The sequence below is a fragment of the Prionailurus viverrinus genome, unplaced genomic scaffold, assembly GCF_022837055.1.
Source record: "Prionailurus viverrinus isolate Anna unplaced genomic scaffold, UM_Priviv_1.0 scaffold_49, whole genome shotgun sequence".
Classification (NCBI taxonomy): Eukaryota; Metazoa; Chordata; class Mammalia; order Carnivora; family Felidae; genus Prionailurus; species Prionailurus viverrinus.
In genome coordinates this window covers 1,264,327-1,397,794 of record NW_025927612.1, presented here as the reverse complement: position 1 = coordinate 1,397,794, position 133,468 = coordinate 1,264,327, and the positions used below count along the sequence as shown (strand labels likewise).

General features: G+C 58.8%; 9 protein-coding genes, 1 long non-coding RNA gene and 1 other non-coding gene across 20 annotated transcripts in view; 3 read left to right on the top strand and 8 right to left on the bottom strand.

Moving 5' to 3' along the window:
• The window catches only part of PLXNA3 (plexin A3), a 15,999-nt gene extending 7,829 nt beyond the window's left edge, over positions 1 to 8,170 (bottom strand). For 2 of the 4 annotated variants that reach the window (XM_047847667.1, XM_047847671.1), the window contains exons 1-16: positions 8,097 to 8,170; positions 5,594 to 6,217; positions 4,668 to 5,207; positions 4,000 to 4,182; positions 3,042 to 3,170; positions 2,871 to 2,971; positions 2,384 to 2,507; positions 2,126 to 2,282; positions 1,947 to 2,046; positions 1,659 to 1,773; positions 1,292 to 1,492; positions 1,059 to 1,155; positions 715 to 905; positions 490 to 635; positions 298 to 418; positions 56 to 192 (exon numbers count right to left, since the gene is read on the bottom strand). In XM_047847667.1, the coding sequence (XP_047703623.1) occupies positions 56 to 192; positions 298 to 418; positions 490 to 635; positions 715 to 905; positions 1,059 to 1,155; positions 1,292 to 1,492; positions 1,659 to 1,773; positions 1,947 to 2,046; positions 2,126 to 2,282; positions 2,384 to 2,507; positions 2,871 to 2,971; positions 3,042 to 3,170; positions 4,000 to 4,182; positions 4,668 to 5,207; positions 5,594 to 6,190 (2,939 nt within the window). In that variant the 5' untranslated portion in view covers positions 6,191 to 6,217; positions 8,097 to 8,170. Of the gene's footprint in view, positions 1 to 55; positions 193 to 297; positions 419 to 489; positions 636 to 714; positions 906 to 1,058; positions 1,156 to 1,291; positions 1,493 to 1,658; positions 1,774 to 1,946; positions 2,047 to 2,125; positions 2,283 to 2,383; positions 2,508 to 2,870; positions 2,972 to 3,041; positions 3,171 to 3,999; positions 4,183 to 4,667; positions 5,208 to 5,593; positions 6,218 to 7,541; positions 7,561 to 8,096 lie in introns of those variants that run through there. The other 2 variants (XM_047847669.1, XM_047847670.1) reach the window with 2 other exon arrangements.
• Positions 8,171 to 19,975: 11,805 nt separating this feature from the next.
• FAM50A (family with sequence similarity 50 member A) lies at positions 19,976 to 26,657 on the bottom strand. Its single transcript, XM_047847712.1, has 13 exons — positions 26,434 to 26,657; positions 25,139 to 25,223; positions 24,931 to 25,030; positions 24,598 to 24,743; positions 22,093 to 22,169; positions 21,914 to 21,980; positions 21,711 to 21,772; positions 21,325 to 21,401; positions 20,888 to 20,942; positions 20,648 to 20,696; positions 20,478 to 20,548; positions 20,284 to 20,394; positions 19,976 to 20,154 (listed from the first exon to the last, which is right to left on the bottom strand). Exons 1-13 carry the CDS (start codon positions 26,542 to 26,544, stop codon positions 20,146 to 20,148), a joined length of 1,020 nt encoding a protein of 339 aa, XP_047703668.1. The 5' UTR covers positions 26,545 to 26,657; the 3' UTR covers positions 19,976 to 20,145.
• Positions 26,658 to 27,420: 763 nt separating this feature from the next.
• Positions 27,421 to 33,473, bottom strand: GDI1 (GDP dissociation inhibitor 1). The gene is made up of 11 exons (XM_047847672.1): positions 33,313 to 33,473; positions 31,977 to 32,084; positions 31,738 to 31,837; positions 31,457 to 31,591; positions 30,796 to 30,994; positions 30,397 to 30,528; positions 29,710 to 29,809; positions 29,148 to 29,319; positions 28,705 to 28,849; positions 28,513 to 28,567; positions 27,421 to 28,430 (listed from the first exon to the last, which is right to left on the bottom strand). The coding sequence occupies exons 1-11, from the start codon at positions 33,355 to 33,357 to the stop codon at positions 28,278 to 28,280; spliced, it is 1,344 nt and encodes a 447-aa protein (XP_047703628.1). The 5' UTR covers positions 33,358 to 33,473; the 3' UTR covers positions 27,421 to 28,277.
• A 588-nt stretch (positions 33,474 to 34,061) lies between these two features.
• Positions 34,062 to 42,005, bottom strand: ATP6AP1 (ATPase H+ transporting accessory protein 1). The gene is made up of 10 exons (XM_047847661.1): positions 41,813 to 42,005; positions 41,451 to 41,577; positions 38,985 to 39,059; positions 38,513 to 38,706; positions 37,968 to 38,008; positions 36,815 to 36,900; positions 36,138 to 36,376; positions 35,465 to 35,512; positions 35,141 to 35,372; positions 34,062 to 34,918 (listed from the first exon to the last, which is right to left on the bottom strand). Exons 1-10 carry the CDS (start codon positions 41,953 to 41,955, stop codon positions 34,709 to 34,711), a joined length of 1,395 nt encoding a protein of 464 aa, XP_047703617.1. The 5' UTR covers positions 41,956 to 42,005; the 3' UTR covers positions 34,062 to 34,708.
• An 8,875-nt stretch (positions 42,006 to 50,880) lies between these two features.
• TAFAZZIN (tafazzin, phospholipid-lysophospholipid transacylase) lies at positions 50,881 to 62,785 on the bottom strand. Of its 4 annotated transcripts, none has more exons than XM_047847656.1 (10): positions 62,324 to 62,785; positions 62,027 to 62,155; positions 60,983 to 61,028; positions 60,653 to 60,738; positions 53,021 to 53,101; positions 52,909 to 52,950; positions 52,622 to 52,684; positions 52,375 to 52,481; positions 51,877 to 51,954; positions 50,881 to 51,732 (listed from the first exon to the last, which is right to left on the bottom strand). In XM_047847656.1, exons 1-10 carry the CDS (start codon positions 62,430 to 62,432, stop codon positions 51,631 to 51,633), a joined length of 843 nt encoding a protein of 280 aa, XP_047703612.1. In that variant the 5' UTR covers positions 62,433 to 62,785; the 3' UTR covers positions 50,881 to 51,630. The 4 variants fall into 4 exon arrangements, with proteins under 4 accessions (XP_047703612.1, XP_047703614.1, XP_047703610.1 ...); XM_047847658.1 differs by having other exon boundaries at positions 52,375 to 52,427; positions 62,324 to 62,783; XM_047847654.1 differs by having other exon boundaries at positions 50,881 to 51,954.
• Positions 62,786 to 64,871: 2,086 nt separating this feature from the next.
• Positions 64,872 to 70,776, top strand: DNASE1L1 (deoxyribonuclease 1 like 1). Its single transcript, XM_047847546.1, has 8 exons — positions 64,872 to 65,050; positions 67,131 to 67,342; positions 67,692 to 67,780; positions 67,859 to 67,945; positions 68,891 to 68,991; positions 69,137 to 69,249; positions 69,330 to 69,578; positions 69,661 to 70,776. The coding sequence occupies exons 2-8, from the start codon at positions 67,211 to 67,213 to the stop codon at positions 69,772 to 69,774; spliced, it is 885 nt and encodes a 294-aa protein (XP_047703502.1). The 5' UTR covers positions 64,872 to 65,050; positions 67,131 to 67,210; the 3' UTR covers positions 69,775 to 70,776.
• A 903-nt stretch (positions 70,777 to 71,679) lies between these two features.
• RPL10 (ribosomal protein L10) lies at positions 71,680 to 74,332 on the bottom strand. 2 transcript variants are annotated; one of them, XM_047847547.1, is made up of 6 exons: positions 74,173 to 74,332; positions 73,232 to 73,290; positions 73,030 to 73,137; positions 72,662 to 72,800; positions 71,978 to 72,140; positions 71,680 to 71,890 (listed from the first exon to the last, which is right to left on the bottom strand). In XM_047847547.1, the coding sequence occupies exons 1-6, from the start codon at positions 74,193 to 74,195 to the stop codon at positions 71,738 to 71,740; spliced, it is 645 nt and encodes a 214-aa protein (XP_047703503.1). In that variant the 5' UTR covers positions 74,196 to 74,332; the 3' UTR covers positions 71,680 to 71,737. The 2 variants fall into 2 exon arrangements, with proteins under 2 accessions (XP_047703503.1, XP_047703505.1); XM_047847549.1 differs by lacking the exon at positions 71,680 to 71,890 and having other exon boundaries at positions 72,021 to 72,129.
• Positions 72,189 to 72,321, bottom strand: LOC125159428 (small nucleolar RNA SNORA70). The gene has a single exon (XR_007149790.1). It is a non-coding gene; the product is annotated as a small nucleolar RNA SNORA70 (small nucleolar RNA).
• Positions 74,333 to 74,382: 50 nt separating the features above from the next.
• LOC125159331 (uncharacterized) lies at positions 74,383 to 78,416 on the top strand. 2 transcript variants are annotated; one of them, XR_007149751.1, is made up of 4 exons: positions 74,383 to 75,430; positions 76,296 to 77,019; positions 77,151 to 77,740; positions 78,246 to 78,416. It is a non-coding gene; the product is annotated as an uncharacterized LOC125159331 (long non-coding RNA). The 2 variants fall into 2 exon arrangements; XR_007149752.1 differs by lacking the exon at positions 77,151 to 77,740.
• Positions 78,417 to 91,209: 12,793 nt separating this feature from the next.
• EMD (emerin) lies at positions 91,210 to 94,149 on the bottom strand. The gene is made up of 6 exons (XM_047847409.1): positions 93,842 to 94,149; positions 93,645 to 93,752; positions 93,396 to 93,473; positions 93,042 to 93,175; positions 92,044 to 92,090; positions 91,210 to 91,942 (listed from the first exon to the last, which is right to left on the bottom strand). The coding sequence occupies exons 1-6, from the start codon at positions 93,921 to 93,923 to the stop codon at positions 91,609 to 91,611; spliced, it is 783 nt and encodes a 260-aa protein (XP_047703365.1). The 5' UTR covers positions 93,924 to 94,149; the 3' UTR covers positions 91,210 to 91,608.
• A 4,259-nt stretch (positions 94,150 to 98,408) lies between these two features.
• Positions 98,409 to 124,226, top strand: FLNA (filamin A). 2 transcript variants are annotated; one of them, XM_047847478.1, is made up of 48 exons: positions 98,409 to 98,560; positions 101,624 to 102,111; positions 105,108 to 105,356; positions 105,464 to 105,561; positions 105,695 to 105,842; positions 106,339 to 106,457; positions 106,537 to 106,614; positions 106,711 to 106,873; positions 106,964 to 107,164; positions 107,671 to 107,808; positions 107,895 to 108,018; positions 108,112 to 108,248; positions 108,347 to 108,540; positions 108,690 to 108,803; positions 108,892 to 109,035; positions 109,759 to 109,882; positions 109,966 to 110,126; positions 110,217 to 110,307; positions 110,398 to 110,567; positions 110,835 to 110,952; positions 111,048 to 111,310; positions 111,538 to 112,135; positions 112,230 to 112,403; positions 112,486 to 112,648; positions 112,728 to 112,888; positions 112,978 to 113,148; positions 113,540 to 113,663; positions 113,753 to 113,909; positions 114,592 to 114,781; positions 114,937 to 114,960; positions 117,350 to 117,597; positions 117,709 to 117,804; positions 117,993 to 118,095; positions 118,182 to 118,322; positions 118,415 to 118,543; positions 118,717 to 118,890; positions 118,988 to 119,149; positions 119,243 to 119,446; positions 119,522 to 119,674; positions 119,792 to 119,914; positions 120,036 to 120,302; positions 120,451 to 120,588; positions 120,767 to 120,882; positions 121,414 to 121,546; positions 122,239 to 122,415; positions 122,599 to 122,817; positions 122,904 to 123,107; positions 123,718 to 124,226. In XM_047847478.1, the coding sequence occupies exons 2-48, from the start codon at positions 101,739 to 101,741 to the stop codon at positions 123,903 to 123,905; spliced, it is 7,944 nt and encodes a 2,647-aa protein (XP_047703434.1). In that variant the 5' UTR covers positions 98,409 to 98,560; positions 101,624 to 101,738; the 3' UTR covers positions 123,906 to 124,226. The 2 variants fall into 2 exon arrangements, with proteins under 2 accessions (XP_047703434.1, XP_047703436.1); XM_047847480.1 differs by lacking the exon at positions 114,937 to 114,960.
• The last annotated feature ends 9,242 nt before the right edge of the window (positions 124,227 to 133,468 follow it).

Genomic DNA, 133,468 nt, shown 5'->3' with positions numbered 1-133,468 from the left:
GCCCTTGTGGCCCCCTACCCAGTGCCCAGGCCAGAGCTGATGGGGCCCCGCCCACCTCACGAACTGGCACTCGCCGTCTCTCACAGTCACTGTGACCCTGCTGCCGGCATCCAGAGAGCTCCCAGAGATGGTGAGCCGTGTGCCCCCGGAAGCCGGGCCCCGACCGGGACTTACGCGGTCAAACGCTGGTGTCTGTGGGAGAAGCGGCCCTGAGGAGAGGGAGGAGGTGGCCCGGTGCGGGTGGGGGGGAGGGGTCTCAGAAGGGAAGGGAGGGGGAAGGACGGGCAGCCCACACACCACGAAACTGTAGAGCTGTTCGGACTGTGTGCGGAAGTCAGCAGAACAATCGCCCACACAGAGCTCCGCGGGCCCCGGCGGTGGGCTGGGCACCAGCGACTCCCCCATCTCACACACGATCCTATGGGTGAGAGAAGGTCAGGGCTGGAGGCAGACAGCCCAGGGCTCGGGCGCCCACACGGCCGCACTCACCTCTCGGCGCTGACGTACTCGGAGGGGATAGGGTTGCAGCGCACACCTGCGACCCGCAGGCCCACGTCCCGGTAGCTGAGGCCCAGGTTCTCACCCACGATGGTGACCCGAGTGCCTCCCTCCTTGGGCCCCATGAGCGGGTGGATCTGCAGGGCAGGACGATAGGTGAGGGTGAGCCCAGACTCGTGGGTGCCTGGCAGACGGAAGGAGACCGGGGAGGCTGACCTGGGCGATGCGAGGGTGGCTGCAGCGGGCGCCCTTCTGGCTCGGGTGCATCCAGTTGGTCTTGGGGGCCGGGCAGTGGGTCCGCAGCTGGCACCTGTGCTCCGAGACGCACCAGCCGCAGTTGAAGCGAGGGTCAGCCTTGAGGCAGAGGCCGCAGCTGGGCCGCCGTGCCCAGCACTTGTACAGGAGAGCTGCGGGCAGAGAGCACCGCTGGGGGCGGCCGCGGGGCGCCGCCGCGGGGCGCCGGGGGCACCGAGGACCCCGATGCGGGGTCCCCCTGCCGCACCTGGCCCCAGTTCGCGCCCACCGTGCCCCAGGCCCTACAGCCCCATGCTGCCCCGCACCTCGGAAGGTGGCAGGCTTGTCGATGGCGAAATCGCCATCCCAGACCACGGAGAAGTCCAGCTCGGTGTCACCGTACTCGTCGCCTTCGTAGGAGTACTGGGAGAGAGGGACCCGCGTCACCCCAGAGCAGAGGTGCTCAGAAGGTCCCCTGCCAGAGGCACGTCGGGCTCTCTGAGCAGCGAGCCGGGCGCAGACCCGCACGACCAGCACGCCCCGCAGGAGGGGGCCTCACCGACGCGTTCTGGCACTGCACGCTGCTGCTATTGAAGCGCACGGCCGGCACCCGATGCTGCCGCCCCTGCACCCGGACCACACACTCGTAGTTCTTCTGGCCCGACTGCGGCTGCGGCAGGTTCTTGGCCCGCAGGGTAAGGGGCTGCATGACGCCGACTGGGATCAAGAGGTCCCCGCCGGGCAGGATCTCAGGGCAACCCTGTGGGGAGACCGCCCGTCAGCCACACACCCACCGCTGCCATCTGGGCCCAGCTGGGCTGGCCCCGAACTGAAGAGGCTCTGGGAAAGCAATGAGAACAAAGGCAGAAAAGCCAGAGGCCAGCCCACATGGAGCCCAGCCCCCTCGCGCACGGCACCCGCCTCACCTCAGGGCTGTGGACCCTGCCCTCCTGGAAGGAGCACTCTTGGGGGTGGCTGGTGCACACGTGGCGGTACTTACACCAGTGGCAGGGGTACGGGCTGCCGACGCAGGACATGCACCTGCAGGGAGAGGCTTCGCGAATAACGCAGAAGACCAGGCCGCGCTCTCACCACTCGCCCACGGGGCACACGGGAAGCCCCAGGGAGGAGGCGCCGGGGCCCACCTGAGGCCCACACAACACAGCAGGGGACGGAGGGGTGTGGGGACAGAGGTCAGAGATGCCAGTACTCACGACCGGAGTACGCTGCAGTTGTAGAAGACGAAGTCGACCCCGGCGAACTTCACGCCAGTCTCCTTGGACAGCAGCTGCAGCCGCACAGTGCGCGTGGCCCCTGTGGCGAGCCCAGGGGTGGCCGTGAGCAGGCCCGGGACGCAGAGCGTCCCCATCCCGGAAAGCCCCAGCCTACTGACCGTGCCCCCTGGTGAGAGCCCGCAGCTCCCGGAGGGAGGGCGACGGGCACTGCAGCTCCCCGGAGGGCAGCATGACGGCCTCACTCTCCGCCACCTCCTCAAAGGTACAGCTCACGCCGACGCTGAGGTCTGGCACGTTGCGCACGGCCACGGTCAGCTGGGGAAGGCGGAGGAGTCAGAGCGGGAGGCGTCCCCCTCCAACCCCCACCGACACACACACACGTGGGCCCACGCACCCCCACCCATCACAGCACTTACCTGCACCCCGGGTGACGTCACTGAAACATTGTTGGGCCGGACCCGCACCTGGACACACTTGCTCAGCTCCTCGGCGAAGCCATGGGGGGCGGAAGCACCCGGACAGGCTCCTTCACGGCAGCATCTGCGTGGGGTTAGGCCAGAGCCCGTTATACAGCTGTCCCGAGGGCCCTGGCCGGACGGTGGGAGGGTACACATATGTCCGCAGGGAAGAGGAGACGGCCAGCCCAGCCCACAGTGCCAGGCAACAGCATGCTTTGGCCTCGTCCCCTGGGCCCTAAGGGCTATCACTCGGGATGGGGGCTCCGCTCATTAGCTGGATGAAGTAGGAGGGGACGGAGGCAGAGGCCACAAGGGTACGACTGGGAGAAATGGGTACGTGGGCAAGGGCACGCTCTGCCCACCCCAATCAGCAGGCATCGCCGGCTCCTCCCAGGAGCAGGACCCCTGCAGACCCTTCCTCCCCGCCCGGCCCTGTGGCCCTCACCTGTGCTGCAACACACACCAACCGCAGTGCGGGTCCCCTGAGCCGAGGCAGGCCGCGCAGCTCATGTACTGCTCGCACGTCTCCACCGGGAGCTGGCTCACCTGGGGACGGCGGCGTCAGTACCCGCCCTGCCCCTACCCCGCCACCCGCTGCCGCCTGCCACGGGCCTACCTGCTTCTCACTCAGGAGGTAGATGTGCCGGTGGTCGGGGCTGAAGAGCAGGTCTCGAAGGATGGGGCTGCCATCCACCACGGGCACTGTCTCGTACAGGTGGGCATACTGCGAGCCGTCAACCCGGACCTGGGCCGCGAGACACGCTGGCCTGATGCCACAGGGTGCCACACACACCCAGAACATCCACTTGTCAAGCCACGGACTTCCCAGGTCGTGGCCAAACTGAAGCCAGGGCCTGGTGCGGCTCAGCTCTCAACCTGCCCACTCCCGAGATGGCCATAGGCAGGGGAAGAGCTTTCTGGGGGATGACAGACACCATCCCAGAATGAGCTCATGCTGACAGTTACACCCTGTGCAAACTTACTAAAACCACGGACTGTATGCTTTAAGTGGGAGAAGTGTACGCTTTGCGGGCGATGCCTCCGTGAAGTGGTTAGAGATGCAAACAAGGGCCCAGGAGGGGCAGCAGACCAGGCCCCCCAGAAGTCACTGGCTCCCTTCACAAACCCTCCCCAGCCAACCCCAGAACTCCTGGGGACAACTCCGTATTTGCCGGGTGAGCCGGACGAGCTCGTGGCGGCTCTCCTGACCACTGTCCCTTCTGGGCGAGCACACTGGGGCTCCCAGAGTGCGTCTCCCCCTTTCATGCTACCCCGTCTAGGAACGGAAGCAGCCCTGGTGCCCATGAGAGGACAAGAGGGCAAAAGGGGTTACATTCACATTTTTCCTCCTTCGTTCAACTGAGGACCCAGCATGATGGCTCAGCCAGGGCCCCTGCACTCCCAGCAGAGAGGCCTCGAGACCGGTCTGGTCCGTGTCACGGGAAGCCAGCAACTGAGGCCACAGTGGGCACTGGTGTTGGAGAGGGCGGGTGGCCGAGGAGCCGCCTGTGGAGCGTGGCCAGGTTCCTGGGGCCCAGCCCGGGAAGTCCCCCCTCCCCCGGCCCTCGCCCTACCTTCTTCAGACTGCCGGTACGAGTGCCGATGAAGACCACAGAGTGCCGGCGGTAGGTGTAGGCGGCCACGCTGGCCATACCATCGCTGCTGTCAGCCAGCAGGGGCAGCCCCTCGATCACGTGTAGGCCACCCAGTGGCTGGTTCAACACCAGCCCGCAGAAGTTTCCGTTTATCTGCATGGGCTGGTGAAACAGGATGGGTGCGGTGAGAATCTGAGCTTCGGGGCACCAGCTGGACAGAGGGCAGAGACCCCATATTCCGGACGGGAGCTGGATCTGGAACCGGCTCCCCCCACCAGCCAAGACCAGCGGCTTGCCCTAGGACCCCACAGGAAGCCAGCAGCTCAGGAGGAGGAGGAGGAGGAGGAGGAGCGGGGTGGGGGGGTGAGGCTGAGGCAGCGGGTGGCCCCCGGACACACCACACACCTCCGAGGCCTGCTGGACGGCACAGGGCCGCCCAGGAGCAGGAGCGCGGAGCACCCGGAAGCCGGCAGCTCGTGAACAGAGAGCACCCGTCAACAGTGAGAAGGCGGCCGGGGAAGAAAGGGGAGCCGCAGAGGGTGGGGGCAACGAGGGTGGGAATCCCTGACAGGAAGACACGGCGTTCCAGGGTAGGGTGCGGGCACTGAGGCCGGGGCCCTGCGGCACGGGCGCGGGCGCGAGCTCACAGTGTTGATGCAGGGCAGCTCCTTGTTCAGCAGCCAGGGCAGGGCCAGCGTGCCCTCCCCCCGGTAGCAGGACTGGATGCGGCGCCGGATGTGGGCGTTGATGTTGCTGAGGGTGAAGAGGCAGAGGACGGTCTGCCGTGGCGGGCTGGCCCGGTTCTTCTGGCCCTGAGAGAAGACCGTGAAGAGGACGTCCTCGTCGGGCGGCACGCCCAGGGCCTGGGCCAGCAGCAGGCCGGGCTTGGCCAGGTGGGCGCTCTGCACCAGGCGGTACTCCACGCCTCGCCAAGAGCAGCCGATGGGGAACTCCACGTACGAGTAGAACTCCGAGTCCCCAGCGCACATGCGCACGATCTTGGACGTGAAGAATTTCTCGCCCGCCGTGTCGAGCAGTGTCTGCTGGGTGTCCAGCTGCAGCGTCAGGAAGTACACGAAGGAGGCGCTCACAAAACCGTAGATGTAGTAGATGTCAAAGGCGGGGTACAGGGACAGCGTGTCTGAGGGGATCTTGATCTGCGAGGAGACGAATTCGTCCTGGTACACCTGTGGAGGGGGTTCAGGAGAGAGCATGGGACAAGGCCCGTGTCCTTTGCCAACCTCCCAGACCCTGGCCTCTCGGCCCCCACAACCCCACTCCGGGCCCTGCTCCCAGGACACGGTCGCCCCTGGGGCCTCCCTCATGATCCCACTCTGCCTGCAGAGTCATAGGAGCGCAGCTCAGAAAGGCCACCGAGGGTGGGCTGAGCAGCACCCTCCTGGGCCCTGGCCCGGCCTCAGCGGCTGGCCTCCTCCTGGATCAGGGCTCTTCCGGTGGCAGAGCCAGGACAGGGTGCAGGAAGGAGGGAGACGAGAGGGGTAAGAAGAGGCAGCAGGGGAGGAGGGCCCGGCAGCCCGTCTGACAAGGTGAACAGGCGAGCAGGCTCACCCACCAGACTGAACATGTCGGCCCCGTCCTCGTCGCTGATGAGCTTGCGCGAGCTGAGGGTGGGAAAGTACTCAGACTTGCCGTCCACGGCCGTGCCCACGAACAGCTTGCTGGGCCCCCGAGCCTGCTCCACAATGACGCCGGCCATGGAGTCAGGCTCCTGGGCTCCCGACAGGTAGTGCTCCTTGCGGTGGTGTGGCTCACCCAGCTTGAAGAGGTCGTCCAGGCGCAAGAACTGGCAGATGCCTTGCCAGATGCTGCCGCAGGCCACCAGGCGGCGGGCCGCATAGTCTATGAGCAGCAGCTTGTTCACGTTGTCGACAGGTGCTAGGCGGTGGGCACACACTCGCATGCTGGGAGGTGGATAGCAGCGAGCATTGTCCTCAACAGGCCCTGTGACGTGCGCCCGCAGCTCAGTCAGATTGGGGGCCAGCTTGAAGACGCGGTTCACCGCACCCACGAACACCTCCCCGGTCACCCGGTGCACAGCCAGGTGTGTGAGCGTCGTGTCTGTCACCGAGAAGGCAGGGAAGGGCCTGCCGCTGCCCAGGGCCCCCCCCACGGCAAGGAGGACCAGCAAGAGGAGGCAGACAGCAGGCATGGCCGGCAGCTGCGCCCGAGGACAGGCCTGGGGAGAAGAAGCAAGTGCAAATCAGAGGCCCAGGCCCAAGCTGCCTGCCTTCCTTCTGCCCCACTGGCCTAGGGCCTCCAGCGGACCGAGCACCATGCCACAGAGGGTGGAGGCCACTCCTCCACCAGCGGACCACAGAGTCCCAGATGGTGCCCGTGGCTGGGAGACAAGGAGGGCCTCCACCAGGGCGCATGAGTGAGCAGCGAGCACAGGCAGGCTTGAGGGCCATCAATCATCCCCCACCCCCCACCCCCGCTGGAAAGGAGCCAGGAGGCCTCCCCACAACCGGGCCACACCCAAGGGGGCAGCAGAGCCAGATGCTGAAAAAGGAAGGGTGGGAGGCCCTCCCAGAATGAGACCCCAAACACCAGATCCTGGAGCTTAGGGTGGCCAGCCACACGCAAGAGCCACTACAGGCAAGTCCCAGGCCACAGAGACGCCCCACACCCAAGTTGGGGGAAGGGGAAAGGCGGAGAGTGAACAATTCTAAGTGTGTGTGTGTGGGGGGGGACACCACTCCAGAGTGGCATTGCCACCAGGAGACCCAGGTCAGAGGTCTGAGGCATCCAGATCTGAGACTGAACCCGGTGCCATCACACCCGGAGTCCTGGCCCCAGCTGCCTCCTCGCCCCAAGGGCCTCCCCTAGCTGGCTGTCCAGGAGCCTGCTGTCTGGCCTACCCACCGCAACACAAAGCCGAGTTGTGCCTGCCCCCACAGCCACGCGCCAAGACAGACATAAGTCAGGCTGTGCTCAGGCACAGCCAGACAGATGGCCCAGGGAGCCCTGTGCAGCTCTCCCTCCAAATCCAGAGGTTAGCTGGGGAACAGGAGGTGTCGGGGGGGGGGGGGGGGGGCGGGGTGCAAGGAGCCCTATGGAAAGGAAGCAATGTCCCTAAATCCAGCGAGGCCCTGGGGAGATGGGGTGGGGGCCAAATGCCCAGCTTGGCCAGGTCTTCACCCCCAGGCCACACCCAGCTTTCTGGCCAGCTCTAGGCAGCAAAGACAGCAGAGCAGTGTCATGGCACCCAGTGGAGCAGGGCTCAGAGCTACCCTCTCTGTGCCCAAGCCCCAAGGGAGACACAAGGTACCCAGCTCGGGGGGCGGGGGTACAGGGGACCAAACTAAGAATGCATAGGAGATAGAAAAGAAAAAATGCATTTGATAGAACAAGGAACAGGCCCTTCTTGAAACTGAAGAGTTTCAGCTCAGACTGATCATCTCTCTGGGGCTCTTTTGTCAGGTCTGCATCCTGGACCCCAATGCAACAGCCAGAGAAGAAAGGGAGGCGGAAGAGATGGGGGTGCCATATCCCACCCTCACCTCCTCCACAACCGGCAGGAATACAGGCCTAGGAATGGAGATGGGGGCAGGGGAGAGGTCAGGAGGGAGACCTGGAGAGGCAGGATGTGCCACCCAAGCCCCCACCCCAACCTCCACCTGTAAGTGGGAGCCTCGGGCATCACAGGCACACCCAGCTGTCTGCCCGAGGAGAGAGACAGCCCTACACAGAGATACGGCTCCAGGGTCCCACTCCCCGATGCCCCCCACCGTGCTGCTGGCCTGGCTCGCCCAGCCCCCACCGGGGGCACTCCTCAACGGACCCACGAGGACCCCGGTGGATGCAGGCGCCCCAGCAATCCTTGGACGGGCCGCTCCTCAGCCACAAAGGGTCCACATAGGGCAGGGGAGCTGGGCTCAGGCTGGCCGTCTTTGCAGGCGCTGGGCACGAAGGACCACTCAGGCCGGCGTCCAAGATGCAAGAGCAGAGGTAGGGCCCGACCCCCTCGAGGCCGAACCCAACCTCCGAGCTGCCCGAATCCCGGGCCACCGAGCAGTCCGTCCCCTCACGGGCGGCGGGGTATGGAGGCCACCTACCTACCGGTCCCTCCGCTGCCGCTGGCTCCGGGTGGCCGCCTGCCAGCCACGTGGACGCGCCCCCGAGCCCCACACCGGCCCCACTCGCGCGTCCCCGCCGCCGCGCCCCGCGCGCGCCCCCGCCGCCGCCCACACACTGGGCAGGCCCGCGGCCGCCGGGGCCTTTTAAACCCGGACCGTACCACCGCGCCGGGCAGGGGCGCCCAGGGAGGGCCGGGCGGCCGGGCGCGCGGGCGAGGGCCGCTCCTACCCCGGGGCCGGGGGGAGCCCAGCGCGCAGCCGGGGACCCCAGGAACCGCCTGGGTGTCCGCCCAGCGAGCCGACCCCCCCTCGCACAATGGCCGCGTCCGCGGCGCGTGCCTCTCCCTCTACTCCCCGCCCGCCGCCTGGGGCAACCCTGGGACCGGCGCGCGCCCGCGCCACACCCCCTCGGGCCCGGCGCGCCGCTGCGCCGGCGCGCACAGACCCCGCCCCGCCCAGGCGCTCCGAGGCGCGCCCCTGGCCACCTGCTGCCGGTGCGCCGGCGGCCGTGTGTCGACCTGCCAGGCGCGCACCAGCCGACGTCCGCGCGGTCCTTGCTCGGGACACCCTCCCCCTCAGGATCCATAACCCGGAGGGCCCGCAGCTAATACCGTGCAAGTGCCCAGCACGAGGACGGGAGGCTGTCAGCCATCTACACCCGGCCCCTTACCCAGCCCGCCACCGCCACCGCGGCCCGGAATCTGGAGGTTTAATTCCCTTGCTTTCTTTTTCCTTTTCTTTGTAAACAGCTTTATTAAGATAGAATGCGCCTATCACGTAAATCACCCATTTAAGGTGTAACACTCGGTGAGTTGTAGTATATTCACAAACTTGTGCAACCACCCCGTCAAATTCTAGGACATTTGATCACCCCCAAAGGAAACCCCCATACTCATAAATAGTCCCACCCCTTCCCCAGCGGGCAACCACTGATCTACTTTCTGACTATGGATTTGCCTGTTCCGGACATTTCATATGAACGGACTCATACAATATGCATGCGTCTTTCAGGTCTGGGTTCTTTCACTTTACCGTAATGTTTTCAAGGTTCATCCATGTTGTAGCATGGATCAGGACTTCGTCTCCTTTTAGGGCTAAACAATATTCCATTACATGGATATATCACATTTCTCCATTCATCAATTGATGAGCATCTGGGCTTTTTCTATCTTTTGGCTGTTGTGAATAATGCTGTTAAGAACATTCGTGTACAAGTTTTTTGCATGAACACATTTTCCTTTCCCCTCCACCTAGGAGTGGGATTTCTGGGTCACATGATAACTATTTTTAACATTTTGAGAAAAATGGCCAAAGAGCTTTCCAAAGTAGCTGCACCATTTTACATTCCCATCAGCAGTGTATGAGGGTTCCAATTTCTCCACATTCTGACAAACCCTTATTATCTGATTGTTTGTTTCTAGCCATCCCAGTGGGTGTGAAATGGTATCTTGTTTTGATTTGCATTTCCCTGATGACGAATGATGTTGAGCATCTTTTCATGAGTTCCTTGGCCATTTGCATGTCTTCTGTGATATACAAAGCAATCTGAAACATCTATTCAAGCTCTGCCCATTTTTTAAATGTTTTGTTTATTCTTGAGAGAGAGACAGAGACAGACATGAGCAGGAGAGGAGCAGAGCAAGAGAGGGACACAGAATCTAAAGCAGGCTGGGCTCTGAGCTGTCTGCACAGAGCCTGATGTGGGGCTCGAACTCACAGGCCATGAGACCATGACCTGAGCCAAAGTCGGACCCTCAACCGACTGAGCCACCCAGGCGCCCCTAAGCTCTGCCCATTTTTAATTGAGTTTTTGCTTTGTTGTTGTCAAGTTGTAAGAGTTCTTTATATATTCTGGATATTAATCCCTTATATATGATTTGCAAATATTTTCTTTCATTCTGTGGTTTCTCTTTTCACTTTCTTGATAGAGTCCTCAGATGCACAAAAGTTTTAGATTTTGATGACAACTAATTTATCCTTCCTTTGCTGCTTGTCTTTTGTTGTTCTATCTAAGAAAGTATTCCTTAATCCAAGGTCACAAAAATTTACCCCTATGCTTTGTTCTAAGAGTTTTATAGTTTTTGCTCTTAAGTTTAGGTCTCTGATCCATTTTGGGGTTAGTTTTTGTATGTAATGTGAGGTTGTGGTCCAATTTCATTTTCTTCCATGTGACTGCTATTCATTTGTTGAAGAGGCTGTTCTTTCCCCCATTGAATGGTCTTGGCACCCTCATCAAAAATCAGTTGACAATAGATATATGGGTTTATTCCTGGACTCTTTCATTTCTATTCCATTGATCTATATGTCTATCTTTATACCAATATCACAGTATTGATCACTGTAGTTTTGTAGTAAGTTTTGAAACTGGGAATTGTGAGTCCTCTGAATTTGTTCTTTTCCAAGAGTGTTTTGCCTGATACTCAATGTCCCTTGCATTTCCTTATGATTTTAGGGTAAGCTTGTCAGTTTCTGCAAAAAAAAAAAAAAAAAAAAGCCAATGGGAGTTCGATAGAGATGAAATTGACTCTGTCGGTAAATTTAGGGGGTGTTGCCATCTTAATAAGATTAAGTCTTTCCATCCATGAACATGGGATGTTGATCAATTTTATGTTTATTAATTTCAGTTGGCTAGGCTATGGTCCCCAGTTATTTAATCAAACACTCATCTAGGTGTTGCTGTGGAGGTATTTTGTATATGTGGTCAATGTCTACAATTAGTCAACCTTAAGTACAGATGGCCCTCCATGATTTGTGTGGGTCTGGTCCACTCAATTGAAAGCCTTAAAAGCAAAAATTAAGGTTTCCTGGAGAAGTAGAAATTCTGCCTCAAGATTGTAACATAGAAATCCTGCCTGAGTCTCCAGCCTGCCAAATTGCCAGCCCCCACAATTGCATGAGCTAATTCCTCAAAATAAATCCTCTGTGTGTGTGTCCTGTTATGTTTCTCTGGAGAACTCTGGCTGAACAGATGTTTTTCTGTTTATTTAGGTCCTTTTTAATATCTTTTGATGATATTTTGTAGCTTTCAGTGTACAAGCCTTGTACTTCTTTTGTTAAATTTATTCCTAAGTGTTTTATTTTTTCTGATACTATTTGTAAATGGAATTCTTTTCTTAGTTTCAGTTTGGATTGTTTATTGCTAGGGTATATAGAAATACAATTGGTTTTCGTAATGACCTTTTGTCCTGAAACCTTGCTGACCTCGTTTATTACCTCTAATATGTTTTTAGGGGATCTCTTAGGCTTTTGCATATACAAGATTACATCATCTGAAAATATAGTTTGACTTCTTCCCTTCTAACCTGGATGTCTTTTATTTTATTTTGTTGCCTAATTGCCATGGCTAAACCTTCCTGTCAAATGTTGGCTAGAAGTGGTTGATTTCCTTCTAATTTTATAATTTGCAATTGTTTTGGACTTACAGAAAAATTGTAAGAACAGCACAGAGAGTCCTCATGTGCCCTTAACCCAGACTCACCCATAGTTCATATTTTGCCCCATTTGCTTTCTCACTCACCCTCTCCGTCACCCCCACCTCTCTCTGATGTATGCACGTGTATATGTGTGTATATATATATATATATATATATATATATATAGTATAAAACATTTATTTTATGTAAAAAATTGATATTTTTCTGAACTATTCAATGTCATGTGCATACACCTTGCCCCTTTACCACTAAATGTTTCAGCCTGCACTCCATAACCACAGTATAGTTACGATAGAATTATTTTAGTGACTTACATAACCACAGTACAACATGTCAACATCAGAAATGTTCACGTTGTTTTTTCTGATGCAGGGTCCAGCCTAGGACTGCACATTGCATTTGGTTGTCACTTCTCTTCAGTCCCCTTTCATTTGGAACATTCCTGTGCTTGCCTTGGCGTTTCATGACATGGACACTTTTGAGGAATGCAGGCCAGGTATTTGGTAGAATGTCCTTCAGTTTGGGTTTGTCTGATGTTTTCTCATGGTGAGATCCAGGCTGTGTCGTGTTGGGAAGACACCCACGCTCTCTCCCTGTGAGGCTAGGCCGTCGTCTCTCTGTGTGTCTTTGCCTTGTCCCCTCCCTGTGACGTTCACTGTGAGCACCTTGTGAGTTCAAGCCCCGCGTCGGGCTCTGTGCTGACAGCTTGGAGCCTGGAGCCGGCTTTGGATCCTGTGTCTCCTTCTCTCTCTGTTGCTCCCCTGCTTTCTCTCTCTCAGAAATAAATAAAGATTAAAAAAAAAAAAAACTAGTTTGTAGCTGAGCCCCTCGCTGGCTAAGTCAGTGGAGCGTGTGACTCTTGGTCTTGGGGTTCTGCGTTTGTGCCCCACGTTGGGTGTAGAGTGTACTTAACAAAAAAGTACTTTGTAGGAAGATACTTTAAAACTAGGTAAATATTCCGTTCCTCATCAAAACGTCACCCAATCATTGATAATCCTTGCCTGCATCACTGATTTTTCTGACAGCCACGAGAGGGGTTTTCTTCCTCCGTGACCCCTCCTACATTTATTCGATGGCCTTCTGCCATCAGGAAGAGCTCCTCTGTTTATCTGTGTATTCATCATCAATATGGGCTTGTGGACCGTCATTTTATTCAGTGGACTATAACCCGTTATTGTTCATTATTCATGTTGATGTTCAAATTGTGTCAGATTTGGCCCCTTCAAGCTGACGACTCTGCCCTTCTGACATGTCCCCATCATTGTTAAAAAATTTTTTTAATGTTTATTTTTGAGAGAGAGAGAGACAGAGCGTGAGCGGGGGAGGGGCAGAGAGAGAGGGAGACACAGAATCCGAAGCAGGCTCCAGGCTCTGAGCTGTCAGCGCAGAGCCCAACGTGAGGCCCGAACCCAAGAGCAGTGAGATCATGATCTGAGCTGAAATCAGACGCTTAACTGACTGAGCCACCCAGGCGTCCCGCCCCATAATTCTTTAGGTCCTTTATTACTTTTGGCACAAGAATTTCCACATGCTTCTTGTACTTTTGCTCACCCCAACCCTGGAATCAGCCATTCTTCCAAGGAGAATAATATTTAGAAACCAAGAAATGGGGCTGAGGTGTGCTCATTGCTACTGGGGTATCGTGCTCTTAGGCACTATCAGTGGGCAGAGCTAGGATATCTGCCCCGATAGATGGATACATAGATAGATAGACGGAGAGATAGACAGACAGATTTATATATACAAATCCGGTGGACACACTACTGATACCTTCCCTTCCAATTCCACAATAAAAGCTCTTAGCCTTTCCCCAGTCCATATTTATGTCTCCCTTCTCCAGTAGTGGGAGACAGAGACCTAGCTCCCAACATCGTCAATATGTTGACTCATTTGCGTGATCCTCCTGTAATAGGCAGCACCCATAGCCCCAGGACAGACAAACCTACTGAGTGGGGTTTGGGATTTATTTGCAGGATTTTGTTGTTTGTGTCTTCCGTCAACACTGAGGGTGTAAAGTAAGAATGCTATATTTAAAGATTGCTTGGGGGCACCTGGGTGGCTCAGTCGGTTAAGCGTCCGACTTCGGCTCAGGTCATGATCTCACAGTCTGTGGGTTCGAGCCCTGCGTCGGGCTCTGTGCTGACAGCTCAGAGCCTGGAGCCTGTTTCGGATTCTGTGTCTCCCTCTCTCTCTGACCCTCCCTTGTTCATGCTCTCTCTCTCTCTGTCTCAAAAATAAATAAATGTTAAAAAAAAAATTTTTTTTTTAAAAAGATTGCTTGATGGGGCGCCTGGGTGGCTCAGTCGGTTAAGCATCCGACTTCAGCTCAGGTCACGATCTTGCGGTCCGTGAGTTCGAGCCCCGCGTCGGGCTCTGGGCTGATGGCTCAGAGCCTGGAGCCTGCTTCCGGTTCTGTGTCTCCCTCTCTCTTTGCCCCTCCCCCGTTCATGCTCTATCTCTCTCTGTCTCAAAAATAAATAAACGTTAAAAAAAAAGATTGCTTGGATAGTCTTTTTCACGTATCCCTTTAATATGGTTAGGCTAGTCATTCAAAATACTCTTGGGATAATTTCTGTTTGTGTTCAATTTTAGCTTTCCCCCCATTCTGTTGTTTTTAGTCTTTAGGTATATAAAGCAGCAACATGTGTCCAGAAGTCAAAATTACACAGAAGATATACCCAGGGCAATGTCATCCCCTCCTGAACCACTACCACCTGGTTCTGTCCCTCCTCCTTTAGGTAACCAGTTTCATTAATTGCCTTTGTTTTCTGTCTTCCCTTTAAAATGAGCTTTGGGGTGCCTGGATGGCTCAGTCAGTTAAGCGTCTGACTTCGGCTCAGGTCATGATCTCACGGTCTGTGGGTTCGAGCCCCGCATCGGGCTCTGTGCTGACAGCTTGGAGCCTGGAGCCCGCTTCGGATTCTGTGTCTCCCTGTCTCTCTGCCCCTTTCCTGCTCACGCTCTCTGCCTCCCTCTGTCTCTCTGTGTTTCTCTCTCAGAATAAGTAAGTAAACTTTAAAAAAAAAAGTTTGCATTTTTATGAAGTCCAACTTATTTTTTAAAATTTTTTAAATGTTTGTTTATTGTTGAGAGAGAGGCAGAGACAGAGACAGAGTGCAAGCAAGGGAGGGACAGAGAGAGAGAGGGAGACACAGAATCCGAAGCAGGCTCCAGGCTCCAAGCTGTCAGGACAGAGCCCGACACGGGGCTCAAACTCACAGACCGTGAGATCATGACCTGAGCCGAAGTCGGACGCTTAACCGACTGAGCCATCCAGGCACCCCGAAGTCCAATTTATTCATTTTTCCTTTTATTATTAATGTCTTCTGTGTCCTGCCCAAGGTCACAAAGATTTTCTCTGTGTTTTACTTAGATGTTTTTCTCAGTCTGGGCTCTTACTTTTCGGCCTATAATCCGTGTCTAGTTCATTTCTCCATATGGTCAAACAAGGTGAGTGTCCTGGGGCTGCCGAAAGAAAGTACCACATACTGAGGGGTTTAAAACAAGAGATGTTTATCCTCCCACAGCTCTGGAGGCCAGAGGAGGGAAAGCAGGGCCGAGCTCCCTCCGAAGGTTCTAGGGGGAGGCTCCATCCTTGCCTCTTCCAGCTCTGGTGTGGCTGGCAGTGCGTGGCCTTCCTTGGCCAGTAGACACATCACTGCAGTCTCTGTTGTCACATGACCTGCTCCCTGCATGTGTGTGTCCGGCTCCTCTCTTCTTAGGATGCCAGTTATATTAGATTGGGGCCCATTCTCCAATACAAGCCCATCTTAACTTAATTACATCTATAAAAACCCCGTCTCCAAATCAGGTCACATTCCAAGCTCCTGGGGGAGTACTGCAACATTTCTTTCTAGGGGACACAATTCAACCCATGACATCAGGGTTAAAATTCACTTTTTCCATACAGATATCTGACTGCTCCAGCACCCATCCATCCTTCCTTCCTTTCTTTTTAAATGTTTATTTTTGAGAGAGAGAGAACAACTGGGGGAGGGGCAGAGAGAGAGAGGGGGCCAGAGGATCTGAAGCAGGCTCTGCAAAGACAGCACAGAGTCCGACATGGGGCTCGAACTCACGAACCGCGAGATCGTGACCTGAGCCGAAGTCAGATGCTTAACCGTCTGAGCCACCCAGGCGCCCTCCCAGCATCATTTCCTAACCGTAAATGTAAGGATTTATTTCTGGATTCCTGATGCTGTGCCATCCACCTGCACACCTATCCTTGTACTTATACGACATGCCTTGATTAGTGTGGCTTCATAGTAAGTTTTGAAATCAGAATTGTTTTTTGGATATTCTGGGTCCTTCCCATGTCTATATGCTTTGAGGATGAGGTTGTCAATTTCTACAAAAAAAGCATGCTGGAGTTTGGGGTAGGGATTGCACTGAATTCATAGATCACTTTGGGGAAAGTTGTCATCATGGGGCAAAATTCTAAGATGGCCCCAAGATTTCTGCCTCCTAGCATATAAGCCTGTATGATCCCCTCCCCTTGAGGCAGAGCAGACCCTTCACACATGATGGGACATCACTCCCATGGTCAGGTTACTAACCAGTTGACTTTGAGTTCATCAAAAAGGAGCGTATCTAGGTGGGCCACACCTAATTAGGTGAGGCCTTAACCACAAAGGGGCCTTTCCTGAAGAGAGAGATTCCAAGCATGAACATGGCTATGGAGGGCTCCGGGGTAGCAGTGAATCTCAGGTGGCTTCTGGGAGCTGAGAGCATTCTCTGGCCCACAGCCAATGAGAGAACAGGGACCTAGTCCTGAAGTCACAGGGAACTGACCCCTACCAAGAACGATATGAGCTTGGGAGAGGACCCCAAGCCTCCAATGAGAATGCAGCCCAGCCAACCTTCAGGGCAACCTCGTGAGGCCCTGAGTAGAGGCCCCGCTTATGTCATGCCTGGACTTCTGACCTACAGAAACGGTCAGGTAACGACTGGGTGTTGTTTTAAGCCACTGAGTTTTGCTTAATTTGTTACACAGCGATGGAAACCTAATAGAGACACCCTGACGGTATTGAGCCTTCCAATCCATGAAGATGAAGTGTCTTTCCATGTTCATAGATCTTTAATTGTATGATTCTGTTTATGTGAAATTTCCAGAAGACGCAAATCCATACAGAGAGAAGGTTAGTGGTTGTCAGGAGGTGGGGGAAGGGGGTGAGGAGAGACTATTTAATGGGCACAGGGTCTCCTTTTGAGGTGATGGAAATGTTTTGGGACCAGGCAGAGGTCACAGTTGCACAATATTGTGAACAAAGTAAATGCCACTTTGAAACCTACATTTTTAAATGGTTAATGGTTATTGTTATGTGAATTTTTCCTCAGTTGAAAAGAATTTTTTTGAGAGAGTGTGCAAGTGAGCGAGGGGCTGAGAGAGAGAGAAAGAGACAGAGAGGGAGAAGCGGGGCTCACCCGAAGCGGGGTTCCAGGTCACACGATGTGGGACTTGAACTCACAAGCCATGATCATGACCTGAGCCGAAGTCAGAAGCTTAATGACTGAGCCACCCAGGTGCCCTTCGGTTGAAAAGATTTTTTATTATTATTATTTTTTAAATTTATTTTTGGGACAGAGACAGAGCATGAACGGGGAGGAGCAGAGAGAGAGGGAGACACAGAATCGGAAACAGGCTCCAGGCTCCGAGCCATCAGCCCAGAGCCTGACGCGGGGCTCGAACTCACGGACTGCGAGATCGTGACCTGGCTGAAGTCGGACGCTTAACCGACTGCGCCATCCAGGCGCCCCCGGTTGAAAAGACTTTTTAAAAATTTAAAAAAAAAAAGCCCCACTGCGAGAACACACACTCCGTCTCGGGTTGCGTCTGTCCCCTGGCGAGGAGTGATGGACCGTCCCCTGTGGGCAAGGCTCAGGGGCGCCAGGACACTCTCACCCGCTGGTGGGGTTGCAAAATGGGCCAGGCCTTAGGGAGGGGAATTTGCCAACGTCGGTAAAATCAATTATGCTCCTTTAAAACAGAAGCATGAGGAGGCTCTGAGTGTACAGACACGGAGAGAGACACAGGACACTCAGATGTATTGGTAAGTGACAAAAGCAAGAGCTTCTGTGTTGGGGGCATTGAGGAGTGGGAAGGGAGGGCCGGGCAGGAGGCGGGGCATCCCCGCGTCCCCCCTTTCTTGCTGATGTGTGAACTGGGTGAAAACCTGGGCTTTGCAGAACTGTTCAAGGTAAACGAGAAAGGATCAGCATCCACCCCTCCGGCTCATCTCCCGGACCCTAGGCTTCTGACCTGTCTCTCCCCTCCCTCTCCTTCCCATCCGTCCTTCCCTCCATCCCAGCCCTGCTCACCTCCAGCCTGCCTGCCAGTGTCTTCACACTTGCTCTCCCCTCTGCCTGCGACACTCCCTCCTCCACTTTGAGACGGCTGACCTCTTGTCCCTCTTGCCAGCTTCAATGTCCTGACCTCAGAAAGTTCACTTTTTGTTTCCCTGTTTGTTGTTTACATTCACACACGTGCACACTCAGCCTCCCACCCCACCCCCCACCAAACACATCAGGAATGAAGCCTCTCTCACTTGTGTCCTCAGGACCCAGCCCACCCCTGGCACAGGCTGGTCCCCGGAAACATCGGGGACCACTTACTGACCTTGGTGATGTCACTAGTTCCAGAGTCTCACACCTGTCCAGACAGCTTACCTACTTCTCCCTGCAGCCGCCCACCCTCTCTGAGCTCCACATTCCTGTGGGTCCAAGGTCCCAAGAGGAAGGCCGTGCAGTCCCCCTCCTCACAGGAACTCTGGCCTGTGCCAGCCAAGCGTGAGGCCAGATGCCCACTGCCAGCAGCCAGGAAGAGCATCTGAGTGGCGCCCTTACTTAGGACAAGGGGCTCCTCCCTGAGACCCCACCCCCAACTATGGCATAGCCTTTTCTGTCCCTTCATTGGCTATAAGGAAGTGGGTCTCCTTCCCTTACAGTCCCACTGGCCCGTCGATCCTGACCCCCAAAAGACTCCCTCCCTGACCCACCCCCACCCAACCTCCAGGTCCTTTCCTGCCAGGACCCAAGATTGGGCCCAAGGAGTTTATTTTCCAGAAGCTATGGGCCCCCTGAAGGCAGTTCCCTTGGAAACCATTTCCATTGGGTAAGCTGGCTAACAGGGGCTCCCTTTCCTTTTCAGAGACAGCACGAAGGATTTGGTGCAGAGGCCGGACGATCCCCTGTCCAGGGTTCCCAGTGCCAAACAAAAGGCCCCATTGACGTCCTCACACTTGTCCCCCACGTCCAGGACCTAGGGTCAGGCTTGGCCACCCACTCCCTGCTGTGCCCCGAGGTGCTCTGGCCCAGGCTGCCTTCCTCCCTCCTGCAAATGACCCCAGATGGCTCTGCTCCAGGACCCCCCCTCCCATGTTGCATCCGAACAGGACTCGGGGCCCAGCCCGTGGGAGGAGGGCACAGGAGCCTCTGTACCCCGGGAAGTCCCCCCGGTCGGATCTGTGCATCTGCCAAGGAGGCGGGGCCAGACCCAGAGCCTGGATGCCCTCTACCAGCCCCGGGGCCGCCCCGTTCCCTCTGCTCTGCCTCAGGCAAGGGGAAGAATGGAAGCCGGGACTGGTCAGATTGCCTTCCTCAGCCTCCCGGAATGGGACCGCCTGCCTCAGCTTACCCAAGGGGAACTGGGGGATCTGGCTGCCAAGGTTGGGGGGGGGGAATAGGGGCACCCACCCCCAAACCAGATTTGTCCCCTTGGGACCATGATGGCGGCGCAAGCAGGGCTGGCTGAGCCCACATGTAACAGCACCCACGGCCGCCTTCCCACGTGAGGACGGGAAGAGATGCCGGGAAGGGAGCGGCACCAGGGGGCCAAGGGGTGTCTGCAGAGCCCTGGTAGGGACGGAGGGCGCTGGGAGCCACAGGCCGGTCACGTCCCCTGTGGAGCGGGGAGCTACGAGGCACAGAGGGGCCCACGCGCCTGAGGGGGGACACCCCTCCCACCCACAATAAGGAACCACAATGCCATGTAGGTGCCCTGGGGAGTGCGGGTTGGCCGCAAGGACAGCTGGGTCCGCCCAGGCCCCAGTGGGTTGCAGATGCCGCCTTCTCCCCCCCAGACTCACATTCCTCTTCCACCTTCCCACCCCCACCTGCACCAGATACACACTTTCTCACCAGACACAAAGGCCAGAAATACTGTATGATTCCACTTATGTGAAACTTCCAGAAGAGGGAAACCCATGTGGACAGAAAGTAGACAAGGGGGTACCAGGGACTGGGGGAGGGACTGTGCATGGGCACGGGGTGTCCTCGAGGGATGACAGAAATGTTCTGGAAGTAGGCAGAGGTGATGGTTGCCCAACACTGTGAATGGACTAAATACCCCTGAATTGGACACCTTCAAATGGTCAAAACGGTGAATTTTCCTCCAGAAAATGTTTAAAACAAAACACAACGGAGGTGTTCCGACTCGGACACGTGTTTATTTACTGTAAAAGACAAAGGCAGTAAATGATGACGGCAGGGGCAGGGGCCAGCCGGCCCTTCACGTCAGGACCGGGACAGTGGGGGGCAGCGCCCGGAGTCCGGAGGCCCCGGGAAGGGGGCAGAGGGGGCCGGAGGCGCGGCGACATTCACCGGATCTGGTGTGAGCACAAGAGCACAGAAGAGGGAGGTGGAGCGGAGCAGGGGCCGGAAGGCCTTGGCCTTCCATCCTCTAATGGCCCGCACAGCCCGACCCCCGCCCAGCCTTCCCGCCCGGTGCCGCTCACCGTGTACTTGTCCCACTTTTTCTCGGGGTCGTAGGGCTCCCAGCGGCTGGCAGGGAAGATGTGCTTGTTCTTTTCGTACCAGCTCCGCAGCACCACCTTGCCCGCGTGTGACTGAGGCGGGGAGAAGGGCCGTTCAAGGCTACTGGGGGGGAGGGCGGGCACCCCGTCCCTCCGCTCTTCCTCCCCCTCCACACCTCATCCTTCTCCACGGTCGCGTCACTGAGCAGCCGCACGTCATCGTGAACGTCGAAATTAAAGAGCGGCCCTGCAGGGAAGCAGCAGCCATCCCAAGGTCAGGGTCACGCTGCCACCCTGCCACACAGGAGAGAACTCAAAGGCAGGGGGCCGGGCCGGGCACACTTACCACTCTTCCCTCGGGCCTTGGTGACAATGAAGTCATAGAAGCTGTGGTGCTGCGAAGGCAAGAGAGCCGTGGTTGACGAGCCACCCCCACCCCCCCACCCCCCCCGCAGCCCACCCGCCGGCCCGAGCGAGAGGGCCAGGCTGGAGCAAGGTGCCCTCTCGAGAAGCCCCGAGGCACCCCACAGTCCACGGCCCCGCCCGGCCGCCCCGCCCCCAGCTGCAGGGAAGAGAAGGGCCTCACATGGGGGATGATCAGGTCCTCCTTGATGTACATGAGCTGCTCCACCCCCGCTGACCTGAGGGAGAAAAGCACGAGGCTGTGGGCGCCCGGGAGCAGCCACCCAAGGAAACCCCGGCACCGGAGCTGGGAGGCAGTGGTCCCGGTGGCAACCCAGAATGCTTCGTGGCAGGCTGCGAGGTCTGGCGGGCCCAGGATGGGCACCCACCACCCTACGCCTCGGGGCTAAAGAACCAAAACAGATACCCCCACCTAAGCTGTCCCCGGTGACACGAACGGAAAAGAAACCTGACCCTCTGGCTCAGGAACACAGTGCCCAGAATGCCACCTTCCCACCCAAGGAGCAGCAGCCAGACTTTGGGGCTCCGGCACCTGGGACCCTGTGCTCCAGATGCGCAAGCATACACACGTGCTGTGCGTGCTCCTGAGCTCACGCGCACCTGAGCTCGCTGAAGTCTTTGCGCAGGATTTCAAGGGCCTTCTGCAGGAATTGCTGCATAGTGTTGCCCTTTTTCATCTGGAGGAGCGGCCCGGGAACGAGCATCCACAAGAGCAAGGGGTTGGTAACACAAGACAGAAGCCTGGAGAAGAGCTCTTAAGAAGGCAGTGGCCCAGAGGTCCCTGCCGGGGACCTAGGAGCCCCAGGCTACCCCCCACGAGGGACAGGCCCTTTTCCCTGCCCCTCCAGGCTCCCCGGGGTCCTCCCACAGGAAAGGGCCTGTGAAATTCTGAAGTCAGGACTGAAAGCTCCTTCCCACTGAACCTGAGGGAGGCTGGGCCCTGGGGGGGCCCAGGGAGGGGGCTGTGCGTGCTCCCCACCACCCACCTTGACCGTCCGCCGGTGCCCGGAGCCATCCCAGTAACTGAAGGTGATTTCGATCTCCTCACCTACAAAGCAGAATTGCCTTTTGGCCTCCAGACGCAGACGTCCCTGCCCCCTGCAAGTTCCTGGGACCTGAGGCCTCTGCCCCGACAACTGTCGGCAGGAGAGGCAGCCCACCCCCAGCACCCCACGCGGCAGGCACTCACTCTTGATCTTCTCCTGCTTGGCCTCCCACTCCTGCCGCAGCTCTTCCCGGAGCCGGTTCTCCTCTTCCTGGGAGAGGAGGGGGATGAAGGAGGGGGGCCCAGGGCTGTTTGGGGGGCGAGCAGGACCCCACTCCCTGAGAAAAAGCCCCTGCCCGAGCCAGGGAGCAGGCCACTCTTACCTCACGGTCTCGGTCGGGCAGGAAGCTCGTGTCCACATCTGGGTTCTTCCCCAATTTCCTCTTCTTTGCAGTGATCTCTGGAGCAAAAGGAAACAGGGCAGTCGGCTGCATGACGGGCCCCACTGCCAGGGCACCCTGGCCCTCTGTCTCTGCAGCCTCAGCTCAAACACCACCTCCTTGGAGGCTCCCCGGAGCGCCGTGGCACCACCGTGGGTTCCCAGTCACAGTGGCCGGCACTGTCTGGTCCACAGCACTATGGAGATCCAAAAAGCACCTTTGCCAACAGGCCTTCGCCTCGCTCTCCACTGCCAGCAGCTGGACAGGAGTTCGGGGACTGTGTTCACATCCCATCAGCTGCGACCTCAGGCGCCTCAGGGGACCTCAGGCATCGGTGCTGGTGTGTGAGGGAGCAAAGGGCCCTCTGTACGGAGGGACGGGGCATCCTCAGAAGGGTGGATGCTTGCAGAGGACCCGCTCCGCACCGGGAGCCATGCTCATCATGGGCCCACACCTGATGTATCACCTAACCCTCACGACGGCCCCGAAGGGGTGTGGCACTCCTTGTTCCCAGATAAGGACACTGAAGCCCAAAGTCCCACGACGACTAACACTGGGGCCGGAGGGGAAGAGGGAAGGAGAAGCCCCGCTAGGGCTCAGGCCAGGCTCGTCAACATCTTGGACTCTGGGACTCAGTTTCCCTAATTCAGACATGAAGGAACTACAACTTGCTGGTGTCAGCACCCCGAACCCTCTTCCTTACAAGTTACCGAGGACCCCGGAGAGCTCTCGCCTCTGGGGGCCGTAGCTCTGGGTAGTCACCGAATTTGAAATTAAGCCTGAGAAACAGTGAAGACCCGGAAATGGGAAAGCCCACGTTCTGTTAGCTGTTGGAGTGATGACATCATCACATGTCACGTGGCCTCTGCAAAGCTCCACACCACACGCTCAAGAGAGAAGGAGGATAAAAAGGCCGAGCAGGCTTTGCCGCGCTTATGGAAGTGTTTTTGACCTCGCAGACCCCCTGAAAGGGTCTTACAGGCTCCTAGGAGCACGGTTCCGGAGCCCGGCTGCACGTCAGCATCACCCAGAGAAGAATCCCACGCCAGTGCCTCATCGCCGGGCCCCCCAAACAAAACCACTGTGGGGAAGGAAGTGCTCACAAAGCCCCAGTGACACACACTGAACTTCACGGCCTCCCCCCAGATCCGCGCCGTCCACCACAGTGCTCCCTGCCGCGACGATGCACAGTATCGAATGCTACTCAACACTTATATTACGAAACCGCACTGGGGCGCCCAGGGGGCTCAGTCGGTTGAGTATCCGGCACTTGACTTTGGCTCAGGTCATGATCTCACGGTTCGTGGGTTCAAGCCCCGTGTCAGGCTCCGTGCTGGCGGCGCGGAGTCTGCTTGGGATTCTCTCTCTCCCCCGACCTCTTCGCCCCTCCCCTGCTCTCTATCTCTGTCTCTCAAAATAAATAAATAAACAAACAAAATTACTAAATGGGACTGCAGTTATCTTCACTGGTTTCTCTTCAGCATGTTTGACTGCGGCTCGTGAACACAGGGAAACCCAGGAGGCTCGGGCTCTCTCTCCTTACCGCGTCAGCCGGTCCTCTTGAAGCCACCATACGGGGCCGCGACAACGCCGTGAGGTACCATCCCCCGCCTCAGATCCCTCCCGCCGGGAAGCCCTGCCACGTCCTCAACTGTGTCCGTTCCCGCTGGCTCTGCTGCTGGCGACACTCATTCTGGACGCAATACATCCCTCCACGCCTCACCTCTGGTTGCTCGTGGAAGTCCCCTCGCTCTAAAGGCCCGGCTCACCTGTTCCCACCGTGAGACGCTCTCCCTGCCCTGGGCTGGACCCGGGCCCTTCAGAGGGCGCGCGCTCACCCATGTAACTCCAAGGAGAGGAAAGGCGCCCTGCCTCTATCTGTCTGCCTCGGCGCTGGCTCAGAACAGGTACGTGGCACATGGGCCCCCCATGCTGGTTTCATCCTTGCTCCCCAGCCTTCCCGAGTTGTCCCTGCCACCCCCTGGTCCCTCGGCTGAGACCTCTACTGAGGTCCTGAATGTCTGTGGCTGTATCAATTTACACTGAAATGAATCAAACAACGGACACTCGGCGTCAGTTACACAAGCCACGTGCTCAGTGGCCAGCTAGCAGCACAGAGCCGAACGACTCCATCGTCGCAGAAGGTTCTGCTGGGCTGCCCCAAGGCCATCCTCTCCCCTCCTCGGTCCATCCTTCATGGGCACTTACGAAGGGCAGCTTCTGAAGACTTCCTGATCAAGCGTCGGCGTCTTGCACCAAAGAGCCCACAGCCCTGCCTAGCGGCCACACGCCGGGCCCTGACTCACTCTGCCCCTGGAGGCAAGCCCCACGGCCGCTCTCTCTCCCACCCGATGTGTGAGGTTCAGGACCACGACGGAGCAGGCCGTCGAGACGGGGTAACGGATATGCTTCTTCTGCTATGGCCTGGCTTCCCAGAGCCAGCCTTACCTTCCCTCTCCAGCTCCTCCTCATACACAGCCACCTCCTCATCCTCGTCGCCTGCCTCCTCCTCTTCCTCCAGAGTGAAGGACAGGCTGGAGATCTTCCGCTTGGCCTCCTTCTTGCGCTCCTTCTCTCGTAGCTTCTCCAGCTTCCTACCAAGGCACAGCACACCATGCGCGACATCCCCACCCTGAGGCCCCTTCCCTAGCCCAGAGCTGCCTGCAGACAGGCAGGCCCACTCTCACGGGGCAGGAAGCGCCCGGCCCACCCCCAAGCACTAGCTGTACGTTGGGGCCGGGGCGGGGAGGGGGGGCTGCCGGCTGAGATGTCAGGACCCACAATTGCAGCTCCTTCGACTGCTCTTTCTTGGCCAGCTGCTTCTCCCTCTCCTTCACCAGCGCCTCTTGCTTGGCCTTCATGTCATTCAGGGTCACGAGACCTACGAGGTGAGGAGAGGCCAGGATAAGGGTGGGTGGCCCAGTGCGGGGAAGCAGCAGGGCTCTGGATCCGGGGGTGGGGGTGGGGGGGGTGTGTGCGCTTCGCTCACCGACGGTGCTAGACTTGAGCTCCGCCTCCACGGCGTCGTAGTGCGCAGAGAACTTCTTGTCGATGTTAGATTTCATTATGTTCTCCTGTGGCAGAGGGAGGACAGCAGTGAGGGCCCCCCCCACCCCACCGGGAAAGCGGGGAGCTGGGCTCTAACCCCAGATCTGCTGCTGGGCTCACGATAATGTGACCCTGGGAAAGACATGTCCCCTTTCCTCGATCAATGGGAGGTTCCACAGGGCCATGAAGGGCCCTTCCAGTGCTGAGGGAGCCAAATGAAGTGGCTCCCTGCGACCTGTGTGCCGATCTGGCCCCTCCATGTCTCCTGCTGGGGACCAGAGTTCCCTCAGTGGCCCTGGGGTCACAGGCCCTACCTGCCTTGGGTGTTTTTCATACCCAGCCTTTAAGCTGAAGGTCTGGAGACCCAAGCCGAGAGGTGACAGGAGAGTGAAGAGTGGCCAAGGGGCTCTAGATGTTGCCAACAGCTTCCCATGAGACCTCGCTCCAGGCCAGCCCCACCCCACTCGGTACCACACAGGTCGTTCTCTGGCTGGTGGCCTCCAACGCAGGTGGCCAGCAGAGAAATGCAACTCCACGGGCTGAAGAGCCCGCACCAAGACCGCAGGGCTTGGGCACCAGCGTGAATCGAGGCCACGCCGGGCCCCGGCGCACAGCTGTCTCCCTGGGCCTGGCATCCACAGTACCCAACGTAGCCTGCCCTCCCCTCTCACCCCGGGTCCCCGCTCTGCAGACGAGTCTCCCCAAAAGGCCCAAGCAGAGGAATCCTTTTTCCTGCCAGCCCGCCGCCACCGACCACTCATTAAAGCCCTTAGTGAACCGCTAGCACCCCGGACGCTGGACTCTGCCTCTGTCACGGTGCAAAGGGCGCTGGAATGAGCCTCAGTGGCCTGTGGATGCGCCACGGCCTGTGGGGCCTGACTTCCCTGGCATCCATGGGATCAGGGCAGAGGCCTCGTTCTCAGGGCCGAGGGGCCAGGGTGAGGACGCTCTGTGTACGCGAGGGGAGCCCTAATGCCACCAACGGAGCCACGACTACAGCTCCCTCCTGTTGGGAGCTTGTCACAAGCTAGCTCGTTTCCGCCTCCTGGGCCCATTTTACAGATGAGCAGACTGTCGCCAGATCGTTTCTACATTTTGCTGGAGGTGCGGGAGCAAGGGGCCGGCTCCGGCTCGCCGCCTGCGCTCTGCATCCGCCGCCCAGGGTCTCGCGGGGCCCCAGAGGGCCGGGGCGGCGGGCGGCGCGCGTGCTCTAAGAGGCCCCGGCCGGGCCCGCACCTCGGCGATCCGTTGCTTCATCTGCTCCATCTGCTCGCGCTGCTTCTCCCGCTTCTTCATCAGGTGCATGGCGCGGCCCGCCTCGCTCGCGGCGCCCTTGTACTGAGCCATGGCGGCGGCGGCGGCGGCGGCGGCGGCGGCGGCGGCGGCGGCGGCGGCGACGACGACGACAGCGGCCTGCTGGAGTCTCAGAGGCTGCCGGGACGGCGGCGGCCGTGCAGTCAGCTGACGCCCGCGCGGTGACGTCAGGCACCAGGGGACGCGCAGTCGCCCCGCCCCGCCCCGCCGGCCGCCCCGCCCCTTCCCGCCGGCCTCCGGAGGCTGGACCCCAGTCGCTCGCTTCCTAGATTCCCTGTCATCCCTTTGATGACGTTACCCCCTGGCCCGAGGCTGGGTCCCCCGTCTTGCTTCAGCCAGCTGACCTCAAGCCTGGGCCCCCAGACCCTCCTCTTCCTTAATGCTGAGGCCAGCCCAAGGCCAGACCCACACCGCTGCCCCGCGCCCTTGCTGCCTCCCTGAGGCCACCCCGGTTCCCACAGCTTCGATTTTGACCCCCCACCCCCACCCAAGACTGGGCCCCAGTCTCCTGTTTTAACCCAGGCCATGAAGCTGGGCCTGGGTGTCCTCCTCCTTGACCTGGAGACAGGGACCCTGCCCTCTCCACTTCCTCTACTTCCACCCCCCACCCCATGCCGGACTCCTTTCTCCCTCTCCTCCCCTCCCCCCCCCCCCCCCCCCACTGACCCTAAGGGACTGCAGTCCTGGTGCCAGCACCAATTCGCTGGGTGGCCTTGGGTAAGCCGGTGTGACCAATTTCCTCCGGACGGGCCCTTTTGGTTTAGCAGCTAATTCCCTGATGAAGAAAGTACCCTTTCACTCCCATCCGGAGCAAAACTAAGCCAGAGTCTGAACTGCTACAACAAAACAGCCCCAGGAGCAGAGGCCCCACCAGCACCCGTTTTTTGGAAATAAAGCGAAAGACCTGGGTTCGGGTTTCAACACAGTTTTATTGAGAGGTTTTCTGTGAAATACACTAGAGGTCGGGGAAGGGGACACATTCACTTTGCAGGATAAGGGTTTCCCACCACTAAGGGAAAGGTTGTGGGCTGGGGCAGGGCGCACTGGGGTTTGGATCCATTTTCCCACCTCCTTCTGCTTTGCTCACATTTCTTTTCTCTCTCGGCAAATGCCAGAGAACACAAACACAAAACTAGCAACAAAAATAGCAAGATCAACCTCCAACCGGGCTGCACGCAAGCCCTCCCCCCTCCCAGGCCACACCAGAAGGCTGCGGGCAGAGGCACTCTGCTCCCTTCCCAAATCAGGGGGGCCGAAGTTAATAAATTAGAATAAATTAACGAGGGCGGGGCGGGCGGGGGGGGGGCGGAATGCAACTTTGTGCTGGGAGGGCCCCTTCTCTCCAACACGCAAGAGAGCTGGTGGGGGGAGGCAGGGGGCATCTCCAAAGGCCACTACAAGTAGGGGTAAGAGCAGTGGGGACAGAAGTCAGCTTTTCCTCCACGTTCTTCCCAAACAGAGCAGAAGAATTAGGAGTGGAGGGGGAAGAGACACACACAAGGGAAAGAACCCTCTTTTCCCAGAATAAGGAAGGGCCAAGAAAGAGGATGCTATCCAACCCCCCGTCTCCCAAACCATCACTAAGGTTAAGGATTTGGTCAGTGAATCAATGAGGTGGGTGACAGGAATGTAGAATGTGGTGGGGGAAGCAGAGAATGCTGGAAACAGGGGTGCCCAGCCACGCCCATCTCCCCAGCCCTGGAGGAAAACCGACTCAGGTCAGGGGAGAGGGCACCAAGGGCTAGGCTGTGGGGGAGGGGCATCAATCACTGGTCAGCTTCTCCAAAAACGTCATTCTGTTTGCGCTTCATGTTCTCAAAGTCAAAAGCGGAGCCTGCCATGCGCTTGTAGATGTCTTTGATGTCATTGCAGGTTGTCTCGAAGTGTGTAGTGGCATCATAGGAACAGGAACAGAACACCTGAAAACACCCAGAGCCAGGGTGAGCTGGGCAGGGGCCCTGGGTAGGCAGCTAGGAGCTGGGGCCAAGACAGCCTGCTTACCTGGCTCTCGGAACCATCGTCAATGGGCTCATATAAGTCACTGATGGCCACAAACCTGAGGGGTACACAGAGGGGAGGGAGGAGACCTCGCGACAAGCCTTACTCCCCGTGGCCTCTGCACCCCTCCCCCAGCTCCTCGGCTCCCTTCCTCCCCCCCCCGCCAGCCTCGGCCCCAGCCCCCCAGCCCCTCACTTCTGGTCAATGGGCTCCAGCAGCTCCAGGGCAGGCTCAACCTCCTTTTCCGGCTCTGCAGTCTCCACCGTGGTGCTGGCAATGGCGATGTACTTGCCCTGCGCGGCCACGTTGTGTGCGTAGGAGATCATGCACACGTAGATGTCTGCCCGCAAGAAGGGGCTCCGTTAACACGGGCACAGAGGGCCCCTGGAAGCTGGGCTCGATTCGGGCCTGCCTGCCCACTCCTCCCCAGTCCGGCACAGCAGGCAGCATCCAGACTGCCACCCTCACAGAGCACAGCCCAAGCCACCCAATCCCTAGGGCCCCAAGTCACAGGGCCTGCTATGCGGGTCCCCATCCTTCCATGGAGGGATCAGGCAGAGAGCTCCAAGAATTACGGGGAGAGGCAGAGCCACCCCAAAGAGAACACACTAGAGGAAGTCACGTGGGGCTTAGCCTACCTGACTTCCTGTTAACTTGGTTCTGGGGGATGATGATTTGGCAGGAGTTGGCATCATTGGTGTTCTTGATGGGGTGGCTAAGGATACAGATGATGCGGATAACCTGGCCGGCTTTCCGCACCCGGTCTGGAATGTAGCTGGGGTCACAGATCAGCTGCTTGCAGCGGGCCACCTGTGAAAACACCGGAAGGCCTATCCAAACACTCCCCTAGGTGGTCGTGGGGTTGAGTCCACAGCGAGGGCTGGCACTGTGCTCCTCTGAGCGGTACAGCTTCATCTTGTACCTCGGGGAGGTTGGCCCCCGAATGCAGCGCTGGGAAACACCTTTTACCCAGACCCTGTGATGGGGAACACTCCCTGGACCCCTGACACGGCAAGCGGGTCTGAGAGCTACCTCTCACCAACAGAAGTGGCTATGTGGACTCCTTCCGGAGCCCTGGTCCGCAGCCCAAGGGGACCCACGGAGAGACCCAGCAGAGGCCGAGTCACCGGGGAGAGAGCCTCTAAGGAGAAGGCCAAGCCCCACCCAGACCGCCATCCTTGCACCACGGAGAAGGCTTACCTCTCCCTCAGACTTCACACCCACCACCTTGCCATTCTCCATGATGATGTCATCCACGGGTTTGTTCAGCATATATGTCCCCCCATAGATGGCACTCAACCTGTGGTGGGGAGAGTGATGGTGGGAGTCTCCTTCCCAGGAGAAAACAGGGACTGGTGCCCCTGTGCTGTCCACTCCCCGCCTCCAAACCAGTCCTGGGGTACAAAGAAGGCTGCCCTAGGCAGGCAGAGTTCAGTAGACCTGGTGGTTCTTCCCACCTCTGTCACTGCCACGGACTCAGGACTGAATTCGGAGTACTCCTTCCTCTCCGGTTTCCACCCAAACCACTCTGCAAAGGGCTACCGTGAGAGAAGCCTAAGGGCATGGCTCCTCAAGGGAATGGTCTGGGGAGCAGAACAAAGGGCTCTGGGGAAGCCCTCCGACTTGAGGTTCCAAGGCCCCAGGCCCAGCCGTGGTGCCGCCTGAAGTGGCTGGGAGCCAGGCAGGCCCTGTTGGTGAAGCCCTGGTCCTTCAACCCTGTACCTCCACGCCCTGCTGTGGCACACCGCCCCCCGCCCCAGCACCCGAGCACGTGCAGTATAAAGCACACTAGACCACGATGGGAAGGCACGAATGCCACAAAGATCCTCAAGGCCATTTCCGTTCTTGGTCCTACTTAGTACTGCCAACAGAAAAAACCCACCTCACCTTGCAAAGCCCTGGGGCAGCTCACCGAGGCCGTAGAGCGGATATAAATAAGGACTCTTTCCGTACCGAGCCAGGGACTCACTGTACAACTTGATGCGGTTGATGGTCTCGAGACAGGGCTGGTCCAGGTAACTGGGAGGATGGGGTCAAGAGAAGAAGCTCCAACAGCAGCACCCCAGCTCACCCCCACCCAAGCACCAGCCCAGCCTCCCCACCACCGTCTACGGCCTGGGGAAGGCTCCGGGTCAAATAAATGCGCAAAAAGAACAAAAAAGCTGACAGGTGAACATGTGGCTGACTACGAGAAACGTGCAGGGCGGATGGAGGGAGCAGCGTGCAGGAGTGGGGAGGGCAGGGTGCAGCCAGACGAGGGGGTCTGCCACGCCAGCTTCCTCTCACTCATCAGTGCGGTAGAGCGCCAGGGCATGGCCAGTGAAGTCGATGACGTCCTGGCCCAGGTCAAACTTCCGGTAGACGTCGCGCATGCTGGTGCTCTGGGGGTCGACACCCTCGAAGGTCTTGGGGTCGTTCTCATCAAAGTTTGCTACAAACACCAGGAATTTGCGGAAACGCCGTTTCTCAAACATGCCCATCAGATCTGTGGAGGCAGATGCGAGAAGCCTGTACCCCACAGAACGTGAAGCCCTCCTTCCCAGCAGGCGGGCTAAGAAAGCAGGTGCCCTAGCTCCCAGCCAAGCTTTGCTGACGACCACCGTGTAAGCTTACATGAGCCCCTTTGCCCTTCTTGGTCTCAGTTTCCCCATCTGTACAAAGAGAGGATTGGGCTGGACAGACTCTACAGATCCTCCCAGCTCCAACACTTGGGGATGTTTCACGGGACACGTGGAGCCCCGGTCAAGAGGCTGAAGTCTTTCCAGAAGGAGCAACCATCCACACATCCGTTCTGCGTGTGGACTTCCCTCCTGGCCTCCGCTGTGAGGCTCAGGGCAGTTGAAGGCGGCCAGACCAAGGGGCTTCTGGCAGTGCGTGGGGAATGTGACCTTGGGCGCCCTGCTCTGCCCCTCGCCATAATTCTCTGGCCCAGGGAACCTGTACTCACTGGAAGCCAAGGCTTCGGTCTCAGTGGATGGCACTTTATAGATCTTTCCCCCCTTGTAGACAAAGCTGCCTTCCACCACCTTGAAGTCCAGGTAGCGCGTCACCTCTGTATACAGCAGCATCTTTACCAGCTGCCCTGTGGGGCGGTGGGGAAGAAACAACATTGGCACAGCTTCCCCCCTCCCGAAGCTCCCTAGCTGGTACGGCCACCCCTCCTCCGGAGCCTGCCCCTCTTCAGCCGTCCTCATCACCTCCCACGACACCTCTTTTCATCCCTCTCACCATTGGCCATGAGGAACTTGGGGATCAGGTCGACGTTCCAGTCTCGGCCCCTGCCCATGGCCTCGGGGGGCCCCTCCAGCAACTGAAAACGCTTATACAGCTGCAAACAGGAGAAAGAGAGGCGCCTCAAGGACCACCCCGTCTGGTCCCTGCCCCCCTTTCCCAGAGAATCTATGGAGCTGCTCAGGCAGCTTCTGTGAAAGGGCAACGGGGGATGGGCCTGGGCCCAGGAGCCTCACCTCCTCCAGGGGCGTGATGGAGGAGCTCTCTCCCCCATAGTAGGGGTTCCTGTCCATGTGCAGCACTTTCTTCCCGTTCACGGACATGATGCCGGACAGGATACATTCCTGGAGAAGGGGGCAACACTTGCTGCATTTCCCTCTGCCCACATTCCCAACAGCCGCCCTGATTTGTTCCCCACCCTAAACCTGACGGGAGAGCAAACCTACAGAGACCCTGCTCCAGCGGAAGCTCCTTCCACCCCTGGCTGGCTGGCTCCCCTAAAAGCCGGGGTGACAGCTTCATCTGACCACAGTCCCTTTTACAACTTTGCTGAGCAGAGTTGAACAAGGAAACAGAAATAAGGATGGTGTCCAGAGAAAGAGTGCCCAGCAAACACAGGGATGGTCTTGGCCATGACAAGAAAGCCATCTATCTACGTAGGACCACGCTAAAAGGCAGAAAGCCCACAATGAGCCTCAGAGGAGATCCAGCTGAACAACGAAGGGCACCAGAAAGGGAAGTGAAGAGAGGCTCGACACCGGCCTGCAATCTCAGGCCCCACCCTGGGCTGCTCTTTCCTCAAAGGACAGGAGCGGCTGACCCTGTGTGTGTGTGCCCAGCCACAGGAGGGGCTTCTACACCCTGACTGAGAAAGAGGAGCCTCTCCAGGGGAGCAGTCCAACAGGGTCTGGGGGAAGAGGGAAGATAAACACCCTCACTCGTTTCTGTCACCAGGCCAAGGACAAAGGCTGCAAATACTCCTCAGCCTGGAATCTCCATGGGAAACCGTGGTAGGGTAGCGGGAATGTGCTCCCTGGCCCCAATGCTGTTCCTTCTGGAACATTCCCTGGGCCCCCGGGCCGCATTGAGAAGCCAGGAACGCAGGATGAGGGCCCGCCCCGGTGAGGCCCCCTTACCCAGGGACCTTGTACTTCACCCGCACCAGAATTAGCACAAGATGTGGGAGGGATGCTGTGTGGGCGAGGGGTGCGGATGATGGCTGGGGGCCTGGTGGGCGGGGTCGGGGGCACGGCGGGGAGGGGGGACTCCGGCCGAGTGGGGGGTGCATCTTCTGGCCCAGGAGGCCTGGATACAGAGGAAGGGGGGGATCGGAGGTCGAGCCCGGGATTCGAGGGGGCGGCTAGGTAGAGGGCCGCTTCTTGCAGACCGGGCGACGGGGGGTGGAGAAAGACGATGTCGCGGACGGTGGTGGGGTGGGCATGGGGCGGTCTTTTTGGGGACCCGAGCGCCTCGGACAGCAATGACGGGAAGATGGGGTCGGCGGTCGGGGGCGGCAGCGCCGCAGGAAGGACGAGACGATACGGGACCCCGGGCGCCTGAGACCGCACTTACGGTGAGGCCGGTCCCCAGCACGATCACGTCGTATTCCTCGTCCATGGTCAGGCCTCGCTGCCAGCGCCCGTCGCTCCTCCTCCTCCTTCAGCACAGTCCTCGCCGCCACCGCCGCCGCCGCCGCCACCGCCGCCGCACTGGACCAAAGATGGCGGCAGTCGACGCCGCTTGACCCCTCCGCCGCGTCAAAGAGTCCCAGCCCCTCCCCGCGTGCCGCCGCGCCAGCTGGGGCCACCGCCTCCCTGGCTCGCCTCCCAGGAGGGCGGCCGGGGTCCGGGAGGCAGCACGAGCGCGGTTCCGCGGGCGGCGTCGCTCGCCGAGAGCCCTGAGGGGAAAGGAGAGGGGCGGGGCGGGCGGGGCGGCCGGCGGCCGGTGCTGCGGCCCGCGAGGGATTCGTGCGCGGGAGCCGCGCGCGACCCGGCCGCCCGCCCCGCCCCCCAGGAGGCTGGGTGCGGCGGGCGCGCGCCGCTGCGGCAGCCGGGGGCGGCCCCCTCGGGACGCGAAGGCAGCTATTGTCACGACGGTCTCTCCCCCCCCTCCCCGCCCCCACAGGCACGGACCGCCCCGCCCTCCCCGCCCGCGAGCCTCAGCCCCTCCGTACCCTCGCCGGTTAAGGGCTTGCTGAAGACCCTCCGGCCTTCCCTTTGGCCTGACTCCGTTACAGCTACATCCGGGCGCCTCCTCCTGCAGCCCTCAGCCAAGCGCATCCCCTCGTGCCCGGTGCAGAAATGAGTGACAAGAGGCCTAAGCATGGCAACCTGTCTTTATTTTATTAGGAAGGAAACCACCCAGAACCCCAGGCTCCTGCCAGGCACTCCTGGCGGGTACATGCCAGAAAACCAATGATTACACCCAACCCAGCTGCTGTGGAGGTCTCTTCCTTCTCAGGCCACAGAAATAAACCCCAGTGTACTGCTTATTATTAGCACAACATCACCAAAAGACAATGACACCAGCCAAGCAGGACAATTAAATAGTACTTCCACACCGCCCCAAACTCAGGGAACCTTCAGATTCTAGCTGCTGCAGGGAGCCCTGTAAAGTCTGGGGAGGGAGCATTTGATACACAAAAGCACTATAAACAGCAAAGGGTGAAGGTGGAGAGATGAGAATAAATAAGGGGGAAGAGGGGGTCCCAGAACTCATGTCCTCTCCCCCTACAATGACTGGACCTGGGAGATCTGTCTCCTATCTACGAAGAACTATGTACACCTTGCTGGTAGATGGAGGGTGGAGAGCCCCTCAGCGTGTTGAACGGGTAACAAGACAGGCCGAGGGGAACTGGGGGGTTCATGCTATGGTAGGAAGAGGGGAAGCCCTTTGGTCCAGCGTGCCTCGAGGTGGGAAAGCAACAACCTGGACACCATCGTGCCTGCAACCCCCCACGGGCACGGGGTCACACAATCTGGGTCAAAGAGATGGTGGGGCCCTTGTGGTCGTCAAAGCGGTCCATGGTCTTGAGGCTGAGGATCATGTGTAAGCCATAGGTAAAGATGAACAGCATGAACAGGGAAGTGAGCAGCCCCATCCAGATGCCCGGGGAGAAGAAGCCGGCGCAGTCACTGGCATAGGAGAACTCCTCGCCTGTCACGTTGAAGGCTTGGATCTGGGAGGGGACAGAAAGGACCATGTGGCCCCACGTGAGGACCGGGGGTCCCAAGTTAGTGGGTTGGTCCAGATCCCACAGAATGGCAGCACTGTGGGCACAGGACCCTCACCTACGCGGCCAAGCCCAGGCCCAGAGATGCCGGGAGCCATCAGGCCTCCGCTGCCCACCCGCCTCCCCCAGGTACGCTGCTCCCCACAGCCCGGGCCCCGCGCTCCCTACCTGGAAGTGCTGAAGGGTCATCTGCCAGAGAGAGGGCCGCACGCGGGGCACGAGGAGGTCGCCGTTCTTGCCCAGACAGCTGACGTACTCGCAATGAAAGGAGTAGATGCTAGGCCCTGTGACCTGGGAGGCGTTGAAGTAGGTGACAGAGCCGTTGCTGTGGATTTCAAGGCGCTCCATGGTAAACCAGTGGCGGGCAGACACCGGGTAGAAGCGGTTGGCCAGAATAAACCTGAGGGAGAGGCCGTCCGGGGATTCGTCAGGCAGCCGGGAAGGCCGGAGCCACGCCAGCCTGCCTACACGTCAACTGCCCCTCGGACTCACCTGAATGTCACGGTGGTACCAAAGAGTTGTTCGTAGGTCAGCGAAAGCCTGCGGGGCCAGAGTAAGAGGGGAGTTGTCAGGCTCTGGGGGGCCTTTAACATCCAGCAGTAGAGCAAGTTCCTCAAGTCCACTCTACCTATGCTGCCCCGGGTACTCACAGCACCTGAAGAGGCAGTGTCCCAACCTGACAAATGGGGAAACTAAGGCCCTGTCACATCTAGGTCAGAAACCAGCACCCAGGTCCCCCACCTCCAGCTAAAAGCACCTTCCTCTGGTTTCCCTGAGCCTACTGCCCCTCCTTTCAGGTCCCCTCGGGGTTGCTGAGATGCCCGGATTGGGCTTTGGGGATAAAGGTGGTCTCTCCAGCCACGCAGCGAGGGTACAGAAGCCCTAGAACTAACTCAGGCCTGGTATACACCCTCGGGCAGTCACCTTGAGGCTGTTTAAGGCGAAGGGGGTGTGGGGAAGTGTCAGGTTCCCTGGTGATTGGGAAGTGTTAACAACCAAGGTTCTGGGCAAGGACTAGAAGGCATGGAGAGGCAAAACTCTGAGCAAGCCCCACTCCAAGAGCCCTCCACGTGCCCCACCCCACAATCTCACCTGCTTCCCACAGGGAACCTCCCCCCCAACATACACATGCACCCACCTGCAGTGACAGGAACTCTGCCCTTACCTGGCAACGGAGTCATTCCAGAAGGAGCCAGTGAGGTTAAGATCCTGAACCCCAAAGGTGAGGGAGGTCAGGTCCTCCCAGTGGTTCCCGTATGCCACCGAGAAGTTTTGGGCCCAAAACAGGATCCGGGGGGCGGTGTCATTGTAACTCACAGGGGGATGGACCACAGCTGACGCTGTCTGTTTTTGCAGCAGCTGGCGACCTAGCCCCCCAGTCACCATGGCTACATCACGGGCCACCTGTACAAACAACCCACAAGCCTCGTCTCAGTGGAGCTGAGAGCATGGCCCAGAATCAAGTGGCCTTCCTCATTGTCCCCGCTGGGCACCCTCTCTAGTATCTGCAGTTGCACTGGTCATACTCGGAGGCCCTTCCTCCAGGAAGCTCTTCCCGGGCGGACCCCTAAGCCCCTGTGATCTTCCTAGTCCCTCCAGATTAGGAACACTTGGACATACTGTCCAAATATGCCAGCCTGTGAGGCCCACTGGGCCAGATGGAAGGCTGCAGCCTGGAAAGAGAAAGCGTCACTTTCTGGTTCATCCCTGTCCCCCCACATAGGCCCAGGGAAGAAACCGGCCCCCCCAGGGCATTCCCCTCGGAGCCACACACCTAGGCCCACTCAGCACTTGCCTCTGCCCCCGGCTTCCAGGGCCCCTGCAGAAGCACACACTACGTACCCGGGAAGGGCGGACCGCCGTGAGGGCCGCGGTGTACGGGACGTCTTCGGATTTGAGTGTGCTCAGCACCTGCCCGATGACCTCATCTGAGGAGCGAGGGGGAGAGCAGAGAACCAGGTCGCAGATAGCTACTTACGGTAACACCCCAACACCTGCCAGAAGCCGGCTGCCAGTCCCGCAGCAGAAGACAATGGAGACGGGGCTGTGCCCTTCCATGTGCCATGTGAGCAGCCTCTCTTGACGACATCCAGTGGGATTACCGTGTTGGGGTGGGGACCACCAGATGTCTGCACTGTGAAGCCTCCCACCCCTGGCAACTGACACACCCTGTGTGGTGGGACACCGAGATCCTCACAGAGCTGGCTCCTATCACCCTTCACTCACGTTTTCAGGGTCCCTCACGGGTCCCTAAGAGCAGCTGCTTCTTATCCCACGCACCCCCAGCCTCCCCCGGGGACACCTACGGCCTCAGCAGTTGGCTCTCTAATGCCAAGCCCTAACTAAATTAAATGAGAAAAGGGGCGCCTGGGTGGATCAGGCGGTTAAGTGTCCGACTTCGGCTCAGGTCATGATCTCGTGGTCTGTGAATTCGAGCCCCACGTCGGGCTCTGTGCTGACAGCTCAGAGCCTGGAGCCTGCTTCGGATTCTGTGTGTGTGTGTCTCTCTCTCTGTCCTCCCCTGCTCACGCTCTGTCTGTCTCTCAAGACTAAATAAACATTAAAATAATAAATAAATAGATAAATAAATAAGAAAAGACAGAGATATAGAAAACTCCAGGTTCACTTAGACATTTTCAATGACCTTTTGGGGGGAACGATCATCCTTCATAGCAAAAGGGAAGTCCTCAGAACTGTTTTTTGAAACACTTCCGGTCTGTTAAACCCAAAACTCTAGGATTCACGCTTCTGGAGTGGAGACGGACTCCACGGGCCCCCCCACACAGAAGGCCCCTAGATGTCCCAACACCTCGAGCTGGCTGAAGAGGGGTGAGGACTGGGGGCCGCATTTCTCTGCTCAGCCGCCAATCATTCTGAGAAGTGGGGGGGGGGGGCACCCTGGGAATGAAGAGGGCCTGGGGAACTTGGAGCCAGCTCTCTGCAGCCATGGGCTGAATGAGGCTGGCAAACGCATGCCCTCCCTGAGCCCACTCACCATTGCCCGTGAGGACTTCCCTCGGCGCCATCAGACCTGAGCTGTGGAAGAGAAGCAGAGCGTTTGAGCCCCTGCAATGCCAACAGCTCCCCACCGCCTGGGGACACCTGCCCCCTACTCCGCCAGTGTGTCCTCCACCCCATGCCACCATCCTCCCCTACTAGTCCCATTCACCCCGCACACTCCAGCCGGGGGCTCTGGAAGCCATGGTCACTCCTCCCCCCGCACCTTCGCTCACTGCGTGGCCCTGCCCTTGCCCCTCTCCTCCAGCTTCACAGACCCGGGCGAGGCCCCGCCGGCTGCTCCGTGAATGTGTCCTGGCCAAGGGAGCTAGCTGCCACCAGCAGGGCCCAGATCTGCCTCGTCTCTAGAGGGCCTCACTCAGGGGCAGGCGCTAACTCCTGAGTCACAACCGACCAGAGGCCCTTCCCGCCTCTTCTGGACATATGAGGCACCTTCTGATAGGGCTTCAAGGTACTGAACAGGAGGACTGATGTTTTGGCCAAGAGCTTCGCTGCTCTCTGGGCCCCGGGGCTAGGACACACCTGGCTGTGTACGGCAGGCGGATGAGCAGCAAGGCTGGGAGGCTGGCATTGAGTCTCAGCTCCCGCAGGGTGGCCAAGTCCACATGCAGGGGGCTGGCCCCAAGCTTCTCCTGCAGGTAAGTGGTCAGAGTGCTGACCGCATACCAATCGACGGCAGGAAGCACCAGAGAGGAAGGAGCCAGATCCAGGGCATTCTGGGGGCCGGGGGGAGGCAAAAGGACAAGTCAGCAAGGGACCAGTGGGCCCGTGCCAGCCCCCAAACCTCTGCGGCAGCCCTCTTTAGCAAGGCACACCCACACCGGCATCTTATCCGGGGTCAGAAAGAAAACACCCCACATTCCCGGCCCCCGACACCTCAGGCTTTTCTACCCCCAAGCTTGCATGTCTGGTTCCTAAGGGGACGGTTTTTCCTGTGCTGTGGGGGAGAGTGCTGGACAGCCCCTGTGGCCCCTGGCTGGGAGGGGACGCTTACCTCCAGGTTCGAAAAGGCGCTATCCTGCTTGTTTCCAAACACGCCACCATATGCTGTGAAGTCCTCAATGCTCAGCTAGGAGAGAAGCAGAGAGGATGCCTCCGAAGGTGGGGCCAGGGAAGGGGCACACAGCTTCCGTGTGCGTTTGCGGGGCCAGCCAAATCTCATTTAGAGCCAGCTATGGTCTGGTCAAAAGACTGAACAAAGGCACGCTTGGGGATAGGGAGTGGGGGAAAGGAAGGTTCTTTTTTTTTTCGTTTGGCACCCTCCTGGCAGGATGAGAAAACATGGGTGGTGGTCACGGGGTTGGGAGGAAATCTGTGGGCAGCTGACTTGTGGTAACCTCAGGATTAAGAGTCAGCCACCTACCTTCGGATGAGGAACTGGGTACGGAATGGGGAAGCTGGGAGAGGGGTAGGGGGCAGCGAGGAGCATTTACTGCAGCGCCCCCCATCCCCAGGGCGGAAGTCAGAGAAAACGAGAAGCTGCATTCAGTCGCAACGGCTATAACGCCGCCTATGTCCGGTCTGGACCGGGACCCTTCTCAGACAAGGGCAAGGACCTCCTTCCCTGCCTCGTTTTGGTGGGAGGAGAGAGGTGAAGACGATGGAATGCGCTTAAGAAGGCCGAAGTCTTCTGAGTCTTCTGAGCTCTCCGGACACAGTAACCCTGACCCCTCCCTATTCCTCTCCAACCTACAGATGTCCTTCAACTCCTGCCCCTCTACCCCAACTCCCAGCTTCCTCTGGCTTTTCCCAGTTAGGCCCAGAGGCGATCTTAATCAGTTTCTCTAACCTCGTTCTGTTTAGTACACACACTTGCCCAGCCTCCTCTCTCTTCTGGGCTGGGATCCTGACCCTGTTTGGCCGCCTGGGCTCTCATTCTGAAAGCCCAGTAACCACCACTGTGTCCTCCCGATAGTCTTCGCTCAAAATTGCCCCCAAATTGCCCCAAAGCTTCCCGCCACCTTTAGAACTACAGCAAGCCTTTCCCCCTCATGTCCTGGCTACCTGGCTGACCATGTCCTACCCCCTTCTCTCCCTCACGACACTCCACTTGAGCCACACCAGCTCTTTCTGGGCTCACGGAGAGCACTCCTGGCCCAGGGCCTTTGCACCTGTTGTTCCCTCTGCCAGGAAGCCCTCCCACCCATACCCACATGGCTCTGTCCCTCCCTCCATTTAGGTATCTGCTCGGATATTGTCAGGGAGCCCTTGCCTGATCACCCTTAAACAGCATCACCAGTCATTCTTTCCCCTTGGCCTGCTTCCTTCTCTGAAAACTACAGCACTGACATTATATCATACACCAATTCAGCATTAACCTGTTGCCCTCACAAGAACGTCAGCTTCTGCCAGGTAGAGGCTTGGGTTATTCTGCTCACTGCTCTGTCCCCAACACTTAATACCTGGTACATACTAGGCAGTCCACGTTTGGCAAATGAATGAACGTGTGAATGCCATAAGGGGACCGCAGGGAGCTGTTTTACATAGATTATAAGAGTTGCTCCTCACAGCCCTCTGACAGAGGTGGTGTCTTCATTTTACAGATAAGGAAACGGGCATTCTCTGATTCTCTCGCACGTCCAGAGTCTGGCAAGTAGTAGAACTAGAACTGAGTTGCAGTCTAACTACATTATTTACCACCTCCTGACAGGACTACGGGCCAGCATGGCCATCACTGTCTTCCCACAGGGCAACAGGGGGAGACCACAAGGGGAATGAGCCACACAGGCCGCCACCAAGGAAGGAATAAGCAGAGGCTTGGTAACCTCCCAAATACCAAGTCTCCACTGCCCTAGAATCTTCTTATGGTCCATCTGCCTGCTTTGGAGGCAGAGAAACCTGCATGGGAGGGAAAACTGTGTGCTAGAGCACAAGCCGTGGTGGGGGGGGTCCTCTGGCAGACTCAGACAGGAACCAACTGTGGTGCGCATAAGCTACGGACCACCAGCCAATTGTCACACCTCTACCAACCTCAGTTTCCCTGGCAGTAAAACCAAGAAAATGACATCAGCTTAGCACAGTGCCTACGAAGCAGTCAATAAGTGATCATTTTCGATCATCTCAATTATGATCATTAAAGTTAGGATCACAACTCTGTCACCCATCAGCTGTGTCATTTGCCATTGCCATCCTTGGACAGAAGTCTTGTCATCTGTAAACAGGGTCAATAATCCCCACCACACAGAGTAGCTCAGGTAAGTACTTGGTACTCAGAAGACATCTGCCCTCTGACCCCCTGCTTCACCCAATCGAAGCAGTGCCATTTCAGGGCCCCCGTCCTTCCCACTGAACCTTCTCCTGCAGGTCTTCTTCCCAAGAGAGGAGTCCCACGTCCCTACAGTTGGCACAAGGTCACTGAAGCCTCCCTTGGGGAATGGGCCTCGGTGTCCGGGGGCGGGGGGGGGGGGGGGGGCTGACTTCTTCCTGACAACTGAGGGAGAGAGAGGTGGGGCGGGCGCACCTTGTCCTGGAGGAACAGCAGCACATTCCGGGGGCCCAGCTCCAGGGCGGGGTCTAAGTAGGTGGAGAGCTGCATGTCGCTGGTGATGTGGCCCTCGTGGGTGTTGGCCGCAGGACCCCACAAGTCCCTGGCAGGGGACAGAAGAGGTGCTGTCAAGGGGGGGGTGGGGGCGCATGACTTAGGATCTGAAGCTCACGGGCTCCCATCTTGATGCGTGGGGCCCCGAGCTCTGATCTGGCTGGACAGTCCCCCTCTGCCCCACTCGGCCACCGCTCGTGAGGACAGCCCCGGAGACGGGCGAGGGCACCTCAGCCGCCGCGGCGCGCAGCACAGCCTGCGCCGGCCCGGCCCGCCACGCTCACCGGTCACTCGACCACAGCACCAGCGGCACCTGCTGCTCCGCCTCTGCCACCGCCACCAGCACCAGCAGTAGCCACCGCATCTGCCAGAGCGCTGGGGCCTGCCGCGTCCCCGCCTGAAGCCGAGCCGCTGCGGTCGCCGCCATCACAGCCTCGGCCTCCGCTGCCTCGGCCGCCACCGCCGCTGCAGATCAGGTGACCGTCACCCCCCCTGAGCTCCGCCCCCCGCCGCCATTGGCTCGCGAGTAGGCCCGCTCCCCAGGACCGCAGACGATTGGACAAAGATCATGCCACTCACGGCCACTCCTGTTCACTGATTGGCTGGGCGTGTCTCCGGGTGCGCACGCTCCAAGTGGGAAAGGAGGCAGCACCCGAGCTCGGCAGGCTCCTGGTTCCCACCGCGAGTTAGGGCGGGGCTGGGACGGCTACGCTTGGTAGGTCTTCACAGGCAGGGCTTCGCGTCTCTCGGTTTTAATATTCCTTCCGCTTAAAATTGCAAGAGTGCTTTCTTTTCCTGCAGATGGATTCTGCTTGAGACAGATGAGGAGAGAAGAGGGCCCCGGATAACGTCCAGAGGAACCCCAGCACTTAAAATGGGCAGGGAGTAGGGGGGTCCAGAAGAGATCGGAGGAGTATCCAGGAGGAGGGGAAAACCCAGGGAGAAGCGTGGTTTCAAGGACACCAAGCTGAACAATGTCAGAGTTAACTGCTGCCAGGAAGCAGGTAAGATGAGGATAGAAAACTGTTTCTTGGACTTAGCAACAACTGGAAACTTTGGCAAGAGCGATGTCAATGGGAGGAAGGAGACACGGTCGTTGTCTTTTCTCGAAGTTTCCTTTAAAGAGAGGAAAGAGACAGAGTGACAGCTAGAGTCAGAAGATGGGAGACACCGCCTAAAACGAATTGGAAGACTTTTATTATCTTTTTCTGTGCCATGTTCGGTTTCTCAGACTGGTGACTATTAGAAACAAGCGGACAAAAAAACCTGGTAGCTGTAATCAGTGAAGTCCCGTTAGGGATATGTACACCGATTTATTTAGGAGGAAATGAAATGATGGCTGCAACTTAGTTTGAAATGCACCAAAAATAAAATGTAGGGAAGTGTGGCTACAGAGATAGGTTTGTGATAAAGCCAACAGTGGTAAAACGTTAATGGCACAACCTAGGGGTGGATCTACAGGTGGGCATTGTAAGCTTTTTTTGACCTTGCTGTATGTACTGGATGTAATGGTGACCCCTTGAAATTCATGTTCATCCGATGAACTTGTAACGTGACCTTATTTGGAAATAGGATCTTTGCAAATGTGATCAAGATAAGGTCATGGTGGATTCATGTGGGCTCTAAATCCAATGACTGGTATCTTTATAAGAAGAGGAAAATTTGGACACAGAGACAGACACACAGGGAAGAAGGCCACGTGACAATGGAGACAGATTAGAGTGTTACAGCCGTAAGCCAAGGAACCCCTGGACTGGCCACAAGCTGGAAAAGGCAGGAAGGTTTCCTCCCTAGGGCTTTCAGAGGGAGCATGGACCTGCCTGTACCTTGATTTTGGACTTGGAACCTCCAGGACTGGGAGAGAAGTTTCTGTCGTCTTAAGTCTGCCAATTTATGGTGATCTGTTACGGCAGCCCTAGGAAACTAATACACTATATGTGTGACATTTTTCATAACAAAAATTGAGAAGAAAGTTTGATAATGCCTATTGTCATCAAGGATGTTAGAAGATAGAGTCTCACCTACACAGTGGTAAGAGTGTCAGTTGGTAGAACCAATTTGGTGGATAATTTGGCAGCATCTAACAAGCTGAAAAATGTATATGACCCTCAACCAAGCAATTTTCCTCATACGGGTCCATTCAACAGAAATACTCACCTGAGCCGGGAGACGCACATGCAAAAAGGTCTGCTGAGGCACCATTTGTGGTTGCAATAAGCCGGGCGCTCATGATTGGACAGCGAGACACTATGTCCAGACACCGCTGCCCTTCAAACACCCAGGCCAGCTCACTGATTACCTCTGCTTGTCAGAGAAACTGCTTAAGAGATTGTAGTCATGGTTGTCACGAGCATGGCTCCGACTAGGACAGTGGCAGTTGATCCTAGAGAGAGGAGGTGGACTTGATAGGACATGGTTGAGGAAGACGGTGTCCGAAGGTGACTCTTGGGACGAGACGGAGTCAACCAGGGACAGTTAAATTTGGGGTGTTGTGGGGCCCCCAAGTGGCCATGTTCAGGCCAGCTGAGGGGAGACGTTTGCACTGGAGCTTTACTTTATCCCCAGAAGCCCCAGTGCCATGATTTGATTTTAATTTTTTTAAGGTTTGTTTATTTTTGAGAGAGAGCTTGAGTGGGGGAGGAGCACAGAGAGGCGGAGGCACAGAATCCGAAGCAGGCTCCAGGCTCTGAGCTGTCAGCACAGAGCCCGACGCGGGGCTCGAACTCACAAACCATGACCTGAGCCAAAGTCGGACGCTCAACCAACTGAGCCACCCAGCGCCCCCATCTTATTTTTTGTTAAGCGGCTGATCTGGCTGTGGTAAGCAGAGCAGACTAGAGGGGATGAGAGCACTAGCAGAGACCAAGAGGAGGCTGTCACGTCTCTGGGACGGAGAGGATGGGAGCTTGGCAAGAGTAATGGAGGGGCAGAGAGAGAAGGCTAGACAGACCAGAGGCTGCTGCCTCAGCGTTGGTCCAGGACTGATGTTTTGACCAGGTGTCATGATGCCAGCATGGGGGCAGGGGTCCTAGGAGCATTGGAACTGAGAAGTTGGAGCCAGAGCCAGAGCTGGGGCAGCCAGGGAGACGAGGGACCAGCACACAGCACGACCCTGGGACTCAGCTGCATTCCCTCATTTGGTCACTCACGGAAGTCCTGGAGAGCCTGCCTGGGCTGGCACCCAGTGGGTGAAAGAAACGAGGTCGAGGTCCCTAAATGGCATCGCAGTGTGGTGAAGTCCTCCAGGCTCAGGACAGACCCAGCAAGGGCCATATTTTGGGAGGAAAGTTCTAGAATGGTGCCACAGGAGCAGAAGGTATCAAGGGAAAGGGATGGATGCCTTGGGGACCAGGAGAATGGTGACACAGAGTGATAAGAGGAACCACTGGCCATGAGCAAACCGAAGAATACAAAAAGAGCTGTTTAAATAAATTTTGAAGGCAATGACTTTCTTGCAAATGCGACGTTGCCAGCCAGCAGTCTCTTGGTGAAATGCTTTCATCCTTAGGGGGGAAGGTTGCTTGTGGCTGCTTTTATTCCTCTGAGTTGTCAGGGGTCCTTGGAGTGGTGACCCTCGAGGCTTCCTAAAGCACTTGCTATGGGGCAGGCACTGAGTCAGATTTGGACCCCACCGCCCCTCCCCCAAGTTCCCAATCCAGTCTGGTCTAGAGAAGATGCAGGACAGCAGGACATGACACAGGCTGATGGATGTTCAAAACGGGGAGGGATGAGGCTGGGAGGGAGGCACAGAGAGGGGCACCTGCTTGAGGCTGCTCTGACCAGGAGGTGACATCTAAGCTGAGTCACTCACACTAAATGTTGACAGCACCAATGAGCATCTTCTCTCTGTGGGCTTCCTCCACCTTTACGGTAAAAACTTCAATAATTCGGGGCACCTGGGTGGTTCAGTCGTTAGGCGTCCAACTTCGGCTCAGGTCAGGATCTTGCGGTTCGTGAGTTCGAGCCCTGCGTCGGGCTCTGTGCTGACAGCTTGGAGCCTGGAGCCTGCTTCGGATTCTGTGTCTCCGTCTCTCTGCCCTTCCCCTGCTCATATTCTCTCTCTCTCTCTCTCTCTCTCTCTCTCTCTCTCTCTCTCTCAAAAGTAAATAAATGTTAAAAAAATTTAAAAAAATTTTTTTAACTTCAATAATTCATTAGAACCCTTCTGGGCCCTCATCATCCCTATGTCTTCTTAAATTGTTTTATTTTTTTAAATGTTTATTTATTTAGTTTGATAGAGAGAAGAGGGGGAGAGCATGAGCAGGGAAGGGGCAGAGGTAGAGGGAGACAGAAACTCCCAAGCAGGCTCCGTGCTGTCAGCACAGAGCCCAATGCGGGGCTCGAACTCCTGAGCTGTGAGATCATGACCTGAGCTGAAATCAAGCTTAAGTGACTGGGCCACCCAGGCGCCCCTTCTTAAATTGTTTAATAGAATATTGGACATGAAGCAAGACATGTGTAATATCTATATGCTACACAGGTTACATGTGTTACATGTATATGTGTCACCTGTTATATGTTACCTGTATATGAAGCATACAATAAAAGGAATCCTCATAAACCCTGCCCCAGACTTCACAGGCCACTGCCAACTCCTTGGCAGGAATCTGGGTCCCCACATCCCATTTTCCTGCCTCCCCACAGAAGTCCTTGCTAGCCTGAATTTGGTATTTGCCGTTCTCTGCTTTTTCTTAGTAGGTTGACCACGTATATATGTGCCCATGTGTCTAATGCCTGCACTCCTCTCTAATCACCTCCATCTCATTTCCACCGAAGTGAGCCCGGACCTGACTTTTGTGGTCATCACTTTGGTCCTGATCATTTTACTAATTGCATTAACCTGTTCCAGCTGTTATGATAAAATACCACAGACCGGCGGCTTGTAAACAGCAGAGATTTATAGCTCACAGCTCTGGAGGCCAGGAGTCTGAGGTCGGGGTTCCAGCAGGGTGGGGCGAGGGCCCTCTTCCAGGTTGCGGGCCTTGATTGTATCCTCACCTGGTGGAAAGGGCCGGGGAGCTCTCTGGGGCCCCTCGGGGGGGCACTAATCCCAATCGTGAGGGTTCCACCCTAAAGACCTCAGCACCTCCTCGCGCCCTGCCTCAATACCATTAGGACACTAGGTTTCAACGTATGAACTTGGTGTAGGATGACACAAACACTCAGACCATGGCACCAGTTAAGCATGCATCTCTAAATATGATGGCTTTGTTTTGTCTATTTGGGGACTTCATGTAAGTGAAATTATTCAGTATTATATTTTGCATCATGATTGCTCAACAATGGGAGGTTAATGCGAATCATTGCATGATAGCAGTACTGCTGCGTGGCATTCCCCTGGATAAATATTCTGCCAGTGATTGAGGCCTTCCCCTGGTGACGGACATCTGAGTGGTTTCCTACCCTGGTTAGTATGGCTAACGGTGCTGCCTGCAGTTATGTATATGTCTCGTGTTCCGGTGGGCACACACCTAGGTGGAGAATGGCCAGGTCATACAGTATATGTACCGGGTTGAATAGCATCCCTCAAAATTCACGCCCACCTGGAACGTCAGAATGGGACCTTATCTGGAAATAGGGTCTTTATAAATGTAATTACTTAAGATGAGGTCATGCTGGATGAGTTAGAGCAAGCCCTAAGCCAATGGCTGGGGCCTTTTTAAGAAGAGAAAAAGGGGCGCACAGACTCACAGAAGGTCACATGGAGGTGAAGGCAGAGATCGGGGTGACTTTTCTAGGAGCCAAGGGACACCAAGGACCGCTGGCCACCACCGGAGGCTAGGAGGCGGGCGGGAACGGATTCGCCCTCAGAGCCCTCAGAAGGAAACAACCCTGCCCACGCCTTGACCCCGGACTTCTGGCCTCCAGAACCAGGAGAGAATACATCTGTGTTGTTTTAAGCCCCCTCAGCTTGTGGTACTTTGTTACTGTGGCTACAGGAAACTCACGTAGTATATATATTTTCAGCCCTGCCCGTTGTGTTTCCTCTCCTGTGAAATGCCTGTTCTGTCCATCTTCCCATGTTTCTGTTGCATTGTTGATCTTATTCTTGTTGATTTATGAGGATTTATGAGCTCTTTACATATTCTGCATAGGGCCCTGTGTTGCTTATGTGTGTTACAAATTGCTTCCCTTTTCACTCTCTTTTTAAAAAAAAAAAATTTTTTTAAGTAGGCTCCAGGCCCAATGTGGGGTTCAAACCCACGACCCTGAAATCAAGAGTCAGGTGGTCCACCAACTGAGCCAGCCAGGTACCTCCCACCCCTTTTCACTCTCCTAATGATGTTTTCTGATGAACCAAACTTCTTAATTTTCAAAAGTCAAATTTACCATTTTTTCCTTTATGATTAATGTTTTTAATTTCCTGTTTAAGAAACCTTTCCCTGCCTCCAAGATTATGGAAATATTCTCCTACATTCCCTTCTAGAAGTTGTCTTGTTTTTCACACTTTTATGGATAGTGTGAAGGTAGGGGTCAACTTTCTTTTTTTCCATAAAGATGTCCAATTGTCCCAGTACTGTTTATTGAGACAAACATCCTTTTACCCAGTGTCTTGAAAGAGTGCTTTTGGGGGATAAGAAGCGTCTATGCGGCTGTGGATCAGCTTCGGGGTCTCCATGCCATGCCAGTGGTCCATCTGTCTATCCAACACCACAGTGTCTCAAGCACCATAGCTTCATACTAAACTCTGACACCTGCTCATTCTTCTCTTTCAAGAGGCTCTTCTCGGGCCATTGTGCTTGCATATAAACTTTAGAATCAACTTGTTATATTGATCAGATCATTTCTAAAATCTTGATTATTTAGGGGCGCCTGGGTGGCTCAGTCGGTTAAGCGTCCGACTCTTAATTTCGGCTCAGGTCATGATCTCGCGGTTGGTGGGTTTGAGCCCCACATCGGGCTCCGCACTGCTGTGGCGGAGCCTGCTTGGGATTCTCTCTCTCCCTCTCTCTCTCTCTTTCTGTGCCTCCCTCTCTCCCTTTCTCTCTTCTCTCAAAATAAATAAATATACATTTAAAATTTTGAGTTTTAGGGGCGCCTGGGTGGCGCAGTTGGTTAAGCGTCTGACTTCAGCCAGGTCACGATCTCGCGGTCTGTGAGTTCGAGCCCCGCGTCAGGCTCTGGGCTGATGGCTCGGAGCCTGGAGCCTGTCTCCGATTCTGTGTCTCCCTCTCTCTCTGCCCCTCCCCCGTTCATGCTCTGTCTCTCTCTGTCCCAAAAATAAAAATAAAAAAACGTTGAAAAAAAAATTTAAAATTTTGAGTTTTAAAATTGTGGTAAGGGGTGCCCGGGTGGCTCAGTCGGTTAAGCATCTGACTCTTGATTTTGGCTCAGGTCATGATTTCATGGTTTGTGGGTTTGAGCCCCACATCGGGCTCTGAGCTCACAGTGCAGAGCCTGCTTGGGATTCTGTCTCTGCCCCTTCCCCACTTGCTTGTGCACACACAAGCTCTCTCAAAAGTAAACTTAAAAAAAAGGAAAGTTCCCTCCTATTTATAGTTTGCTAAAATTTTTTTAAACTATGAATACTCTATCAAGTACTCTTTCTGTATCTATTGAAATAACCACATGGGTTTTCTTCCTTTATTTGGTTAATACGGTGAATGGTATTTGTAGATTTCACAATCACAGGACAAGCCAAATTAAAAAAAAATTATTTTTGAGAGACAGAGTGAGACAGATCACAACAGGGGAGGGGAAGACAGAGGAGAAGACACAGAATCTGAAGCAGGCTCCAGGCTCCAAGTAAGAGTTTGGCACAGAGCCCGATGTGGGGCTCGAACCCACATCGAACCATGAGATCATGACCTGAGCCGCCCAGGCACCCTGCCAAATTTTGCCGTGAACCTAAAACTACTCTGAAAAATAATTTGTATGAAAAAACCTAATTGCAGAAACCTCTATATGGTAAATATCTGTAGTTGTTTGTTCGAATGGACATATATGAAAAAGTGGTATTACATTTGGACCTGCAAATGGAAATTAGCCAACAGTATGTGTCCCTCCCCGCAAGTGATTTTTTTCCTTTCTGGTTACTTTAAAAAAACCTTTGGGGCGCCTGGGGCAACTTCATGATCTCGAGGTTTGTGAGTTCGAGCCCCGCATCAGGCTCTTTGCTGATCGGCTGGGAGCCTGGAGCCTGCTTCCCCTCTGTGTCCCTCCCATGTTCATGCTCATGCTCTCTCAATGATAAATAAACGTTAAAAGAAATTTAAAAAAAAAAAACCTTTTGGCACTCCTTTTTTTAAAAAAATGTTTATTTTGGGGTGCCTGGGCAGCTCAGTTAGTTAAGCATCCGACTTCAGCTCAGGTCATGATTTCACAGTTCCTGAGTTTGAACCTCACGCCGGGCTCTGTGCTGACCGGTCAGAGCCTGGAGCCTGCTTCAGATTCTGTGTCTCCCTCTCTGTCCCTGCGTTGCTCGTGCTCTCTCTCTCCCCCTCTCTCAAAGAATAAACATTGAAAAATTATTTTGAGAGAGTGCATGCAAGCGGGGGCAGGGCAGAGAGAGAACCCCAAGCAGGCTCTGCGCTGTCAGTGCAGAGCCAGATGCAGGGCTCGATCCCACAAACAGGGAGACCATGATCTGAACTGAAATTAAGAGACGCTTAACCGACTGAGCCACCCTGGTGCCCCCAAACCTCTTACTTTGAAATAAGTAGATTCACACACAATTGCCGTCCTGATCAGGTTCTACCTTTTTTTTCTTCCACATTTCTATTATTTTGCATATTCTGTTTGACCCTGTCAATTTCAGAAGTTCCCACAGGTTTCAACCTGTTCTTGTTCCTGCTGACATAAGTACAATGCTTCATTTCCCTCTATGTTTGGTGATCTTTGTGAAGTCTTCTGGCTTGAGTTTAACTTGTGGATGAACTGGAGACCTAAACCGAGCTCACTTTCCTGCAGAGGATTTGCTTTTGCTTGTACAGAGAGTGCTTCCACCCGTCTTTGCTCCTTTCAAGGGTCTCCGGCTCCATCAAGGTGTCCTGCTTCCCACCTCCCCTCAAAGCACTTGTGGCTCGTGGAGGCTTGCTGGGCCCTTTGGAGACCTCCTCCCGCCTGGAAACAAGCCTGGGGAGGATTCTATTGCTATCTGCTGCTTCTTACCTTACTCGATTCAGCTTTGGAAGCAAGTCCATTAGCTTCGCTCTGCCTCCTTTGCAAAATGAGATTAATCCCTACTTTTGCAAGGTTGTTATGCGGATTACAGGTAACGACTGAAGTTTTACGTGACTGGTGCACACTGAGAGCTTGACGCCCATCTGCTCAAGGGCCCTGGTTGCTCTAAGGGTCCAGCCTTCCAGCAGGTCACCTCCCCCCATCCCCACCCTTATGACGAGGCCAGAGGTAAAACACGACACAGATGCTTTATTGGCTACAAAACATGAAAACCCAGGCCCCAGGGGTCTCTGGTGATGCCAGGGAGGTGGAAAAGACAGAGCAGTTGTTGGGCCCCGGCACACGGGTGAGTGGTTGGGTCTCGGGCCCTTGCCACAGGCTCCATCCAGCTGGATTTCACTTCTAGCAAAAGGCTGCCCTTCTGCTCGCGGCGTGGAGCTGGGCCCTGCCTGAGGACCCCACGCCTGTGGGAAGTGTGGGCGGAAGGAAGAGGTGGCCGACGGCCGTCCCTGAGGACGTGCTGAGGCAGCTCCTGGATCAGGCCTATCGGGTGGATGCCAAGCCAAGGGCCTCATGAAGTCCTGTGCGGACCTCTGGCCTGGCCACCTGCCCCCCTTCAAGTACCCTCCGTCCTGACGCCAGCCCTGGGAGAGGAAGGAGGTCCCTGCCGAAATTTTTTCCTCCTCTCGTGGCCAAGTGGGAGGAGTAGCTGAAACCCTTCCTTCAACCGAAGCAGCTCAGAGCAGAGGGAATGCTCACCAGCTGGGACATGATCCCTGTTTGGGGTTGTGCACAAATCTGTCTAAAAGAACATATCTGCTCAAAACATCAGTCCGTCCCCCAGTTCAGCTCTGTGCAGGGCAAGAGCCTGGAGACAGCGCTGGCGGCCGGCGGCCGGTGGCCAGGGCCTGGGTGGGAGCTGCCTCTGTCCCGGGCCTGGGGGCCAGCGCCCCCTTGCAGGAGGAAGTGAGGGCACCGTCTATCTCCCGGGCTGCAGGTGGCCGTGCAGCTGCTCCGCCTGGACCTTCAGGCGCTGGAATTCTTCCTGGATGAAGTCCGTCAGAGCTTTGCGCATCTCCACCTGAGGGGAAGGACTCAGGCTGGCCTGCGGCCCTCAGGGAGCTCTGCCCAGGAGCCCTGGGAGGCTGAGGGTGCCGGGAGAGGCTAAGACAGCTGCCGGGTGGCAAAGGGAAGTGGGGGGTGGCAGGGCAGAGAGACAACTCACGGCCGACTTGTTCTCTGCCCGGAGCCGTTCAAGTACAGGCATGGCGCTGAAGGGCTTCCCGATCAGCACGGTGATTTTCTGCAGGGAGACCAGCCACCAGTGGGTGACAGAAACAGGGAGAGTGCCCACAGCCATGGCCCAACCACCCCAGATAGCGAGGAGCCAAGTCCTTCCCCTAACTTGCTGCATGCTCCCTCACGGCCACTCTCCCTCTTTAAGACAAAGTGGCCAGGCTCAGTGCCATTCAAATCCTGCGGTCCATGCTCTGAATGTCCTGTCTTATCCAAACCCCAGGGCTCACCGCCTCCACCCACCCTGATTTCTTTTGCTCTCTTCTACTGGCCTTGGTGCCAGGGAGTCCCTCTCTCTCTGTTCCACTCGGTCCCCCTGCTGCAGCTTCAAGCTCAGCTCCTGAATCTGGCCTCAGCAGTGCTGAGTGGGAGACACGACGCACACAGTAGACAGACAGACACACGAAGGTCAACAGCCCCTACACACCTGTCCAAAGCGGGGGAAGTAGGGCGGGCTGTTAGGAAGGACATCATTCATTCCTGCAGCACAGTGGACAGAGGCCAGGAAGCGGGCATGGGGTGGAGCACGGTGACCTGGGAACAGATGGAGCCCCGGCCCCCTACCCCAGAGGCCCTCTCCCTGCCAGCCAGGGGAAACCCCCAAGACCTAGGGAAGCCCCTCCTCTCCCGCCCCCACACCCAGGCCACAGCCTTGGCCCAAGACAGGTGCTCACCAACATGCCACAGTGGCAGGATGACAGGGTTGAGATGACACTCGGCAATCAGACGTCCGATTCCTGCCCCGGGGAGAGGTGGGAACATCAGCAAGAGCACAGCTTCAGCGCCAGCCTACAGCCAGGCCACCCCTGCCGTCTTCCCGTTAAAACCAACTCCCCTGGTCCAGCTCCTCTGCCAGTCGAGCCCTCGTCTCAGCACCTGCCCCCTTCCCACTACAACCAACACACCCATCTGCCCCATCTGCCACCGTCCGACCCAGCCACACGAGGCCAGCAGTGCCTACCCCACTTAAAGCGTAGGAACTCAGAGCTCATGTTCACTTTCCCTGTGGAGAGAGAGGACAGAGATGAGGCTTGGCAGCTGGCGCGGTGTGCAACCCCGCCAACTGTACTGACCTTCCGGGAAGATGTGCACCCAGTCCCCATGGTTGAGCTTCTCCAAAATGAAGTCCATTCCCTTCTGGTAGACACCGTCTCCTGCCAAGAGAAGGCATGCGCCATCAGTCCCCGTTCTCTCGGGGCTCCCTCCTTCCCCTGGGAACGAAGCAGCAGCTCAAGGACTTCCTCATCCTCCACCACACCATCCACGTGGACATCCTCTGAGAACTCTCTGGGGACTCAGCCCCGGTTGCACTGTGCCCTCGACATCCTTTGTTCAGAATATTCTCTAAACTACCTGTCATGTGCAAGGCAGCATCGTTGTCTCAGTCTCCAACTGACATTCTTAACTGGCGATTCCCTCGCCAGTCTGCACCCCACCTTCTACCTGTTGGCCCCGCCACAGCCTCGGGCACTGCACCACAGACACCCACAGAATGCGTCCTTGTGGGCTCCTGGATCTGCTCAGCATTCTCCTTGCCCTCCCTCCCTCTCCAGCTCCTGCAGCCTGCTTTCTCCTTGGGACGCACCAGCCTTGTGGCGAGCCTCCCATCTGCTGCCCCCGGCCCAGAGGGCACCGCTCGAGCAAACCAAGTCCACTCACGATCTCCAGCCTCGCTTGGGCCCAGGATCCTGGACAGCAACCCTTTCCTGGGGTCTTGGCTAGGCTTGTGCCCACAGCCGTCCCTCCTGGGCCTCCCTGCCCTGCCTGAGCCCTCGGCCACCGCCATCCCTCCCTTCTGCTGACCCCTTCACTCCTCACAGGGCTCTGCTCCCTCTGAAACTAGTCTCTCAGTTATCGAGATCTCTTGGAAAAGGGAGAACATTCGATGGAACACAGTGTCACTGAGGGTTGGGAAAAACTCAGACTGGCTAGGCTGAGAGAAGGGGAGTGGAGCTGCCCTACGGCTAATAACACTCACCTTGGAGACACCTGGGGACCATGACACTAGACCCAGGTGGCCTGGCATTTGCAGCAACACAGACACACATACCTAATGCTATATACTGGCTTTCAACTGGGAGTCCCTCGGAGACCACTGTGACCACACGTACTAAGAATCTCCTCGATCTTGTCCATATCGTGGACAGTGACAGACAGACTTATTGAGTAGGGAAAGCCATATCATATAGAGGAGGAGACACACATTGGGACTATGTCAGGCCAGTTCACCAAGAAATGGACTTTTAACCTGTTCTCTGCAAAGCCGAGTCTTTACAAGGTGCTAGTGAGGCATCCAGGGGTCTCAACCCAACCCAATTGGGACCTGGCCTGGCAGCTTCTTCACGGGCTGGAGTTGAGGAGCAATCACCCACCACAGCTTCTCAGGGCATTGTGAGAGCACTGGTTCCCCTACTTCGGGTAGCATTAACTGGTAGGGGGTGGGCTTCAGAGGTGTCATCTCCTTCTGAGCCGCTGGTGCAACTGCACCCAGCTTGAAATAAAAATTCATACTAAACTACAATGCTCCCAAATCTTTGAGACACAGCAAAAGTAGTTCTAAGAAGGAAATGTATAGTGATACACGCCTATCTGAAGAAACATGAAAAATCTCAAATAAACACTCTAATTTTATACCTAAAAGAACTAGAAGAAGAAAAACAAAGCCCAAAGTTAGAAGAAAATAATAAAGACCAGAGTGGCGGGGCGCCTGGGTGGCTCGGTCAGTTGGGTATCTGACTTCGGCTCAGGTCATGATCTCATGGTTCATGGGTTCAAGCCCTGTGTTGTACTCTGTGCTGACAGCTCGGAGCCTGGAGCCTGCTTCGGATTCTGTGTCTCCCTCTCTCTCTGCCCCTCTCCTGTTCCCGCTTTGTCTCTCTCTCTCTCAAAATAAATAAACATTAAAAAAAAAAAAGACAGAGAGGACCCAAATAAATAAAATCAGAAATGAAAGACGAGAAATAACAACTGATACCACAGATACACAAAGGATTCTAAGAAGGGCGCCTGAGTGGCTCAGTCAGTTAAGCATCCAATTGCTGATTTCAGCTCAGGTCGTGGTCCCAGGGTTGTGGGATCGAGCCTCACATCAAGCTCCACGCTGCTGGTGTGGAGCCTGCTTCAGATGCTCTATCTCTCTTTCTCTCTGCCCCTCCCCTGCTTGTGTGCCCTCCCTCTCTGTCAAAATAAATAAATTAAAAAATTTTTAAAATATATTTAACAAAGGATTATAAGAGACTACTATGAAAAATTATATGCCAACAAATTGGACAACCCAGAAGAAATGGATACATGCCTAGACACACAGTCTTTCAAAACAGAATCAGGAACAAATAGAAAAGCTGAACAGGCCGACTACTAGTGACTGATTATTTGAATCTATAATCCAAAAACTCCCAACAAACGAAAGTCCAAGACCAGATGGATTCACAGGTGAATTCTGTCAAACGTTTAAAGAAGAGCTGATACCTATTCTCCTCAAACAATTCCAAAAAATATAAGAGGAAGGAAAGCTTCCAAATACATTCTACAAGGCCAGCATGACCCTGATACCCAAACCAGACAAAGACATTACAAAAAAAAGAGAGAACTATAGGCCGATATCCCTGATGATGGTAAATGCAAAAATCCTCAACAAAATATCAGGAAACCAAAATTCAACAACACATTCAAAGGATCATTCACCACAATCGAGTGGTATTTATTCCAGGGATGCAAAGATGGTTCAAATATGCGCAAATCAATCAATGTAATACACCACATTAACAAGATGAAGGGTAAGAACCCCATGATCATCTCAATAGATGCAGAAAAAGCATTTGACAAAATGCAACATCTGTTCATGATAAAAACCTCAAGAAAGTCGGTTCAGAGGGAACATACTTCAACATAATAAAGGCCTTCTATATGAAAATCCCCCAGCAAACATCGTCCTCCATGGGGAAAAACTGAGACCTTTTCTCTGAAGGCCAGGATCAAGACAACAATGTCACTCTCACCACTTTTATTCAACATAGTAGTGGGAGTCCTAGCCACAAAAATCAGACAAGAAAAAGAAATAAGAGGCATCCACGTTGGTAAGGAAGAAAGTAAGTTGTCTCTATTTGCAGATGACGTGATACTACATGTAGAAAATTCTAAAGACTCCACCAAAAACTGTTAGAATAAACGGAATTCAGTAAAGCTGCAGGATACAAAATTAACACATAGAATCCGTTGCATTTCTATACACTAATAACAAACTAGCAGAAAGAGAAATTAAGACAACAATTCTATTTACAGTTCTACCAAAAAGAACAAAATACCTAGGAATACACTTAACCACGGAGGTAAAAGACTTGTACTCTGAAAACTACAAAACACTGGATGAAAGAAATTGATGATGACACAAACAAATTGGAAGATATTCCATGCTCATGGATTAAAGGAATTAATATTGTTCCAACATCTATATGACCCTAGTCTACAGATTCAATGCAATCTATATCAAAATACCAACAGCATTTTTCACAAAACTAGAACAAATAATCCTAAAATTTGTATGAAACCACAAAAGACACCAAATAGCCAAAGCTATCTTGAAGCAGCACAATCCCAGATTTCAAGAGATACTGCAAACCTGTAGTAATCAGAGCAGTATGGCACAAAAACACATACAGATCAATAGAACAGATCGGAGAGCCCAGATATAAATCCAAGCTTATGTGATCAATTAATCTACAACAAAGGAGGCAAGAATACACAATGGGGAAAAGACAATCTCTTCAACAAATAGTGCTGGGAAAACTGGGCAGCTACATGCAAAAGAATGAAACGGGACCACTTTCTATCACTATACACAAAAATAAACTCAAAATGGACTAAAGACCTGAATGTGAGACCTGAAACTATAAAACTCCTAGAAGAAAACATAGGCAGTAATCTCTTTGTCACTGGCCTTAGCGACCTTTTTCTAGATATATCTCCTCAGAGAAGGGAAATAAGAGCAAAAATAACTCTTGCGACTACGTCAAAATAAAAGGCTTTTGTACAGCACAGCAAAGGAAACCATCAACGAAACGAAAAGGCAACCTACTGAATGGGAGAAGACATTTGCAAATGATATTTCCAATAACGGGTTAATATCCAAACATCCAAACTGTGTAAAGAACCTACACAACACCAAAAAAATCAAATAATCCAATTTACAAAGCTAGACATTTCTCTAAAGACGACATCCAGATGGCCAACAGACCCGTGGAAAGATGCTCAACATCACTCACCGTCAGGGAATTACAACTCAAAACCACGATGAGAGATCACCTCACAGCTGTCAGAATGGCTTGTATCAAAAAGACAAGAAATAACAAGTGTTGGCAAGGACGTGGAGAAAAAGGAACCCTCATGCACTGTTGGCGGGAATGTAAATTGGTACAGCCACTGTGGAAAACAGTATGGAGCTTCCTCAAAAAAATAAAAATAAAAATAGGGGCACCAGGGTGGCTCAGTCTGTTAAGCATTTGACTCTTGATTTTGGTTCAGGTAGTGATCTCATGGTTCTTGAGTTTGAGCCATATGTTGGGCTCTGTACTACAGTGAAGAGCCTACTTGGGATTCTTTCTCTCTCTCTCTCTCTCTCTCTCCCTCCCTCCCTCCCTCTCTCTCTCTCTGTCCCTCTCACTGCCCCCCCTTCTCACTAGCTTTCTCTCTCTCTCTCTCAAAAAACATTAACAATAAAAATAGCATATGATCCAGTAATTCCACTCCTATTAACCAAAGAAAACAAAAACACTAATTTGAAAAGATATGCACCCCTGCTCATTGCAGCTTTACAATAGGCAAGATAGGGAAACAATCCTTGTGTCTATCGACAGATGAATGAATAAAGATGCGGTGTATACGTAGACAGACACAGGCACACACAGACACACACAGACACACACAGACACACACACACACACACACACACAGACATATACACTCAGTGGAAAATTACTCAGCCATAAAAAAAGAATGAGATCTTGCCATCTGCAACAACACGGATAGACCTAAAGGGTATCATGCTAAGTGAAATAATTCAGAAAAAAATAAGTACCATATGATTTCACTTGTGTGGAATATCAAAATCAAAACAAATGGATAAACAAAGAAAAAGCAGAAACAGACCCATAAATACAGAGAACAAATTGAGGTTGCCAGAGGGGCAGGGGTGGAGGGATGGGCAAAATCGATGAAGGAGAGTGGGACATACAGCCTCCCAGCTATGGGATGAATAGAAGTCATGTAGATAGAAGGCACAGCATAGGCAATATAGTCAATGGTGTTGTGATAGTGTTGTATGGTCACAAAATTCACACTTGTGAGTACAGCATAATGTACAGAGTTCCAATCACTGTGTTGTACATGTGAAACTAATGTAACACATGTCAACTATAGTTCAATGAAAAAAGAAAAAAGAAAAGCTTGTACAACACCACTTCCATACTTCATGTCATATCATAAGGCCTATGCTGGGGGGATGGAATGTTCTAGAATACAAAAGCCAAGCATGCCAGATACTTCCTTTGCTTTACCACGTGAGCTCTTGGCTGCACATCGAATACGTTTAATAAATAACCTGTCCCTGCCCACCTTCTCTCACTCAAAGTGCTTAGCACTAAGATTTTCTTTTCGGTTTTTAATAGTGCAATAACACTTGGATGCAGACCAAAAGAAGAACAAGACAAGAATTGGACATGGAGGGGGCCTGACCAGCTCAGTCAGAAGAGCATGTGACTCTTGATCTTGGCGTCATGAGTTCAAGCCCCATGTTGGGTATAGAGATTCCTCAAAAAAGGATAAACTTTAAAAATAGCAAATGGGGGCGCCTGGGTGGCTGTCGCTTAAGCGTCCGACTTCGGCTCGGGTCACGGTGTCACGGCTTGTGAGAACTGGGTTGGGCTCTGCGCTGACAGCACAAAGCCCGCTTCAGATCCTCTGCCCCCCTCTCTCTGCCCCTCCCCAGCTTGTGCGTGCTCTCTCTCTCAAATAAACATTAAAAATAACAAATAAATACGTAAAACATTTCAGAAACGTGCACACGGAAGACGTCTGGGCGAGCTTGCAGAAGAGAGGACCTGAGGCTCAGGGACGGGAGTATCCGAGCAGAGTCCCCATGTCCGAGAGCGGGGTGTGGTAAACAAGACCATGGTCGCTAGCCACAACACTGTAGCTTCCGCTTGTGTTTTAGAGAAATGAAGTCGCCTCCAAAGGCAGCAGCAAGAGCAAGCGCTCAAGGCAGCTGTGTGCCTAGAGTAGATCTCAGGGCCTGGAGGAGTGCGCATTAAAAGCCCTTGACTGAGGTAACTTCATTGCATTTGACCACATTTCACTTTGACCAGAAACAGGACACTTTGCTGCCTTGGTGGCTTGTCTCTCCTTCTGTGCTCTGAGGTGCCATCCGGGCCCCTGCTCTCTGTCTGTTCTCCCTCTCTGCCATCTCGCCTCTACTTTTGCCACTTTGTCACCGATTGGGTCCCCAACACCTTCTCAAGTGCTCTTCTGCGTTCCAGAACCGCACATCCCACTGCCTCCGGGACTGCTCCCCTCCTCGGGGGACGGCCTCCTCACGTGAAACACGTGCACAGCGGAACTCCCCTCCCCTCCCAACCGCCACACTGCATTCCCCTCATCCCCTCCTCCCAGTGGCTCAGTGTCAGATGTCACCAAGAGTCACCTGTGGGCTGTCTTCTCCTCCCCCCTCCACCATAGCCAATCTATCAACAAGTCCCGTCAACTTTGTGTCCAGAGTGCTGCCCTTGTCCGGCTGTCTGTAGTGGCCCCCAGAGGCCCGCTACCATGCTCTGCTGCCAGGATCCCTGCGATAGCCCCTCATCCGGCTCCCTGTCTCTACTGGGCTCTGCTCGCAGCCACCAGCCATGCTGAAGCCAGGGTGCTCTCTGGGAAGAACAGATTTGGAAGCACATCACTACCCAGATGACAGAACAGAGTCCAACATTCTTCACATGATTGTTCTGGAACCTTCACATCTGTCACACCCTCACCTCGCAAGCCTGGTTGTTACCCCAAAGCCCGCAGCGCCCATCACAGACCGATGACGCTGCAGTGCCATCAGCGGGTCTCTTAGCAACACCCTTGAGGGAAGAGGCTGTGGCCAATGCCTCATGACTTCTTTTAAATTTTTTTTTTCAACGTTTATTTATTTTTGGGACAGAGAGAGACAGAGCATGAACGGGGGAGGGGCAGAGAGAGAGGGAGACACAGAATCGGAAACAGGCTCCAGGCTCCGAGCCATCAGCCCAGAGCCTGATGCGGGGCTCGAACTCCCAGACCGCGAGATCGTGACCTGGCTGAAGTCGGACGCTTAACCGACTGCGCCACCCAGGCGCCCCTGCCTCGTGACTTCTAATGCCAGAGCCCCGGCTTCACACAACCCTTAGGCAGTCCCAGGGCATGAGTGCTCCCCAAGAAGCCATCGCTCCTCCGGCAGCCACTGCCACGTCTGCGGCAGCCACGCAATACAACTGGGACTCACACCAGTGGAGCAGCGGCTCCTGGCTCCCTTTGTTCCCAGGCTGTGTGTCCTAGCTGGGTCCCTCCACGCCCAGTGCTGCTAAGCCAGAAGCACTAGCCAGAAGCACCCCATTGCAAATAAAGCCCAAAAAGGCCCCAGAAGTGCCTCCCTGCATCTACTCGCCCACGGACCCCTCCTTGGAGGCTCAGCTCACCTCGGCACACAGGCACACACTTGCCCAAGCTGAAGAAGCGGGAGTGTAGTTCTCTGGTGAAGCAGATGTCTGCAGCCGCGGGGGTCCTGAAGAAGGGACAGATGCAGTCATCCCTGGATCCTGCACCCTAATGCCCTGCCGTCCCCCCAGCATGGTGCCTGACATCAGTGGCGATGTGGAAACGCGGCACAGGAGGGCCTGTGGAACCCCACCCCGTGCCCTGCCTGTACTGCTGGACGCCGCCTCCTGGGCAGAGCAGGAGGAGGGCAAATCTGGGCAGAGACGGGTGAGGCCTGCCAGGCCCACTGCGAGGGGCCCATTCCTCCTCACCAACGCATCAACTTCAGGTTCCAGATGTGGCGGAGTTTCAGGATCCCTAGAGAAGGAAAGGCTTCATGACCCAACCTGCCTTGTCCACAGGGAGCATCTTGTTCGCTCCCAGTTTCAGGAAATGAGGAACAAGGGCAGCAGCTCTACCATTTGTGCCCAAAGTGCCATGTTACAGACCCTTGGGCTGGACCCTCAGGTTGTCCCTGACTCGTTCTTCTCTCCCACCCCAACCCATATCTTAACAGTCATATCTGGCCTGCCTACCACACTGACATATTTTGACACTGTGTATTCTTGTACACTTGTCCCCCCCACTGTTAGCGCCACCACCTGAGTGCAGGTTACTGAACGGCTCTAAAGCCTCCTTGTTGGTCTCCAGGGATCTGCCTGTGGCAACGTACAGACCCTTCTCTGCCTGATGACCAGGGTGAGCTCGGAAAGGCTGCAATTTGACCAACTGACTTCCCGTGACAGTCTGACCTGCAGTCATCCGTACAGGCCCTGGGCACCCCCTGAGCCAGCCATTTGGGTTACTGGAGACTATGAAGTCAGCAGAGCAGGAACTTCTAGGTGGCGAAGTGGGCTCCCAAATGAGGGGAGTTGAAAGGTACAAACTCAGCCTGGAACAAACCTGGAACCAGGACGCAGGTCTCCCAGCCTGTAGCCTAGACTCTCCTTGCCAGGACACCCTATGGTTCTCAGATGTGTTTCACTACTCTGTGGGACCTTCAATGGTTTACAGAGGATAGAGGGTTCCACGGGCCTGATGCATCAAACTAAAGAGGCCGTCACATCTTGCCCTGCAGTCACTCCCCCACTTGCTCATTCCCTCCAAACTTCTGAGGCCATCTCCAAATCATGTTCGGAGAGGATACCAACCGGGCCACAAATCGTATTTTGACTCCTGGGGCAGGACACCCCAGAAACAGGAGTGCCAGAGCTATGTACAGAGCCCTGTGAGAAGGGAGTTTGTTCTGCTTTTGTTTGGCGCCCTCCCGGGGTCTCTCCATGCTTCCCTGTGCCCAGAACACTGGTGCCAGGTACCCCAGAGATGAGGGTCATCCATGCAGGACTGGTGATTGGAAACAGTGATGAGGGGCGTGGCTGGGCCTCGGTTCTCGATGAGCTCGTACAGCACCTCCTTGTTGTGGACGGTGAGGTGGTTCATGTACTCTGGGGGGAGAGACGGACTGTGGGGAGGGGTCTTGGCCTCGCTGTCCCTGGGCCCCAGGGCTCCCCCCAGCCAAACTAGCCCCGGCCCGCACCCACAACCCCGAACCCCAACTCTGGCTGGGCGTGGACAGCCGTGGCCGACCCTGCCTCGGCTTCAGGCCCACTCACTGGTCCAGAAGCAGCTGTAGGTGCCCACCAGGCCCATGACGACGCTGCTGGCCAGGGTCCAGGTGAACGGCGGCACCGCGGGGAACGGCCATTTCACACGTAGGGGCATCTCCCCCACCCAGACCGAGCTCCCCCGCTCCGCCCCAGGCGGCCTGGCGCTTCCCCTGCCACGGGGCAGCCTGGGGCGGGGGGCGCTCTAGATCTGTGTCCTCAGCCGCGGGGGAACTGGGTCCCTGACAGGCCCGCGCCACACACGGGCGCCGCGGCTCCGCGCGACCGGGGACTCGACCAAGGTCACCTCGCAGGTCAGGCCAGAGCCGGCCCGGCCCGACCTCTCGTCACAGACCAGCCGCCACCGGGGTCAGGAGCCAGGGGGCCCAGGGAGAAGCGAAAGGGGCCGGCGGCGGCACCCAGGCGCCCCGCGCCCCGGCCGGAAAGCGAGCCAGCGACGGGGCCCGGCTCCCGGCTGCCTGTCGCAAAACGCTCTCAGGCCGCTTGACGGCAGCGTGGGCGGGCCCGCGGGCTGCGTCGCCCCGCCCCGCTCCAGCGCGAGGTGGAGTCCCAGCCGCTGGAGTGCGCGCTTCCTTTTTGTCCCCTTAATTCGGGCACAGAAAGGTCCGAGAGGCAATTTGGGCTACGCAGCACAATTAGCCGACACCGCTAAAGGTCGGAGCTGGTGGGGACATTACTTTCGCTTTTTTCCCCTTTATTTTTATGGAGGCAAAATTTATATAACGGAATTCGCCGTTTTGTGGTATTTTGATACCGATTTCTGCTATATACTGTATTTTATATATACAACATATATACGATGTTATACATGTTACATTATATAATTTTAAAGGATTAAAATAGTACAGATTTGTACCATATGTGTAGATGTAATATGTAATGTATATGCAGCAACATATGGCATATAATAAAAGAAATACTCTGCATAATATATGTAATATAGTATTTTATGTCAGTACATTCCCAGTGCCGTCAACCACTATCTCTAACTAGTTACAAAACATGTTTATCACCCTGGAAGAAAGCCTTATGTCTGTTAAACAGTCTTTTTGTTTTGTTTTTATTCCTTTCTTAAAAAAATTTTAACGTTTATTTATTTTTGAGAGAAAGAGAGAGAGCACGTGCAGGGGAGGGGAAGAGAGAGAGGGAGACCCAGAATCGGAAGCAGGCTCCAGGCTCTGAGCTGTCAGCACAGAGCCTGACGTGGGGCTCGAACTCACCAGCGGTGAGATCATGACCTGAGCCAAAGTTGTATGCTTAACCAACTGAGCCACCCAGGTGTTCCTATTCCTTTTTTTTTTTTTAATGTTAATTTACTTTTGAGAGACAGCGAGAGACAGAGTGCAAGCGGGACAGGGGCAGAGAAAGAGAGGGACACACAGAGTCCGAAGCAGGCTCCAGACTCTGAGCTGTCAGCACAGAGCCCAGTGAGGGGCTTGAATTCGCAAACTGTGAGATCATGACCTGAGCCAATGTCGGATGCTTAACCAACTGAACCACTCAGGCACCCCTTTTTAATTTAAGTATGTTCTACACCCACCATGAGGTTTGAACTCACCACCCTGAGATCAAGAGTCACATGGTGCACTTAGGAGTCAACCAGACACCCGTGTTGTTTAAATTTTGAAGCACAGTTTTACTGATTTTTAAAAATGCTTCTGGGGAGCCTGTGTGGCTAAATTGTTTAAGCGTGGGACTCTTGGTATCAGCTCAAGTCATGAGCTCACAGCGAGGAGCCTGCTTGGGATTCTCTCCCTCTCTCTCTGCCCCTCCCCCACTCACAAGCGCTCTCGGACTCTCTCTCTCTCTCTCTCAAAATAAATAAACTTTAAAAACTAAGTTGATTAATGAATAAAACAGTATTTCTAGTGTTCTCATCACCACTGCAATCCTAATGTGCTCATGCACATGGGTCCGGCCAACAACGGGACCACACTGCAATCATCGGTGAGGACCCGCCGCCAGGCCGCAGACTCCAATGAGTCCCGTGGTCGTCCCAACAGCGACAGTGCAGGACCACACGGGACACCGAGCTGCCAGCTTTGTTCTCCCCTTCTCTTGGGGACAGTTCCTCAGTCCAGCCTTGACTGCAGTGGTGCCCAGTTCCCGCGCTGACTGTCGCTCACTTGGGGTCTCCAGAGCACTTAGGAGTGTGCACCCACCCTGACAACCAGCCTGAGGACGTGGAGAGAAAGCTCTTGTGCTCGGGTGCCCAGGCTACGTTGGGCACGAGCCCCAGCTCTCGCTTGTTCCCTGCCAGAGGATGCCTGGAGGCAGCCCATGTCCGGGGCTGAGCGCTGGGCCCGGGAGAGCACAGCTCCGGGTTTGCATTCTCCAAGCGGCTCCTCCTCGCCGCGCGGCCTTGGCACAGGAAACCACTCATTATGGGAATGCTGAGGCTCCATCACCCTCTGTGACTCACAGGTCTGTCATCCGCCCACAGCTCCAGGCCTCTGCCAGCGCCTGCTTCCAGGCGGGTCAGGGAAGGCGGGGTCGGGGGGCCGGCCCAGCCAGGGGAAGAGCCCAAGCTCCAGGAAGGGTGGGGCGACGGCCTGACCCGGACGGACGGGTGGGTCGGGAAGGCCGCCTCTTCCTCTTTTCTCCTTTCTCCCCTCGGGTTCCTGCCCAGAGAGCTGCTGCGATTCCCTGAGGGTGTGGTGATCTGCTGGTCTGCTTACAGCCAAGGCACGCGTGGACCTGAGCTGGTCTGAATAGGTATGGGCGCCCTCTAAGCAGAGGGAGGGAGGAAGTTGCCCCCAGACTGGGGAGGGGGTGAGAGGGGAAGGGTACCCCAGGGCTGTGGCCAAGGCTTGGTGTTGGTAGCCTGGGTTGGGCTTTGGGCCGAGTCCAGGAACAGTCACTCTCCGGTTCTTCTTGCCTTCGGCCCTTGTGGGGACCCTTGACCCCAGAGCCTCCAGGCCTTCCCTAAACCACCCAGGGCTGCTCAAATGTCCACATACATCCCAGAATAGTAACCAGGGCAGCCCCTCTCTTCCCCCCCCCCCCCAACCACCAGCATGAGTGACAGAGCAGGTGGCCAGGGAGAGACAGGCATTCAGCCCAGCCAGGAATATGAAGGAGATGCACAGAGACTGTGTGACAAAGAGGGGAGAATAGAGAAGAGACAGGGAGAAAGACAGACAGGCAGAGCCTTGGTTGAGGCAGAAAGTGAGCCCGAGGGGGAAGGTGACAAAGCCTTAGCTAGGATGCAGTGGGAAGTTACTCAAATAAGGGGGCAGAAACTTATGAGCAGAAGGGAGGAGGGGAAGGGACAAAAGCAGAGAAGGAATATGATTTGTTTTCCAGAACCAACAGTTCCAGCCAAGGAGACACCCAGCTAGCTAGGTGTTTCGCCCCATAGCCCCTTGCTGGTTGTGTCTCGCCTCGAAGCTCCTCATGTGAGCCACTTGGGGCTGGATCAGAGCTGACCACAGAAGCCCCCCCCCCAAGTTGTCCTAAAATAACTACCTTTAGTTCATTATAATAATTTTAAGGGCGCCTGGGTGGCGCAGTCAGTTGGGTGTCTGACTTCGGCCAGGTCATGATCTCACCGTTCGTGAGTTCGAGCCCCACATCTGTGTGCAGACAGCGCGGAGCCTGGAGCCCGCTTCAGATTCTGTGTCTCCTCTCTCTGCCCCTCCCCCGCTCATGCTCTGTCTCTCTCAAAAATAAATAAACATTAAAAAAATTAGTTTTACAATATAAAATTTATAGTTGTATAATATAAAATCTTCCATAGGCAGAGTTTTCCACCATTTTTCCAACAGATGTGTGCACTAGCATGTCGCCATGCTAGGCACGCACAATTGAACCAAAAGTCCCTCTGCCAGCTCCCTGCCCCCACCCCCTAATACACTGGATAAAAGCTTCCTGAATTAACCCCACGGGGAGACAGTGCTTTCGGAGCTATCTCCCTGTCGCCTTACTTGTAACAAGAAGCAAACAGTTCTTTGCTTTCAACACTTCCTTGGGTTGTGTTCCATTCGGCGCACCCCAAGTGGCGAACCCCTTGAGTTTAGTTACAAAGGTGACAGAGAGAAGGAGGCAGACAGAAGTAGAGGGACTTAATGTTGCTGACTGAGAATGTCACAGGGAGCAGGAGCAGAGCAAGGGGCTGAGCCCAAGTGACAGGACAAAGTTTGGGTGCATCTGAAACAAAGATTAACCAAGAGACGCTGCGAAAGAGGGGCCTTTCAGCTGGCAGGAGGAACAAGAAGGGGTATCCAGTGTGGCGGGGGTGTGGGAAAGGGGCCCCATCACACACTGCAGTGAGTGGGCATAGCTGAGATTATTTTAAATGTACACGCCCTTGAACCCAGCAATTCTGCTGATATCATCTCACAAGTGGAAAGAGATCTGTGTGAAGGCGATCCTCTTACTGCTAATGATGGTGAAAAGGTGGAGTTAACTGTGAGGTTGAACTCTTGTGTACTGCTGGTGGGAATGCAAAAAAAGGGTTTAGCTACTATGGAAAATAGTATGGCAGCTCCTCAAAAAAAACTAAACCTAGCATTACTGTATGATCCAGCAGTTCCATTTCTGGATATATATGCGAAAGGATTGAAAGCAGGATCCAACTCTTGATCTGAGCCCAAATCTTGACGCTAGGGTCGCGAGTTCAAGCCCCTCCTTGGGCTCCACACTAGGCGTGAAAGTCAAGCCATATGTGCCAATGTTGGAAAGCGTCCGCAGGGAGAAAGGCGGGAGATCTGCAATGCTGGCAGCTCCGGGAGGCTGGTGCTGGGCAGCAGGACGAGCGTCACTTCCTCTGTCTCCCACTGCCATGTCCTTCCAGAAGCAGAACCGAGCCTAGCTGGGAGTGCACCCTGGGACAGCCTGGGCTCCCTCGAGGGCCCCGGCGTCGCACACCCAGCCATGCATTACCCGGCGGTGCTCCTGCTTCTCCTGCCCGGTGGGGTCGAGGCCTTTCGCATCTGTGCCTTCAATGCCCAGCGGCTGACACTCGCGAAGGCGGCCAGGGAACATGTGATGGACACGTTGGTCCGGGTACGTTCATCCCTGAAGGAAAGCTGTGCCCACGGCCCGAAGCCCCCGCCCTGCCTGACCAGGGGCATTTCCGAGAGGAGAGGGGACAACGAGAGACATGGGTCTGGAGATGTGGAGCACGCTCCTTCCCTGTCATCGGCCTCAGTCTCCTCTTCTGTGATATGGGTGCGGTGTGGATGGGGTGGCACTCGGTGTTCTCCCAGGTCCTCTCTGGTCTCAGTGCTCTCTGTGGGCTTCATCCAGAGAGCCACAGCACCCTTGGCCACAAAAGTGCCAGTTCCCCAGGGACCACACCTTCCCCTTGGGGTCGCTGGCGCTGAGTGGGGCTGGCCCTCCTGGTGTCCTGCAGATCCTGGTTCGCTGTGATATCATGGTGCTTCAGGAAGTAGTGGACTCTTCTGGCAGTGCTATGTCCCTCCTGCTTCGAGAACTCAATCGGTGAGGAGGGCTCTGTGGGTCTGATCCGCCCCGACCAGAGCCGCAGGGTCCTGAGCCTGGCTTTCCCTATTGCGGCAGATTTGATGAGTCCGGGTCCTACACCTTGCTGAGCAGCCCCTCGCTGGGGCGCAGCACGTACATGGAGAAGTACGTGTACGTCTACCGGTAAGCGCGGAGGGCAGCCGGGGCAACTGGTGCTCCCCCCCGGGGGTGGCCCTCACCTTCTCATTGCACTTTTTCTCCTCACTGATTGTATCTGGGGATCTTACTCTCCTCTGCCCTACTCAGCTCTGGTGCCCATATGTCCCTACAGCAAGAGGCCTGCCTTCTCCGTGCACAGAGGCGGGGCCCTCCGCAGGGCCGAGAGGCGCCAGGAACTCGGGCGCCAGCACGCACCGCCCGAGGCGGGTGCAGCTGGGAGTGAACCTGGGAATGCGGTTCAGGGCAAGGCTGGCGTCCTCTTTGGGAATTGGCTGACACTTCTGGGAAGAGACCCAACGACAGGGGCTCCCTGTGGGCCTCGGACAGGCCCGGTTTCTGGAGACAGCCCGAAGTCCTTAGGACAGCCTGGCGGCGGCAGAGCCCTCTAGGGTCAGGATGGAGAGGGCAAGGGGAGTGGTCAGGTCAGGAGGCCTATTTGTATAGATGAAATCATACGATGTGTAGAATTCACTTCAAAGTAATGGCGGAGGGGGGACAGAAACACAGCCACATGGGAACACTCGTAACGGCCCCAAAGTAAAAATGACAGTGCAAGTGTCCATCGGCTGCGCACTGGCTAAATGAAAGGCAGTATCCGTGTACAGAGACAGTAGATCAGTGGCTGCCTGGGGGGGCTGAGGAGGAGGGGACTGGGGAGCGGCTGCCACGGGTGCAAGGTTTCTCTTTGGGGCCATAAAAAGTTTCTAAAATTGATTGTGGTGATGGTTGCACAACCTGTGAATGTACTAAACACCACTGAATTGTGCGTTTTAAACAGGTAACTTCCAGGTATGTGAATTCTAGCTCAATAAAAAACAGGTTCTAGGAAAAAGGCGAGGAGGGTTGTGGCCACTTGCAAACCAGAATCCATGATGTGAGGCCACTGCTTCCCATCCCTTGCTCCCCCAGGTCACACAAGACACAGGTCCTGGATTCCTACGTGTACAATGACGAGGATGATCTCTTTGCCCGGGAGCCCTTTGTGGCCCGGTTCACCTTCCCCAGCAAGGGTAGGAAGGGGAGAGGGGTGACCCTGCTATCTGGGAGCTGGAAGGAGGACCTGGCTGGCTCTACTAAGCGCTCGGTTACTGAGAAGAGTCGGGGTGGGCAGAGGCCAGGAGAGGATGTGAGTCCTCCGTCCCCGGGGTCTTGCAGTCCTCCCCAGCCTGGTGCTGGTCCCGCTGCACACCAGTCCGAAGGCCGTGGAGAAAGAGCTGAACGCCCTGTATGATGTGTTTCTGGACGTCTCCAAGCACTGGCAGAGCAAGGTAGGGTGGGGCCAGCTTGCGCGGGAGGGCCGGGGACATGATGGCTGGGTGGCCCGGCCTGACCGCCACCCCCTCTCCAGGACATGATCTTGCTTGGGGACTTCAACGCTGACTGCGCCTCGCTGACCAAAAAGCGCATAGGTGAGCTGGTGCTGAGGACTCAGGAAGGCTTCCATTGGGTGATCCCCGACGGGGAGGACACCACGGTGCGCGCCAGCACCCACTGCGCGTATGACCGCATCGTGCTGCACGGCGAGCGCTGCCAGAGCCTGCTGCGCTCCGCTGCCGCCTTTGACTTCCCCGGGAGCTTCGGACTCACCGAGGAGGAGGTAAAGGGGGAGACGGGAACGGCTTCCCAGGGAAGCGCCTCAGCCCTGGCACTGACGCTCCGTCTCGCTGCCCGCCCCCCAGGCCCTCAACGTCAGCGACCACTACCCTGTGGAAGTGGAGCTGAGCCGGGCGGCACGCAGGGTCCAGCCTCTCGGCCTGGCCGCCGCTCTGTTGCTGCTGCTGCTGCTTCCCTAACTGGGCCTGCTGCCTACAGACGTGAGGACGGTGCTGCCTTCAGGACTCAAATCCTGGTCTCTGCCATCTGCTCCGGACGGCTTTGGGGTCCAGAGACTCCTCTGAGGGCGTCATCTGCAGCCCTCCTCCATCTGACTAGAGCTCTGCCCCACTGGACTGTGGCTCTCCTCCATCTGTCTCTTCTTAGGTTTGGCTTGCATTCTTTGATCGGGCTCCTGGCTGGCATTAGAATGTAGAAGAGGAAGGCAGGGAGGGGCCCTGAGGCTAGACCCATGCCACTGTGTCCCCAGCTACTGTCAGGCGTGGGGATAGAGCAGGCTCCGGGGCAGGGGGAGGAGGAGAGAGGGCTCTGGTGATTCTGGCTAAACTGGTCTCAGAAAAGGGAATCACAACAGACCCAAAGATTTTATTCTATGACAAAAAGGGAACTTAAACATTGAGAACAAAAAGCTAAATTGTAGGGATATCGCGTATGTGTAGCAGATACGTCAAAGGGCCATTTCCATTGCACACAGGATTCATCTACATCAGTATTAGGACTACAGCAAATACAAGGATTGAGAAGCAGTTTACACATACACATAGCAACTAGAGAACAGAAAGTGTTTCAAACAGCCCCCGTGCTTGCTGTGCCTGCTGCCGAGCCCATTATTTGCAACCTTCTTGCAGCCCAGCCTTGCCCCATGCAGGGTCAGTCCAGTGGCTGGCAGGGCTCAGGTTTACAGAAAATATCTATGTGTAGCATTTACCATGTAACTGTGGTAGCAACTGTGTGGCTACAAGGTTGTGCAGCCAAAGGGGATACATGATAGGATACATAGCAAAATGTCAACAATGATCCTATTCGGTGTGTTGGTATCACAGAACCCTTCCTTCTCCAGCTCTTTTCCAGAGAGCAGTGCTCAGTAAAGCCCATTAGCAAGACATCAGAGCCACTTAAGCACAAATGTTTATGGTTTAGAACCACCTCAAGGTCAAAAATAAAGGTCATTTTAAACTTCATAAATGGCTGGAAGTAATGATTACAAAAGGACTCTCAGGAGCCACAAGGATTAAGTGCAGCACAGTCCAGCTCCAGGAAGCAGTACACAGCAGCTCTGGGGCCTCCGTGCACAGCTCTGGAACCAGATCCCCTTATGCATGCACAGCCCCAGGCCATCCAGCCTGCTAAGAACTCCCCAGGCCTGTTTCTGCTGCTCCACCGATACCCAGCCTGTTCCTGCTCTTGTAATCCTGGCCCTCAGAAGTGCTGGCCAGCACACCAGGAGCTCCAGGCCAGGGGAGCTGCATACTTGCCACTGTCTCATTGTCAAGCCTTTGGGCTGTTTCAGCTGGGGGAGCTCGAGGTCAGGGGACACTGGCCAGGGTGGTGAGGAGGGACCCAGAAATGAGGCCACGGGAGCGGTGGATGGTGTGGGTCAAAGCTGGACAACTCCCAACACAGGAAAACTATTCAAGGGCTAACTGGAGGACCAGGTCTCCTCGAGTGCTGGTTAAAACATGGCTGGAACCATGCCTGGTCTGATTCACTTGTTTCCAGTGATGTTGCTGGTCTGGGACCTGTGGGGAAAGATTCCACAAGCAGCCAGAGGTCAACCTTAGGCCACCAGCCCTATTTCATCACTGGGCAGGGCACTTTACTAAGGCAGCATCCACTGGACTATACTGGACTAATCACAGCATGAACTTGGCAGGGAAAACCTGAATTGATAGCTTCTGATCTAGGCAGGTCCAAGTCAAAGTCCCAACCGGACAATTGAGAGGATGACGGTCCCAGGCCATGTCGCTAGGTTTGTCTCCTTGCTGGCCTTGGCCAGCTCGTCAACCTTCTTCTGAAAAGACAAGGTAGTGACTCTATAGTCCCCCTCCCAGCCCACCACCATTGAATCCAGATGCAAAGACAAATAGACAGGAAGCAGGATTTATTGGTGGGCATGAATGGGGAAGGGCAGTGCTGAAGTTCTCATGAGTGCAGAGCCCGCCATTTGTCCAAGGGGCCACGATTAGGGATGTATTTGACCCCACAGCCATCTGGGATGAGCCGCTTTTCAGCCACCATGTCTTCAAATTCGTCCGCGTTAAACTTAGTAAAGCCCCACTTCTTGGAAATGTGGATCTGTGATAAGATGAAAATAACAGAATTAGGAAACCTGGACACTGACCAGGACAAGTAAAGCAGGACCAAGGTTTCGGCACAACTTACCTTCTGGCGGCCAGGGAACTTGAACTTGGCCCTACGTAGGGCCTCAATCACATGCTCCTTGTTCTGCAACTTGGTACGGATGGACATGATGACTTGGCCAATGTGGACCCTGGCCACTGTGCCCTGGGGCTTTCCAAAGGCACCCCGCATACCTGTCTGGAGCCTAAATTGGAGAAAGCATGAGGCCAACCCTCAATGTCCACTGGAACAAAACTGTCTCCAAGGTCCCTTAGGGCAACCCGTACAACCAACAGGCTGCATACACTACCAAGGAGGCTGCTGTTCGCAGCCATTGCACACTGGGCCCCATGGGGAAAGAGCACAGTCGGCTTAATTGGCTGCAGAAAATGGAAAACCTGAAAAGACTAGGCAGCCCCTACAAGGTGTCATTGGGCTCAGCTGAAAGCATTCCAACTGGTGGCTGCTTCAGCTACCTGCTTGCTGGCAGATGGGTATCATCAGGATTAAAGCCTCTCCCTCAAAAGCACCTCCCTCCACCTGTCACCCAGAGGCTAAGACTTAGTTGTGATACCTTTTGTTTTGGGAACCTTTAACTTGGCTTTATTATGGGGGAGTCCCGTACGAGAGACCATCTCTTTGTTCCGATGGAAAAAAACAAGGCAAACAAAAGCCTCAAGTTATGGGAAAACCCCTCAAAAGACAGGCACCCAGGACCCAGCTCACCTGTCAGCTCCAGCACAGGACAACATCTTGTTGATACGGATGACATGGAAAGGGTGGAGCCGCACCCGGATGTGAAAACCATCTTTGCCACAGCTTTTCACCATGTACTTGTTGGCACAAATTCGGGCAGCCTCCAGGGCTAGGTTGGGGGCAGGTGGGAGGCAGCAGTGAGACAAAATAGGACAGAGCCACTTACTGTAACTGTCCCTGGCCCTCAGTGTACATCTGTACCGACTGGGTGAACTTCATAAAAAGGCTCACCATCAGATACTCTTGATTAAATGGTGAATCTGGTGCAGTTTGTTCTGGGTCTGGTGGGGGAGGGGAGCAGTTAGAAAGGATGGGATTAACAACGAATCCGGCCTCACCTTCAGAGGAGAGCTGCTCGTATTCATCTGACACCATGTGGCCACACAGTGGGAACTCATCCACTTTTGCCTTCTTACGCCCCAGGTCAAAAATTCGGATCTTGGCATCTGAAAAATATGGAGATAAGTATGTGGGGGAGGGGCACCGGAGGCAACTGAGTCAGTGCAGCCAAACCAGTTTGGGAACTCTCCCACTACTTACCAGGGACACCTCTGCAGAAACGAGACTTTGGATACGGCTTGTTCTTACAATACCGGTAACTGTGGGGAGGGGAGAAATCCAAGTTTATAGTTCACAAGTGAACCCAATAAGCACTTTGAGAACTCCCTTAAATTAAGACCAAAGGAGGGCAGGAATGGGGACCGGGGGCAACAGCTCAATCTCTAGCTGTCTCCACTCCAGGAATTTGGCTCTAAGCAAAACACGGTCAAAACAAAGTGACCAAAAATTAGAGAACACTCATACAGAAAACATAGAAGCAAAAAATCTCCTTCAACCCCGTATTATTATGGTTCCATGCTTCCTATAAAGTCAACAGGTGGAAAGGCACTTTTCCAGTTACATAAGAGAAACATCTCAAAGGCACTGCAAATTTCTTGCTAATTAGTAACATAATTCATGCCACTGATTTTTGGGCACGTGGCAATAAATCCGCCTTCGAAACCACATGTGAAAAGATTCTGACGCCCCCTGCAGGGCACACGAGGTGGCTGAGCCCTCTGGTCAGGGCGGCCCTTGGCGACCGAGGCCGAACGGGCATGTCGCCCGGAAATAAGATGGGGATGGCACACAAAGGCCCTGAGAGGGTATCGAGTCTGAAAAGGTGGCTAATTTCCAGGACGGAGACTAGATGTAAGGCGGCCGTCGATTTCAGCCCGTAAGTGGCGGAACACATGCAGGCCAAGGTAAATCTGGCACCCCAACAAAACAGAAGAAACGCTTAAGAAAGGCCTGAACCTTAAAAGAAACAGACAGTGTAAACGAAGTCCCCAAGCGACCCGGAATATCAGTAAAAACGTGGAGTCCGTTCGCAATATAGAAAAGGTGCCCCGGAGGCCCCACCCCACGGTTAATTTTAGCGTTGAAATACAGTTCTCCCTCCATTCTTCACATCAGCGAAATTGCACGGATTTGGCACTCACCACCGGGCGGGGCGGCGGCCCATGGCGACACCAAGATCTTCAGTGGCTGCAACGAAACAGACAAAGTCGGAACAGAAGACGCGGACAGGCCTCAAACCGGGACAGAGAACCAGCAAGGACAACGCACAACTCCAGAACCACGACTACTCACCGCGCCGAAGGAAAAGAGGCGCTCCCACGCCTGCGCATGCCTTATATAGGCGGCCGATCTTCGCGCATAGGAACCATAGAGTCCTGGCCAGAGTGGGTGGACGCTCTGTCACACTTCCGGACCATAGATGCAGCGGCTTTGTGCGCCTGCGTGCGGGCGGGGCTCCGCTCCAGAGCTGAACCGGGACCCAGCTGAGCGTTCAAATGCGGGCGGCCAGCTAGCCAATCTGGCCTCGCCACATCGGCACGAGAAGCCTGTTTCCGGCCGGCCATCTTGGGTGTAGAACTCTTCCCCGAGGCTTTGCCGTAACTATGAACGCCACATACTCCTGGGATTGAAAGAAGGAAAGTACCCCTGAGTGTGGCTTACTGTGGCTGCTTGCGTGTTCCCGGGGGTCACGGGGCTGGGATACGCCCCCCCCCCCGAGCCTCCCTCTGAGCTCCAGGACCCCGTGGCACATGCTGTGCTGGAGCCTAGGTCCACGTCCCTTTGTCGGCGGAGCGGCAGGCTCGCCCCGCCCCCGCACCACCACCCCGCCCCCCGCATTAACCGAAGATTCCGGAGCTGCCTTTGCTGTAAGGCATGCACAGTTTCCCGGTTCGTCGAAGACAAGTGGCAGAGCTGCGCCCTCTCGCTGGAGAAAGGGCAAGGAGAAGCCTCCCTCATGATCCAGGGCATGGCAGACCCCGTGTACACCTTTGGGCCCACCCTGACCAGGCAGAGAAAAGAGACGTTATGCTCCCCAGGGTGACTTGGAGACAGAGGCGACAACCGCACCAAGGGTGGCAAAGGAGCACTGTCATTCCTTCTCCGGCTGTGCCCCACTCCTAGCCTTTGAGGGCAGCCTTGCGGTGCAGTTCTGGACGCTTCCGTCCTCCCAGGGCCCAGATTGTGGCACACCCCCACGCCTCCTCAACACACTCCTTTCCCTGCCCACTGTGTTCCAGCACATCGAAAGTGTGCCCCTGAGATGGTTCACAATAAGCCCCTCAACCCCCCAACAAGAATAGGATCCAAGAGAGGTGGGCAGAGTTAGTGCTTGAGTTACCAGCGATCTCCGTAAATCCCAGAACTGTCCACACTTCTGGAGGTGGGGACAGGAGAAAGGTAACAAAGCCTTTCCCATGTCACTTGATAGGTGTGGCCTGCCAAGGAGGGAGGCCTGCTTGCTCAAGCATACCTGTTCTCCGGGACAACCTGTCACTTGAGTACAGGCCTGCAGATCCCTTTGTGGTTTCCACCGGAGCAATGGTGCAGTGTGTGTCTCAGGGGACCCACCTCCCAGTCCATGAAGGGACTCTGGGTCTCGAAACTGGGTGAGAGTCTGTGACTCCACTGGAGCAGCTCAAGCCAGATTTTTTTTTGGCTCCCATACCTGGAGCATTTAGAGTTCTATATATCAAACATGCTGTAGCACTTGGCCTGTTTTATTTCATTCATTTTCTTTTTTCTTTTCTAAAAAATGTTTATTTTTAAGAGAGAAGACAGAACACAGGGGAGGGCCAGACAGAGAAAGAGAGAATCTCAAGCAGGCTCTGCACTGTCAGCACGGAACCCAATGCAGGGCTCGAATGTACGAACCTTGAAGATCTTGACCTAAGCCAAAATCAAGTGTCGGATACTTAACCGACTGGGTTATCCAGGCGCCTGATCTTTTTTTTTTTTTTTTTTTAACGAGGCTCCACACCCAATGTGGTAAACTAACTACCCAGAGGTCAACAGTTGCATTCTTTATCAACTGAGCCAGCCAGGGGCCCCCATGGTGATCTTTCCAGAGCTTTTCTAAGATGCAACTGTTCCTACTCTAATGGTTCTCTCAAAGCTTCACTGAAAGGAGCTGCTTCTGGACCATCCTGTGGAACATAGGGTGTGGAGTGTTCAGATCCAACGTGATCTTCTCTCTCTAACACTTCCCAAGTTGTTCTATCTCTAACACTTGGGGTTTTTTTCTCTTTTTCTCGTAACACTTTAGATTCCCTTCTCCACCTCATGCCAAGAGAGTCCTGGCATTGAAACCGATCAACTACAGGCCACCAGTGAGTCCAAGTTCAGTCAACCAAACAAGCACGGGCCTGTATTTCTTACCAGCTACAAGTGCTCCACATTCCGTCAGTAACATTTAGTAAGTACATCCCTATCATTGAATCTACCCCAGTGAGTGCCTTAGCTCACCTCCTTAGCCTGGTAGCCTGAGAATCCATTCCCACAAATGTTCAAATAGGATTAATCTGTTAGATACCAGTTACATCTGGGAATTTTTCTTGACACGTGAGCTATTTCCACATGGTTCAGACTTAGCCGTGGGGCATACTGTGACTGCACCCTACATATGGGCTGAATGGTAAGCGGGATGTTGCACAGGATCTCAAGGACAACATGAATTGCATTACAAGGGACCAAGCCCACACGAGATAATGACACATTCTTCTAGCGATGGGACACCAGTCCCTTAGACACGGGGCAGCTACTTGAACCACTATGGGGGTGCTCAGAGTGGCTGATGGCATCCCGACTCTCAGCTTCGACTGAGGCCGAGCAGACGTCCCAGTTCCAGGTTTCCGGGCCACACTCCTCCAACCACGGCCACACCTTTCACACGAGAAACACAGAGAGGCTGGGAATTCAGTGGACTTTGGGATTCTGTAACCCGCACCGATAAACTTGTGTTTAATTTTCACCACGAGGAACCCTTGCAGGTACGGAAGGAAGGGAATTTTTAGGGCTGTCGGGGGAGTTCTGTGCGTGTCGTGCTGTGACTGGAGCTGAGAGGTAAGGAACTAAAGTTGCCATTGTTTTCTCTGCGCGCTCCGGGATCACCACACCACAGTCTTCAGAGCCGTCGTTACCGCCGTGACAGTACAGCAGCCACGCCGGCTCCTCAGGGCTTCCCGCAGGTGGCCCTTCATCCCGGTTCACTGCGGGTGACAGCCTGATGAAGGAAGAGGTCCCCGCAGACCACGGGTGCTACGTACGCGCCCAGTTCCCATTGGCAGGGAGCCCGAGCCCTGCCCTGGGGCCCAAGGGCGCGACCACACCCATCCCCACATCCCCACTTGGCGGGCCCCTCTTCTGAGACCACTCCCAGGTCCGACTCTGTAGCAGTCGGGCAGGAGAAGGAGACGAGAAATAGACACGGTTTCTCAGCAGACGAAATCGAATACGAGCATTTGGTGGCTCAGGGCCCGGAGGGCTGAAGAAACAGATCGTATGGCAGAAAGCTGCCGTCCCTAAGGCGAGGGGAAGCGGGGAAGAGGTCGGGCTGAGCAGACACCTAGACGCCAGGATGAGGGGCCTGGAAGAGGCAGAGCCTGGATCTCTGAGGAGGGGCTGCCACAATTTCTCAGGGAAGGCGGAAGCAACCTTATCCACCACGAGGGGATATGGGGCAGGAGATGATTTCTGAGGACCATCTTCCAGGTCAGTAATTCTTTCTTCAGTGGCATCTGTTTGTGGTTTCATCCGTCTGTTGACGGATTTTATTGCAAAGGCTATGTTTTGTTACTCCTACGCTTCTTCATGTCTATTATAGAGAGACCGAGAAAGAGCACGAGCAGGGGAGGGGCAGAGAGAGAGGGAGACACAGAATCTATGCTCCAGGCTCTGAGCCATCAGCACAAAGCCCGACGTGGGGCTCGAACTCACGAACCGAGAGATCATGACCCGAGCCAAAGTCAGACACTTAACAGACTTAGCCACCCAGGCGCCCGACTTCAACAGTTCTTTTTCAAAATTGACTGGGTGCTTTTTTTTTCTTGTAAGGAACCTCTGTGTGCCCAACGCGGGGCTGGAACTCGCAACCCCGAGACACAGAGTTGCGTGCTCTAGTGAGTGAGCCGCCCAGGTGCCCCGTGCCTGGGCTTTTAAAATTATTCTTATCTGTTTGATTCCCTCTTCTGTGTTTTTATTTTGTTGTGTCTCACAGGCCATTGAAGACTTGGGGAGGTGGAGTAGCTTTCTATCACAATAACGCAAACAACGCGTAGATATCCACGAGCGCCGCTCTCTGATCTCCTGAGAAATCAAAGGTAATGCCAGTCTGGGTTTTGAAGTCCCCCCCGCCCCGCCCCACCCCAGTTAAGCACAAGAGGGGAAGGCGGCTCTCTTTCTCACCCTGCCCCCTTTGCTGTGTGCTGGCCCGAGGAGGCTTCCGTGGGGGATGGCCACCTGGGCTCACCTCTCAAGCCTCCAGGACATGCTGAGTGTGCCACACGTTCCCCGGGGACCTCCAAGTGAGGGAGCGAGCCGCGCCGTAGAGCACAGCCCCACAGAAGGGGATCTGGCTTGAGCCCGACGTCCTTGATCCACACCCCGCCTGGGCCACTTGCCAGCTAGTGGTGCGGAAGAAGCCGTGAATGGGGATCACGCCTCGAACAGGCCGCTAGGGCTGCGGGATGGCACAGCCGTGAATGGGGATCACGCCCGAGGCACAACGCAAGCTCGCAATGCCATGACCGCAAACGATGTCCTCTGGCCTCTGAGAGTTGCACCCTGGGAAGGTCCACAGGGCCAGTCCTGTCTTCGACAGGCCTGCCGATTCTCCACCAAGGTGGGCCGTGTCTTCAAGTCGAGGTTGCTGACGCGTGTCCCGCTGGGCCTCTGGGGGTCCTGGGCCGGAAGCCTGGGGTGAGCTACCCTTCCAGGGAGGGTGGATGTGCTCGGCCGGCCCGGAGCCCAGCAGTACCACGCCGATGCAGGGGGAGCAGTTCCTCTCTCAGCCTGCAGCTAGGGGTGGGGGAAAGGCAGCCCCTCCCTGTTCGCGGCTGCTAGGACTGGAGTCAGGGGGGCATTCGTCCCCGCTCCCTCAGACCCACTTCTCCTTATAGCACCATCCTGCCTTTGTCCCGCGGGGGTCACCCTTCACCAACACGGGTTTTAGGTGGGGTCTCGGTTCTGCCCTCTGACCTTCTGAAAGCCATTTGCTCCTGGCACCTGGGAACCCCACCCCGGGAGCTCCTCCCCACCCCGGGAGCTCCTCCCCACCCCAGGAGCTCCTCCCTACCCCGGGAGCTCCTCCCCACGGCCCTAGCCCATCCCTGCTCACCCACCCCTGACTTTGCATTTGCTCTGCGTCCTCTTCCCCGGGATTTCTCTTGCTTACCCGCGCGCCACCTATGCGTGTTTCTCATTCCGTATTCGCTGGTCTTTCTCCCAAACTGGACTGGCGTCCCTGGAGGGCAGGGGCTGGCTGTCAGAGTGGCACCGCCCCCAGCCCCCAGCCTAGGCAGCCCTGCATCATGTGACCGGCGCCCAGGGCCACAGCCATTGGCCCAGCGGGTCAACCTACCAGCCTGGGTCACCGAGGACTTGGCAACAGGCTCATCGATGCCACCCCGAGTCTCCTTACTGTCATCACACGTGGGAGGAGGCCTTCGTGCCCACGATACGCAACCCAGAAATCGCCAATTGACAGTTTAATACCCTTGGTGGTATAAAAATGTGTAACTTTGGGGCGCCTGGCTGGCTCAGTCTGTAGAGCATGTGACTCCTGACCTCAGGGTTTGAAGTTGGAGCCCCAAGGGGGGGGGGTGTAGAGATGACTTAAAAACAAAAACTTCAGGGGCGCCTGGGTGGCTCATTTGGGTAAGCCTCCGACTTGGGTTCAGGTCATGATCTCACGGTTTGTGAGTTCTAGCCCCACATGGGGCTCTGTGCTGTCAGCATAGAGTCCGGTTTGGATCCTCTTGACGCCCTCTCTCTGCCCCTCCCCCACTCGCGTTCTCCCTCTCTCTCAAAAATAAACAAACATGGAAAATAATTAAAAATTGGGGTGCCTGGGTGGCTCGGTCGGTGAAGCGTCCGACTTCGGCTCAGGTCACCATCTCACTCACGATTCGTGGGTTCGACCCGTGTGGGGCTCTGGGCTGACAGCTCCGAGCCTGGAGCCTGCTTCAGATTGTGTGTCTCCCTCTCTCTCTCTGCCCCTCCCCTGCTTGTTCTCTGTCTCTGTCTCTCAGAAATAAATCGCGTTAAAATTTTTCAAAGAAAATAAGTAATTAAAAATAAAAGTAAAATAAAAACTTAAAAAAAAAATGTATACCTTCTTGACTGCCCAAACCGGCAAGCCTTGTCCTTGAAGACAAAAGACATACTGGGGGCAAAATATTTGCAACATAGGTAACAAAGAACTAACAGCCCTAGTGTACCACCAGTGGGGTCTTTCGGTGGGGAAGGCCATCTCTTAGTATCTATTGACATTTCAAACGCCCATAGGTTTTGGCCTGTCAATTTCACTTAGAGGTAATTATCCTAGAGGGAGGCTGACACACGTTCACAGTTGGTACTTGCGGTGCTAATGCCAATGGCAGAGAGAAGAGGAAAGGTAAACGTACCATCCAGTTGGGGATTCATTATGTAAATTGTAGTACCTGCATATAGTACATACATACAGTACATGCATCAGAGACCACGCAGCCAGAAGAGAAATGAGCTAGACATTTGTTTAGTGACATGGAAGGTTTTCAAAGACCTATTGCTAAGTAAGTAAGTAAGAGAAAATCACAATTAAATATATAGGATGTATGCTTTTTATTTTTATTCATTTTTGTTTTTCCCTGCCCGCCCCCCACCCCCGCCCCAGGGTATATGCTTTGTAAAACTCTGTAAATGACTATGTTGGTGATTGCATTAGAAGACTATATGTAGAAGAGAGAGACAAAATTGTTAACAATCTTGCTTAATATAATGTTGCTTTGTAAAAATGTTCGATGATGCGCTCTAAAACTGTGCAGGGTGCTAATGGAAAATGATAACAGCCAGGGTGGACCGCAAGTGGGCAGTTTCTCCTAAAGCTAAACATCCAGGGGTGCCTGGCTGGCTCGGTGGGAAGAGCGTGCAACCCTTGATCCTGGGGTGGTGGGTTGGAGCCCCACGTTCGGTATAGAGATTACTTAAATAAATACCCTAAAATTAAATGAAATATTTAAAGCTAAACATCCATGTCCATAGGACCCAGCAATTGCACTCTTGGGCATTTAGGCCAAAGAAACAGAAGCTTAGGATCACGCGAAAACACGTATGTGAATGTCCATAGCGGGGGTATCTGCAGCAGCCTAGGACTGGGGACGAGCAGCGTGTCCTTCAGCGGGTGAATGTTTGAAGCAACCGGTCGATCCACACCAAGGACCGTAGCTAGCAATACGAAGGAAGAACTGACTATGGATACACGCAACCATCTGGATGGATCTCAAGGGCATTATGAGAGTGAAGGGAAAAAAGCCCACCCGGAGTCACTGAGACCTACTGCATACCGCATCATGGTTCTATTTACCGAAGTGCTCAAATGACCAACTTGTACACGAGCGAGCACACAACACTGGAGGTCGCGGGGTGGGAGGGAGCAGAGGGGAGGAGGCTGTGGTTACGAAAGGTTAACAGGAGGGGTCCTTGGGAGGGAACCAACTGGACGCGGATGCCCGTGGGAGTCGCCTGAATCTACACGCGTGGCGAAAGTGCAGAGCTACGCGCGGCCGCACACGCGGGTGCGGCACACACGGAGCAGCTCTCGGACGGCAGCAATGCCAAAGCCGGGTGTGCGATTGCACTAGATGTGCACCCTGCCGGTCCCAGGGAACTGCGGGAGGCGCCCTGGCGCTTCTCCGGAACTCCCCGTGAGGTCCGTCACTTCAAGATCCAAGTTCCAGCCGAAAGCCCACAAGCAGGGCTTGGCGTGGACGGACACGACGACTTGCGCGACTCTGCACGCAGACGTCGCGCTCGCCCCGCCGGGACGTCTAGGCGTCGCGCGGCCCACCGGGCCCGACCGCTAGAAAGGAGCGCGCGGGAGCCGAGCCCAGAGGGGCGCGCAGGCGACCGGCTTGTTTTGATTGGGCAGGCGACACGTCCGTCAGGCCGCGGGGCCGGGGCTTCCGCGGGCGGCCTGGGAGCGGCCCCGTCCTGAGCCGAGCTGGGGCATTGGCGGAGCTAGCCGGAAGGGGTGGGCAGGAAGGCGGTGCCCCGCGACCTGTGGGGCGGGGCTTCCTGTGGCGCGCTGAGGGACAGGAGGAGACCGGTGCCGGGGCGGTGAGGGCGGGCGCGGCGTGCCCGGACGACGCCCCGGCCTTCTGGACACCGCCCTCCGTCCCTGGGCTCCGCCCTCCGTCCCTGGGCTCCGCCCCCCGCCTCTCCGGGTCCTGGCCCCTGCCAGAGTCTCCGTTCCCCGAGGCCTGGGGACCTGTGCGTTCCGCCGGGGCGAGGCCGACCTGACGGTGTCTGGCCCTCTAGATGGCCAGGGCCAGTGTATCGGGGCCCCCGGGGGCCTAGTGAGGGGAGAAGGGGGCGGCGGCCCCACCGGGATGACCAAGGGCATAGTCACCGCGTCTGCAGCCCCTCCCCGCCCTGGCCTCGGAGAGCGGCCTTGCTGTGCGGTCCGGGGCGCATCCAGCCTCCCGGGGACCGGATCGCGGCACCCCCGCCCCACTCCCCCCCCCTCCACCCCTTCCTTGCCCGGCGCGCTGTGTGTTCCAGCGACCCTGAGTGCGTCTGGGACAGTTCTCTGTTAAAGCATGGATCCCACCTCCACACACACACAGGCCTAGTACCCGGTACCCGGGAAAAGGTGGGCAGAGCTGGTGCCCGTACCCGCGAGTGTGGTGTTGGCCAGGGGAGCTCTCCAGGCTCCTGCAGATGAGGACGGCAGGAAGGTAACACAGTCTTTCCCACGCCACTTGACAGGTGTGGCCCCCCTGGGAGAGAGTCCTGCCCGAGTCACCCTGTTCTCCAGGACCAGCTGTGGTTGTCCCTGCCTGTCACCTGGGGAGGTCACAAGCAAGGGTGGCCCCGCAGAGGCAGAGAAAGCTCGTGGCTTCTCTACAAGTGGGTGCCATCAGGAACCATCCGTCCCCGTGGTTCTCAGGCTGGACGGCCGCGTGGGAACACCTGGAGGGCTTGTTCAACCTCGCGACGCCAGACTCCACCCCGGAGTCTCTGATCTTGCAGATCTGCGGTGGGGCCTGAGAACTTGTGACTCTAACAAGCTCCGGGCTGACGCTGCTGCCACCACCACGGGTCCGGGACCCCCTCTGTGAGGAGCACTGCTGCGGAGACCTGAGACTCACTCCTAGGTGTGTGCGTGCCCCGTGCCCTCCCTACCTGGGCATGGCCCCTTGGCCGGGTCCCCACGGGCCTGGGAAACGCCAGGAGGCTGCTAGCCCTCGAGGATTCGGGGACTTCCCATCGAGGGGCAGTCAGCGTTTCCTGCCCCGGTTTGTCTGGAGGGCACCGTCCACAGCCCGGGCGGGGAGAAGGTGTCTGTCGGGTTTGTACAGGCGCCCGGCAAGTCCCAGACCGGAGCGGATAGGTCCGGACACGTAGGAGAGAGAGGGGCAGAGATCAGAGTGGGGCCCGGCAGTGGGGATGCAAAGAACCCTTGGATGAGGCAGAGGACAGAGCCGCACCCTGAGCTCGGGGCCGGGGGAGGACCCTGGGCCCTGAGACCGAGAACGTGGATTTGGGGGGAGCGTGCAGACGGGAAAGGGGGTCGTCTGGGCGGGACCGGCCCTGCCAGTCGTCTGGTCCGTGGGTGCCGTCGGCCCTCTAGCTGCTGGGAAGCCACTGCCTTTCTCCAGCAACATGGCCTCCCAGGTCCCCGGCGGTGCCGCCCGGAGCTGCTCGGCACCCGGCGCCACGACCGCCACCCACCCACTAGGGCCGGTCTCTTTGGTGGTCGCTGTTTGTTTGACTCCGCGGTGGCTTGTCCCCGGCTGGTGGGGGCAGTGCAGTGCCCGGCACCGGCCGCCATTTGTCTCCAGAATGAGCAGCTCTGCAAGGCGGCGCACGAGCGTGTTCTGGCCGTGGGGTCAAAGGGTGTAGCCTCTGCCTTTCCTTCTCCCTGCTCGCGCCCCCTGCCTCTAGCTACCGGGTCTTGGCGCTTTTCCTGCTGGACCGCTTCAAGCTCTCTCTATAGGGTAATGCTACGAGGCCTGAGTCACGTCTTGCTAATCTTTCCCCGAGCTGCGCTGTCACTTGTCTCTTGACTGTGGTTTTGGGTTTGTTCGGGCCAGGCAGACGCGTTTAGTTTCTGTGTCATCGGGCTTTCCAGGCTCTTCCTAATGGCTTCCGGGGTTTCTCGTGGGTTCCTTTGCTCCAGACTTACTCAGAGAGGCTTTCTCCACGTAAATACCTGAGTGGCTCTGCGACGTGGCACACGAGCGTGTTGTGGACGTGGGATCAAACGGACTAGCCTCTGCCTCTCGTCCTCCCTGCCCCCCCCACCCCCGCCCCCAGCTACCGGGTCGTGGCGCTTCCCTGCTGGACCGCTTCCATGTATTCCTCACCCATTGCTGCACACCGAGTTACCCCGACGTACCCCTGCCACCACTAATCCCTGTGATCTGACCTCCACACTGTCTGAGGACAGGCTCCTAGAGGGCTCGGTTGAGGGGCTCTGGCTCAAGGTGGCTCACAGGCCGCAGTCCAGGCATCAGCTAGGGCCCAAGCCACCCGGTCTGCCTGTCGGGCGGGCCCTGCGTCCAAGCTGGCTCCCGTGGCTGTGGCGGGGCCTCGGTGCCTCCCCCGTGGGGCCCCTCCATAGGGCAGCACAGGGCAGGGCTTCCCAGAGCCAGCGATGTGACAGACGGGAGACAGAAAGAGACAGAGAGCGAGGGGGCAGAGGGGGGGAGAGAGAGAAGAGAGGGGCCCCGAGATTGAAGCCTCAGCCGTTTTACAACTTCATGTCTGTGTTCCTGTTCCCTCCCCTCTGCTGTGTCCTTCTAGGTCACACGGGTCCACCTGGAGCAGTGCTGGAGGGGACGACACAGGAGGAGCGTCCTGGCTCCTGAACCTGGGTGCGGGCGTCCTGGTCTCACAGGGCCCCTCAGGAACACGTCCTTTGTCTAAAGGGGGGGTGGCACGTTCCGGCCCGCGGACCAAGGCAGGCAGGGCCCGCATTTGTATGGGCAGAGGGTGGCTCTTCGTCTTTAAAGGCTTGCAGACAAAACGCACAAAGAGCCAGAGACAGGAAGAAGAATATGGGACCGGGTTCCCGGGCGGCCCACGCAGCCCAAGAGGGGCGCTTTCTGCCCTTTGCGGGGCAGCGTGCAGCCCTGGCGGCCGTCCCGGCACAGGGGCGGGCAGCTGTCTGTCGTCACGGCAGCCGGTCAGCACCGTTGCCAGCGTGCTGAGTCCTGCCCAGGCCTGAGAGCAGGAGGCTCCGGACCGCCGGTGCTCCCGCCCGGGCGCCTCAGTCCTGCCCCCGCATCCTCTCCTTCCCCGGGGCCGGGGGCAGCTGCCCCGTGAGGCAGGCAGGGGTGACCTCTCTCCGCACACAGGCGTGCCCCCCCTTCTGCCCCCTGCCCTCCGCCGGGCGGCTGGCAAGCGGGTGAGGGCAGGGAGTGGAGAGGAGTGGGCCCCTCCTCAGTGATGGTTCGGGTAGCCGGGTGGCCCCGTGCTGGACTCTGGTGGCCCAGGTGGTGGCAGGCACCGGCTTGCGGTGGGGGAGGGGCGGGGTGCAGCTGTCAATTCAGGAAGGAGCTCCCACTGTGGCCACAGGAGGCCAGCAGCATCTGGTTTCCCTGGGGAAGTGCCCACCCCGTCCTTCCTGGCTGGGCCTCAGAGATGAGTTCGCTCTGACACGCTCTGACATGCTCCCGAGCTCTGTGTGTCACGCCGGTTCTGTGGGCCGGACCTTTCCCGTTGGCCGTTGCTGCCGCGCAGGGCCAGGGCCCGGGGTGCAGCTCCTGGCACCGCGGGCGGGCGGCCGCCGTGTGCTTTTTGAACCCGAGGACAGAGGGTCTCGGGGCAGCCGGGCCGTGTCCCGGGAGCAGCAGCAGAGACCAGGCGTTGCTTGCTGGGCCTGACCTCGGGGACCGTAATCGTGGCTCCTGGGGACATCCCCCGGCCAGCGTGTCGGGTGGCTTGGTCCTGAAGACGGCCCCCCGGAGACCCACAGGCCCAGTGTGGCCCCACGCGCCGGGGCCATCTGACCGGCGTCGTCGCCAGCCCCCTGGCGTGTGTCTGAGCTGAACGGCTTTCCCGTCCCTCGGCCCCGGCAGGAGGAACAGCAAGGAGGGCCCGGCTTCTCCCGGCGGCCTTCCCTCGGAGGCCTCCTGCCCCTGGTGGCGGCGGCGGCGGCGGCGGCGGCGGCGGCGGGCGGGGAGGGACGCAGAGTCTTCCCTTTCCCTCACGGGGGCCGCGCAGGCGCTCCCCCTGGTGGCCGGCCCTGTGGGTGGGCGCAGCCCCCCCCCACCCCCCCAGCAGGCAGATCCTGCGCCGCTCACCTGCCTACCCACCTTCGGTGCCCATCCCTGCACATCACCGTCTCTGCCCGAGGACGTCTGTGCCCGGCCGGTCCTCAGCAGGTGTGCCGGTTCAAGGGCAACCACCCACCCCACGCGTGGCTCAGTGGTTTGCTCAGCCCCGCCCCCCCCGCCGCCAGTGGCCTGGCTGGGCTCCTGGAGACCTGCTGAGAGACACGGCTGGGCCCGTGGGGAGCCCGTGGGGAGCGCTAGAGGCGGCGGAAGCCAGCCCCACCTCTGAGCCGCACAGCACAGCGGCCCCAGCTGGGGACCGCCCTCCCCTGGATGCACCTGCCCCGGAGGAGGAGACCCCACCCTCTGGGGGACCCGTCTGCACTTGCCATGGGCCCACTCCCCCACACCCACCCGAGCGGGAGCGGGAGGAGACCGTCCAGAGCTGCAGAGCACTGAGCGCACGGGAGGTGCCTGTGGCGGGCACCTGTCGCTCTGCTCTGTGTGCTCGCTGGCCCTGTCTTAGCGGCCACCCCATCCTCTTTCCCTTGGTTCCGCCGGGGTTCCGTGGTCGGGGCTGCCCTGGAGCACCTTGGCCCTATGCCCTGGAGCGGGGTGTGGCCGCCTGCGCTGGGGTGGGCCCACAGAATCCTAAGGGGCCCCGGACTAAGAGGTGCTGGGACTCCCTCGCTGGCTCTGGTGAGCGGCAGCCCCACCCACCCTGAGGGGCCGGGTGCCCCCCTTTCCTCACCCCAGTCCCCTTCCAGCCTCTTTTGGGGGGATGGGGGCGGCGGGCGATGGGGCAGAAGGGCGACAGGCAGGGCCAGGTGCAGAGGTGTGGCTGGGGCCGGCTGGAGGCTGGCTGTGGGGTGGGGCTGGTCAGCTTCCCCCTGCCCTGCGCTGCGTGGACTCAGAGCGGACAGGACCCCAAGGATGGGGGGCGGGGGGCGTGCTGCTCCCCACTGGGGTGGCCAGCGGTCCCGTCCCTACACTTAGAAGATGAGATGGGGCCAGCCTGCGGTCGCCGTGTGGCGGGGACCGCTCCTCTGCTCCTGGCGCCCCGCCTGGCAGGCAAGGCCTGGGCGCTGGTGCGGGTGTGGCGGGGCTGGGCCACCATCCCCGCTGGCTCCGGGCAGGTGACCAGGCCTCCACACCCTGTGTGTGAGCCTGGTGGCGGGCCCGGGCCTTGCCCCTCCCTGTCTCCTCCTAGCACCTAGCTGCCGGGGTGTCCTGCCGGGACTCTGCCAGTGCACCGGGTCCCAGCCCGCTTGCCGCTCGTAGGATGGAGTCCCGGTGCCATGCGCCCGTCCTACCCCAGAGCCCTCTGCAGGGATGGAGCCCCAGTCCTGCTCCCTTCTGCCCCCTGCCTGGGCAGGGCCGGGTCTGTCCTGTAGCCTCCGTGCGAGGAGCCTTCCCCCCCCCCGGGGCTTGTTCCCCAGCCCCAGGCTGGCTTCTTTCGCCCTTGCTTCCCTGCGTCTGTCACAGCTGCCTGGACAGGATGTGGCATCCAGGGAGGGACAGGGGCTCCTCCTCAGCTCAGCCCAGCTCTGGAGCTGTCCTGTGGGGACCCTGGCCAGCATGCCCCGCAGAAGTGGTGGGGCCTGACTTTATTCACCTGCGTGCGGCCTGCCTTGAGAGGGCGGTGTCGCCCGGGACTGGCCACCGGGTGCCCAGGGTGGCAGGGCCGCCGCCAGTTTCCAGAACAGTGAGGAGGTAGTGCAACTTTCCCATCTGTTAGGGTCTTAAGGCCTGGGGTAGTATATGCTCGTGGAGGCACTGGGACCAAGTGGCCTGGCCACTGCCCTCTCTAGCCGTAGCTGCTGGCCTCTGTCCAGTGGGCGTGTCAAGGCAGGCCCAGTCCTGTTGTTCCAGTGCGGTCCTCCTCTTCCCCTGGACATTCAGGGGCTCTCCTTACAGACCACGTTTGTAGGGCCCTCCTCTCTGTCCCTGTCCTGGGATGCTGCTGTGCCCAGTCTGGCAGCCCCTGCCTGCCGGGGCCTCTCCTTTCCAGCGGGGCTGACATCCCTGTACCAGCACAGCCGCTGTGCCCTGGACCGAGGGCAGCTACTGTCCCCCTACCGTGCCCCTGGCCACCTCTCAAGCCCTTGGAGGGGGAAGGAGGATGACCTGAACTGTTGGTAGTTGGAATCCTGGAACCCCAGCTGCCCTGGTGGGGCGACTCCGGAGCCCTAGGTAACTTCAGGACGGGGGCCCGTGGGAGCTTTCCCAGAGGTAGTCCCAGAGTCCTAGAGAGCACTAAGTAGAGACCTTGAAGCTCAGTGCTCCAGCAGGTCCCCACGGAGCCATCAACAGCCTTAGGATCAGGGCCCCCAGAGCAGTAGAGAGCACTCGGGTGCCTGCTAGGGATGGGGCACAATAGCACGTGGAGGCCCGGAACCTTCAGGGCACTGGGAAAGGTGTGGGAGTCCACGGGGACCCACAGAGCCCTGGGGCAGGGGGCCAGGCTTGAAGTGGAGTCCTGGGGAAGGCCCAGTATCCTCCCAAGCTATCGAGACTGCATGTGACAGGGGTGTCTCTGAGCCCTAGGGCAGGAGGCTCAAAGGGGGAGCTCTCTAGGGACTGTGCGAGTCCTCAGCAATCCTCCACCTGGCCACAGGGGGGGTGAATGCAGGTCACCTCGGGGAAGAAATGAATGGAAAGGGGGAGACTGCATCACATGGGTAGGACCGTTTCCTCCCTCTCCTCTCTTCTTGCATCCAAGAAACCACAGTGGTTGCCAAGCACACCTTGTCGCCCCCTTTCCCGCACCAGATAGAGGCCTATAGAGGGCCATCACGTCCAGAAGCCATGCCCCGTCTCTGTCCTTTCCTTGGGATGTCTCAAGCTCAGCTCCCCTTCGCCTCCCGCTGTGCCTTCACTCTGCCCCAGCCACTCCAGAGTGTCACTGCGTCAAGCTCGCCACTCCCCCAGGCCCTATGTTGGGTCCGCTAGGCTTCACTTGCGTCTCTGCCTGGGTGCCAAGTGCCCGTGGGGTAGCTGCCCTCCCAGGCAGGGTCAGTCCCTCCTCTCTACACACCTGACTGGGGATCAGTGGGTGAGACGAGTTGCATCACTGTGCCCCTCTGGGGTCTTGGTGCACTGGCGACCTGACATGGGCTCACTGATCTGATCATCAGGCCCCTTTGTCATCAGGAAGGAGGCACTGTCTCGTGTCCGTGCCCACCGCCCACCCCAGAGCAGCCGGGTCTAGGTGGACGGTAAGGGGCAGAGGCAGGGAGCCTGGGGAGTCCTCCCCGAAAGTGGCTGGGCCCTGGGGGGGAGGGGTGGGGAGCAGGGGTGGAGGTGAGCCGGGGTGGGAGTGGCTTGGAGCAAACAAGGGAGGCTGAGCTGTGGGGGTGGTGAGAAAATGAGAAGCCATTCATTTCTTTCATTTTGTTCCCTAAATTCTAAATGCACGTGTTACTTTAAGAAAACACACACACACACACACACACACACACACACACACACGTGGGAGAAACACTAGCATGCAGGAAAAAGAAATGGTCAGGAGCACGGGGTAGGGGGGGGTCCCAGTTCCAGCCCTGACCCAAGTTCATCGTGTACCATAAATAGGGGCCCGCGGGTGCTGTGCCCAGGGAGGTAGGCCTGGCCGAGTCCTACTGCCCAAGCAAGGAGCTGGTCAGAGGTGAGGGACTGATGCCAGGGCCCCACCCGTCAGGGACCCGTGCCAGGGACTCTGCTTGCCACCTGAGCGCTTGGAGTGCTTGCCTGGACCACCCCCCACCCCCACCCCTTGCGCCTTCCTCCTCAGCTGGCATGCAGAACCAGGATGCAGGGCCTCACACAGTCTGCTGCCCTCCGGCTCCTTAGCACTTGCTTTAAAAACTACATGTAAAGGCACCTGGGTGGCTCAGTCAGTTGAACTTCCGATTCCTGATTTCGGCTCAGGTCATGATCCCACAGTCGTGGGATTGAGCCCTGATTCGGTCTCTATGCTGAGCGTGGAGCCTGCTTAACATTCTCTCTCCCTCCCCACCGCCTGCCGCTCCCCGGCTTGTGCTCTCTCTCTCTTAAAAATAAGTCAATAAATAAAATAAAAAATACATGTAAACTTTGGGGCACCTGGCTGGCTCAGTCAGTAGTGCATGTGACTCGATCTCGGGGTTGTAAGTTCGAGCCCCACATTGGGTGTACGAAATCTTTAAAAAATATATATATATGTATGTCAACTTTGAAGATTATGAAACACCCCCCAGCCCCGCAGAAAACCTGGAGATAGGCAACAATATAGCCAGGTAAGGGGTTGGATTAGACCCAGAAGCGATGAGGCATTTGAGTACTGTGAGCTCGCATGCCACTAAGCAAGCAGCTTTCCAGGAGAAACCCCAGCAAACAAACATGTCTCCTTTCCTGCCCACGTCCCTGCCCTTGGACACGGAGGCCCGTTGTCAGCTCTCCGAGGTTAAAGCCTCTGTAAGTAGCCTTGTGCCCGTGCCCTCGCCTGCATTCCCAAATGCGCTCTCCGTGCCCCGTGGTGGCAGTTACTGTCCTAAGTAGTTACAGCAGCTTTGGGTAAGGAGTCAGGAACCCTACAAGTAAAGCGCAAACACGCCTACGGGTAGCATGCGATCCCCACCCCAACCCCAAAGCAAAAGGGGAGAAGCAACAAAGCCAGATGTCGACCCCGGAGGCCCCCAGCCGGGGGAGCCCGACCCATACCCAGCAGAAGGAGCCCACACGTTAAAAATAAATGGTCTTTTTATTGCGTGTCCACGAAAACAAAGTCGGGGTGGCTTTTGGCTGACCCCCCCCAACGAGGTGACAACGGACAGGAGGCATGCAACGACAACAACCATGTTCTCCTCTCGGGGAGAAGAGTCTTGCCCTCCTGGGCCCTAAGGGTCAGAGGCAAGCAGGATCCAGAAGGCTCCAGAGGAAGGCCTGCCCAAGCCCACCGTGCCACGGAGGGCCTGGGCCTGCCACCTACCCCGCAGAACAAGGGGAGCGAGCGGTGCCCGGGGCCAGGCCCGGCGCTCCCAAGCCAGAACACACAGAAAAGCCCCCACCCCCTCCCCCAGCAAACACTACTAAGGCAGTCAGCCAGGACTTCTGAGAACAGGCGGCCACGAAGCCAGAGCCTCAGGGCTCCGTCCAGAAGGGATTGCCATCCTCAGCCTGCAAGGAGTAGTAAACAAAGAGCAGGAAGGCGGCAAAGACCAGGAACAGGAGCAGCTGGCCCCAGAGGGGGACCTGGCGGTCCTGGCCCAGACCGGCCCCAGGGGCCTGCTTTTCCGGCCGGATAGCTCGACGAGTGAGCCACGAAGTGGGGGAAGATGGAGAGGAGGACATGGGGGAGGCGGAGGAGGAGGTGGGATAATAGGATAGGCCCAGGGAGCTTCTGGACACGCTGGACACAGGGCGGTAGTGCGCGACGCTCTGGTAGGTGCCGTCCCGGCCATACACGGGGCGCTCCCTGAGGCAGAGAGGGGAGCGGGTGAGCCAGGGGGGGGGGGGGGGGGGCGGGGCGCCAGGGCCTGGAATCGCACCCAGTGCCTGGTCCTCCCTCCTACTCACCTATCCTTGCTCTCCTCTTCAGAAGAGAAAAGACTGTCCTCACGCACCTGTAGGTGAGAGTCAGGAAAGGAGACCAGCAAACAGGTCGGCGTGGCCTGTCCTCTCCCTCAGTCCAAACTCTCCCAACCGGCCTATTCTGACCAATCCTTAAAGGCCCAGACCCTGCCCCTCCCGGGACCCTCCTGAGGTCCGAGCCCTGTGTCTGTAGGGTCTGTAGGGCTTTGTTGCTTGCTCCTCGCCTGTCCTGGCTGCCTGCACCTTACTTTCTGCCCCGAGGTTCCGAGAAAGAGCTCAAAGCTAGATCCCAGATCAGGGTGGAAGGCCGGTCCCAAGTGCTCTAGTCTCTTTCTTTTAACGTGTATTCATTTTTGTATTAAAATTTTTTTCTAATGTTTATTTATTTTTAAGAGAGAGAGAGAGAGAGAGAGAGAGCGCGAAACGGGGAGGGGCAGAGAGAGAGGGAGACACAGAATCCGAAGCAGGCTCCAGGCTCCACGCTGTCAGCACAGAGCCCGACGCGGGGCTCAAACTCACGAACTGCGAGATCATGTCCTGAGCCGAAGTTGTGGGCGCTAAACGGACTGAGCCACCCAGGTGCCCCTAATGTTTATTTATTTTTGAAGGAGACAGAGACAGAGCGTGAGATGGGGAGGGGCAGAGAGAGAGGAAGATACAGAATCCCAAGCGGCCTCCGGGCTCCGAGCTGTCAGCAGAGAGCCTGACCAGGAGGCTCAAACCTACAAACCATGACATCATGACCTGAGCTGAAGTCAGACGCTTAACTGACTGAGCCGCCCAGGTGCCCCACAAGTGCTCTATTCTTAACAGTTCTGACAGCCCCCCAAAGAACGGTCCTGACCAGGAAGGTGTCTGCTGACCACACCTCTCTGGAGGCACGGGGGCCACCATTTGTCCCAGCAGCCCCCCCCCTCCCCGTTTTATCCGAAGGCAGCTACGACCCCCTCAGGTAGCACCCAAGTGCTTAACGGCCAGCTCACCTGGTGGTGAAAGGTGTCTGTGTCTGAGAGTGAACTTGGGGGCTGGCGGAACCCCTTCGAGGCGCCCACAGGCTCGGGCTCCCCATAAGTCCTGGTGCTCAAGTAGCTCTCCTCATAGTAGTCATCACCATAGCCTTGGGAAGGGGTGGGGGACAGGGTAGCAGAGGGGAGAGCAGTGCCCCACCTCGGCCCAGTGGACCTAATCTGAATCCCATTTGCCAGCCTGTGGCACCGTTTCGCCCCTCTAGGGCTGCCGAGGGTGATGTGGGTCGAGATCCCAGGCTCCCCCCGACACCAGGGTCCCTGAGGGAGTGCCATAAAGGTGGCTGGGTGCCCGGCCCATCCCGGCCTTACCCTTGCTCTGGTAGAGTAAGGCGTCCTCTTTCTTCGGCAGATCGTACATATCCGAGTCCACTGATGCCGAGTCTAAGTCTGAATGGGGGGGGGGGGCCGGGACCATTTGCCCCCGAGGCCCCCCTCCTTTCCCCCGTGCCCCTCCCTCCCGGCCGGCGCCCCTGCTGCACCCTCCCGACCCCGGCCTCCGTGGCGCCCAAGCCCCGTCCCCACGGGAGGCCAGGTGGGGCTCTAGGGCGGGGGCCTCACCCGAGAACCGATAGGAGAAAGACGACGCGGACGAGTTCGGGGGCGAGAGCCTCCGCCTCTGGGTCTCGTACTCGAAGATTTTCTTTTCGTAGAGCTTGCGGGTGGAACCTGGCCAGACACGGGACGCGGAGCGGTCAGGGGCGCGGGCCGGGAGCCCGGGGGCGGCGCGGGGAGGGGGCCCGCTCGCCGCCGCGTACCCACGACAGGCCCGTGCGGGATGTTGTACTGGCGCAGCACGGCGGCCAGCTCAGCGTCCGACAGGACCGCGTAGTCGTCCATGGCGGGCGGCGGGCGGCGGGGACCCGGGGGCGGCCCGGGGCCTGGCGACGCGGGCCGAGCTACGGCTGCCTCGGAGCGTGGCGGGGACAGCGCGAGCGCCTCGGGAGCGGCGGCACTCGCGTCACGCCCGCGTCACGCCCGCGTCACGCCCGCGGGCTCTGCGGACGGCGCGCGCTGTGCGGGGCGGGGCCGGGCCGCGAGCAGCAGCCGGTGCAGATCGGTCGGGCCGTGGGAGCAGGCGGGGCGGGCCTGACGAGCCCTGACGTCACAAACGGGCAGGATAGGCTAGAGGCAGAAGGGGGCGGGGCGTGCGCGGAAGCCCGGACCGCGCACGCCCGACCGGCCGCGGGAACGGGCGGGGCCGCGCGCCCCGGGAAGGGGGCGGGGCCGGCGACTCTAGAGACACGGCCTGCTGGAGCGTTCGGGAGGGACTCGAGAGGGGAGCTGGGCCTGCGCGCGAGAGGAAAGAGCGTGGGCTCGTCGGGACGTGGGAGCGGGGCGGGGTCTGCGGCCGAGGCGTCACCGGCTGGTGTGTCACGGCCAGAAGGGAGGAGGTAGTGGGGGTGCCTACGCAAATCGAACCGGTAGAAACCGGCCAGGACAGGAAAGCCGCGCGGGACCGAGGCTCTGGGCGTGGCTCGCGCTCCCCGAGTCACGTGGACTCCGTCCCGTCCCCGCAGCCCCCCGGCCCCCTCCCTACTCGGGACTCCCGCGCCTGGGGTTTCCCGACCGCCCCTGCAGCAGCGGGACGGGACCCGATCCTAAGAGCGAGCCCTTGGAGACCGCGGGTCCCAGGCCCGGCGCTGCTGCCAGAGCTTCACGCCCGTGCCCCCACGCCAGGGAAGCGGCCGCGCCACAACGCCTGTGCCAGGCCCGCCTTCCCGCTCTACGCGGTCCTGGCCCGCGCACCTGCGCCCGCCGTCCCGCCGGTCCCCACCGCCTCCCTCCCTCCCCACTCCACTCGGGAGGAAATGGGGCACTGGGCCAGGAGGCCGCCAGCACTCCAGGAGCAAGCAGCCTTGCAAGGGACTGGGCGTGCCAATGGGCACTGGCAGAGGGCCGAGTGAGGCGCGCAGACGGCGAGTGTACGCCTGACCCACCATGCCATCCACCTGGGGCGCTGGGGGTTTGCTCTCCTCTTGCAATGCCTGTCCCCCCCCCCCCCCCGCCCCGGTAGCCCCAGGAGGCAGCCTGGTGGGGGGGGGGGGTCGGGGCGCCTTCCAGACCCAGAGGGCCTGCTCACGAGTTCCAATAAGGGTTGGCAGGCTCTGAGTACTTGGGTCTGGGTGGGCCTCGGCCCCGTTGCAGCACAGGGGCAGGTGCAGAGACAGGGATCCGGGGTCCTGATGTGGGCGAACCATGGAGGGCTTCAAGGCCTGCGGAAGAGTGTGGACTGCTATTAGGAAATGGTGGGGGCCTTGGTCAATAAAGAGCTGTCCCTGGGGAGATTGCAAAGGCGTGATTATAACAATCATATCGTGAATGAAGCCAGCTCATGGAGTGTCGGTCCAACTGATGTACTCCTCCCTGGGTAGGGCCAGAGCTGGGAGCATAGGGAGAGGAGGTATTGTGTCTGATGTCAGATGACAGCTGGCGACCAGGAGACGAGGGGAGGGCTCTGGTCAAACCCAGGCTGCTAGGTCCAGCTGGTGAGGGTCACAGACTGGTTCTCTGTGAGTCATGGGGTGGAGAAGAGGTAGCCACACACGGAGTGGTGAGGAGATGTGGTCCTGATGTGAGCACACGCAAAGACCCCCAGAAGAGTTGCAGCTGGCTGGGTTTTAGAGTATACGCAAAGCCTGCTCTGTCTCTCGAAATCGGAGGCGGAGGTGTGTGGCTGCCGAGACAAATGCATGGCAGCAGCAAGGGGACAGCTGGGGCAGGGCGGGGGCTTGCTGTTCATCTTTCAGAGCAGGGAAACACATGGCATTCGGGCTCGGGGCGCTCAGAGGCTGCCTCATGGAATTGTGAGTTTTGGCAAGATCTGATTCCCGAGCACCTCTCCAAGCCTTCTTCTGCAGTGCTGGCCCCTGTCCCAGAGGCCCGGTCCTCCTCCACGCCACCCCTCCCCGTAGGGATCCGAGCTGTTTCCTTATGAGGTCAAGGAATTCTAGGTTTGCCTTCTCCCCAAGGAACACCCCTTCCCCCGGCACCTGCCTCGGCACTCTGCCTTTTATGTCCCACCCATTGCCCCGCTATGGGGTCCCACCACGGATGGCACCAGGAGGCTGAACCGTGATGGTCCCCTGCGCCCACCCCGCGGGCACCTGTAGCCCCGATCCAGCCCCACTGCCGTGCAGGTCTCTTCTAGACACCAGAAACCAGGAAAGCCCTTGACCATTGGAGCTGAGAGGCCCTCTGCACCACCCCCATCACACAGAGGAGGAATTGGAGGCCTAGACAGGGAGGCGACTATACGCAGGGATCGCCAGTGCAGCAATTCCAACATGGACGTCCCCACGGCTAGTATTTAGTTCTCGGGACAGTGACCTGGACGGTCTGGGGGTTCTGAGTCATCACAGGGGCTGTTGGGGGAAATCTTGGGCCTTCAGCAGAGTCTTTCTAGGAAGGGTGTGCAGAGGTAAAGAAGAGGAGGAATTTCTCTGGAGCTTCAGCCAGACAATTGTTGACTGAGCTCTTTAACATTTTAAGATCAGAATCTTCTTGATACTTTAGTTTGATATAAAACTTAACTTTTCAAGGATGTTAAGGATACTTTGGATTTACCTAGTGGTATTCAAATACTTTGAAACATTGCTCAGATAGGAACAAAAGTCGTAAGGGCAGGACTACTGTGAAAATAAGTACGCGGAAGGTCGTCACAACCGATATCAAACCTTCGCCAGAGAACAGCGGGCGCCGTACAAACGTTCGCTTCCCCCCAGCCTGTCTGGGTCGTGTACGGAGGAGGAGGGAGGCAGTAGTGTAAAAAGAGGATTCAAATGGAGGTGGGGGTCCCAAGATCCGGCCACGTGGCCGTAGCCTCTGTGGTGAGCTCCACCATTACAATGTCTGTTTCCATCCCTGAAGGACAGTCTTGGCCATAAGCGCCGGCACAGCCACCTCACAGGCCTGAATTCATGGTGGCCATCCACGCTCATCTATCAAGTGACAAAAATCCACTGGTCTCCCCAGCAGTGTGTGTGTGTGGGGGGGGTTCCCACGAGAGGGAGCAGCAGGAGACCCTGGCACTGCTGGGAGATCCCACTCTGGGTCAGGGTGGAAGGTCATTGCCAGTGGAGCCAGCAAAGGCAGCAATGAATGCAGGGAGGCCAGGAGGACGATCAGCGCCTTGCTGTTAGTGTTAAACTGCAGATGGACGGCCAAATTCATTTAGCGGGTATGACCTACTTCTTTCCCCGTCCCTCCTTTTCTTCTTTTCTTTTTCTCTCTTTTTAAATGTTTACTTATTTATTTATTTTGAGAGGGAGAGGGAGAGAGAGAGAGAGAGAGAGAGAGAGAGTCCCAAGCAGGCTCCATGCTGTCAGCACAGAGCCCAATGTGGGGCTCGAACTCATGAACAGTGAGGTCATGAACTGAGTCAAAATCAAGAGCCAGATGCCTAACCGACTGAGCCACCCAGGCGCCCCTCTCTTTTTCTTTTAATGAGGTAGCATAGAATAAAAAAATATCAGAGTGCTTTGCAGGTAGTAAGGAGAAGTCTCATTTTGTGAAATGTTTCTTTCAGTTACTTGGGTCAATCTGTGTGCGAGTGCACGGGCAAGCACATAATACTGGCTCAGGATGTAAAATGTAGTTCTTATTGGGCTTTGTGGGCAAAATGTTAAAACGACACTGCTTTATGTGGCCTTCCCCAAGGAAATGACATTTGAGCCGAATCTGAAGCTGCCAGGCTGTAGGCATGTAGAAGAGGAACAGGAGCCCGGATACTTGGCTCTTCGGCTGCACCGCCCTGGGCCCTCGCAGACTTCGGGACCGCACCTAATCGTGCTCCTGAGAATCGGTGTCTTTCTGCCGCTGGCTCCCAGGCCAGGCCTGGCACCCAGCAGGGGCCAAATCGGTGGCAGCGGGATGCTCGCTCGGCACGGGGCTCGGGGCTCTGACCCACTGTGGCCTTGCAGGTGGTAGGAGCTCAGCGAACACCTGCAGCGGACTGTTGTCCGCCCCCACCCCCACCCCCACCCTAGGGGGCAGAATCCAACTTGCCCGGCCAGCCCAGGCTTGGGGCAAATGCAGGGGGCCGTGACTGTGGGCGGCTCCCTGGAGGGAGGGGCCTTTCCCGCTGAGCGGAGATGTGGGCCCCGTAGACCCCGCGGGATCTTGAGGCAGGCACCCCCACCCCCAGGCGGACCTCGCCGGGCGGTGAGCTCATCGGGGGTGGGGGGGTGGCGGAGTCGCCAGGCGGCCCCGGCGCTCGAGCTCGCGGCGCGCCCCCGCCCCCCGGCTCCTGGGCGATTTTACCAATTAAGGCTTTCTCGCCGGGCCGGGCGCGGGGCGGGCGCGGGGCGGGCGCGGGGCGGGGGTGCGGCCAACAAGAAGGCGGGCAGCGGCGGCCCATTCGCGTGGAGGCGCGCGGCGCGCAGCGGACGCCAGCGGAACCCCGAGGCTCCTGGCGCGGGCGCGAAGGCGACCCCGGCGCCACCCCCGCCGTCGCGGGCCGCCCGCGGCGACAGCAGGTGAGGCCTCCGCGCGAGACGGTCACCGCGCAGCTCGCGGACCGGGAACGGGGGTGGCGAAGGAGGGCGGAGAGGCGCCGAGAACGCGGGCGCCGGCGCGCATCGCGCCGGAGCCGGGCGCAGCTGGGAGTGAACCTGGGAATGCGGTGTCCAGGAGCTGCCCTCCCTAGTTTACCCGAGAATGCGTGCTGGTGCCCAGGAGTGTGGGCGCCCTGGGCCATAGAGGTCCCTCAGAGAGACGGTGTCTGAGTGTTTGGCTGGACACGGGCTAAGCGGGTGCCCATGAGCTAACCACTGCATTGCTGGGAAAGAAGGGCTCCCGAGAGCAGGAGATTGTATGGGCTGAGACGGAGTGGTCACCTAGAAGGACGCTTCGCAGCCAGTATGACCCCCGGGGAGGGTAATAGTGGGGTCGTCGCTGGCACCAGTCCTCAGGGCACCAGCTGCCTCGGGCACGGGGGAGCTGGTTCCGGGGCAGCTACGCTCCGTGGGGGCTGGGGCAGGGGTGTGGCCAGGCACAGGCGGCAGGGGCTCCTCCTACGGGCCGGATTCCCCGGCTGGGCCCTATCCCAGGTTGGCTCTGAGCTGGATGTTCAGCGCCAGTCAGGATGTGAGCAGCAGCATCCCCAGATTCCTGTGCCAGCTGGGTCCAGGAAAAGTAGGTGAAGTCCCCTGGCAGGTCCACCTGCACGTGCTCCAGGCCAGCGGTCAAGGTGGGAGCTCAGGAAGTGAGTGTCCACACCTGCGGCACCTGGACTTGCCTTTCCAGCCCAGGTCTCTTCTCACCGGGCCACCCTGCAGCTTTCCGCCCCAGCCGAAGCGCCCATGTGGGAGGGCCTGGCCTGGGGTCTGAGGGCCGGGGGTGGGGTGGGGGCGGGGTGTGTCTAACGTCCAAGAATCTACTCCAAATAAGGGAAAATATGAAAGAGCTGGATTTTGGCTTCCGAGGGCTGCCCGATCTGGGGGCTTGGAGATGGAGCGCCATCTGGTGGCGATACTGTGTTTCCTGAGGACAAGAACCCTCTACACCCACCTCCCTGGTCTCCCCCAAACCCGGAAAGCTTAGGGCTGGAAGCCTGGATACCCAGCTTCTGTTCCCCTTTCTGCTGGGGCTGACTACCGCTCGGTTGTGCTGACTTAGTTTGCCTGGTCTCTGAAGATTACAGAATGAACACAGATGACCCAGTGGGATGGCACTTAGTGGAGAGAAAATCCAGTGATTTCCCGTCATTCTGTCCTTGGGAACTTGCTTTTCCAGTGGGGCATGGGGACAGACCAGGTCACATCTCACATCGTCCTGACGGGACCTGGTAGGGAGGGGTCCATATGGGTTCCCTCTTTACAGCTGTCACTGCCACTCCCAGCCCAGGTCCCAGACACCATTTCGTGGAGTTTTGTGCAAGCGTGTTTGAAAGTGGTCGGGAGAGGGAGGAGCGCAATAGGGTGACAGGCAGCCCCACAGCGAGCGTGCCAGAGGGCCGGGGACATGCTGCCTGGGACTGCAGCCCCACCGCGGGTAACACAGACCCCCGGGGCTACTTCAGTCAACCATATTTGGGCACGACCTGCTGGCTGACCCAGGGCCTCCTCCTGCACTGGTCTTTAGGAGGTAACTTAAACCCTGCTAGTGTGCAGTTCAGTCTCACAAGCACGCAGGAGGAAGAGGCATGGCTTTCTTGAGAGAAGACATAAGGAAGGGAACAGGTTGCAGAGGGGAGGCGCACAGGCCTGGGAGGAGTCCTGGTAGGCTGGCTTCTCTAGACTGAAGAGGGTGGCAGCGAGGGTCCCCAGAAGACCTCTTGCCTCTGTTCCTTTGGTGGTCTCTGTCTCCCCACGGCAGCCTTCCCACTGTCTCCAGACCCATCGACCAGAAAATTGATCTTGACTGAATAGCTTCCCATTGCCCTTGCAGCCCTCCATGCTTCGCCCACATCAGGACCCTGGATCCCTGTCTTTGCCCCCCCCCCCCCCCCGCCCCTGTGCTGCAACGGGGCCGAGGCCCACCCAGACCCAAGTACTCAGAGCCTGCCAACCCTTATTGGAACTCATGAGCAGGTCCTCTGGGTCTGGAAGGCGCCCCGACATCCCCCCCCACCAGGCTGCCTCCTGGGGCTACCGGGGCGGGGGGGGGGGGGGGACAGGCATTGCAAGAGGAGAGCAAACCCCCAGCGCCCCAGGTGGATGGCATGGTGGGTCAGGCGTACACTCGCCGTCTGCGCGCCTCACTCGGCCCTCTGCCAGTGCCCATTGGCACGCCCAGTCCCTTGCAAGGCTGCTTGCTCCTGGAGTGCTGGCGGCCTCCTGGCCCAGTGCCCCATTTCCTCCCGAGTGGAGTGGGGAGGGAGGGAGGCGGTGGGGACCGGCGGGACGGCGGGCGCAGGTGCGCGGGCCAGGACCGCGTAGAGCGGGAAGGCGGGCCTGGCACAGGCGTTGTGGCGCGGCCGCTTCCCTGGCGTGGGGGCACGGGCGTGAAGCTCTGGCAGCAGCGCCGGGCCTGGGACCCGCGGTCTCCAAGGGCTCGCTCTTAGGATCGGGTCCCGTCCCGCTGCTGCAGGGGCGGTCGGGAAACCCCAGGCGCGGGAGTCCCGAGTAGGGAGGGGGCCGGGGGGCTGCGGGGGCTGCGGGGACGGGACGGAGTCCAGGTGACTCGGGGAGAAGGAGCCACCCCACCTCACCTCACCCAACCCCCACCCCCACCCCCACCCCCCCGCAGGGGACTTGGGGAAAGAAAGTCCCTTGTATGGCGTGCCCGCTGGCGGCCAAGTGGTACGGCGCCAGACGCTGTTCACTCGTTCCTTGCTGCAGCGTTTCCTGCAGCGCTGGTGCGAGGCCATGAGGCGAGGGCGCGTCCTTGCCCCCTTCGGGGCCCAAAGACCCTCCCCGGAGCCTCGGTGTCGGGTCCGAACTGACGGGACTGGGGGCTGAAGGGGGCATTCCGACGGGCGGGGCGGGGCGGGGAGGGTGCGGCCCGAAGCCCCACCCCGGGGCCCCGCCCCGCGGTGGCTCCTCCCCTACGGAACCCGCCCCCCCCTCCCGCATTTAAAGGGCTCGCTCTCTCCGCAGCACAATCTCCGCTCTCCGCCTCGCCCTGCGTGTGCCGAGGTGCCTGCGACTTTAATTAAAGGGCCGTCCCCTCGCCTAGGCTGCAGCACCGCCCCTCGGCTCCTCGCGCCTCAAAATGAGTAGCTCCCACTCCCGGGCGGGCCAGAGCGCGGCAGGCGCGGCTCCGGGCGGCGGTACCGACACGCGGGACGCCGAGATGCCAGCCACCGAGAAGGACCTGGCGGAGGACGCGCCGTGGAAGAAGATCCAGCAGAACACGTTCACGCGCTGGTGCAACGAGCACCTCAAGTGCGTGAGCAAGCGCATCGCCAACCTGCAGACGGACCTGAGCGATGGGCTGCGGCTCATCGCACTGCTGGAGGTGCTCAGCCAGAAGAAGATGCACCGCAAGCACAACCAGAGGCCCACCTTCCGCCAGATGCAGCTGGAGAACGTGTCGGTGGCGCTCGAGTTCCTGGACCGCGAGAGCATCAAGCTCGTGTCCATCGGTGAGGGCGCGGGTCGCCCCTGTGGCACCGGGAGGTCGAGGGCGGGGGCTCCACGCGTCCTCCCCTCTCTCCCAGGCCAACCCCTCTCAGCCACCCCCGCCAAGCCGCGGCGCTGCCCCCCGGCCGCCGGGCTCCAGCGCGCAGGCCTCGAGAACAAAGGCGCGCTGGCAGGCCGGCCAGGCATGCAGACCGCTACGCGCCCCCGCCCGCCGCACCCCGGCTGGCCCGCGCCCAGGCTGAGCTCACATCCTCCGCAGGCCGCGCCCCCGCCACCGAGCCCGCGGTGGGAGAGGGCCTGCGGAAGGCGGGCACTGGCCAGGCTCTGGCCCTGCGCCCAGTGCCCCATCCCTGAGGAGGGGGAGTCTCAGGCTCTCCACCACCTCCCCTTCCGCAGTTTGGGAAGGGCCCTCTGGCCTCCCGCGCTCCTGTAGTTCCTAAACAGGGTCTTGGAGCTCGTGGGTCCCATTGTCTAGGGCTCTTGGCTCCTTTTGGCCTTGGGAGATGGGTCCTTCTATTGGAGATGGTTCCAACCCCCAGTTTAGATCTCCCCTCGGGGAACTCGGGGCCACAGAGGATGATAGCTAGCCAAAGGGCACGTGAGATGAGTCGGCTGGCGAAGGGAGCTGGTTTGTAGTCTACTTCAACTCCAAGTTACCGTTGAGCTTGGGCCAAACTCTTGCTTCTATGTAGGACTTGCTTTTCTGCATCTAGAATGCAGGAGTTGGCTGGGAGGTACTCCAGCGTGCACTGGGCTCACCGCCAACCTAGTGTCCGTGTCACTGGACGGGTGAGGCTGGTGAGGCTGGCATTGACCGAACCTACTGTGGCATCCCAGGTTCTTTTCAAGATGGGGGCTGCTCAGAGACAGGCACCGGAACTGGTGGGTCACTGGGGGGGCAGCCTGTTGCCAAGAGAGAAGGAAAGCTTTCTTTTCTTTACAGTTCTTCTAGTTGTCCTTACGGCACGGTCCTTGCTGAGCCTCAGTCTGAGTGACGGAGACTCAGATGCCCCCAACCACTCCGAGGGCAGGTCTCCAGGGCCCCACCTCTTTCTTTGGAATGCCAGTCGGGGATGAGGCCCACCCCTCAGTCCCAGCCTCAGTCTAGCCAAGCTGAGTCATCTCTGAGCCTTGGGTGGGGGGGCAACCGGATGTGGGGAGCCAGGCCACACCCCAGCTGTCTGGGGGGGGTCTCCTCCTCCCTCCTCCCTTCTTCTCCTCCTCTTGTGAGCTGGCTGGAGCAGGCCTAGTTCCCAGAGCTTTGCCATATAAGGCAAAAAAATGTTGGAAAGCAGCAGTGATTAGGGGAGGGAGGGGGCAGGCTAGCCCCAGGGCTGGGGAAAGGGGGTGGGATGGGGCGGGGCCATCCAATCGGGCTGTCTCCCAACCCCGGGCCCTGGTTCTTCCCTCCCTCTTTTGTGAGGGGGATGGAGGAGGGCTTAGGCCAGCCTCCTACTGATGATCGAGGGGAGGGCCCAGACCAACGACTGAGGCTGATGAGCTTGGCCTGATGTGTCCTCTCCTAAGTCACAGCAGGACTTGAGGTGGGGGCTTGCTGGGAAGCCCTGGCTAGGCCTGTGCCTTTGGTCTTCTCTGAACCTTCCATTCACCCGCAGCCCGAAGCCCCTCCTCCACCACGTCCCCTTGCTGTCTGGGCACAGAACAAGGCAGGGGTGCAGAACTAGGACGCCTCAGTCTGGGAGCAGAGAGGCTGCTTCGCTGAGTGGCTTGGCCGGTCCTCGAGGCTGCCTGCCACTGATGGCCCTTTTGGTGGTGTCCATCTCCTTCTTCCCACCCTCCAGTTGACTCATCACACAAGTATTTTCTCCTGATTTTGATGGGGGTGCAGGACTCCGGTGGCTCCCGGAGCCCTCCCCTTTTCAGGGCCCCACCCCTGAGGAAGCTGAGACCCAGAAGTGCCTTGGGTGGGGCCCAGAGCCTGGAGGGGTTGCTGGGGTGACGGGGTGACGGGGTGCCGGGTGCCCGCCCTAACCGCTTCCCCTGTGGTGAGTTTGGCAGCCACCCCCCTGAGGCCCAGGGCCCCGTTAGGTGGTGAAGAGGGCAGGCGGCCGCCGGCGAGCTCTGCTGAGGCAGCAGGAGTCAGGGACCCCACCCATGCTCCGAGCGGGGCCCTGGCTGCCCCACCCAGGCTGGCTAGCTCTGCCCTTCTCCTCGGACTGGGCGAAGGGGCTCCCTGGCATGTGTCCTGGCCATCACCCTGGGTGGCAGGCCAGCTGCTGGGTCTCAGTGAGTCAGGGCCATGCAACCCAAGCACTGGCTCTTGTGTCCTCCGCACTCCCCACCCCGGGCCTGCTCCCAGTTTGGGTCTGTGGTGGGGTGGGAGGCACTGAGGAAGTGGGGGTAGGGCTCACATCCTCCACACAAAGGGTCCTTGCCCAACGCCTCCACTTCCCCTGTCCTGCGTGGCCCTCGGCCCACCCAGTCATCCTGAGGCAATGGTTTTCTTTCTCAACTGTCCCGCCGGCCAGCTTTCCTCTTCCTCAGCCGCAGCCCCAGTCCGCAGCCAGTGCCAGGGTCAGCTCAGGGGCTCTCTCGCATCTAGGCCCGCCGGGGCCAGGCTGCTCCCCCTGCCCGATTCCTTGGGGACCCTGGAGGCAGGCAGCTGCAAAGCACCTTCAGGAGAAGGGCTCTTCCAGAGCCGCCACCCCCCACCCCCACCCCGGGCCCTGTCTGCAGACTGGGCCCATCGTCGGGGCTGCCTCTGGGCCCCCAGCAACACCCTTCATTGCACTGTATCGGCACCACGTGTCAGCGGGTGTCACCCCGTCCGTCCCCAGAGGTCTCTCTCGTCTCCTTCACCCCGCACAGGGACCCTGGGCAGAGGGCACGACCCACACCCCATGCCCTCAGGAGGGCTCTCCCGTCCCCCTGCTCCCCCGCGCCACCTGTGAGCGCCTGGTGCCCTGCGTGCGCGTGCTCAGGGACGCTCGAGCTCGGCCGCCTACGCACTCAGTGCGGCCACTCGCTTTCCTCACAGACAGCAAGGCCATCGTGGATGGGAACCTGAAGCTGATCTTAGGCCTCATCTGGACCCTGATCCTGCACTACTCCATCTCTATGCCCATGTGGGATGAGGAGGAGGACGAGGAAGCCAAGAAGCAGACCCCCAAGCAGCGGCTCCTGGGCTGGATTCAGAACAAGCTGCCACAGCTGCCCATCACCAACTTTAGCCGGGACTGGCAGAGCGGCAGGGCCCTGGGCGCCCTCGTCGACAGCTGTGCCCCAGGTGAGGGGCGAGGGGGTGCGGCGCAGGGGGCTGAGGTGACGGGCAGCGCTCTCGTCGGGGGGCCCGCGGGTCCCTCCCCTCTCCTCCCAGCCTTCCTTGCGCCGCAGGCCTGTGTCCTGACTGGGACTCCTGGGACGCCAGCAAGCCCGTGAACAACGCGAGGGAGGCCATGCAGCAGGCCGATGACTGGCTGGGCATTCCTCAGGTACGCCCCCGCCCGGCCGCGTGCAGGCCGTCCAGGGGGTGCGGTCCCGGTCCCAGCGGGCAGCCCAGCTGTGTCGCGTCCCGGGAGCCTGAGGCTTGGAGGTCACGTGGTTTCTGTCTTCCGTCTGTGCTAGGTGATCACGCCCGAGGAGATCGTGGATCCCAATGTAGACGAGCACTCCGTCATGACCTACCTGTCCCAGTTCCCCAAGGCCAAGCTGAAGCCAGGGGCTCCGCTGCGGCCCAAACTAAACCCAAAGAAAGCCCGCGCCTACGGGCCAGGTGAGGGGGGTGGGGCAGGGATGCTCTGAGTGCTTACCTCGTTCCCGCGGGACCTGGAGGTCTTGGGAACTCTTTGCTTACGTGGCGGCTAGGTTCTCAAGCGCCCCCTCAGAATCCAAGAAGTGGGCCAGGGCTGCTCAGGACTGGCCACTTGGCTAGAAGTCCCCGAGTCACCAGCGCAAGGTGGAGCATGTTCAGGAGGGAGGACCCAGCCGTTCTCCTGTAAACAGAGATAAGCCAGCCAGGGCGAAACACGGGAACTAGGGCCCAGGCCGACCGAGTGAGGGTACTAGGAAACAGACCCGGGCCCGGCCCACAGCAAGAATGCAGCGGGGGCACGAGGGCAGGCTGTGTGCCGGGCCAAGATTCACATGGAATCGATTCACCCAGTTCGGAGCCCGCCTGACGGGGAGAGGGGGGAACGGCAGGGGAGGGATGCAGGGGTGAGGCGGCGGCCCTGACGGCCGGCTCCCGCCTCCCTGACCCTGCCTGGCAGGCATCGAGCCCACGGGCAACATGGTGAAGAAGCGGGCAGAATTCACGGTGGAGACCAGAAGCGCCGGCCAGGGAGAGGTGCTGGTGTATGTGGAGGACCCGGCCGGCCACCAGGAGGAGGTAGGGGTCCCGGCAGACCATGGTGGGCTCAGCGGTGCCCCCGTTCCGAGCACGGCTCACGCGCTCCTTCCCGCTACAGGCAAAGGTGACAGCCAATAATGACAAGAACCGTACCTTCTCTGTCTGGTACGTCCCCGAGGTGACCGGGACTCACAAGGTGAGCCCTCAGCCCCAGGGGAGGCGGGGGGGGGGTGGAGGCGGTGGCCGGCAGGCCCAGAGCTCGCCCCTCACGGTCTGCCCCTCCTGGGGACAGGTCACCGTGCTCTTTGCCGGCCAGCATATCGCCAAGAGTCCCTTCGAGGTGTATGTGGACAAGTCCCAGGGTGATGCCAGCAAAGTGACTGCCCAGGGCCCCGGCCTGGAGCCCAGTGGCAACATTGCCAACAAGACCACCTACTTTGAGATCTTCACGGCAGGTGAGGGGGTTTTGCTGAGGCTGGCAGGTCTGAGGTGGGAGCTGCCGGGGTCCCGGAACGGCCCGGGCCTGAGCCGGTGCCTCGTGGCAGGAGCTGGCACGGGTGAGGTGGACGTTGTGATCCAGGACCCCACGGGACAGAAGGGCGCCGTGGAGCCCCAGCTGGAGGCCCGGGGCGACAGCACATACCGCTGCAGCTACCAGCCCACCACGGAGGGCGTCCACACGGTGCACGTCACTTTTGCCGGCGTGCCGATCCCTCGCAGCCCCTACACTGTCACTGTTGGCCAAGGTAGGCCGGTCCCAGCCGCCCCCCGAGCGGGGCGCTGTAGACTGGGCCTTCCTCAGGAGGGGGTAGCTAGGGCGAGTCTCCGTGCGGCCCCGGCCCCGGCCCCCTGGGTCTCTATGCTTCCACTGTCTGGGCTCTCTGTCATCCCCTACTGGGGCCCTTCCTCCTCCTTCTCCGGCTCTCTCTCCACGCTTTCACCTTCAGAAGAGCTCGCTCCAGCTGTTTAGAAACCTGCTGCTCTCTGCTCTGCCCACAGGGTCAACGGTACTTGGATCTGTCTTCCTCTGGGAGGGGGTGGGCTGGGTGGGGGGCGGGGTGCTGGTGTTGAGGAGCTGGGAGGAGGCCTGGCCTGCAGGTCCTGGGGTCACGGTCCCTTGCGGTTCTTTCTTGCATGTCCCTCGCCATCCCGTGGGACCAAGTTCTGAGGGACCCCCAGCCCTGGGCGGGGGGTGGGGGGCGGGGTCGCCCACAGCCCGCTCCCAGTGGCTTAGCCGGCCCTGTACCCACAGCCTGTAACCCGGGTGCCTGCCGCGCCGTCGGCCGGGGCCTGCAGCCCAAGGGTGTGCGGGTGAAAGAGACTGCGGACTTCAAGGTGTACACGAAGGGCGCGGGCAGTGGGGAGCTGAAGGTCACCGTGAAGGGTCCCAGTAAGTTGGGCCACGGCTGGGATGGGCAGCAGCAGACCCCGGGGCTGCTGCTGGCCAGGCCTGAGGCCCTCCCTTGTCTTGGGCAGAGGGTGAGGAGCGTGTGAAGCAGAAGGACCTGGGGGACGGCGTTTATGGCTTCGAGTATTACCCCATGGTCCCCGGCACCTACACTGTCACCATCACGTGGGGCGGCCAGAACATTGGGCGCAGGTGAGGCTCCGGGCAGAGCCCTCAGAGCCCAGGCAGCACGCTTTTCTCCCTGCCGGGCCCTCAGCGCTGCCCTGCGTGGCTCTCTTTTCACAGTCCCTTCGAGGTGAAGGTGGGCACGGAGTGTGGCAATCAGAAGGTGCGGGCCTGGGGCCCTGGGCTGGAAGGGGGTGTCGTCGGCAAGTCAGCAGACTTTGTGGTGGAGGCCATCGGGGATGACGTCGGCACCTTGGGTAGGTTGGAGGCTGTGATGTGGACACCTCGGGGCGGAGGGCGGTGAGGCCACCCGACCGGGTTCCAGGGTGCTGATGGGACCGGTGGCTGTCCTCAGGCTTCTCGGTGGAGGGCCCATCGCAGGCCAAGATTGAATGCGACGACAAGGGCGACGGCTCCTGTGATGTGCGCTACTGGCCCCAGGAGGCTGGCGAGTATGCAGTGCACGTGCTGTGCAACAGTGAGGACATCCGCCTCAGCCCCTTCATGGCCGACATCCGTGAGGCGCCCCAGGACTTCCACCCAGATAGGGTGAGGGGCACGCGCTGCTGGCCTGGGTCTCGGCCCCCTTCTGCCTCTGCTTGGGGCCTTGGGAGGCGTGGCCGGGCTGGTATCCCCAGGGGTGTGTTCCTGCCACTCTGGGTCCTTGGTGGCCTGAGACCTGGGTGGCCTCTCATCAGGTGAAGGCACGCGGGCCTGGGTTGGAGAAGACGGGTGTGGCCGTCAATAAGCCGGCCGAGTTCACGGTGGATGCCAAGCATGGCGGGAAGGCCCCTCTCCGGGTCCAAGTCCAGGTGGGGTGCCCACCCATGGTGGGGGTGGGGTGGGGTGGCCAGGTGCCCGGGCTGATCGGCAGGCTGCTTGTCCCTGCCCACTTTCCAGGACAACGAGGGATGCCCCGTGGAGGCGTCGGTCAAGGACAATGGCAACGGCACTTACAGCTGCTCCTACGTGCCCAGGAAGCCTGTGAAGCACACGGCCGTGGTGTCCTGGGGAGGCGTGAACGTCCCCAACAGCCCCTTCCGGGTGAGCCGGCCTTCCCGGGGCCTCCAGTGGGCCTGCAGCCCGTCTCCCCGGGGCACCTGCTTCCCTTCTGTCCTCCACCTGTGTCAGATGACAGCCACGCAGTTCCCCCGTCTCAAGTGTGCAGCTCGGTGGTTTTGAGTACCTCCAGAGTTAGGCAGCTGCGGTTATGATCAAAGCGGAGCGCATCTTCCTCATCCCCAGAAGAAACCCCTCTACCCTCCAACTCCCCCTCCCCCAGCCCTAAACAACCACCGATCTTCCTGGCTGTGTGGGTTTATGTGTGGGTTTGCCCATCCTAGACGTTTGCTATAGATGCACCATCCGGTATGGGGTCTCGTGTTCCTCGCCGCTTTCACTCAGCATCACGCTCTCGTTACGGTTCACCCACATCCTCGCGTGAATCAGCACCTGCCGCCCTTTTAGGGCTGAATAACGTGCCAGTGTGTGGACAGACCACACGTTACCTATCTCTTTGTTGATGGACATTTGGGGGTTCTGTGCCTTTTGGCTGTTGCGAATAGTGCCACCGTGAACATTCGAGGACGAGTGTTCATGGGGACGAGTCGTCTCCTTCCTCCCGATACACGGACACTTAAAGGTGGCATCGTGGCATCAGATAGTCACTTCGTGCTCACATTTTGTGTGCTTGTCGGCAGTGAGTGAAAAAGCCCGGCCTCTCCCCCAGGCCGGTCATGCCATTGCACTTGCCCCTGTGCCTTGCAGGTGAACGTGGGAGCCGGTAGCCACCCAAACAAGGTCAAGGTGTATGGCCCCGGAGTAGCCAAGACCGGGCTCAAGGCTCATGAGCCAACGTACTTCACTGTGGATTGCACAGAGGCCGGCCAGGGTAAGGCCCTGCCCCAAGCGGGTGGGCACGGGGGTGAGGTGTCCCTACGCGATCCCAGCCTCTGCTCCCACCACCCACCACAGGTGATGTCAGCATCGGCATCAAGTGTGCTCCTGGCGTGGTGGGCCCCACTGAGGCCGACATTGACTTCGACATCATCCGTAATGACAATGACACCTTCACGGTGAAGTATACACCCCGTGGGGCCGGTAGCTATACCATCATGGTCCTCTTTGCCGACCAGGTGGGTGCTGCTCCTGCCAGCCCCTAACACTGCTTGCTGAGTGTTGGGGTGCTGCTCTCCTCTGAGCCTGTCTCCTCCCACCCCCTGCAGGCCACACCCACCAGCCCCATCCGGGTCAAGGTGGAGCCCTCCCACGATGCCAGCAAGGTGAAGGCTGAGGGCCCTGGCCTCAGTCGCACTGGTGAGAATGAGCAGCACCCCGTGGGGAAGTCGGGGGCCCACAGGGAGGCTTGGGGCAAGGGTCCCCTACATGGCTGCCATGTTTCCTCAGGTGTTGAGCTTGGCAAACCCACCCACTTCACGGTCAATGCCAAAGCTGCTGGCAAAGGCAAGCTGGACGTCCAGTTCACAGGACTGGCCAAGGGGGATGCGGCGCGTGATGTGGACATCATCGACCACCATGACAACACCTACACGGTCAAGTACACTCCCGTGCAGCAGGTAGCTGCCTTGACTTCCCAACAGCCGCGTTCCGCAACTACCCACACCGAGCCCGTGGGCCTCCTCGTCAGTGGGCTAGCTGGGCTGCTCCCGAGCGCTTCTACACACTCTTGATTCCTACCCGGGAGAGAGCCAGCATGGAAGGCTGGGGGCGGGGGAGCGAAGCCAGCGTTTCTCTCACGCTCCCTCCATGCCCAAGTGGGGAAGGCACGGGCCGGGGTGACCAAGGTCCTCACTCCTTACCCTGCCTCTCTGCACTGTTTCCAGGGTCCAGTCGGCATCAATGTCACTTACGGAGGGGATCCCATCCCCAAGAGCCCCTTCTCAGTGGGAGTGTCTCCAAGCCTAGACCTCAGCAAGATCAAGGTGTCTGGCCTGGGAGAGAGTAAGTAGTTGGGGCTCTGTCACAATCAGTGAGGGTGCCCAGGGGCACGTGGGCTGGATGCCACAGTTCTCTCCCTCCTTTGGTCATCTCAACAGAGGTGGACGTTGGCAAAGATCAGGAATTCACAGTCAAATCGAAGGGTGCTGGTGGCCAAGGCAAAGTGGCATCCAAGATCACAGGCCCCTCGGGCACCGTAGTGCCCTGCAAGGTGGAGCCAGGCCTAGGGGCTGACAACAGTGTGGTGCGCTTTGTGCCCCGAGAGGAGGGGCCCTATGAGGTCGAGGTGACTTATGACGGTGTGCCTGTGCCCGGCAGCCCCTTTCCTCTGGAAGCCCTGCCCCCCACCAAGCCTAGCAAGGTAATTGGGGTTTGGGAGCCCACCCCCTCTCCTCCAGGCTCACCCTCCCCCTTCCCCAGTTTTGTCCTTAGGACCAGTGGCCCTGCCTAAGCCTGCTGGTGCCCCTAGCTGGTGGGGGAGGGTAGCCAGAACGAACGAAAGTAGATGTAAGGTCAGGCTGGGGGTCTCGGGTCAAAGGCCAGGGAGGTGGTATGGGTTCGGCTCCTGACGTGCCCCTCTTCCCTCAGGTGAAGGCGTTTGGGCCGGGCCTGCAAGGGGGCAGCGCAGGCTCCCCTGCCCGCTTCACTATCGACACCAAGGGTGCTGGCATGGGTGGCCTGGGCCTGACGGTGGAGGGCCCCTGCGAGGCCCAGCTCGAGTGCCTGGACAACGGAGACGGCACATGCTCCGTATCCTATGTGCCCACCGAACCCGGGGACTACAACATCAACATCCTTTTTGCTGACACCCACATCCCTGGCTCCCCCTTCAAGGCTCACGTGGTCCCCTGCTTCGACGCGTCCAAAGTCAAATGCTCAGGCCCCGGGTTGGAGCGGGCCACCGCCGGTGAGGCGGGCCAGTTCCACGTGGACTGCTCGAGCGCGGGCAGTGCAGAGCTGACCATCGAAATCCGCTCTGAGGCAGGGCTGCCCGCCGAGGTGCACATCCAGGACCACGGCGACGGTACCCACACCATCACCTACATCCCGCTTTGCCCCGGGGCCTACACCGTCACTATCAAGTATGGTGGCCAGCCCGTGCCCAACTTCCCCAGCAAGCTACAGGTAGAGCCTGCGGTGGACACTTCAGGCGTCCAGTGCTACGGGCCTGGGATCGAGGGCCAAGGTGAGGCCCCACCGAGGATCATGGGGGCGGGGGGAGGCCAGTGCCCCCAGGGTCCCTGGAGCCCCACGCTTCCTCCCCATGCCTGCCCCTGCAGGTGTCTTCCGAGAGGCTACCACCGAGTTCAGCGTGGATGCCCGCGCTCTGACGCAGACCGGAGGGCCGCACGTCAAGGCCCGTGTGGCCAACCCCTCAGGCAACCTGACCGAGACGTACGTGCAGGACTGTGGTGATGGCACGTACAAAGTGGAGTACACACCTTACGAGGAGGGTACGCGCCGGGGCTCCCAGGGGACGGTGGCTCAGAGATCCGGTGGCCTGGGCTCCTCCTGACCTAGCCTGCCCTCCTCCAGGACTCCATTCTGTGGATGTGACCTATGACGGCAGCCCCGTGCCAAGCAGCCCCTTCCAGGTGCCTGTGACCGAGGGCTGTGACCCTTCCCGGGTGCGTGTCCATGGGCCAGGTATCCAAAGCGGCACAACCAACAAACCCAACAAGTTCACCGTGGAGACTAGGTGAGCAAGCGCCCGGGAAGGCTGGGGCTGTGAGGGGCCCCGGGACCCCAGGACGTAACGGGCTCTCTGTTTGCACCAGGGGAGCCGGCACTGGTGGCCTGGGCCTGGCCGTAGAGGGCCCCTCCGAGGCCAAGATGTCCTGCATGGACAACAAGGATGGCAGCTGTTCGGTTGAATACATCCCCTATGAGGCTGGCACCTACAGCCTTAACGTCACCTATGGTGGCCACCAAGTACCAGGTAAGCATGCAAGTTCGCTAGGGCTGTGCTGGGACTGCCCGCTGGCCCTCGACTCTCTCACACAGCTGTCCTCCTTCCTCACTCCCCAGGCAGTCCCTTCAAGGTCCCTGTGCATGACGTGACGGACGCATCCAAGGTCAAGTGCTCCGGGCCTGGCCTGAGCCCTGGCATGGTCCGCGCCAACCTCCCTCAGTCCTTCCAGGTAGACACGAGCAAGGCTGGCGTGGCCCCACTGCAGGTCAAAGTGCAGGGGCCCAAAGGTGAGTGTTCTTATGCCTGGGGGCTAGTGGGGAGGGAGACCAGAGGCCCAGTGCGGAGAAGTCAGTATGCGAGTAGTTCACGGAGGAGTCTCACGTGACAGTGAAGCCAGTGCCCCGGGGGCAGAGGACCAGAAGGAGGTCTGACAGACAGGACTTGGCCACCGAGCAGATGTGGCAGCAGGGAGGGCGAGCAAGGGCCCAAGATGGCACGCAGATCAGTGTCTGGCGTCTCGGGGGGGCTCAGGGCCATCCCCAGGGATGGGCAGGTGAGGGCGAAGCACGGCCTAGGCCCGGGGTGGGGGCTGGGTGCACCGCCAAGCCCGGCTGCTCCGGTGTGGTAGGGCTGGGGACCCAGGAGACGGGCTGAGTCTCTTTCTGGGCCTGGAAACAGGCCTGGTGGAGCCTGTGGACGTCGTGGACAACGCGGACGGCACCCAGACTGTAAACTACGTGCCCAGCCGGGAGGGGCCCTACAGCATCTCCGTGATGTACGGGGAGGAGGAGGTACCCCGCAGGTAGGAAGCAGGGCCTGCTGCCTGGGGGAAGGTGCCTGGGCTGAGCGCCAAGAGCCTTTCTGACCATTCACGGCACCCTGGCCCGACAGCCCCTTCAAGGTCAAGGTGCTGCCTACACACGATGCCAGCAAGGTGAAGGCCAGCGGCCCCGGGCTCAATACGACTGGCGTGCCCGCCAGCCTCCCTGTGGAGTTCACCATCGATGCAAAGGATGCAGGAGAGGGCCTGCTGGCTGTCCAGATCACGGTGAGCTGGCCACCTGGGACGCTGTGTGGCCCTGCTGGTTTACAGCTCCAGGCACAGAGGCGGCCAGGGAGGAGGGGGCTGAGGCCAGAGGGCTGTGCAGTGTAGGGCAGGAGACTAGGGTAGATGGACCGGTCTGGGTCTACGGTCTCCCCTGGAGCCGTGCCAGCCAGGCCAGGCCCCCTGCCTCTAGGATGGCGGTGGCAGGCACGGGCTTCCCGGGCACACGCTTGCTCACTGCTGACTTCGAGCACGTGACCGAAGCCCTTAGCGCCTGGGCTTGCGCACCTGTGACCTTCTCGTGGGTCAGGGGTCAGAACAGGACCCTGAGAGCTCTCGGGGGAGCTGTTCCTAGTGCCAGGGCAGGCCCTGGGGCGGGGGATGGGAGCCAAGAGGTGGTCACGGGGGTAAAGCAGGACGGGCACCGAGCTCCCTGCCGTACGCGTCGTCACCTGGGGGCGCGCTGGGCGTTTGGGACATCCCTCGTGTACCTTGGCCACACCAAAGTAAAGGGCAGTGCCGCAGTGCCGGGTGCGGGCAGTCGTTTTGGGCCGTGGCAGTCGAGTGACTCGGAGGCTGTCCCTGCAGCGGCGGGGCTTGATGCCTGCTCCTTTGAGAGGGTCCGAGGTAATCCTGGGCCTGGCTGGGCTCAGGCCAACCACCTCCCCTGTGCTCTGCGGCACAGGACCCCGAGGGCAAGCCCAAGAAGACGCACATCCAAGACAACCAGGATGGCACGTACACCGTGGCCTATGTGCCGGATGTGACCGGCCGCTACACCATCCTCATCAAGTACGGTGGTGACGAGATCCCCTTCTCCCCGTATCGCGTCCGGGCCGTGCCCACCGGAGATGCCAGCAAGTGCACAGTCACAGGTGAGCCAGCCTGCCGGCGGCCGCGACGCTCGGCACGGGGCTTGGGTGTGCCTGTGTGCAAGGGCTCGCTGCTTGGGGCGGCGTGTGGGAGTGGGGGCCGCCCCCCTGAGTGACTCACCTGACCTTTCTCCTTGCTCTCTGCCCTCTCACCTCAGTGTCAATCGGAGGTCACGGGCTAGGTAAGCTGCTTGCCGGGGGCCCCGATGCCCCTCCTGCCCAGAGGGCAGCTTCCTTCCTCTTCCGTGCTGACTCCCAGGGCGGGGTCCAGCTGCAGCTCTCGGCAGGGACAGAGGGGGAGCTGGAGGGTTAGTGTCCAGGGGGGCCTCCAGACAGAGCACGAGCGCTCCGGCCCTCCCTCTCTCTGGGCCTCCGTTTCCCCATCTGAGATGTCGGGTTGCAGCTGAGAGCTTGGGGGTGAGGTGCATCCTGAGAGGCACCCCACTGGGGGCTCCGGGGTCTGGGGATCACGGCACCCTGGGGAAGCCCTGGGGGCGGGCAGCAGGCCCTTCCTTCTCACTTCTTCCTTCCGTGTCAAGGGCTCCTGCGTGGGCTAAGGGGACAAGGGGTCTGCCCTTACCGGTGGGAGTCCCCGGCCCTGGCCGGATCCACAGACCCCGCATCCCCCTCTCCTGGGGGCCTCGTGTCCCAGGCCGGGGGAGGTCCAGGCTGCATGAGTGGGTGGGATGGGCTGGTAGTGCAATAGCACCAGCGTCGACTGCTTGGGCGGGCAGCATGGCTGGGCCCAGCCCAGCCTCAGAGCCCCAAAGTGCACTCGGTGGCCTGCCCGCCCTCCCCACCTCCTTCCTTCCCCTTGCCCCCTACCCAGCAGTGACGTTATTCAGATACTGCCCAACCAGGCATAGAGATTCTCCTGCTTGGGCATGGGAGGGGAGCTCTAGCGCCAGCCAGGGACACCAGGAACTCCAGTGAGAGGTGCCAGTTATGTGGAAGCCTCCAGACGCTCCTGGCCTGGAGCTTGGGTGAGGTAGCCAGGACAAGATTCGGAGGGTGGCTAGGGTCTTGGGGCAAGGGCTCGGTGGCTTGGTAGGTAGAACAGTTCTAGGATCTGAGGTGACAGGCATGTATGCCTAGGGCCGGGGAACAGGGCCTTGGGGACAGGGACAGGGCCAAGACTTGGCTAAGGGAGTGGTTTCAGTTTATCTGGCCACTGTCTGCAGAATGGAGGCAGAGAGCCCAGTAGGGGAGCCAGAGTCACTTCTGGATTGGTCAGAGTGGCGGCCTGGGCCAGGTTGGTGGTGATGCGGCTTAAGTGGGGAGCGAACGTGGCAAGTGCAGTTGGAGGACGGGGCAGCCAAGACCTGTGGATGGGCTAGGCGCTGAGCGGGGAAGGTGGGGGACTGGGGGGACCTGTGGGGTCGGGGCTGAAGCCGCTAGCTAGATGGCGGGTCCAGATGACGAGCTGCGGAAAGCGGGTGTGGGTGTGAGGTGAGGCCTCCCAGGGCAGGGTGGGCAGCAGGCGGCCGGGTCTACAGCCTGAGAGAGCCGTGCAAGGCCAGCAGGGAGCTCGGCCCGGCGGGGGCCCTCACCTAGCAGGGAAGCTCAGTGGCAGGCCTGCCAGGGGGACCCCTTCAGCTTAGCCCTCGAGTGGGTCCAGTGCTCCCGGCTGCTTCCCCGCAGGGGCCGGGCTGCAGGAAGCACACTCACCGCCGGCCCTCACAGCCCACATCCCCCCCCCCCCAGGCCTTCACGGCTGAGCCCAGATCATAACGTCACTGCCCCTCCCCTCTCCTCGGGCACTCTGGGGCCCTAGAGGCTGCTCAGCTGCTCTGCCCTTGCAACGTAGTGGCGGTGGCTGCGGCTTGGGCCTCCCATCCCCCCCACCCCCGTCGCCGCTGCCTGCTGTGCTGTGCCTCTCCCCCCCCTTCCTCGCCACCCCCCCCCCCCCCCGGATGCCGCCACTGCCTGCTGTGCTGTGCCGCTTGGGGGCCAACCCTGCTGCTCCCTGCTTCCTCGCTCACCGGCTCCCTGCCTGTGCCGGGCCGCACTGGCCACCCCTCACCACGAGCGAGTGTTCTCAGTCGTCAGGAAAGCCCGGTTTCACCTTCAGGCCTGGGGGGCGGGAGGCGAGACTCACACGCCCCCACGCTGCAGCAGGACCCTGCCTCACCGCATCTGCACACAGCGCTGGGATCCAGGGCCGGGCTGCAGGGACGAAGGCGGCCGTGGGCCCGGCCAGGGCACTGGTGTCGGTCCACTGCACCGGCTGAGGCCCAGTTGGCCGGGAAGGTGGCAGCAAATGCTTGTGCCCTGACGGTGGCGGTGGCCTCCTGGGCCTCCAGGCCCTTCCTTCCTCCGAGACACCTGTGTGCCACCTGTCAGGCCTTTCCCACGTGGAGCTATCCCCAAGCCCCTTGAGGCGGCTCAGGGGAACCTTTCCTGCCTTCTGAGAAACCACTCACCGCCCCAGCTTGGGGGGTGGGGGCGGGAGGCCTGGCTGCGCTTGGTGGTGGCAATGAGAGGCCTGGGCGGGTGGCAGGCAGACGGGAGCAGCTCAGGTGCCAAGCTCACGCGCCGGCCCCCCTCTGGGGACCCACCCCGCCCCACCAGGTGCTGGCATTGGCCCCACCATCCAGATTGGAGAGGAGACGGTGATCACCGTCGACACCAAGGCAGCAGGCAAAGGCAAGGTGACCTGTACTGTGTGCACACCCGACGGCTCGGAGGTAGATGTGGACGTGGTAGAGAACGAGGACGGCACCTTTGACATCTTCTACACGGCCCCCCAGCCGGGCAAATATGTCATCTGCGTGCGCTTTGGTGGCGAGCACGTGCCCAACAGCCCTTTCCAAGTGACGGTCAGGAGGGGCCGGGGCTGAGGGGTCTGGGCGGAGGGAGCCTGGCCTGTTCCTCCCCCTGGGCCATCTCTATGACAGTAGACTCACCAACTCTTCTGTGATGCTCTGCAGGCTCTAGCTGGGGACCAGCCCACAGCACAGCCCCCACTTCGGCCTCAGCAGCTGGCCCCACCGTACACCTATCCCCAGGGTGGCCAGCAGACCTGGGTAGGACCTCACGTGCCTCATTCTGGCTCTCCCGGCCCTAGGGGACATGTGGGGCTGGCCAGCTGGGTATCCCATGAAGCCCTCTCCTGCCACGTGTGAGGAGGGACCTCCAGATGCTTCCCTTGGGACTTCCTCATACGCCCACCCATCCTACAGTGCCTCACTTGGGCCCTCTGTCTCCACTACAGGCCCCAGAGAGACCCTTAATGGGTGTCAATGGGCTGGATGTGACCAGCCTGAGGCCCTTCGACCTCGTCATCCCCTTCACCATCAAGAAAGGCGAGATCACTGGTGAGTGGGAGCAGGAAGGGGCTCGGGAGCCACAGAGGCTTGGGTTTGCCAGTGGCTGCCCTGACCCTGGCCCCGTTGCCCTGCAGGGGAGGTGAGGATGCCTTCGGGCAAGGTGGCGCAGCCAGCCATCACTGACAACAAGGACGGCACTGTGACCGTGCGCTATGCACCCAGCGAAGCAGGCCTGCACGAGATGGACATCCGCTACGATAACATGCACATCCCAGGTGCGCCCCCACGCTGTACTGCCAGCGCCCTGGGAGGAGCCTGGGGAGGTGGCACAGAGCCCCATTCCACCTGGCCCCTTTTCCTGCCTCAGGAAGCCCCCTGCAGTTCTACGTGGACTATGTCAACTGCGGCCATGTCACCGCCTATGGGCCTGGCCTCAGCCACGGAGTGGTGAACAAGCCCGCGGTCTTCACCGTTAACACCAAGGATGCGGGAGAGGGTGAGCCGCTCCGATCTTAGCCTCACGTTGTGCCGTGGGAGGCCATCATCCAGGGGAGACACTCCCTAAGTGGGGCTCCGCACCTGCCACCCCGGCCTCTGCCTGTCGGGGCTCTGTGCCATCAGTGCGGGGGCCCCGGCGTGGTTCCCATCCTCACCCACGACTCTCCGTAGGGGGCCTGTCCCTGGCCATTGAGGGCCCATCCAAAGCAGAGATCAGCTGCACCGACAACCAGGACGGCACGTGCAGCGTCTCCTACCTTCCCGTGCTGCCCGGGGACTACAGCATCCTGGTCAAGTACAACGAGCAGCACATCCCGGGCAGCCCCTTCACCGCCAGGGTCACGGGTATGTGGCACTGGGAGCAGTGACAAAAGCAGGCGAACGGCAGGGCGGGCACCCTCTCCCCACCGCACCTGGACATGCAGCGACTGTCCCCTGGCAGGCGACGACTCAATGCGCATGTCCCACCTGAAGGTGGGCTCTGCTGCCGACATCCCCATCAATATCTCCGAGACGGACCTCAGCCTGCTGACAGCCACGGTAGTGCCACCCTCGGGCCGGGAGGAGCCCTGTCTCCTGAAGCGACTGCGCAATGGCCACGTGGGTAAGAGGTGGAGGGGCAGGGCCTCCTGGGAAGGGGGAGGCCGCGAGGGGCGGGCCCGCCTTCCCCTGGCTGACGGCCCTGCCCTGTGCCCAGGGATCTCATTCGTGCCCAAGGAGACGGGGGAGCACCTGGTGCACGTGAAGAAGAATGGCCAGCACGTGGCAAGCAGCCCCATCCCAGTGGTGATCAGCCAGTCGGAGATCGGGGATGCCAGCCGTGTGCGGGTCTCAGGCCAGGGCCTCCACGAGGGCCACACCTTTGAGCCTGCAGAGTTTATCATCGACACCCGTGATGCAGGTAGGTGGTGGCCACCTACCAGCTGGGGGGGGACCCCCGTGCTCGGCCCCCTGGCTCAGGGCTGTCGCTTCCCAGGCTACGGCGGACTTAGCCTGTCCATCGAGGGCCCCAGCAAGGTGGACATCAACACAGAGGACCTGGAGGATGGCACGTGCAGGGTCACCTACTGCCCCACAGAGCCCGGAAACTACATCATCAACATCAAGTTCGCTGACCAGCACGTGCCTGGTGAGTGGGGCATGCACACGTTGCCCCCGTGACGGGGCCACCCTCCCTGCCACGCACCACAGCCTGCGGGCAGAAACGTAACCTGCGTGGTGCACGGGCTGTGCTCTCTTCCTGCAGGCAGCCCCTTCTCTGTGAAGGTAACAGGAGAGGGCCGGGTGAAAGAGAGCATCACACGCCGGCGACGGGCCCCCTCGGTGGCCAATGTCGGCAGTCACTGCGACCTCAGCCTGAAGATCCCTGGTAGGAGCCCTAGGGAGCCAGGGAGGGGGCCTTGGGGAGTCCTGGGTACTAGCCCCATGGGGCCCTGAGCAGAGGGGTGGGGCCCGGGATTCTTGCTCACCACGTTGTCCCCCACCTGCAGAAATTAGCATCCAGGACATGACAGCCCAGGTGACCAGCCCATCAGGCAAGAGCCATGAGGCCGAGATCGTGGAAGGGGAGAACCACACCTACTGCATCCGCTTTGTGCCTGCCGAGATGGGCATGCACACAGTTAGCGTCAAGTACAAGGGCCAACACGTGCCCGGGAGCCCCTTCCAGTTCACCGTGGGGCCCCTGGGGGAAGGGGGAGCACACAAGGTCCGCGCTGGAGGCCCTGGCCTGGAGAGGGCTGAAGCCGGAGTGCCAGGTATGCCTGCTTCCTGCCAGGCTTTTGCTCTTATGGGCTGGGGTGGGGGGTGGGGTTGAGGAAGTAGCTAGCAGCACGTCAGCCATGCTCGGAGGGGACTGAGGCCAGGATAGCAGCCCTCCGTGAGGACACACTGCTCTTTCTACAGCCGAATTTAGCATCTGGACCAGGGAAGCTGGCGCCGGGGGCCTGGCCATTGCTGTCGAGGGCCCCAGCAAGGCCGAGATCTCCTTCGAGGACCGCAAGGATGGCTCCTGCGGCGTGGCCTATGTGGTCCAGGAGCCAGGTGCTGAGGGCGTGCCCAGGGCCACGGGAGGTGGCATCGGGGTGTGGGTGTCGGTCTGGGTCTGAGCGGACGGCTCCACCTGGCTCCCGCCCTCCCCTCTAAGGTCCCAGGGCCACCCAGGCTGTTTTTGGCAAGTGGGGGCCTCCCAGCACGCCCTCTGTGCTCTCTTCCTGCCCAGGTGACTACGAGGTCTCAGTCAAGTTCAACGAGGAGCACATCCCTGACAGCCCCTTCGTAGTACCTGTGGCTTCTCCGTCTGGCGATGCCCGCCGCCTTACTGTTTCTAGTCTTCAGGTGAGGCACCGAGAGAAACCGCCTGCCTGGGGCTCCTGGGCCCGGCCAGACCAGAGCCGTCGCACAGAGCAGGACTTGGCCCCGTGTCAAGTGACCCGCCCAGCCCAGCTCAGGGCGCCGGGCCTCTGCTCTGGCCGGGCGCAGCCCACGCTTGGGGTCGGCAGGAAACACCCCTGCCCACTGTGTGGAGTTTTTCTCGTGTCTCAGGTCTAAAGGCTTTGAACAGAAGCCTGTGCCCGTTGAGCACCAGGGCTGAGGTTTAAAGAGGGACAGCCTGCCAGGGCCCAGTGCTGCCCACGGGGCAGGGCTACCCTCCATTCCTGCCGCCTGGCTGTGTGACTGCAGAGTGTGGGTCTGGGGGCGGGGGCGTGTGCCTGTAGCTTACTGCCCCTCAAGAATCAGTGGCTCTCCCTCTTTAAACCAAATCGGACGCCAGATGGGTAAGTGTAACCCCCATGGGCCTCCCACCACTGGGACCCTGCTCTCCTGCACCCCAGCCACCCTGTCTAACCACGTCTGCTATGCTTCCAGGAGTCAGGGCTAAAGGTCAACCAGCCAGCCTCTTTTGCAGTCAGCCTGAACGGGGCCAAGGGGGCGATCGATGCTAAGGTGCACAGCCCCTCGGGAGCCCTGGAGGAGTGCTATGTCACAGAGATCGACCAAGGTGAGGCCCTGTCCCTGCCCGGGCCACCCACCCATCTTCCCTGGCCCTGCTGGGAGCAGCGGGCCTGCCCAGCTGGCTGGAAGCAGACTGAGAGTACAGAAGGAAGGTACAGATTCTGCAAGCAGGGCCCAAGCGCTGGGGCTCTCCCAGCCGGGCAGCCCTTCCCCTGCTCACGACCCCAGCCCTGGGGGGGGCGGCGGGTCTGCTTGGAAGCCACAGCTTCTAGGAAGGAGAACGCCTTCTGCAGGCAATATGATGCGGTCTCCTGAGGGAGAGACCCGAAGTCTAGCCATGGGGCTGGCACCTGCAGACAGGCCCGAGGCAGCCAATGTCGCCAGTCCCACAGCTAGTCGTGCCCCTGCACAGCCCCATGACCTCCGTGCCCCTGGTAACAGGCAGGGGCTGGCATCTGTGGTAACCTTTTTCCGGAGGCAGAGAGGCAAGTGCTTTGCCTGTAGATTTCCATCCAAGTGAGCACCGACAGCAGGCTGCTTGGGCGTTTACCGCTTCAGTCCTCCGGTTTGGGGAGGCCTGTGCCATGGGGTGTGGGTGCCCGGTGTGGTCCCCAGAAGCAGCGGAGTGGGCCACGTGGACCTCCTGGACTGGTGGGCGAGGGAACCTCTTCACAGATGCCACCTGCTCGGTTTCTGGGGAGGGATGTCAGGCCCTCAGCATGCCCTTCTGTCCCTCAGATAAGTATGCCGTGCGCTTTATCCCACGGGAGAACGGTGTCTACCTGATTGACGTCAAGTTCAACGGCACCCACATTCCTGGAAGCCCCTTCAAGATCCGAGTTGGGGAGCCTGGGCACGGAGGGGACCCGGGCCTGGTGTCCGCCTACGGAGCCGGTCTGGAAGGTGGTGTCACAGGTAGGTCAGTGGATGCGGTTTCCGCTGTGTGGACACCGATGCTAGGCCCCCTCCTCCAAGCTGTCAGTGACAAGAGGAGGTGCAGAGGTGATGAAGCTACGCCGGGGGGCTGGGGAGCTGGGCGTGGGGGGATGGGGAAGCAGGCTGGGCCAGCTCTTCCTCACCGCCCCCCGCCAACCCCAGGGAGCCCAGCTGAGTTCGTCGTGAACACGAGCAACGCGGGAGCTGGCGCCCTGTCCGTAACCATCGATGGGCCCTCCAAGGTGAAGATGGACTGCCAAGAGTGCCCTGAGGGCTACCGGGTCACCTACACCCCCATGGCACCTGGCAGCTACCTCATCTCCATCAAGTACGGTGGCCCCTACCACATCGGGGGCAGCCCCTTCAAGGCCAAAGTCACAGGTAAGCCTGGCAGCAGACTGCCGGTGCCCAACGCAACGCCTGGCACTCTGGCTACCTCTCAGCGCCCCCCCCCCACCGCCCCGCAGGTCCCCGTCTTGTCAGCAACCACAGCCTCCATGAGACATCGTCAGTGTTTGTGGACTCCCTGACGAAGACTGCCAGTGCCCCCCAGCACGGGGCCCCAGGCGCAGGTTCCACTGACGCCAGCAAGGTGCTGGCCAAGGGCCTGGGGCTGAGCAAGGCGTACGCAGGCCAAAAGAGCAGCTTCACGGTGGACTGTAGCAAAGCAGGTGGGTGCCCCGGCCCCGGCCATCACCCGTGCCCTCCAGAAAGACGAGGCCAGAGATGAGATGGGATGACCAGTGCCTGGGAACATGGGAAGAAGGGGGTGGATGGGGTGGGAGTGCCTTCAAGGGCATGGTTGTCACTTCTTTTTTTGTTTTTGGTGTTTTTTTTTTTAACACGTTATTTTTGAGAGACAGAGACAGAGCATGAGTTGGGGAGGGGCAGAGAGGGAGGGAGACACAGAATGCGAAGCAGGCTCCAGGCTCCGAGCTGTCGGCACAGAGCCCGACGCAGGGCTCGAACCCACAAACCGCGAGATCGTGACCTGAGCCGAAGTGGGCCGCCTCACCCACCGAGCCATCAGGCGCCCCCAGGGCGTGGTTGTCACTTATGAAGCCACTTCCCATCTGCGCCTCCCCGCCATCATTTCTACCCTTCGGGAAGCTGCCTGGGGAGGATCTGGGTCTCCTGTGCTGGCAGCTCTTTAGGAAGGGCCGTCACCCCTGAACACAACAGGGTGGTGGGGGCAGGATACCAAGACAGAAAGAGGGCTCGGGGGATTCTCAGTAGGAGGGAGAGACTTGGGGTCTGGAACTGAGGCCCCTTCTCTACCAGGCAACAACATGCTGCTGGTAGGGGTGCATGGCCCCCGGACACCGTGCGAGGAAATCCTGGTGAAGCATGTGGGCAGCCGGCTCTACAGCGTCTCTTACCTGCTCAAGGACAAGGGAGAGTACACGCTGGTGGTCAAGTGGGGTGACGAGCACATCCCAGGCAGCCCCTACCGTGTCCTGGTACCCTGAGCTCTGTGCCTGTGCCAGCTGGCAGCTCCCAGGATGAGAAGTGCTCCCACGCCCATCCCCCCAACCTGAGCAGCCCCCCCTGGTCTCCTTGGCCCCGGAGCCCCGGCCGGCCCTGGCCGCCCCATCACTGCAGCCACCCCAGCCCTGCGTTGCACTCACCTGCCTCCACATGGGCAAAGGAGAGAGGCGAGCAGAGGTAGCCCTTTGGTGGCTCCGCCTGTCTTCTTTGGTTCTGGGAGGGGTGGGGGGGTACTATGCACGACCACCCGCTAGTTCTCTTCCCTAGCCAAGAAGAATAAAGTTCTGCTTCCATTCTCCTGAGGCTGGTTCTGGCTTTCTTGCAAGGGTGCCTGCAGGATGATCGAAGTGTGGGCGCAGGCCCACAAGTTGCTAGCACCGAGGGGCTCCGCTTTCCCAGACCCGTGCCCTGCCCCCAACTGTAAGAGGCCCACTGGCAAGTCTTCTCTGCCTCCCTGGGTTCAGACCAAGGTCAGGTGAGAGACGTGTCCCACCCCCAGAAAGGGATGTGACGCTGGTGTACTTCTCCCGGGGCCGCACCAGGAACAGAGACTGTCCTGAGGGAAAGCCAGGCCATGACCAGACTACAGGAGGCAAAGTACTGGATGTCGGGACCAGATAAACAGGCCTTGAAATCACAGCAGCCCCTGGCCATCTCCCAGGCTTCTTGTGTCACCATCCCCCTGGATGAGGGACTGGTCATGAGGACCTCTGTCCCAAGGGATCTCGAGGCCACTCGGTGGACAGGCGGCCCCGATCAAGGAGAGGCAGACTGGCTGCAGTGTGCTGGTTCCCTGCCCCAGGTGGCCTCGCGGGGAGCTCGGAGCCCCTCGCTTAACTCCTGCACTGCCTCCCTGCCATCGCTTGCCACGTCCCACACCACAGTCTCCCGCTCTTAAAAAAAAAAAAAACGGGTGCCTCGCTTCAAGTCCTTGTTTTGCCGCCACCTATAAAACATGGTCACCGACGTGCCACTCATAGCCACCCCCCTCCCTCTGAAGTCAGCCTTGCCCCTCACATGCAGGGAAGGGTTCTTAAACCCAGCCAAGCCTCACCTTGCAGGCCTCCCATTACTGGCCGCTCCAGGCTCACTGGCCATGCTCCATCTGGAAGCATGTCCGGGAACAGCAGAAGCCCAGAGCAGAGGGCACAGTTCTGATACTGTCTGATGAAAAAAGAACTACAGCCAGGAAGGGAGGAGAGAACCAGGATGTGGCCAGCAGTGCAGCGGCAGACACGATCGGCAAAATAGAGGGAGAACAGACACTCCCTGAACTGCAGAAAAGTCGCACTACCTCCTCACTGTTCTGGAAACTGGCAGCGGCCCTGCCACCCTGGGCACCCGGTGGCCAGTCCCGGGCAACACCGCCCTCTCAAGGCAGGCCGCACGCAGGTGAATAAAGTCAGGCCCCACCACTTCTGCAGGGCATGCTGGCCAGGGTCCCCACAGGACAGCTCCAGAGCTGGGCTGAGCTGAGGAGGAGCCCCTGTCCCTCCCTGGATGCCACATCCTGTCCAGGCAGCTGTGACAGACGCAGGGAAGCAAGGGCGAAAGAAGCCAGCCTGGGGCTGGGGAACAAGCCCCGGGGGGGGGGGAAGGCTCCTCGCACGGAGGCTACAGGACAGACCCGGCCCTGCCCAGGCAGGGGGCAGAAGGGAGCAGGACTGGGGCTCCATCCCTGCAGAGGGCTCTGGGGTAGGACGGGCGCATGGCACCGGGACTCCATCCTACGAGCGGCAAGCGGGCTGGGACCCGGTGCACTGGCAGAGTCCCGGCAGGACACCCCGGCAGCTAGGTGCTAGGAGGAGACAGGGAGGGGCAAGGCCCGGGCCCGCCACCGGGCTCACACACAGGGTGTGGAGGCCTGGTCACCTGCCCGGAGCCAGCGGGGATGGTGGCCCAGCCCCGCCACACCCGCACCAGCGCCCAGGCCTTGCCTGCCAGGCGGGGCGCCAGGAGCAGAGGAGCGGTCCCCGCCACACGGCGACCGCAGGCTGGCCCCATCTCATCTTCTAAGTGTAGGGACGGGACCGCTGGCCACCCCAGTGGGGAGCAGCACGCCCCCCGCCCCCCATCCTTGGGGTCCTGTCCGCTCTGAGTCCACGCAGCGCAGGGCAGGGGGAAGCTGACCAGCCCCACCCCACAGCCAGCCTCCAGCCGGCCCCAGCCACACCTCTGCACCTGGCCCTGCCTGTCGCCCTTCTGCCCCATCGCCCGCCGCCCCCATCCCCCCAAAAGAGGCTGGAAGGGGACTGGGGTGAGGAAAGGGGGGCACCCGGCCCCTCAGGGTGGGTGGGGCTGCCGCTCACCAGAGCCAGCGAGGGAGTCCCAGCACCTCTTAGTCCGGGGCCCCTTAGGATTCTGTGGGCCCACCCCAGCGCAGGCGGCCACACCCCGCTCCAGGGCATAGGGCCAAGGTGCTCCAGGGCAGCCCCGACCACGGAACCCCGGCGGAACCAAGGGAAAGAGGATGGGGTGGCCGCTAAGACAGGGCCAGTGAGCACGCAGAGCAGAGCGACAGGTGCCCGCCACAGGCACCTCCCGTGCGCTCAGTGCTCTGCAGCTCTGGACGGTCTCCTCCCGCTCCCGCTCGGGTGGGTGTGGGGGAGTGGGCCCATGGCAAGTGCAGACGGGTCCCCCAGAGGGTGGGGTCTCCTCCTCCGGGGCAGGTGCATCCAGGGGAGGGCGGTCCCCAGCTGGGGCCGCTGTGCTGTGCGGCTCAGAGGTGGGGCTGGCTTCCGCCGCCTCTAGTGCTCCCCACGGGCTCCCCACGGGCCCAGCCGTGTCTCTCAGCAGGTCTCCAGGAGCCCAGCCAGGCCACTGGCGGCGGGGGGGGCGGGGCTGAGCAAACCACTGAGCCACGCGTGGGGTGGGTGGTTGCCCTTGAACCGGCACACCTGCTGAGGACCGGCCAGGCACAGACGTCCTCGGGCAGAGACGGTGATGTGCAGGGATGGGCACCGAAGGTGGGTAGGCAGGTGAGCGGCGCAGGATCTGCCTGCTGGGGGGGTGGGGGGGGCTGCGCCCACCCACAGGGCCGGCCACCAGGGGGAGCGCCTGCGCGGCCCCCGTGAGGGAAAGGGAAGACTCTGCGTCCCTCCCCGCCCGCCGCCGCCGCCGCCGCCGCCGCCGCCACCAGGGGCAGGAGGCCTCCGAGGGAAGGCCGCCGGGAGAAGCCGGGCCCTCCTTGCTGTTCCTCCTGCCGGGGCCGAGGGACGGGAAAGCCGTTCAGCTCAGACACACGCCAGGGGGCTGGCGACGACGCCGGTCAGATGGCCCCGGCGCGTGGGGCCACACTGGGCCTGTGGGTCTCCGGGGGGCCGTCTTCAGGACCAAGCCACCCGACACGCTGGCCGGGGGATGTCCCCAGGAGCCACGATTACGGTCCCCGAGGTCAGGCCCAGCAAGCAACGCCTGGTCTCTGCTGCTGCTCCCGGGACACGGCCCGGCTGCCCCGAGACCCTCTGTCCTCGGGTTCAAAAAGCACACGGCGGCCGCCCGCCCGCGGTGCCAGGAGCTGCACCCCGGGCCCTGGCCCTGCGCGGCAGCAACGGCCAACGGGAAAGGTCCGGCCCACAGAACCGGCGTGACACACAGAGCTCGGGAGCATGTCAGAGCGTGTCAGAGCGAACTCATCTCTGAGGCCCAGCCAGGAAGGACGGGGTGGGCACTTCCCCAGGGAAACCAGATGCTGCTGGCCTCCTGTGGCCACAGTGGGAGCTCCTTCCTGAATTGACAGCTGCACCCCGCCCCTCCCCCACCGCAAGCCGGTGCCTGCCACCACCTGGGCCACCAGAGTCCAGCACGGGGCCACCCGGCTACCCGAACCATCACTGAGGAGGGGCCCACTCCTCTCCACTCCCTGCCCTCACCCGCTTGCCAGCCGCCCGGCGGAGGGCAGGGGGCAGAAGGGGGGGCACGCCTGTGTGCGGAGAGAGGTCACCCCTGCCTGCCTCACGGGGCAGCTGCCCCCGGCCCCGGGGAAGGAGAGGATGCGGGGGCAGGACTGAGGCGCCCGGGCGGGAGCACCGGCGGTCCGGAGCCTCCTGCTCTCAGGCCTGGGCAGGACTCAGCACGCTGGCAACGGTGCTGACCGGCTGCCGTGACGACAGACAGCTGCCCGCCCCTGTGCCGGGACGGCCGCCAGGGCTGCACGCTGCCCCGCAAAGGGCAGAAAGCGCCCCTCTTGGGCTGCGTGGGCCGCCCGGGAACCCGGTCCCATATTCTTCTTCCTGTCTCTGGCTCTTTGTGCGTTTTGTCTGCAAGCCTTTAAAGACGAAGAGCCACCCTCTGCCCATACAAATGCGGGCCCTGCCTGCCTTGGTCCGCGGGCCGGAACGTGCCACCCCCCCTTTAGACAAAGGACGTGTTCCTGAGGGGCCCTGTGAGACCAGGACGCCCGCACCCAGGTTCAGGAGCCAGGACGCTCCTCCTGTGTCGTCCCCTCCAGCACTGCTCCAGGTGGACCCGTGTGACCTAGAAGGACACAGCAGAGGGGAGGGAACAGGAACACAGACATGAAGTTGTAAAACGGCTGAGGCTTCAATCTCGGGGCCCCTCTCTTCTCTCTCTCCCCCCCTCTGCCCCCTCGCTCTCTGTCTCTTTCTGTCTCCCGTCTGTCACATCGCTGGCTCTGGGAAGCCCTGCCCTGTGCTGCCCTATGGAGGGGCCCCACGGGGGAGGCACCGAGGCCCCGCCACAGCCACGGGAGCCAGCTTGGACGCAGGGCCCGCCCGACAGGCAGACCGGGTGGCTTGGGCCCTAGCTGATGCCTGGACTGCGGCCTGTGAGCCACCTTGAGCCAGAGCCCCTCAACCGAGCCCTCTAGGAGCCTGTCCTCAGACAGTGTGGAGGTCAGATCACAGGGATTAGTGGTGGCAGGGGTACGTCGGGGTAACTCGGTGTGCAGCAATGGGTGAGGAATACATGGAAGCGGTCCAGCAGGGAAGCGCCACGACCCGGTAGCTGGGGGCGGGGGTGGGGGGGGCAGGGAGGACGAGAGGCAGAGGCTAGTCCGTTTGATCCCACGTCCACAACACGCTCGTGTGCCACGTCGCAGAGCCACTCAGGTATTTACGTGGAGAAAGCCTCTCTGAGTAAGTCTGGAGCAAAGGAACCCACGAGAAACCCCGGAAGCCATTAGGAAGAGCCTGGAAAGCCCGATGACACAGAAACTAAACGCGTCTGCCTGGCCCGAACAAACCCAAAACCACAGTCAAGAGACAAGTGACAGCGCAGCTCGGGGAAAGATTAGCAAGACGTGACTCAGGCCTCGTAGCATTACCCTATAGAGAGAGCTTGAAGCGGTCCAGCAGGAAAAGCGCCAAGACCCGGTAGCTAGAGGCAGGGGGCGCGAGCAGGGAGAAGGAAAGGCAGAGGCTACACCCTTTGACCCCACGGCCAGAACACGCTCGTGCGCCGCCTTGCAGAGCTGCTCATTCTGGAGACAAATGGCGGCCGGTGCCGGGCACTGCACTGCCCCCACCAGCCGGGGACAAGCCACCGCGGAGTCAAACAAACAGCGACCACCAAAGAGACCGGCCCTAGTGGGTGGGTGGCGGTCGTGGCGCCGGGTGCCGAGCAGCTCCGGGCGGCACCGCCGGGGACCTGGGAGGCCATGTTGCTGGAGAAAGGCAGTGGCTTCCCAGCAGCTAGAGGGCCGACGGCACCCACGGACCAGACGACTGGCAGGGCCGGTCCCGCCCAGACGACCCCCTTTCCCGTCTGCACGCTCCCCCCAAATCCACGTTCTCGGTCTCAGGGCCCAGGGTCCTCCCCCGGCCCCGAGCTCAGGGTGCGGCTCTGTCCTCTGCCTCATCCAAGGGTTCTTTGCATCCCCACTGCCGGGCCCCACTCTGATCTCTGCCCCTCTCTCTCCTACGTGTCCGGACCTATCCGCTCCGGTCTGGGACTTGCCGGGCGCCTGTACAAACCCGACAGACACCTTCTCCCCGCCCGGGCTGTGGACGGTGCCCTCCAGACAAACCGGGGCAGGAAACGCTGACTGCCCCTCGATGGGAAGTCCCCGAATCCTCGAGGGCTAGCAGCCTCCTGGCGTTTCCCAGGCCCGTGGGGACCCGGCCAAGGGGCCATGCCCAGGTAGGGAGGGCACGGGGCACGCACACACCTAGGAGTGAGTCTCAGGTCTCCGCAGCAGTGCTCCTCACAGAGGGGGTCCCGGACCCGTGGTGGTGGCAGCAGCGTCAGCCCGGAGCTTGTTAGAGTCACAAGTTCTCAGGCCCCACCGCAGATCTGCAAGATCAGAGACTCCGGGGTGGAGTCTGGCGTCGCGAGGTTGAACAAGCCCTCCAGGTGTTCCCACGCGGCCGTCCAGCCTGAGAACCACGGGGACGGATGGTTCCTGATGGCACCCACTTGTAGAGAAGCCACGAGCTTTCTCTGCCTCTGCGGGGCCACCCTTGCTTGTGACCTCCCCAGGTGACAGGCAGGGACAACCACAGCTGGTCCTGGAGAACAGGGTGACTCGGGCAGGACTCTCTCCCAGGGGGGCCACACCTGTCAAGTGGCGTGGGAAAGACTGTGTTACCTTCCTGCCGTCCTCATCTGCAGGAGCCTGGAGAGCTCCCCTGGCCAACACCACACTCGCGGGTACGGGCACCAGCTCTGCCCACCTTTTCCCGGGTACCGGGTACTAGGCCTGTGTGTGTGTGGAGGTGGGATCCATGCTTTAACAGAGAACTGTCCCAGACGCACTCAGGGTCGCTGGAACACACAGCGCGCCGGGCAAGGAAGGGGTGGAGGGGGGGGGAGTGGGGCGGGGGTGCCGCGATCCGGTCCCCGGGAGGCTGGATGCGCCCCGGACCGCACAGCAAGGCCGCTCTCCGAGGCCAGGGCGGGGAGGGGCTGCAGACGCGGTGACTATGCCCTTGGTCATCCCGGTGGGGCCGCCGCCCCCTTCTCCCCTCACTAGGCCCCCGGGGGCCCCGATACACTGGCCCTGGCCATCTAGAGGGCCAGACACCGTCAGGTCGGCCTCGCCCCGGCGGAACGCACAGGTCCCCAGGCCTCGGGGAACGGAGACTCTGGCAGGGGCCAGGACCCGGAGAGGCGGGGGGCGGAGCCCAGGGACGGAGGGCGGAGCCCAGGGACGGAGGGCGGTGTCCAGAAGGCCGGGGCGTCGTCCGGGCACGCCGCGCCCGCCCTCACCGCCCCGGCACCGGTCTCCTCCTGTCCCTCAGCGCGCCACAGGAAGCCCCGCCCCACAGGTCGCGGGGCACCGCCTTCCTGCCCACCCCTTCCGGCTAGCTCCGCCAATGCCCCAGCTCGGCTCAGGACGGGGCCGCTCCCAGGCCGCCCGCGGAAGCCCCGGCCCCGCGGCCTGACGGACGTGTCGCCTGCCCAATCAAAACAAGCCGGTCGCCTGCGCGCCCCTCTGGGCTCGGCTCCCGCGCGCTCCTTTCTAGCGGTCGGGCCCGGTGGGCCGCGCGACGCCTAGACGTCCCGGCGGGGCGAGCGCGACGTCTGCGTGCAGAGTCGCGCAAGTCGTCGTGTCCGTCCACGCCAAGCCCTGCTTGTGGGCTTTCGGCTGGAACTTGGATCTTGAAGTGACGGACCTCACGGGGAGTTCCGGAGAAGCGCCAGGGCGCCTCCCGCAGTTCCCTGGGACCGGCAGGGTGCACATCTAGTGCAATCGCACACCCGGCTTTGGCATTGCTGCCGTCCGAGAGCTGCTCCGTGTGTGCCGCACCCGCGTGTGCGGCCGCGCGTAGCTCTGCACTTTCGCCACGCGTGTAGATTCAGGCGACTCCCACGGGCATCCGCGTCCAGTTGGTTCCCTCCCAAGGACCCCTCCTGTTAACCTTTCGTAACCACAGCCTCCTCCCCTCTGCTCCCTCCCACCCCGCGACCTCCAGTGTTGTGTGCTCGCTCGTGTACAAGTTGGTCATTTGAGCACTTCGGTAAATAGAACCATGATGCGGTATGCAGTAGGTCTCAGTGACTCCGGGTGGGCTTTTTTCCCTTCACTCTCATAATGCCCTTGAGATCCATCCAGATGGTTGCGTGTATCCATAGTCAGTTCTTCCTTCGTATTGCTAGCTACGGTCCTTGGTGTGGATCGACCGGTTGCTTCAAACATTCACCCGCTGAAGGACACGCTGCTCGTCCCCAGTCCTAGGCTGCTGCAGATACCCCCGCTATGGACATTCACATACGTGTTTTCGCGTGATCCTAAGCTTCTGTTTCTTTGGCCTAAATGCCCAAGAGTGCAATTGCTGGGTCCTATGGACATGGATGTTTAGCTTTAAATATTTCATTTAATTTTAGGGTATTTATTTAAGTAATCTCTATACCGAACGTGGGGCTCCAACCCACCACCCCAGGATCAAGGGTTGCACGCTCTTCCCACCGAGCCAGCCAGGCACCCCTGGATGTTTAGCTTTAGGAGAAACTGCCCACTTGCGGTCCACCCTGGCTGTTATCATTTTCCATTAGCACCCTGCACAGTTTTAGAGCGCATCATCGAACATTTTTACAAAGCAACATTATATTAAGCAAGATTGTTAACAATTTTGTCTCTCTCTTCTACATATAGTCTTCTAATGCAATCACCAACATAGTCATTTACAGAGTTTTACAAAGCATATACCCTGGGGCGGGGGTGGGGGGCGGGCAGGGAAAAACAAAAATGAATAAAAATAAAAAGCATACATCCTATATATTTAATTGTGATTTTCTCTTACTTACTTACTTAGCAATAGGTCTTTGAAAACCTTCCATGTCACTAAACAAATGTCTAGCTCATTTCTCTTCTGGCTGCGTGGTCTCTGATGCATGTACTGTATGTATGTACTATATGCAGGTACTACAATTTACATAATGAATCCCCAACTGGATGGTACGTTTACCTTTCCTCTTCTCTCTGCCATTGGCATTAGCACCGCAAGTACCAACTGTGAACGTGTGTCAGCCTCCCTCTAGGATAATTACCTCTAAGTGAAATTGACAGGCCAAAACCTATGGGCGTTTGAAATGTCAATAGATACTAAGAGATGGCCTTCCCCACCGAAAGACCCCACTGGTGGTACACTAGGGCTGTTAGTTCTTTGTTACCTATGTTGCAAATATTTTGCCCCCAGTATGTCTTTTGTCTTCAAGGACAAGGCTTGCCGGTTTGGGCAGTCAAGAAGGTATACATTTTTTTTTTAAGTTTTTATTTTACTTTTATTTTTAATTACTTATTTTCTTTGAAAAATTTTAACGCGATTTATTTCTGAGAGACAGAGACAGAGAACAAGCAGGGGAGGGGCAGAGAGAGAGAGGGAGACACACAATCTGAAGCAGGCTCCAGGCTCGGAGCTGTCAGCCCAGAGCCCCACACGGGTCGAACCCACGAATCGTGAGTGAGATGGTGACCTGAGCCGAAGTCGGACGCTTCACCGACCGAGCCACCCAGGCACCCCAATTTTTAATTATTTTCCATGTTTGTTTATTTTTGAGAGAGAGGGAGAACGCGAGTGGGGGAGGGGCAGAGAGAGGGCGTCAAGAGGATCCAAACCGGACTCTATGCTGACAGCACAGAGCC

Coding starts and splice junctions, on each gene's coding strand:
- DNASE1L1 (XM_047847546.1), top strand. CDS start 67,211: ATGCATTACCCGGCGGTGCTCCTGCTTCTCCTGCCCGGTGGGGTCGAG. Junction 67,343..67,691: donor TGATGGACACGTTGGTCCGG/GTACGTTCATCC, acceptor GGTGTCCTGCAG/ATCCTGGTTCGCTGTGATAT. Junction 68,992..69,136: donor GTTCACCTTCCCCAGCAAGG/GTAGGAAGGGGA, acceptor GGGGTCTTGCAG/TCCTCCCCAGCCTGGTGCTG.
- FAM50A (XM_047847712.1), bottom strand. CDS start 26,544: ATGGCTCAGTACAAGGGCGCCGCGAGCGAGGCGGGCCGCGCCATGCAC. Junction 25,224..26,433: donor TGAAGCAACGGATCGCCGAG/GTGCGGGCCCGG, acceptor CCTCTGCCACAG/GAGAACATAATGAAATCTAA. Junction 22,170..24,597: donor GGAGGAGCTGGAGAGGGAAG/GTAAGGCTGGCT, acceptor CTTTTGCTCCAG/AGATCACTGCAAAGAAGAGG.
- FLNA (XM_047847478.1), top strand. CDS start 101,739: ATGAGTAGCTCCCACTCCCGGGCGGGCCAGAGCGCGGCAGGCGCGGCT. Junction 118,096..118,181: donor CAAGAAAGGCGAGATCACTG/GTGAGTGGGAGC, acceptor GTTGCCCTGCAG/GGGAGGTGAGGATGCCTTCG. Junction 122,818..122,903: donor CTTCAAGGCCAAAGTCACAG/GTAAGCCTGGCA, acceptor ACCGCCCCGCAG/GTCCCCGTCTTGTCAGCAAC.
- RPL10 (XM_047847547.1), bottom strand. CDS start 74,195: ATGGGCCGCCGCCCCGCCCGGTG. Junction 73,291..74,172: donor GGCCGCCGCCCCGCCCGGTG/GTGAGTGCCAAA, acceptor CCCTCCCCACAG/TTACCGGTATTGTAAGAACA. Junction 72,141..72,661: donor TCCTGTGCTGGAGCTGACAG/GTGAGCTGGGTC, acceptor TCTCCAATTTAG/GCTCCAGACAGGTATGCGGG.
- TAFAZZIN (XM_047847654.1), bottom strand. CDS start 62,432: ATGCCCCTACGTGTGAAATGGCCGTTCCCCGCGGTGCCGCCGTTCACC. Junction 61,029..62,026: donor GGATGACCCTCATCTCTGGG/GTACCTGGCACC, acceptor TTCCTTCTCTAG/GGATCCTGAAACTCCGCCAC. Junction 52,685..52,908: donor GTTCCTACGCTTTAAGTGGG/GTAGGCACTGCT, acceptor TCCCCGGGGCAG/GAATCGGACGTCTGATTGCC.
- EMD (XM_047847409.1), bottom strand. CDS start 93,923: ATGGACGACTACGCGGTCCTGTCGGACGCTGAGCTGGCCGCCGTGCTG. Junction 93,474..93,644: donor TTTCTCCTATCGGTTCTCGG/GTGAGGCCCCCG, acceptor CCCCCCATTCAG/ACTTAGACTCGGCATCAGTG. Junction 91,943..92,043: donor GAAGAGGAGAGCAAGGATAG/GTGAGTAGGAGG, acceptor TCTCTGCCTCAG/GGAGCGCCCCGTGTATGGCC.
- GDI1 (XM_047847672.1), bottom strand. CDS start 33,357: ATGGACGAGGAATACGACGTGATCGTGCTGGGGACCGGCCTCACC. Junction 30,529..30,795: donor GCGCTCTACCGCACTGATGA/GTGAGAGGAAGC, acceptor CCATCCTCCCAG/TTACCTGGACCAGCCCTGTC. Junction 29,320..29,709: donor GTGTGAAGTCTGAGGGAGAG/GTAAGCCTTCTC, acceptor GTGTTTTCACAG/GTGGCCCGCTGCAAGCAGCT.
- ATP6AP1 (XM_047847661.1), bottom strand. CDS start 41,955: ATGGCGGCGACCGCAGCGGCTCGGCTTCAGGCGGGGACGCGGCAGGCC. Junction 41,578..41,812: donor GTGCTGTGGTCGAGTGACCG/GTGAGCGTGGCG, acceptor GTCCCCTGCCAG/GGACTTGTGGGGTCCTGCGG. Junction 35,373..35,464: donor GGTACCACCGTGACATTCAG/GTGAGTCCGAGG, acceptor CCTCTCCCTCAG/GTTTATTCTGGCCAACCGCT.